The sequence below is a fragment of the Trachemys scripta genome, chromosome 8, assembly GCF_013100865.1.
Source record: "Trachemys scripta elegans isolate TJP31775 chromosome 8, CAS_Tse_1.0, whole genome shotgun sequence".
NCBI lineage: Eukaryota > Metazoa > Chordata > Testudines > Emydidae > Trachemys > Trachemys scripta.
In genome coordinates this window covers 105,084,838-105,225,601 of record NC_048305.1, presented here as the reverse complement: position 1 = coordinate 105,225,601, position 140,764 = coordinate 105,084,838, and the positions used below count along the sequence as shown (strand labels likewise).

At 47.0% G+C, this 140,764-nt stretch overlaps 6 protein-coding genes across 16 annotated transcripts in view; 2 read left to right on the top strand and 4 right to left on the bottom strand.

Moving 5' to 3' along the window:
* PRDX1 (peroxiredoxin 1) overlaps window positions 1-5,737 on the bottom strand; it is an 8,493-nt gene extending 2,756 nt beyond the window's left edge. Inside the window, exons 1-4 of the mRNA XM_034779967.1 lie at window positions 5,583-5,737; window positions 2,274-2,390; window positions 1,258-1,411; window positions 780-902 (exon numbers count right to left, since the gene is read on the bottom strand). Coding sequence (XP_034635858.1) covers window positions 780-902; window positions 1,258-1,411; window positions 2,274-2,379 — 383 coding nt within the window. The 5' untranslated portion in view covers window positions 2,380-2,390; window positions 5,583-5,737. The remainder of the gene's footprint in view (window positions 1-779; window positions 903-1,257; window positions 1,412-2,273; window positions 2,391-5,582) is intronic.
* Window positions 5,738-14,963: 9,226 nt separating this feature from the next.
* On the top strand, window positions 14,964-51,530 carry AKR1A1 (aldo-keto reductase family 1 member A1). Of its 2 annotated transcripts, none has more exons than XM_034779508.1 (9): window positions 14,964-14,983; window positions 21,440-21,535; window positions 36,909-37,028; window positions 39,914-40,065; window positions 43,391-43,586; window positions 45,369-45,568; window positions 46,449-46,521; window positions 48,134-48,220; window positions 51,225-51,530. In XM_034779508.1, the coding sequence occupies exons 2-9, from the start codon at window positions 21,446-21,448 to the stop codon at window positions 51,288-51,290; spliced, it is 984 nt and encodes a 327-aa protein (XP_034635399.1). In that variant the 5' UTR covers window positions 14,964-14,983; window positions 21,440-21,445; the 3' UTR covers window positions 51,291-51,530. The 2 variants fall into 2 exon arrangements, with proteins under 2 accessions (XP_034635399.1, XP_034635397.1); XM_034779506.1 differs by lacking the exon at window positions 14,964-14,983 and adding an exon at window positions 15,441-15,587.
* Window positions 51,531-55,697: 4,167 nt separating this feature from the next.
* NASP (nuclear autoantigenic sperm protein) lies at window positions 55,698-71,927 on the top strand. Of its 6 annotated transcripts, XM_034778423.1 has the most exons (16): window positions 55,742-55,854; window positions 57,528-57,637; window positions 58,169-58,225; window positions 59,092-59,202; window positions 59,879-59,959; window positions 60,613-60,722; window positions 61,479-62,303; window positions 64,760-64,842; window positions 66,711-66,796; window positions 66,955-67,028; window positions 68,408-68,596; window positions 68,802-68,968; window positions 69,915-69,971; window positions 70,075-70,146; window positions 71,115-71,243; window positions 71,768-71,927. In XM_034778423.1, the coding sequence occupies exons 3-16, from the start codon at window positions 58,176-58,178 to the stop codon at window positions 71,819-71,821; spliced, it is 2,088 nt and encodes a 695-aa protein (XP_034634314.1). In that variant the 5' UTR covers window positions 55,742-55,854; window positions 57,528-57,637; window positions 58,169-58,175; the 3' UTR covers window positions 71,822-71,927. The 6 variants fall into 6 exon arrangements, with proteins under 6 accessions (XP_034634313.1, XP_034634312.1, XP_034634318.1 ...); XM_034778422.1 differs by lacking the exon at window positions 57,528-57,637 and having other exon boundaries at window positions 55,698-55,854; window positions 66,720-66,796; XM_034778421.1 differs by lacking the exon at window positions 57,528-57,637 and having other exon boundaries at window positions 55,698-55,854.
* A 78-nt stretch (window positions 71,928-72,005) lies between these two features.
* On the bottom strand, window positions 72,006-85,086 carry LOC117881320. The gene is made up of 10 exons (XM_034778428.1): window positions 85,057-85,086; window positions 83,164-83,261; window positions 82,825-83,037; window positions 82,049-82,229; window positions 79,985-80,167; window positions 79,232-79,489; window positions 78,234-78,302; window positions 76,202-76,285; window positions 74,666-74,779; window positions 72,006-72,175 (listed from the first exon to the last, which is right to left on the bottom strand). Exons 3-10 carry the CDS (start codon window positions 82,956-82,958, stop codon window positions 72,146-72,148), a joined length of 1,053 nt encoding a protein of 350 aa, XP_034634319.1. The 5' UTR covers window positions 82,959-83,037; window positions 83,164-83,261; window positions 85,057-85,086; the 3' UTR covers window positions 72,006-72,145.
* On the bottom strand, window positions 85,087-111,996 carry CCDC17 (coiled-coil domain containing 17). The gene is made up of 24 exons (XM_034780108.1): window positions 111,865-111,996; window positions 110,951-111,086; window positions 109,819-110,094; window positions 105,790-105,942; window positions 104,798-104,860; window positions 103,880-104,009; window positions 103,290-103,446; window positions 102,281-102,403; window positions 101,204-101,337; window positions 100,690-100,882; window positions 98,885-99,221; window positions 97,853-97,855; window positions 97,674-97,747; window positions 96,903-97,118; window positions 95,960-96,182; window positions 95,523-95,633; window positions 94,791-94,948; window positions 90,846-91,038; window positions 90,219-90,311; window positions 88,605-88,791; window positions 88,395-88,501; window positions 87,103-87,243; window positions 86,057-86,211; window positions 85,087-85,497 (listed from the first exon to the last, which is right to left on the bottom strand). The coding sequence occupies exons 1-24, from the start codon at window positions 111,966-111,968 to the stop codon at window positions 85,251-85,253; spliced, it is 3,714 nt and encodes a 1,237-aa protein (XP_034635999.1). The 5' UTR covers window positions 111,969-111,996; the 3' UTR covers window positions 85,087-85,250.
* A 9,417-nt stretch (window positions 111,997-121,413) lies between these two features.
* The window catches only part of GPBP1L1 (GC-rich promoter binding protein 1 like 1), a 48,298-nt gene continuing 28,947 nt past the window's right edge, over window positions 121,414-140,764 (bottom strand). For 4 of the 5 annotated variants that reach the window (XM_034778865.1, XM_034778864.1, XM_034778866.1 and 1 more), the window contains 7 exons: window positions 138,975-139,047; window positions 137,418-137,611; window positions 130,223-130,363; window positions 125,868-126,026; window positions 123,553-123,677; window positions 122,580-122,682; window positions 121,414-122,332 (listed from right to left, as the gene is read on the bottom strand). In XM_034778865.1, coding sequence (XP_034634756.1) covers window positions 122,186-122,332; window positions 122,580-122,682; window positions 123,553-123,677; window positions 125,868-126,026; window positions 130,223-130,363; window positions 137,418-137,611; window positions 138,975-139,047 — 942 coding nt within the window. In that variant the 3' untranslated portion in view covers window positions 121,414-122,185. The remainder of the gene's footprint in view (window positions 122,333-122,579; window positions 122,683-123,552; window positions 123,678-125,867; window positions 126,027-130,222; window positions 130,364-137,417; window positions 137,612-138,974; window positions 139,048-140,764) is intronic. The other variant, XM_034778868.1, reaches the window with a different exon arrangement.

The following is a 140,764-nucleotide window of genomic DNA, read 5'->3' as shown; positions in this document are numbered from 1 at the left end:
AACAGAACAGAGGAGGAAGGTAGCAGGGGCAAGGACAGGGAAGCTCCTTTCACATGGATGAAAGGAACACTCATGTCAGAGACCAAATGAAGCCATAGCTGAACCTCCTTTCAAAGCAATATTGAAAATTAGCAGGTATTTGGTTGCAGTAGGTTACTTCAGTGGCCTCACCTCAAGATTAGAGTTTAAAGCTCTGAATGGCAGGCCACAAAAGATTTGGTCTTCCAGACCTACCATATAATCTGAACTCAATTTTCAGAAAGGTTAGGAGATGTTCAGTTCCTTAGACTAAAATAGCAGTCATTTGCAGGAATACACAGGAAACTCACACACCCAGCTTGATATTTCTTTAATTAGGCTAGCATTTACATTTCTATATTTCACTGCAAATCTTGTGCTTTGCAGACTACACAGAGTGCATCACTAGGGAAACAGTGATTTGAGTGAAGAGCAGCAAATAGCTAGCATGCTGTCCAATAGTGACATGGGTTAGGAAAAGGAAGGCAATTTTCAGCTAAAGAAACCAAGGTGTGAGCGAGTGCCTTTGGCATCCAAGCCTACCAGGCATATTTGAGAAAGCTTAGAGAATTTTAATTTGAGTAGGGAAGCAAGTAAGCTAAAATGAACAAGTTTAGCTTGCAAGATCTCCCAAGTACCTGCAAGTTTTAGGGTTTATTTTGGTAAATACACTCCAGGAGGGTTTTTTTTTTTTTAAAACTTCTATTTGAAGTGATCTGTGGATCACAACAGTCATGAGAATACTCTGCCAGCAGCCTTACCTGTACGCAATACCTTCATCGTCTTTTAATACTCCGTAATCTTTAGCAATGGTGCGTTTTGTATCTGAAACCAGTGGAATGCTCATGCTACCCAATCCACCCTGCTTCTTAGGAGTATTGACCCTGAAGAGGAAGAGGAGAATGTCAGGAAGGAGAGGACATAGCAGTTCAGGAAACTACAGGAGTACAGTGTACCTGTGCTGGAATACTATACTTTTTTGCAGAATATTGCAATTAACTGCATAGTTAATGTCTTGGGGAAAGGTGGTAACTGCAGTAGTTATGCAATATTCTTAGGTCAGAAGCCAATTCTATTAGTTGGTATTGACCTCAACAGGACACTATTATACAATTGCTGCTTGCTAGCATCGCTGTAGATTTGATTACAGCAGAGAAGTTAAGATAGATCATTTCTTTTTTAGTATACTCTGTAGAGGAAAACTAATATAAGTCACAAGCATTAAAGATGGATGCTTACCAGGCAAGGTGACAGAAGTGAGAATCAACAGAAGCTCCAATTACTTGACAGTTCAGTTTCTTAAATTCATCAGCCCTGTCACTGAATGCAATAATCTCAGTTGGACAAACAAAGGTGAAGTCAAGGGGATAGAAGAAGAACACGATGTATTTTCCTGGGGGGGGAGGGGGGGGAAAAAAAAAATCACAAATTAGTCCTTTGGGTAAGTTAGACTTCCTTCGACAGTTACAGTAGTTTCAAAAGCACAAACATACAAAGACCGTGTGTATTCCAATTATCAATTAGGTCAGAATGGTTTCTTCTTTAGACCAGGAGGTCATCTGCTTTAGGTATACTACTAGCTTCCATACAGAAACCGCATATTTGTTGGCTACAAAATGTTCAATTCCACTGTAGTACATACAACACCACACCAAGAATATTAATTATAGAGACCAAGGACTAAAGTGTTTTTTTTTTTTAAATCATAAGAGTCTGGTTCTATTTTCCGCCCCGCCCAAGGCAGCCAGTTTTCTAGTGCTATAGAAGAATACTGCTTCCAGCTAGCTAATGAAGATGGGAAAGCACTACAATAGTCCCATTAAAAAAAAAAAAAAAAAAGCGCGATTTGACTGTTCCAAATATTTGAGATATTGCATCAGCTCCTTTTCTGGAGTGATAAGCAAGCCAAACAGGTCTGATCCAATACATTTTAGAGTAAATTAAGGTCTCATTAAAGTTTAGGATTCACATTTGCTACCACCAAGCATAACATGGGCAAATACTGCCAGATTCCTCACACAGCTTTGCAAGTGAAGACTGATATATACTTGTAATAACCCTATCATGCCAGCTCTGGACTTCTCAAATCAAATAATTGCGCAAGTTACATTCTAAGTGGGTAATTTAAAGGATGACCACCAACTCTGACTTTTGAATCAATCCAAGTCACCAGAAATGAAACGCAGTACATATGTAGCCTTGTAGATTCCTTACTCTCCTCTTCCATGAGAGGAACTGTATACTTTTAGACTTACCTTTATAGTCAGAGAGGGAGATGTCTTTGAACTGCCCATCTGGCATCACAGCTGTGGCTTTGAAGTCAGGAGCTGGTTTCCCAATAAATGCATTTCCTGCAGACATCTTGATATGGGCTAGAATATTAGAGACATGTTAGACACGAAAGCTTATGCTCTAATAAATTTGTTAGTCTCTAAGGTGCCACAAGTACTCCTGTTCTTTGAGGATACAGACTAACACAGCTGCTACTCTGAAACATGTTAGACAATGTAGCTTTCTAGGCATTGTCAACCCAAGGAGCAACATGCAGTTTTCATGTTAGCTGCTTTCAACTACCTGAAGGGGGGTTCCAAAGAGGCTGGATCTAGACTGTTTTCAGTGGTACCTGATGACAGAACAAGGAGTAATGGTCTCAAGTTGCAGTGGGGGAGGTTTAGGTTGGCTATTAGGAAAAACTTTCACTAGGAGGATGGTGAAGCACTGGAATGGGTTACCTACGGAGGTGGTGGAATCTCCTTCCTTAGAGGTTTTTAAGGTCAGGCTGGACAAAGCCCTGGCTGGGATGATTTAGTTGGGAATTGGTCCTGCTTTGAGCAGGGGGTTGGATTAGATGACCTCCTGAGGTCCCTTTCAACCCTGATATTCTATGATTGATTCTGCCATAATAATCCAGTAGTAGTCGGGGGTTTTTTTTGGATTAAAGATTGGAAACTTCTGTCATTTATATTGACCATGAGTTCAGTGAGTACGTTTAGTTTGCCAAAGCCTCTGGTACCTAGGTATCATGTAGCTATACTAAGGAGGATATTTATTTTTAAAGAAACCTCAGTATTGACTATTGACATTACAGGTAGTGGCTATTGCCATCAATTTTATACACAGTGTCTGTTTAGGAAGAGGAAACATGCAATCCACATATCTAGACCAAACTACTTAAGACACTACCGAACTGAGTTCATACAACCTTAATAAGATTCCATGGACTAGAGTTGTTCCTCTTCTGCCCCCTGCTATATGTAATTTAAAATGTATCATGCACACAAAGTTAACATATGAACTTTGAGTTCACCCAGAGTCCCACTACAAAATTCAAGATCTGAAAAGAAAGAAGCTAGTCTTCTGCCATTATACTGTACTAGTATGCAGCATGACTCAGACAGAGTTAACAGATCCAACCCACACAAGGAAGCTTGTCTGTTCCATGTTCAGAATAGATATATGATGTGTAAGACCTTGACCATTCCACCACACTATTGGTTTGATAACAGATAGTCTTCCTAGGCATACAGGCAATGCTTATGTCCTTCCTCCAGTTAGAGTATACCAAAGATTGTTATAGCACAAGGTTAAAAGCTTCCATTTTATTTGTTAGTAAAAAGGGAGCTGTGTGTGTGTGTGTAAGTAAAAAAAAACAACAAAAAAACAAAAAAACAAAAACAAAAACCCACCACCAAAACTACTGGGAAATTTAGGAATGCAAGCATTTTACAACACAATGGATCAATGTGTTACTATGATTGTTTATTAATTCAGACTTAAGCTGTTTGTACCAGTTTTATCAAATCAATTATTTTATTGTACTGCTGAATTTGCAAGTTTGTGATTATGACTGCTTTCTCAACACTACAAAGCATTTACTTCAGAGGTTATTTAAGATTGTGTAAGGGCAACAATGTTTCTTTTGTTCAGTCTAAGGGAGGTGGCCGTGTTGCAGAATTGTCAGACTCCACTTCAGTTATTTCTGAAGTTAACAAAATGCATCTGGTGTCTTTGCTGCTTTTAAGAGCTTCATGCCTGTCTAAGGGTAAACATCTTTAAAGCCCTATGCACAAAATCAAGCTGCTTTAGTTTCAGTAAAATTATGTTAGAATACATCTTTAAGAAAACGGCAAGTTTTGTATGAAATTTGTTAGGCAACATTGTTGTTAAGGATTAACACTCAAGTGAGAAGACTGCATTAGGATTCCCCACAGCATAGTTTCTACTTTGTTTGGAGTCTCTGCCACAGTCTGGTATTATCACAGCACATGGCAACTAACCACAGAAAACTATCTGGCATCCTCTAGCTAAATTTTAACAGCAACATTTCCTGAACAGAGTGTGGTGAAGACACCCAATGCTCAATATTGTTATGTTATTTCCTTTCAATCTATACACCATTAAAAGCAGCTGAACTTTGCTCCAAGCACTCCTTCAAGTGATTTAAAATGGCATCAAATATAGTTTTTAATCAGCTCATCGTTAATCTTCGAGTTCCCCTACAACTTCAAAGGCCAGCTGAAACAATTGGGTCCTGCAGCATCCTCTAAAGACGAGTTCAGGTTATATGAACCAGGGGCGGGAGGGGATTCCAGAAAACACCCTGCCAGTGCCCCCCCTCCAATAGAAGTAGAGGTGCTGATACTAATCCCTTTTTACAATTTACATAGATAAAACTTCTGTTCTACCATGCCTAGTAGTGAGAGGACACAGTTGTGCAGTTCAGAGACCATTGAACTAGCTTCGCTAAACATGGCTGTCTGAACCTTGCTCCGGAGCCAGCTCACCCGCACTGAGGAACTCAGGCCACAGAAACCAACCCTGGCGTTAGTCCTAGCACTAAATAGGGCTGGTTCCCTCCACGGTCCCCAACTTCGAGAGAGTCTCCAGCCAAACCAGATTTCCCGGAAGTTGGAACCCAAAGGGGCCAAACCAGATTTCTTTGTTAAACTTCTGCCATTAAAGGATTAATAGCCTGCTAGGATATTGGTGTATCCAGCCAAGAGAAGTCACTTTCATATCGGGATTATAACATGCCATTTCAGGGCCACTTTAAGAGCATTTGTTTCCCCTACTCTCCCTATAGGGGAGACGCTGCCCTAAAGCCAGTATCACAATCCTCGGATGGCGATTGTGAGAGAGCTCCCGAAGTTGGTTCCCCTAACACTCCTACGCTTTGCTCCCAGGGGAAAAAAAAAAAAGAAAAAAAAAAAACAACCCACCACCGTATTAGGAGCAACATTTGTTTCAGGGAGCCAGATTCATTCAGAAGGCTATAGAGATTTATTCAGATTCGTTCCCGGAGGCTACGCTAACAACAGATTTTCAGATTATTCTAGCTAGAGTCTCTTCCCTTCTCCCCCTTAAAGAGGAAAGGGACCTGAAGCATAAAAGCATCTAGGCTTCAACAGATTTGGCGTTCCTAGCAGAAAAATTAGTTCACCGTGCTCTGCTCTTCAACTACCCCAGGTGCGGCACAGAACAGCTAAAACAGATAAAACATGTTATACCAGAATTTACATTTTGCTACAGGCAGATAACTGAAGCTTGTACCGAAGGACACTTACATAAAGGAAAGGCGGGCTCCTCAAACGCCACTTAACACACACAGAAACCAGCTCCCGAGACTAACTAAACAGCCTACACTCCAGCTCTGTACCTGTGGCTTTATAGCCTCCCGAATCTCGCGAGGAAACAGGGCAGGGTAGCGAGGGGGAAAGGATGAAAGAAACTCACCGGCCCCGCCTCCATCCTCTCCCACCCCCTTTCCAAACGCTATGGCTGCAGCGCCAGCATGACTTTGCAGATTTACACAGCTCCCTGAGTGTTTCGCTAAGGGAGGACGTGCATGAGGTTATGTAGAGACGGAAGCAGCCTTATCCCTGGTGTTGCAAACTGAATGAGTGGAGATTTCAGTCTAGGTTCAGTGGTATGTGCTTTAGAAATATGCAGTATAACGGTAATAAATGTTTGATCAATTTATGGGAAGGTGGTTTCAAATGGCTCTTAGAAATCCGTTATGAGCTTCCATTGCAAGAGGAAGAGATCATTTAAAAACTGTTTAAATTGAATTTATTGTCTAGTTAGCTAGCAGTACTTTACCACTTGTGACATGGGAGGTGAGGAGGAAACATTTTAGACTTTGGGGGAAAGTAAGGTTGATCGGGTTTAACCTGTACCAGTGAGGTCAGTGGAAGTTTTGCAATTGACTTTTATTTAAAAATAGAATTGGGCCTATATTGGCATTCTAGTATATAAAATGTTATATATAAACATATATATGGGACTAAATAAATCATTCTCGCTATATTATTGCAAGCAGTCCCACTAGCTGTATCTATGCTAGCCTTTAACACCGCTGTTACTCTGAAACCTTTTCCTTCCTAATATTTCTTGCCTCTGTTCTCACTGATACAATTCCATCAGTGGAAGCCTTTGGAGTAGGGGTAAAACTGAAAACAAAATTAAAGGTGATCTCAGAGCTCTGACAGGGACACAGAGCAGCTCTCTGCTGGAAAAAGCTAAATCTTCCCTTGGATGGGATTTGATCCAAAGTTAATTGAAATCAGTTGAAAGAGTGTGACAGAGTTCAATGGACTTTGCAGCAGGCCTGTGGAGCAGCGATTCTGAGAGACACCCAGAGGAATTTCCAGGACTAAATGGCCTGTGTGAATGTCTACAAGTGTTGTGAAACTTTGGATCCAAGAATATATCAAGCAGACCTTCTGTTTGGTTTAGGCACACAACTGAGTTTAATGTTAAAAGTAGGGCTGTCAAGCGATTAAAAAATTGTGATTAATCGTGTGATTAAAAAAATTGTGTGATTAATCATGCTGTTAAACAACAATAGAATACCATTTATTTTAAATATATTTGGATGTTTACTACATTTTAAAATATATTAATTTTAATTGCAACACAGAATACAAGGTGTACAGTGCTCACTTTATATTTATTTTTATTACAAATATTTGCACTGTAAAAAAAATATTTTTCAATTCACCTCATACAAGTACTGTAGTGCAATCTCTATCATGAAAGTTGAACTTACAAATGTAGAATTATGTACAAAAAATCTCCATTCAAAAATAAAACAATGTAAAATTTTAGAGCCTCCAAGTCCACTCAGTCCTACTTCTTGGTCAGCCAATCACTCAGACAAACAAGGTTGGTTACAATTTGCAAGACGTAATGCTGCCTGCTTCTTGTTTACAATGTCACCTGAAAGTGAGAACAGGCGTTCGCATGGCACTGTTGTAGCTGGCGTTGCAAGTTATTTACATGCCAGATGCGCTAAAGATTCATATGTCCCTTCATGCTTCAACCACCATTCCAGAAGACATGCTGATGATGGGTTCTGCTTAATAATGATCCAAAGCAATGTGGACAGATGCATGTTCATTTTCATCATCTGAGTCAGATGCCACTAGCAGAAGGTTCATTTTCTTTTTTGGTGGTTTGGGTTCTGTAGTTTCTGCATCAGAGTGTTGCTCTTTTAAGAATTCTAAAAGCATGATCCACACCTTGTCCCTCTCAGATTTTGGATGGCACTTCAGATTCTTAAACCTTGGATTGAGTGTTGTAACTATTCTTAGAAATCTCACATCGGTACCTTCTTTGTGTTTTGTCAAATGTGCTGTGAAAGTGTTCTTAAAACGAACATGTGCTGGGTTATCACCCGAGACTGCTATAACATGAAATATATGCAGAATGCAGGGTAGAACAGTCACAAAAGTGCCATGCGAATGCCTATTCTCACTTTCAGGTGACATTGTAAATAAGAAGCAGGCAGCAGTATTTCCCATCAATGTAAACAAACTTGTTTGTCTACTAGCGTTTGGCAGAATAAGATGTGGGACTGAGTGGACTTGTAGGCTCTAAAGTTTTACACTGTTTTGTTTTTGAGTGCAGTTATGTAACCAAAAAGAAATCTGCATTTGTAAGTTACACTTTCTCAATAAAGAGATTGCACTTCAGTACTTGTATGAGGTGAATTGAAAAATACTTTTTTATACCTGCCTCTGGAGATTTCCATTACTTGCATCTGAAGAAGTGAGGTTCTTACCCACGAAAGCTTATGCTCCCAATACTTCTGTTAGTCTCAAAGGTGCCACAGGACCCTCTGTTGCTTTTTACAGATTCAGACAAACACGGCTACCCCTCTGATACTTGGAAAATACTGTTTCTTTTGTTTATCATTTTTACAGGGCATATATTTGTAATAAAAATTAATAATATAAAGTGAGCACTGTGCACTTCTTATTCTGTGTTGTAATTGAAATCAATATTGAAAATGTAGAAAAACAGCCACAAATATTTAATAAATTTCAATTGCTATTCTATTGTTATAAGTACAATTAATCGTGATTAATTTTTTTAATGGTGATTAATTTTTTTTAGTGAATCGTGTGAGTTAACTGCGATTAAGTGACATGTCACAGATAAAACCTCAGCAATTACAGTGCTTGCTTTAATTATAGTGCTAAATCCAGCTAGCAGAAACATTTGTTCCTTGTCTGCACTACAATTTACAATCACGTTAGCTAGTTCCTTAAAACACATTTACAAATTCCCACCTGGAGTAACCCAAAGAGGTTAACAGCAGGGCTGCCTGCCAGAGCAGTCTGGAGCGTTGCTCTGGAGAAATCCAGGACCCAGTGAAGCTTTGGCACTGCAGATATAACATCACTGGGCCAGCCAGCCCTCCTCCCACAAAAGAGAAGCAAGGAGAGACTGGTCCCTCCCTGGTGCCACCGCTGGAGCAGCCCAAACACTAGGGCTGTGTCTGCACTACATAGTTTTGGAGATGCAAGTTACATCAGCATACAGCCACTGCAGTTAGTATATTGCTTGTGTGCATGCATACTTGGCTCTTTGCATCAGTGCTGTGTGCTTTCACCAGGAGTGCTTGGATTGATGCACAGTGGAGCCTACCATGGGCAGGTATCTCAGTGAGCAACTTGCCACTGTTCAGTACGCTGTCTTTTGGGTAGTTTTGGCAAAGCATGGTGGGGGCATAAATGTTCAACTTCCCATAATTCAATGTTCTCCATCCCATAATATCAATTCTATCCCATAGTTTTCACATCTATCTTCAATTTCCCACATACCCGCACTGGACTTATTTCTGTCTGCCATCTCTCACAGAAACATAGAGCCTCCGCAGCTTTGTACTATTGTCATGAGCATAGCAAGCACAGGATGTATTTGCAGAACTGCAGAGAACATGACAATTTCTTTGAGGACAGACTACTGTGGGACATAGTGCAAACCAATTCAGGGTTGTTGGCATTCACAGAGCAGCTACAGATAGTGGAACACCATTTCTGGGCCCGAGAAGCAACCACTGACTGGTGGGATAGCATTATAATGCAAGTTTGGGGTGATGTGCAGTTGCTCCAGAACTTTCAGATGTGCAAGCCCACATTCTTGGATCTGTGTGCTGAGCTCGCCTCAGCCAGCCAATGCAAGGACAACAAACTGAGAGCTGCATTGACAGTGCAGAAGTGAGTGGCAACCATAGGTGCCGACTCTGTGGGTGCTCCGTGGCTGGAGCACCCATGGGGAAAAAATGGTATGTGCTGAGCACCCACTGGCAGCCCCCCTGTCAGCAACCCCCCTATCTCTTAGTATTTGCTGCCTGCCGGCAGGCCCCACTAATCAACACCTCCCCATTCTTCTCCACACCTCTCCATTGCGATCAGCTGTTTCGTGGCATGCAGGAGGCTTTGGGAGTGAGGGGGGGAGCGAGGGCGTAGCACACTGGGGGAAGGGGACAGAATGGGGCAGGGTGGGAAGGGGCGGGGCCTTGGAGGAAGGAGTGGAGTGGGGGTGGGACCTGGGGCAGAGCTGGGGGGCGAGCCCCCCCCCCCCCGGCACATTAGAAAGTCAGACTGTGGAAACTTGCAATGCCATATTGCTACCAGTCAATAGGAAGTCATTTTGGAGTTGGAAAATTCACTGTTGGTGCTGTAGTCATGCAAGTGTGCTGGGACATTAGTCGTCTCTTGCCATGCAGGACTCTGACTCTTAGCAATGTGCAGGACTTAGTGGATGGCTTTACAGCTATGGGGTTCCCAAACTGCAGTGCAGTGGAGCAATAGATGGCACGCACAGCCCTATTGTGGCATCAGAGCACCTTGCCACAGAGTACATCAACAGAAAGGGCTACTTTTCCATGGTTATGCAAGCACTTGAGGATCACCAGCAGTGCTTCATTGACATCAGTATTGGCTGGTCAAGGAAGGTGCATGATGCTCACATCTTTAAGAACACAAGACTGTTCAGAAAGCTAAAAGCAGGGACCTTCTTTCCTGATCAGTGGATTACCTTTGGCAATGTTGAAGTGCTTGGGGGATCCTGCCTGCCTCTTACTCCCTTGGTTCATGGAACCATACATTGGACACCTCGACAGAACCAAGGAGAGATTCAGTTACAGTTTTGGCAGGTGCAGAATGCCTGTTGAATTTGCTATTGGTAAATTGAAAGGGCGCCGGCATTGTTTACTCACCAGATTGGATATCAGTGCAAAAAATATTCCACTGGTTATAGCTACCTGTTATGTCCTGCATAATATTTGTGAAGCAAAGGCGGAGAACTTGCCTCAGGAGTAAAGGTAGAGCGGCTGTCTGCTGAATTTGAACAGCTGGACACAAGGACTATCGGACGAGCTCAATGCAGAGCTATATGGCTTAGGGAGGCTTTGAAAGAGCACATTAACAGTGAGCCACAGTAATGTGCTGTGGTGTACTGTGCTCATCCTGGCACTGCAGTTTGGGGGCCTGTTTGGTGCTTGCTGCACATCTGTGCGTATGTCACTGTAAGTGCAGCTAAGAAAATGTTGGGTTGCTTGGTGTACATGTATGACTACACTGTTTGCCACTGATCCTCTGGGTAGTGAGCATACAAGCCCATTATTTTCACAGCCAGCAGGCATTATGCACCATGTGTTGTAAACTAATAAAGATGAATCACTTTAAAAATAAGAACTTTATTCAGTTATGAAAACAGCACCTAACAAACAATCTGAAGGACATAATAATAAATAGATTTTGAACTTCGAACATTTTCAGAACTTACTAAATAAACAAGGGACAGGAACATTGATGTCCATTGTAGCTACACATACATCAGCTGTGGCTCTTGCAGGTCAGTGTATGTGAAGCTGTGGTTAGCCATGCTTTTCCCCCAGTGTGGCGTGGTAGGGGTAAGCGTGCTGGTTCTGAGGCCACGTTGAATGGCGAGGCGGGTGCAGGGAGGCACTATGCTGCAGCACTCCACCAACTGCAATGACAGTCAAGCCCGGGATTGTTGAACCTAGAGGTCCACAAGAGTCTGCAGATCTGTGTTTGCTAATGGAGAAGCTCCATTATGTCCTGGTGCATTTCCCTCTCCTGTTCCTGCTGGGATTACTGGGCATTTCTCCTCTCCACTCTTTTCTTCTCCGTACAGTCTGCGAATTCACTCTCTAGTCCCTCTGTTCAAGGTCTGATGTAGCAGCGTCTTGCAGAATCTCGCAGAACATGTGTTCCTGTGTCCTCTTTTTTTCTCCTCCTTATCTGGGTCAGTCGTTTCACTGGTGTGGAAGGAAAACACCTCAAGGCCTCAATGGAGGTAGCTACAGATAAGACACGCAAAGATACCATTGTCAGTATAGTCTGTACAAAAAGCAAAACTTAAGATTCATAAATCCCCCCTTCCCTTGCTCACCTAATGTGTTAAACAAGACATGCTTATTGGCACTTCTGCTTCTGAGTGCTTGTTCACAGCACCACTAACAGTTCCAGCCATGGTGAGTATGACCTGCCCGGGGTGAGGGAAACAAGGAGGGAACTGCTTGGTAGCATGAAACTATGAGTATAGGGCACTGGCACTGAATACTGGCAACATTTTACACAGGTGGTGGTTTTAGCTGATATCTCACTCCTGGGGGTAACAAAGACAGAGAAAGCACAGCTTAAGTTACCTGTGCCTGTATGCTGCTAACCTGCCAAAATTATTGCCCAATAGTGTGGGAAAGTGTCCTATCAAGAAGGAAGAAATAAGGTTGACATCCCTAGAAACCTTTAGAAACGGATTGCGGTGTACTTCCATGAAAGTTTCATTGAGATCTGTGAGGAGGATTCAACGGACATCCCGGTGTACATAAACAAACTGCTCCCCACAGCTCCTCCTGCCTAACTGTACAGAGGAATGAAAAGCAGGTAACAACTCTGCCTCTCCTTGTTGTTCCTTTACCTCTTCTAGTACGAGTAAATCAATTAAAATCAACAGCTATGTCCTGATAAGTTGGGGGAGTCATACTGTAATGGAAAATTTATTTACACGCTTACCTGAGGTTCCTTCCCTGTTTCAGGCTTACCTGTGCTCAACTGTAGGGACTGGCTGGACTGTGATGGAGACAAAAACAGGTCCAGGCTCACTGCATAGCTAGACCCCCCGGTCGCCTGCCCTGTCCTCCTCATCCACCTCCTTCTCCTCACTGTTCACAGCAAGGGCCTGTGACTCAGGCTCCTCGGAGGTATCCATAGTAGTGTACCGGGTCATGGTAGGGTCTCTGCCAAGTATGACATGCAGCTCTTTGTAAGACCAACAGATCTGCAGCTCTGCACCCAATTGATTGTTGGCCTCCCTGGCATTCCAGAATGCATACTGTTCCTTGGCTTTCACATTGCGCTGCTGCTGGCCACTGTTGTAGCCTTTCTCCTATATCCCCCAGCCCGAGCAATCTGCTTGTAGATGTCAACATTTTTGTGGCTGGCTCGGAGCTGTGCCTGCACATCCTCTTCTCCCTACAGTCCCAGGAGGTCCAATATTTCCTGTCTACTCCAAGCAGGAGCATGTCTGGAGCATGTAGCTAGTATGGTCAGCAGCACAATTGCACACAACAAGGTACCATTACTGGATTAATAAGAGAAAACTCCCAGCCTACCTGTAGAGATTTTAAAGTAACAAAGGTGAAAAAAAATTATCATATGTTGTCATAGTCTCAATCTAATAGGCATTTAGCTACCATTGATGGGCCTCAGAATCAGTTAGGTCTAGTAATATTACCTTTGCAAACTTTTTGAGAAATTGAGCTCTGAAATTCAGGCTGTGCAATCACGTAATATACGCTTATTTGTACTTTTTTCTGCTTGAGCTCAAAGTGATAGATATTTGATTTTTAAGTTAGAGCAGAATATCTAGTGCTCCTTTTCTTGTTCTGCAAGTATGCTTTTCAATTGGCAAATGTTATGTCTGTCTGAATGGATCATTACAGCCCTTTTTTTGACACAAATTTTAATATATTTTCTTCCATTCTCTTGTCTACTCCCTATTTAATTACTGGGCATTTAGTTCAGTGGACTAGGCCTCAGGAGACCTGGGTTCTAGTCCCAACTCGGCCACTGGCTTGCTGGATAACCTTGGGCAAATCACTCCACCTCCCTGTGCCTGAGTCCCCTATCTTTAAAATGGAGATAGTAATGCTCACCTCCTTTGTCAAGTGCTTTGAAATCTTCTGATGGAAAGTTCTATATAAGAGCTAGCTGGTATTATATATTTGTTGCAGTTTTCATACTTAAGGCCACATTATTTAAGCAGCCTCTGCAGCCTTAAATTTGTCATGTTCTTGGCAGTGACTATTAATAGACAGTTTCCAGAAGGACAAGAACTTTCATTACCTTCTCTTCTTGCACTTTACTCTTTCCTTTTTTTCCTTCTCCCCGCCCCGCCCCTTTGTTGCTTTCCTTTTTTCTCTCTAGTCTCTGCTCCTTTACTCTGTTTGGTAGTGACAGGATGCACCATGGAGAAGTGTGATCGTGTGAGTGGCCAAAGGTGATTTTCCTATATCCCTGATCCTTCTGGGCTTGAATCAACTGAGTACAGCAAAGATGAAAGAGACTACAGCAGAATGGCATTTTGGTAGACAAGAACACCTACACCAAAGTCCTTGTTGTGGCTATCACCCTGTGTTTCCATTATAACTCAAGCTTTCCGAGTTGGTTGTAAAAATGGAAACCTGGAGTACAAAGTCATAGCTGAACTTGATTTTTCCTCAGTCATGGCCATTTTTAGTTATACAAGTACAACAAACATAGGAATATTCCACACTCACGGGGACAGATCCTGTTCCCTCTGCAATCAATTGAAGTTTTGCCCTTGACTGGAGTGGGAGCAGGATCATATCTATACAGTTAGATACTCCTGTTCTTCTTTTTGCAGATACAGACTAACACGGCTGCTACTCTGAAACCTATCTATACAGTATTAATCTATATACTTGTACCCAGGTTAACCTTGATTTAAACCTATTTGCTTAAATAAGGAAACACATATTTGAGGATGAGTGTGTTTAAATAAAAGCTGTCTTTGTTGTCCCCATACACTTCCTCCTCTTGTTGCACCTTCTAATGCAAACATTAGAGTAGGAAAAGGGGTGAAAAAAAACAGACATTGGGTTTTCTGTGGAATGGTAATATTCAAAACCAAGGATTTAAATAGTGTAAGAGACTTTTGGTGGGGGAAAATATCTCCCAAAAGAGAAGGACAAGTTGTTGGGGGGGGGAGGGGGAGAGACTTTTCTGGAAAATACATGCTCGAACAATGGTTTCCCTTAGGGACGTCTATGGTTCATCTTCGTTTTTTTAAAAACTTCCTTTTAAATAGATTGGAGCAGTTTGTTATCCCGTTGAGATCATTTTAAACTTTTTCTATGAATTTGAAAATCCGAGCTGTTGAAATGTACCACTATGAAGTGTAAGGCAGAAAGAAACAGCAAAAGACAAGAGGCTCTACATATAAATGATTAACAAACAACATCATTAAATGAACTAAAACTAAATGATCCAAAGTCCATCCAGCAGTCCAGTCCACTATACCATTTCTCCTGGGATGTGTGTATTCTCTTTTTAACCCTACTGCGATCAAATAGTGATTTCCCTGGTTGTTTGTCATAGGGGAGCAGATCCTACCAACCTTTACTCAGGTTTGTAACTCCACTTACTCCAATGAACTGCTTAGCTGAGAAAGAGTTTGGAGGTTGGGACCAAGAGCTATGTCTCAAACTGTGACAGTTTGAGTGAGGGACATTTCAAACAGGGAGAAGGAGGAAACACTGACAATTTTTCCATCCGCAGAGGAAGAAATTTAAGAAACCAAACTCCTTCTTTACAAGAGAGAATAGCTTTAATCCTCCCTCACAAAATTCTACATGCAAAACCCACGGTGGCAAGAGAAAACCTACTTAAATTGTAACTCCAGAATAATGGGAATCTTCCTTTCAAAAGAGAATGAATCCTGGCAGGATTTTGCCATTTAGAGGCTCCCCCTTTGTCAATTTCGGTGCCACCTTCTCCATACAACACTCCCAGCAAGCTTCCAAGGGGTGCTGTGGAAGTTGTGCTGCACTAAGGACTTTGCAAAGTAGAGGAAATACGGTAACACGTGCATTCTTCAGCCCCACGTGGAAGGGTAAATCTGCTGGCTTTGACTGTGTGGTTAAAGATCAAACCCGGAAACGGAAATGTAGAGCGGAGAGTTGTATTTTGAACTCCCGTTGGGAATAGAGAAGGGAGAGTAACGGGTGTGCGGTGAGTTTCCCGATGTGATTTCCTAAAGCTGTTTTAATTCCCGTTTCTATTTAACCCGATTTGCATGAGACTGGTCTGTGTATCCCCCCCCCCCCTCCGCGGGACGAGAGATTTGCAAAAGCTGTGGCTGTCTTGGACTAAATGTCCCATTTCCATTAACTTTTGTCGCAGAAGTTGGTAGGATGATCGCTTCGTTGAGTCTATAAAAGGAAGGGGAGAGGGATGTATTTTGCTGTCCGGTTTGTGCATGTGGGTACCTGAGGTTAAACTTCATTCAAAAAAATTATTGTAGAGTTTAAACTAGAGTAATGGAAAAACTGGAGAGCTAACCTCAGAGCTGTGGAGCAAGAGCGACCGAGTGCTACAAAACTATGGCACCTCTGATTAGAAAAACAAACCAAACTAGTGGACTTCCCACCAGCCCCCAAAAGAAGTGAGATTTAAAGGGAGGCTGATACATTCGTGTAATTTACGTCTCTCTCTATTAGTCATTTGTCATTATAGACAACCCCACCCCCCAAAGCTATTCATGTTACTTTCACATCATCTTTGACTCTCACCCCATTGACTTTAGGTTTTCTTCCGTGGACCCCACACACATGCACAGAGAAATGAACCCTGCTTTTCATACCCAGGTTTAACCATGATTGTTTAATTATATATTAACTTATTGACAGACTCTGTTTCATTTTTGTCTTCATTGCTACAAAAACGGTCCCACATTTTTATTGCAAAAATAACTGCAGGCTGCTGGACCTCTTTATGCGTTTCTTTACAAATGATGCTGACTTCAAAGCAAATCAGGTGAAGGGAGACATCTGGACAGGAAAATATTTAGACTTTAGCTTATGCCTTTTCCCCCCCTTCCAGACTTTCTAGTTCTGCCACCTCTGCACCATGCAGTGTTAATATAAAACTATATTTATGTGGAGTAGGATAATTTTGTACTTGTGTGCTATCAGCAGTTACTGATTAGGTATGCATACCTTGGCCTCTGGGTTAAAGTTCTGAGTTCAGGATGAATGTGAATTGTATTTATTAAAATACAGTTCAACTAGCATGTTACTTATGCTACCTGCCAACACAGTTAAAATTACACACAACTGTAATTATACTTGGGTGTAAATAGACCTGTCTTTTTTTATGTGTTTAGGTGATTAAAACAAGTTCTACCATTCAGTTCCCATTTACTCTGAGCTGCAGATGTATAAAGGCAGAGTCCAAGGAGCAGGATGTAGCAAAACATACCTTCTTTCATCAGTGTCCCTGTCCCAACACAAAGGGTTCTACATAGGGAGATTGACTGGAACAGCTATTGCAGAATAGCCACTGTAGAATAGGTTGTTCCAGAATAGCTATTCTAGTCAATTTCCCCATGTAGATGAGTCTTGAGCTGATACTACATACTGTTCATGGATCTTTACAAGTAGATTATCTAGTGTGGATATAATGCAGTATTGTTGTAGCTGTGTCAGTCCCGGGATAGTGGAGAGACAAGGCGGGTGAGGTAATATCTTTTATTGGCCCAACCTCTGTTGGTGACCGAGTTTGTCTCTCTAGTGTGGGTAGAACTTAATTCAGGAAGCAGCCCTGTGAAACCAAGCTAAATAGCTGATCCCAACAAAAGCTGAGGAAGTTAGCAGGTTTGGAGTGCATCCTGAAACATGATTTCCTTTAACAGTTCAACCATAAGAACAACCATTAGGACATGTTGCAAGACCTTCCTCTTTGATAAAAATTTTCCACCATCAACAACATGCTATTTACGTTCCTCCTTTCCCCACCCCAAAATCAAAGTTTCCTATAACCAGAAATTGTAGAAGAGCAGAAAGACTCCACTAGGAATTTTGCTATGCCAAACTTATACCCTCGGAAGTGCTTGGATACTATAGTGTAAAGGATAGATAATCCTAAAATCTCTGTCCCTCCTAAATCAAAAACATATCTTGCACAATTGTTCCTCTTTCTCCAGCAACAGAAGACTACTACTCCTATATGAAGCTGTGCTAAATCAGGCCTCTGGCCCTGTCTACACTGACACTAATAGGTCCTGCATGTAAAGTACAGGTGTTGTATCTAATCACCAAACTTTTATTTCCAATAGAGCATGTTACAATTCAGCTTTTGGTGGGGTGGGCCACTGTCTCTTGAATTTTAAGGAACTGTGTCCTTTTCATTGGATCTGTGCCGGTCACTACAAAAATTGTATCAAAAGAACAGGTGAAAGAAAATGATATTTGTAATAATAAAATAACAGAAGTATGGTAAGGAACTGCTGGGTTTTAGCTCCCGTTTGCGTATTGTTTTACATTGTTCTATGTTGCATAGTTATTAAAAATTCATAGCTCTGACTGCCTAGCTTGTAAAACTTCTCATTGTCTTGCTCTGTCCATTGAGATGATTTTTTTCTAGATTCCATATTTCTGAAGAGTCTCCTCCCTGTCTCCCGTCTCCACCGCAAAGGAGGTGTAAAACACTACCAGTCTGATCTGGTAGAGTTTTATGCTTGCTCTGCATGGGTGCAAATAGCAACAGCTGGTACAAGTTGCAGGGTAATGGTAAATTGGAACCTAAAAGTTTCAGCACTGGGTCTGTGGGACACCTTACCGAATACATTTGGTTAACAAGATGATATGGTTCTGCTATCATGTTGGTAAAAATCGGGAATATCTCCATTGAACTCAATTTGGTTATCAATACCACTGTGAAATCAAAATTGTACTCTCTGCTTTGGATAGAATGATGGGACTAATTATGCATCTAACTGGGTGTGCACAGCCTGCATCCTGCCCAGATTTCTTCATCTCTCTCTCTCTCTCTCTCCTGTAAACACTTACTCTTAACACCCTATGACCCCAAAATTTTCCTCCCAAGGTGTACAAAGGGGAGAAGGGAAGGCATGATGTGGGTGGGCCTCCTTGTGTCTGTTCTGGTCCCCAAACCACAGCCTGGAGTAGGTAATTTGGACAAAATCAGTTACCTCTCCCCAAATGCAGCAGGTATGCACCTGCACCAGTTGGTGACAAGCTGGTAAAGCAGTAGAACAACAAGCTCCTTGGATGCATAACTTCATCGTCTGAATAGGTGAAATGCCATATTTTTCGCTGCTATAGGATTTGGCATAAACCCTGCAGAAGCACTCTGTATTTAAGCTTGAAAAATGGCTCACTAGTTTCCTTCTGTCCTTACTACTAATTTCTGGGATATTATGGAATCTCTCGTCACCTAAACTTGTACTCGGTATAAGTGGCTCCAGGTTGCTGCATTGTGTACTCAGACACCCTAGGAAATCTGAAACATGATGTGTTGGAGCTTAAAGATGTGCATTCAGTTTTTTCTTTTTAATGCATGAAAGTGGCAAATACAATATATCTTTCCATTTGAGGGCCTGTACTTAAAAAGACACCATGAGCAAATTTATGGCCAAAACTGTACACTGCTATAAACACTGCTGTAATAAGAAAAGTCCTCCCGTGGGGAGAGGGGGATAAATCTTTTCCAGAAAAATCCTCCTTTATAGGACAGTAAATCCCTTCTTGCCTGTGTAGTGGTAGTGCATTTCCCTGTCTGTATCAACATACAGTGCAATACGCATTGTTTCCTTGCTGTCCTTCACTTCCCTGACATGGGAGTTAAGTGCTTTTAGCAACTTGCAGGATTGGGCCTTTCATCATTTGGGAGGTCATAGAAAACATCCCCAAGTTAGTCTGCATGCAATGTTGTTAGGCCTCTGCTTGTCTGGGGTGTGAGAGACAGGAACCATATTTCTTGGATGGGCTGAATTCATGTTTTTTAAAGCAGTATAATAACTTTATAAATTATGGACCCAGTCCTGTAAGCCTTTACTCATGTGAGTGGTCCCACTGAGTTCATTGGGATTGATTGTGTGACGAAGGGTTTGCAGGATGAGACCTGTAATGTACATTTACATCCATATATATATAATAGCCAGGAGATTAAACTTATGTGCGCTGAGATATTCACTGCCAAAGGTGGTGGTCTCCCTGAAGAATATAGTGCAATAGAGAGAAATCTTTTGACTTATACCACTGTAGTTCTTAAGTTATATAATTTTTGCAGCTCTACAGCTGTCCAACAGATGTAAATCACATTGAGGAGAGAGGACAGCAACAGGGAAAGGATAATGTTTTATTTTCCCTAGACCCTTTGTGAAAGATTTTTGATCTCCTTTATGCAAATATACCTACACTGGACTCAGTGGTGTTATTCATGATTTACACTGTCGTATGCATAGCGTTTAAGGCCAGAAGGGACCACTAGATCATCTAGTCTGACCTCTTGTAGATCGCAGGCCACCACCACTACCAGCACCCATACACTAAATCCAGCAACCAAAAATAGAACTACAGTCCACAAGAGACTAAGCTATTATAAGAATGGCCATACTGGGTCAGACCAATGGTCTATCTAGCTCAGTATCCTGTCTTCCGACAGTGACCAATGCCCAGGTGCTTCAGAGGGTATGGACAGAACAGGCAATCATCCAGTGATCCATCCCCTATCATCCACTCCCAGCTTCTGGCAGTCAGAGATGAGGGACACCCAGAGTGTGGGGTTACATCCCTGACCATCTTGGCTAATAGCCATTGATGGATAGTTTTGGCCTTCACAATATTCCGTGGCAACGAGTTCCATAGGTTGACTGTGCATTGTGTGAAGAAGTACTTCCTTTTCTTTGTTTTAAACCTGCCACCAATTAATTTCATTGGGTGACCCCTGATTCTTGTGTTACGTGAAGGAGTAAATAACACTTCCCTATTCACTTTCTCCACACCAGTCATGATTTTATTGACCTCTATCATATCCCCCCTTAGTCGTCTCTTTTCCAAGCTGAAAAGCCACAGTCTTTTAAATCTCTCCTCGTATGGAAGCTGTTCCATATCCCTAATAATTTTTGTTGCCCTTCTCTGTACTTTTTTACAATGCTAATATATTCCTGAGAGATCCCTGTGTAACAATTTAAGTCTTTGGATTTAACTATCTTGAGTAATTTTGTATCATCTGTAAATTTTGCCACATCACTGTTTACCCCCTTTTCCAGATCATTTATGAATATGTTGAACAACACTAGTCTTAGTACAGATCTTTGGGGGACACCACTATTTACCTCTCTCCATTCTGAAAACTGACTATTTATTCCTACCCTTTGTTTCCTGTCTTTTAACCAGTTACTGATCCATGAGAGGACCTTCCCTCTTATTCCATGACTGCTTACTTTGTTTAAGAGCCTTTGGTGAGAGAGCTTGTTAAAGACTTTCTGAAAGTCCAAATACACTATATTCAATGGATTACCTTTGTCCACAAGTTTGAGCCCCCTCAAAGAATTCTAATAGATTGAGGAGGTATGATTTCCCTTTACAAAAGCCATGTTGACTCTTCCCCCAACAAATCATGTTAATCTATGTGTCTGATAATTCTGTTCTTCACTGTAGTTTCAGCCAATTTGGCTCGTGGTACTGATGTTAGGCTTACTGGCCTATAATTGCCAGGATCACCTTTGGAGCCTTTTTAAAATTGGTGTCACATTAGCTATCCTCCAGTCATCTGGTACAGAAGCTCATTAAATGGTAGGTTACATACCATAGTTAGTAACTCTGCAATTTTACATTTGAGTTCCTTCGGAACTTTTGGGTAAACACCATCTGGGCCTGGCGACTTATTACTGTTAAATTAATCAATTTATACATGTGCCACATGTAGAGAATAGGTTGGATGGAGACGTACAGTGGTGCAACATGAGAGCAGAATTGAGACTTTCGTGTTTTCTTTATTGCGTAGAAAATGTAAGTTGTTGCAACTTTGTAGTTATAATGAAAAATTAACTTTTTTAGGTAAAAATGTCTTCTACGTGTGACTTTGTTGTGCTCCACACTGGGCAGAAGATGCCTCTTATAGGACTGGGCACCTGGAAAAGTGAACCTGGCCAGGTAAGGCTTGCACTTGCTATAAACTAGTGCTATGATTTCAATCTGTATTTGTGCCTTATGCGCATGTGAAGCACTTTGATTTGATGGTCTTTCATGAGTACTTCAGTTACACAATGTATATGTAGATTTTTAGGCCCCAGTCTTTGACATATGCATGTGCTTAACTTTGTGCAACTGGAACTACTTGCTTATGTGCGAAGCAGGTATGAACATGGTTGCAGAATTGGGGCATGAGGTCATAATTTGGCACTCCCTCCCGCATTTGATTAATTCACATTGATGTCAATGTACAAAAGTTGTTGCTAATTTCAATGGAACTTCTGCATGTGCTTTAAGAGTCTGCTGAACTGGGGGTTAGAGAAGAAGGGTGGTTATTGGCTGAGGTACAATACTCAGGAGATCTGGCATCAATTCCATGTACTGCTACAGATTCCCTTTGTGAGTTTAGGCAAACCGCTAACTTTCTGCCCTGAGTTCCACACCTTGAAATGGCTAAAAAGTTTCCAGTGGTGAAAAATCCACAGCTTTTGGCAAGTTGTTCCAATAGTTAATTACCCTCACTGTTCAAAATGTGCCTTATTTCTAGTCTGAATTTGTTTAGCTTCAACTTCCAGCCATTGGATTTTGTCAGACCTTTGTCTGCTGAATTGAAGAGCCCTCTGTCAGATTTCTGTCCCCCATGCATGTAAGCACTTATAAGCCACAGTTTGACCACCCCGGTCTACAACTCTTTTACAGTTAAAGTGCTGCTCGCTGAGCCCCCCAGACCCTCCACATTCTCTGCCTACCAGACTGTTGGGGCGGGGAGCTCAGGGCCTCCGCCCTGCGGTGGGGTGGTGAGGCTAGGGGCTTCTGCCAGAGGCGACTAGTGTCTGCTGAGGGAGGGGGGCACAATTTAAAGGTTCACTCCCCCAACAGCTTGAGTCATGCCGTCCCCCTCTCCCCCCCCGCACACACCCCCTCTTGCCTAGGTGGCCCCTCCCTGCAGTTTGCAGGTGTTAGCTCCTGGTGGAGAGGCAGCAGCAAACAGCTGGGAGCTGCAGGGAGGGGCCACTGCTTTAACTCCATGGGGAGAGGCAGTGGCTCTCCCTGCAGCTCCCAGCTGTTTGCTGTGGAGATCCCAGCTTGCAGGCTCCAGCAGTGCAGGGAGAGGACCTGGTGGCACCATGTGACTGAGCAGGGCCAGTAAACCCTGGCAAAAGGACACATGCCGCCCCCCATGCATTGCCTCTAGTTTCTGCCCAGCGGGGAGGGGGTCTTGGGGCTTCAGCCCCACAGGGCATGCCTGCTGCGGCTCAGAGCTTCAGCAGGAATGGGGCTGAAGCTCTGAGCCCAGGCAGGCACCTCCTATGGGGCTAAAGCCCTGAAACCACCCTCCCCACAGGAATCTTTATATCAATTTCTCCATTTTTTTTAAAACCTTTTTTGCTTCCTTATCTGCCATTTTATTGCCAGGTTTCCCACCATTTGTTGGAATCCATGCTACGGCATGTCTAAGTATACTATTTCTGTTGCCAAAAACAATATGTCCTTTATTAAAATCACTCCCGCTTTCTGAGGTGTCCCTTTAGTTGCCACTATATCTGATAATGAAGATGAAAAGAATACAGCTGTGGTAGGCCGTACATCCCTTATCCATTTTAATGCTAACATTTATTCCCATCGATTCAGCAGTCATAATAGATATCCCTTTAGATTTCTTAACTCTAATCTCAGGGATCCAAAAGGCTTCTCCCATGTCTCCCTGTTCTGATAGAAGAAACAGAAATATACAGCCCTCTTTCCCAGAGCAGGTCCTAGTTGGTTAGGAGAGAGGGGAGCCTTGCCCTGCCCTCTCTGTAAGGCTTCTGGTCCCAGGCTCATAGGGGAATAGTAGAACAAGTTTTCCTCAGACAGAAACTATTCCCCCAGGACTGCTTCCTCTCTCCCCATATCTGCCTCTGCCATTTTCCTAATACATCAAAACTCCAAAACCTTAAAATAGTCATGCTACAGAACAGGGGTTGTCTCTCACCACCCAAGCTCCACTATCCTTAAAGGGACAGTGCACCCCTGTTACACTTGTACAATATCTCTTTGTCTGAAGAGCTCAAACTGCTTTACAGCAGTCTTGTCCGGTAGCATTTTAGTCATTTTACAGACTGATAAAGTGACAGTATAGAGACTTGCTCATGGCCACATAACATCTCCATTGCAAAGCTGTGAATCAAACTCTGTTTTCCTGACTTCCTATCTTATGGTCTAACCACTAGGCTCTGCTCATCCCAGGACAGATATAAGAAATTTAGCAAAGTACTTTGAGTGAAAATTTGGGCATCCAGATCTTGGCTGTATCTCTCTGAAGAAACTCGGATTATTTTTGGATTGTAAACTTTATCTGGTGGTGCTTTATCCAAAGTAACGCCATCCTATTAAACCTTTCAGTACGTTTCAAGTACAGATTTCTTGTGCTCCCAGCTCTGATAATCTTTCTAGTCCTTTCATTCCTATTCCTCGCACGCTGTCCCTGTACCAGCCTTGTGGTTTTTCATAGCCAAATCTTAGTTGTACAAATGAAAGTGCCGCAGCATCTCAGTAGTGAAGCTGTAATAGATACTTCTCAGCTTTTCCGGAGCTTGTTTACTATTTTTCAGTCTAGTTTTTAAATTCTTTGTTTAAAAATGCAAAAACGTGTTGCTTCTCTTACCTACGCAGCCAAACATTGGTGGAGAATTTGGTGTTTTGTGATGTTACCTTAGGAACGAGATGAAGAGATATTTGAGCGGAAGGGAGCAGAACACAGTAGCGTCTTATGAAATGACAGCAGGAATGAGATCCAAGATAAGTCTGTTCACCCAGTAGCATCTATCACTAAGAACATGAATAGCATGGATTTTAATATGAGCGCCTGGGTAGCATTAACCCTTTCCTACCTCACTCTAGTCTTTTCCTTTTGGCATACAGTTCTGAATGCTGCTGCAGGTGTCGATGAAGCCTGGATGTGTGCATATTTGATATATTTGTCCAGGATAGTATTAGAAGAGGTCTCTCTTTTCCATCACAGATGTCAGAAGGGCACACTGCATTGGCAGCCAACTGACAGTGGATGAGGCTTAGTAGGGAGAATGGATCCCAGAATGAAAGGGGTCAGCAAAATCTTGAGGCTCCTGGAGGAAAGACTTCTTTGCAAAAATGATAGCCACTTAAAATGGATTTTTTAAATTGTTTTCAACCAGCAGCATTCTGTCCCAGCAAAAGAACAGACCAACCCGCAGTGAGTGGGTTCTACAGGGAAGGCATGGCCTAAGTGGGACTGAGAAGCATTGTTTCGGATGGGAGATGAGGCATTGCGGGAGCCAGAGAAGGAAATATGTGCCTGGCCAAGCTGGCTTTCTGTGCAGTTTAAAACCTATCACCAGAAAGCCTGACTGGGTTTTGGACATGGCTTCTCTAGACTATTTGATTGTCTGACGAGTTGCATCGTAACATGGTGAAGTTTTCTATAAAGCTACTGTACAATAGTCATCTTTATCACTCTAGGCTCTTATAAGTTGTATCCCTGTGGTATCTGAGCACCTCTTAGTTATTTCTTTGTGGTCTCACTCTGTCAGCAAACTGGAAATTCTAGTCACCCAAACAAGCAGTTCCTCCCAGTTAAAGTGTGTGTGAACTGTGGCAGAGGAGGGAAGGATTTGAATTAAATCCATTTATGGATAGGAGACAAATTTTTGTTTGTTGAGGTGTTCTATGTTGCCACCCCTAGTTGGAGCTCTTAGGGTACGTCTACACAGCAATTAGACACCTGCAGCTGACTGCCGGGCTCGGGCTGCAGGGCTATAAAGCTGCTGTATAGATGTTCAGGCTTGGGCTGGAGCCTGAGCTCTGGGACCCCATGAGGGAGAGGTTTCCAGAGCCCAGGCTCCAGCCCTAACATGAACATCTATGTGACGTTTTTGAAGTCTGAGCCCGAATCATCCATGGGTCGTGTATTCTGGTGAAGAGGTAACCTTAGTTTCCTCATCTGCAACAAAGGAAGAGGAGCTCTGATTAATAATGCAGTATAACCAGAAGCCTGCATCTGACAATCATGCGGTCTTCACAGTCAATTTCTCCTTCCATTTCCCATCTGTGAGTAAGCACGAACTCCTGGATTGCACCAATCCTCCCTGGATGCAGAGAGACTGCCATAGCTTCCTCTAGAATCTGTCATCTCCATTCTGAGCATGGATCCAATGGGGTGGCTGCATGGTGGTGTGATATTACAGGAAAGCATTGGACAGTCCCTTCATGATGGCTTGGAGCAGTGCAGATGCCTGGTTACCACTGTGATGGGGATCTATAAATACCTACATAGATTTCACCTTGCAGTGGGCTGAATGGAACTGGTGAATTGCAAATAAGACAATGGATCCTGTAACAAGTCTGGACTCCTGAGTTCTGTTCCCAGATCTTCCACTGACTTACTGTGCAACCTTGAGCAAATCACTTAACTGCTCTGTCTTAGCTTACCCATTGCAAAATGGGTTTAATAATATTTGCTTATCTCCCTAGTGGTATGGATGGGTTTTTGAGATCCTTGAGAATGTAAGAACAGCCATACTGGGTCAAATCAATGGTCTATCTAGCCAGTATCCTGTCTTCTGACAGTGGCCAATGACAGATGTTTCAGAGGGAATGAACAGAACAGGTAATCATCAAGTGATCCATCCCTTGTCGACCATTCCCAGCTTCTGGAAAACAAAAGAGACTGGGGACACCATCCCTGCCCATCCTGGCTAATAGCCATTGATAGACCTATCCTCCGTGAACTTGCTAGTTCTTTTTTCAACCCTGTTATAGTCTTGGCCTTCACAACATCCTCTGGCAAAGAGTTCCAAAGGTTGTGCGTTGAGTGAAGAAATACTTCCTTTTGTTTGTTTTAAACCTGCCACCTATTAATTTCATTTGGTGACCCCTAGTTCTTGTGTTATGAGGAGTAAATAACACTTCCTTGTTTACTTTCTCCGCACCAGTCATGATTTTATAGACCTCTATCATATCGCCTCCCTTAGTTGTCTCTTTTTTCAAGCTGTTCCATACCCCTAATAATTTTGTTGCTTCCTGCAGCAAGGGGAGGTACCCAGAGGTGGGTCTGATCTCCCCCTTGAGAGTAGCTGTGCACGGGAAGAGTAAGTTCTGTCCCTCCCCAGCCTGGGGACTAGCAGCTGGAGCCCAGGGAACAGTAGGAGCCCCTGGCTGGGGGCCCCCCAGTCATCTCCCCCCACCCCAATAGCTAGATTTCACAGGGGAGGGCTTATTTCATTATCCATGACACATTTTTCATAGTCATGAATTTGGTAGGGCCCTACTTATTATCTATCCCTTTCCTAATGATTCCCAACATTCTGTTAGCTTTTTTGACTGCCGCTGCACATTGTGGATAGTTCTCTGAAAACATCCACTCAGTAACTCCAAGATCTCATTTTTGAGTGGTAACGGCTAATTTAGACCCCCATCATTTTATATGTATAGTTGGGATTATGTTTTCCAATGTGCATTACTTCGCATTTATCAACAATTAATTTAATCTGCCATTTTGTTGTCCATTTTTGTCCTTGGGCAAATAGCTACCTTTACTGCAACAGGTAGCCCATAGTTATAAGGTATTTGATCCTCTAAATACTCCTGTCAAACCTGTTTCTCTGGAATGCTTGTTACTCTGACAAAATGAGAACTAATCCTGTTAACCAGTTTTTCAATCAGATTAATTTGTTAATATTTGTACAGGGCTTTGAAAAAATAAAGCACTCTGTGGAGGAAGTGTGGCCTAATAGATAGACTGTTGGACTAGGACTTGTCAGAGCCAGGAATAGAACCCAGGTCTCAGACTGGCCTACTGGATGACTGCAGGCAAGTCACTTCATCTTCCTGCAGTGTACTTTCCCCACCTGTAAAATGGGGGTGCTGTTGCTTACTCTGTTAGTAAAGCACTTTGAGATTTATAGTTGTAGAGCTGTATAACATCTAGGAATTATTAATACTACTACTAAGTACTATTCTTATTCTCAAATCTTGTTTTCAGGTTAGAAATATCTTCTCTCTCAGATTCTTTCAATAAAGGTCTTTAGCAGATCTGGAAACCTGGTTAGGATGTTTGCCTTTGTGTGGAACAGTGACTCACGCAGTTCAAACCGTAAAACTTTAGTAGCTCTCAGGACAGGAAAGACACATGCAAATATCTTGACTAAATCTATAAGCCTTGTGAAATGACCAGTCCTGGTTTCCCAGTATTGGAAATTTAACTTGCCCATGTACGTGGGAGACGGCACCCCCGTGTTTAAGCTGTCTTGTAAAGGCATGTCCAGAGCTTTTTGTCCTTAGGCACTGCCTAAGAAATCACTTTGTCTGTGGGGGTTCATGTGCTGGTTTGGATGTGACTGCCACAGTTTCAGGGTTAACTGCATCTTTGACAACCCCTTCCTTCTGGTTCTTCCTCGAGGGCATCCACTTTTAAGGTTTCAGGCTCCCAGGTGTCACTTCTCTTGGACAGAGACCCACATCTCTCTCCCTCTAGACCAGGGATTTAGGCTTGTAGTCCTGCACCTCGCTGTGATTTCCCCAGCAGGTCTGATCATGGTCCAGTGCCTTTGGTTAACCTTTCTCCAGGGGCTACAACAATATAGAGAGAGCCCTGCACAGATACAATATTTGGATCCACATCCATTCGCAATCCACAAACATGGTCTGCACATATCTGCAGATTTGCAGGGTTCTAAACATATATCAGTTTCCAACCAGCCTTCACAGAGCAAAACACATTTATTCTTAGGGTACAAGCATTACAGAGAAAACATGTAAAAGCAATAAACGTTCCTATATGCAGGCTAAAAGCTTACCAGAGGTTACCCATCCATTTTATGGAATCCTCGTAGGCCAAAGTCTTTCCAACCCTTCAGCAAGATTGGGGCCCCGTGGACAAAAGTTTGCTTGTTTGCAGGATCAGAAAGTAGGCCCTGTGTCAGTTTAAACTCAGCCTCATTATATCAAAAGGGCTCTCTTTGTCTGATTCCTGAAAACCCAGTTTGAACCTGTATATGAAAGTCTCCCCAGGGGTGGTACCTCTCTGGGGTTCTTTAGACTTTCATTAACTTGCCTTAATCACCCCCTCCTTCCCCTGTTGTTTTTAGTTCCTGGAGGAGCTGTTGTAACCTCAGCAGATGGAGTAGGACACAATCAATGGCCCATGATTATACATAAACTTAATACAATATGGTCTCCAAAGATCGTGCATGCAGTTCCAATATCGGTCAGTGGCACTTTTGCAGAGAGCTTTCAAAATCAAGTCCTCTGTGTCCTCATTCTCCTGAACAATTACTGACACACATCTATCTTCCTGCTCTTTATCCTTCCATCTTAATAGACACCATTGCCCATGGGGACAGGGAATGGATTGGAGCTGTACTATGGAACATGTTTAAGTTCCTTCTCGGAGCAGATGCTTCTGCTCCATGGCTTTCTATAATCAATAAGTCATTATTGTTCTGTTCTCTTTGGGGGTGATTGGACGGCATAAAACATTAACATGTTGAGTGATTTCATAACCCAGGCACTGTTTGTAGTAACCATTTCAACAGAAAAGTATGTGTCATAGTGAAAGTAAGGCCTATACATCTTGTCCGTGTTGAAGAAGAAGGAAAAACTTTTTTTTTGGTCATAGTGACTAAGGGAAATTTTCTCTTCAATGCAGATATTGTCTTAACACACCAAAGAACCTCATCAAAATATCCTGCATGTAGCTTCCCCTTTCCTTTCAACAACTAAAAGAAATAAAATCTAGCAGGAGCCAATAGAGATCTACTCCATACTTGATTTATCTTTTAAACCTATCTTGTAAACCAGAACGTTTTATTGTCTTTCCTCAGTATTAATTATTCCACTGGCTTTGAAATGGAAAATGCAGGTGCTTTGATAAATTAGTTAAAAGATCATCTAGTTTCCCTGTTTCTTCTTTAACTGTCTCTGTATCCTGTGGAAATTCTGTTTTTTCTCTTCTTACGGGAATACCACATGAGAATATTTTTGTTGTTTGTATTCTGGTAGCACTGGGAGTATATCTACACAGCAAGAGTGCTTCCCAGCGTGGGGAGCCAGACACAGGCTAGTTCTGCTTCAACTAGGATGCTAAAAATAGCAGCGTGGCCTTGGCAGCACAGGTCAGTCACCCGAGTACTATCCTGCCCGACCCTCTGGGTATGGACTTGGGTGGCTAGTCCATTCCACCATGGCCACACTGCTCTTTTTAGCATGCCAGCTCAAGTGGAACTAGCCTGCATCTGTTTACCTGCACTGGGAAGCACCCTCCCAGCTGCTGTGTAGACTTTCAGGGAGCACTGAAAAGCTATCAGGACCCCATGTGCTAGACCCTATACAAATGCCTCGCAAGAGACAGTCCCTGCCATGAAAAGTTTACCATCTGCACAGACAAAGTGGCAAAATAACAATACAATGTGGGAAGAGATTAACTTCCTCTGTTTCCACGGGTGGAAGCATATCACAGCCACAAAAGCCTGTGCTAGCTCAGGATGCTAACTCTTCCCACACTGATAAAATAGACCCAGTGTTTAGGTCTGGATCATCCTAAAAGAGACTATATAACTACTGGCCAAATGGTCCCCCATGGGCAGCTAAAATAAAAGATGACTTTGTATAGGCCTTACCTTCTCTGCCCACGGATGGGCCATCATTATTTGTAGCAGTCTCTTGCTGCTTATAGAATAATGGGGTTTGAATTTTTATTTTTTCTTACCCAAAAGCAGCCTAAGAAGTCTGGAGAGTGCACTCTACTAGCTTGTCTCTAGGCTTACTACACTCCTAAGGCATGCCCTGCAGGGGTGTGAGCGCTTCAGTGCGGAGACTTTGTTAGTGGAGTGGCTTTCATTGTTCTGGAGTAGAGGAGAGCATAGGAAGCGAACAAAACCATAGGAGACCCTGGTACGTGCATTGGAGCAGATTACATCCCAATAAAGTAACCTTCCATTTCAGAAATGCAGTGTGAGGAATTTAACAAAGCCCTGTGCTCTAATAATCTTGGAAGCCCTGTAAGCTAATAATTTTGGAATTTAAAACCTAACTCGTTCTCCATGGATCGTGCTTACAGGCACTGGCTGTAAGGTGGCTGGAACTATACCAGTAGGAGCTTCTCGGCACATAGGGAGAATATGGCAGCTGTGCCATTCCTTAAGGGTAATAGCCATCTTTGGCCAGCGAGCTCTACATGCCTGCATGGAGGATCAATGCTTTCCTAACAGCGCTTGCCTTGCATAGTCCTTGTACTCAGATGAACACAAGGGCTGCAGAAGGCTCCTTGAGTACTTCTCAACTTGTCCTGCTCTTGCATCGAGGCACATCTAGTTCTTCTTCGAGTGCTTGCTCATATCCATTCCATTAGGTGTGCGCGCGCCGCGTGCACGATCGTCGGAAGATTTTTACCCTAGCAACACCGGCGGGTCGGCTGTGGAGCCCCCTAGAGTGGCGCCTTCATGGCGCTGAATATATACCCCAGCCGACCCGGCGCCCCCTCAGTTCCTTCTTACCGCCCCTGACGGTCGTTGGAACTGTGGAGCGCGGCGTAGCTGTTCTCCACTCTCCCTAGCTTACTTGATCATTCAGAGTTATAGTTATAGTTGTAGTTCTAGTGTTTATAGTTAAATAGTTTTTAAAGTTGTTATAGTTGTATTGTAGTTCAGGGGGTTAAGGGGGTCGTCTCCCCCTTTCTCCCCCGGCCGCGGGCCCGGGCTCATGCCCAACGCTCCCGGCTTCAAGCAGTGCGCCTCCTGCGCTAAGCCTATGCCAACGAGCGACCCTCATGACTCCTGTTTGAAGTGCCTGGGAGAGTCCCACCAAACAGACAAATGCAAGATCTGTAAGGCCTTCAAACCAAGAACCAAGAAGGAGCGGGACTTTCGGCTCAGGCAACTCCTAATCCGAGGCCGGCGGTGATACAGTGTCTCCCGTCGACTCCAGAGACCTTCGCGGCGGCGAGAGACTTGATAGCTCTCACGGAGCCGGCACCGCCTCAACCACCGGCACCGACTGCACCGTTGACTCGCCCGGTACAGTCAAGAGGGAAACCTGCCTTGATGCGCCCTCCATCACAAGGGCTGGAACCTCGGCGCCGATCCAGGTCCCGAAGCAGGTCCCCACGCCGCTCGCAGTCCCGGCACCGAACGTCTCGGCACCGGTCGTACTCGCGGTCAAGATCTTCTTCGCGGCACCGCTCTACGTCTCGGCACCGATATGATCGTCGGCACCGGTCAACGTCGAGACGTAGTTCTCGGCACCGCCACGCTCGACGCTCGACGCCGAGGGGCCGATCCCGGCACCGGGCATACTCTAGGTCCTCGTCGAGGTCCAGATCCGATTCCCGGCACCGACGAGGTCATCGGCACCGGTCGCGGTCCCGGCACCGATCGCCGGCACCGCACAGAGATAGATCATCTCTGGACCGGCACCGTGCGGCACCGCAGACCACGGGGATCATTCCATCTTTCACGGCACCGCCATGGCCGTCAAGATCAGCGTCTCGATCCTCAGAGGACCTGTCGAGATCGGCATACCCCCCTCAGGGGCAGGCCGAGGAACGAGACTTGGGCCATTGGCAGGAGAGGGCAGAGGACCACCCTCATGGACCATCTCACTGGTCGTTTTGGACCCCGTGGGCGTACCACCAGGAGCAAGGGGCTTCGTTACCATCGACCTCTCGCTCGGGTCACTCGGTCAGAAGGGCCCCAGAATCCACCATCTCTCGGCCTCCGCCTGGAGGCGTAGAGGCTTCTGTGTCCACACCACCCGACACCGTGGACCCAAGTGCCGGTGATGCTCCGACCCAAGACCAGGGGGACCGGGACCCCCCCTTGGATCCACTACCACCAGAGGCGTCCTCCTCCTCCTCTCCGGATGAGGCAGTGGCGGGCACTTCATGCACGGGTCCCCCTCCGATAGATCTTCGGGCTCACCAGGATCTCCTGCGCAGAATGGCCCGTAACATGGACCTGCAGACGGAGGAGATAGTGGAGGTGCACGACCCGATCGTGAACATCCTTGGATCGGATGCCCCTTCGAGGGTGGCGTTACCCTTGATCCGCACGATCCAAACGAACGCGGATACGATATGGCAGACTCCTGCCTCCATTCCACCCACTGCGAGAGGGGTGGAAAGGAAATACTTTGTCCCATCTAAAGACTATGGGTATTTGTACACACACCCCCAACCGTGCTCACTGGTGGTGGAATCAGTGAATGCACGAGAGCGCCACGGCCAGCAGGCTGCAGCGCCAAAATCAAAAGAGGCTAAGCGGCTTGATCTGTTCGGCCGTAAGGTTTACTCAGCCGGAGGGCTACAACTTAGAGCGGCGAATCAACAAGCGCTACTGAGCCGCTACAATTTCAACTCCTGGAACTCTATGGGGAAGTTTAAGGAGTTGATTCCCCAAGAGTCCAGGGAAGAGTTTGGAGCCATGGTTGAGGAGGGTAAGAAGGTGGCTCGGACCTCCTTACAGGCCTCCCTGGACATAGCGGACTCGGCCGCAAGGACCCTGGCCACAGGTATCGCTATGCGTAGGACCTCCTGGCTCCAAGTTTCGGGTTTGCCCCCTGAATTACAGCAGACCCTACAGGATTTGCCCTTTGAAGGACAGGGGCTGTTCTCGGAGAAGACGGACTCTCGATTACAGAGCCTCAAAGACTCCAGGACAATCATGCGCTCCTTGGGGATGCATGTTGCGGGTCCCCAGCGCAGACCATTTAGGCCCCAGCCTCAACGGTTTTACCCCCCTCCACCTCGTCAGAGACAGGACCCTGCCAGAAGGCGAGGGCGAGGTGGTAGGAGAAGATGGGCTGGCCCTCAACCTGGTCAAAACCAAGGGCCACCAAGACCACCTTCAGGTCCGAGACAGAACTTTTGAAGGTGCGGTCGAGGACGACGCCCCAGTCATCCCCCAGGATCCAGCTCCCTCCTTTCGGGATCGCCTCTCCCACTTCCACCGTGCTTGGTCCCTTATAACTTCGGACCGTTGGGTCCTCCGCACGGTGGAGAGGGGATACGCTATCCAGTTTTCTTCTATCCCCCCCTCCCACCCCCCTTCCCCGTCCCTCTTCAGGGACCCTTCTCACGAGCAACTTCTTATGCAGGAGGTTTCTACGCTCCTGGCCATGGGGGCTATAGAGGAGGTTCCGATAGAGTTAAGGGGCAGGGGATTTTATTCCCGTTACTTCCTGATCCCCAAGTCCAAAGGAGGTCTGCGGCCCATCTTGGACTTGCGCGGACTCAACAAATTCGTAGTAAAGTTGAAGTTCCGCATGGTCTCTTTGGGGGCCATCATCCCTTCCCTCGATCCTGGAGACTGGTTCGCCGCCCTCGACATGAAAGACGCATACTTTCATATCTCAATTTACCCACCTCACAGACGTTTCCTGCGATTCGTGGTAAACACGGTGCACTACCAATTTACAGTACTTCCCTTCGGCCTATCCTCGGCCCCAAGGGTGTTCACGAAATGTATGGCGGTCGTGGCAGCGTACCTTCGTCGGCAAGGGATACAGGTGTTCCCGTACCTAGACGACTGGCTGGTGCGCGGTCGCACCAAGGAGCAAGTTCAAGCTTACGTCCACAAAATAGTGCACACATTCAGCGAGTTGGGCATCCTACTCAACAAGGACAAATCCACTCTAGAACCTACCCAGAGAATAGAATTCATCGGCGCAGTTCTAGACTCCAGTCGTGCACAAGCCATCCTGCCAGACAATCGCTTTGGCACCATCACGAACCTCATTCAAGGGCTCAAGGCCTTCCCAACTACCACGGTGAGGTCGTGCCTCACCCTGCTGGGTCACATGGCTTCCTGCACGTACGTAACCAGGCATGCCAGACTTCGACTTCGCCCGCTTCAAACTTGGGTGTCATCAATATACCGTCCACATCGGGACAGCCTGAACATGGTGGTCACGGTCCCGAACTCGATCCTGGCCTCCCTCACCTGGTGGCTAGATCACAATGTGGTCTGCGAGGGGATGCCATTTCACGCCCCACAACCCTCCCTGCACCTGGTCACAGACGCGTCATCTCTGGGGTGGGGCGCCCATCTCAACAAACACCATACCCAGGGCCTGTGGACTGCATCCCAGTTAGCCCTACACATCAATGTTCGGGAACTGATGGCGGTACGCCTGGCGTGCCAGGCATTCCTCAGTCTCCTACGTGGCCGCTGTGTGTTAGTTCTCATCGACAACACCACGGCCATGTTCTACATCAACAAACAAGGAGGAGCACGTTCGTCAATTCTATGCCAAGAGGCCATTCGCCTGTGGGACTTCTGCATCGCCCACTCAATCCATCTCACGGCATCGTTCCTCCCTGGAGTCCAGAACACTCTAGCGGACCGGCTCAGCAGGTCCTTCCAAACGCACGAGTGGTCTATCCGTCCGGACATCATACATTCCATCTTCCAGAGGTGGGGGTTTCCCCAGATAGACCTGTTTGCATCTCGAGACAACAGGAAGTGCCACGTGTTCTGCTCCCTACAAGGTCGAGCTCCGGGCTCCCTCTCGGACGCCTTTCTGCTTCCCTGGAAAGACCACCTGTTTTATGCCTTCCCTCCGTTTCCTCTGGTCCACAAGGTACTGCTCAAACTGCGCAGAGACCAGGCACGGGTAATTCTGATCGCTCCTGCGTGGCCGAGACAACATTGGTACACCACACTGTTGGAGCTCTCGGTTCAGACACCGATCCCGCTTCCGTTGGATCCGGATCTCATCTCTCAGGACCACGGCCGGTTGCGTCACCCCGACCTCCAATCACTCCACCTCACGGCGTGGCTGCTCCATGGTTCACCCAGGCAGAGCAGCAATGCTCGCACTCTGTGCAACAGATTCTACTGAGCAGTAGGAAGCCCTCAACACGGACCACGGACCTGGCCAAATGGAAGCGGTTCTCCTGTTGGTGCGAACAACGAGCCACATCCCCGTTGCAGGCACCCATTCCCCTCATTTTGGACTATCTCCTCTCCCTAAAACAACAGGGGTTGGCGATTTCCTCAATTAGAGTTCACCTGGCCGCTATATCGGCCTTTCACCCAGGGGAACTCGCGTCCTCGGTATTCTCTAACCCGATGGTCGTTAGATTCCTCAAGGGCTTAGACCGGACGTACCCTCAACATCGTCAGCCCGTCCCGACGTGGGACCTCAACCTGGTTCTCTCCAAGCTCACAGGTCCTCCATTCGAACCACTAGCCACCTGTTCACTTTTGTACCTATCCTGGAAGACAGCCTTCCTCGTAGCCATCACCTCAGCAAGGCGCGTTTCTGAACTCAGGGCGCTTACATCCGAGCCCCCTTATACAGTTTTCCATAAGGATAAAGTGCAGCTTCGTCCACATCCTGCCTTTCTCCCTAAGGTGGTTTCTCCTTTTCATATCAACCAGGACATATTTCTCCCGGTCTTTTATCCCAAACCACATGCCACTCGCCAGGACCAACGTTTGCATTCCCTGGACGTACGAAGGGCCCTGGCCTTCTATATTGACCGCACAAAGCACTTTAGAAAGACGACGCAACTCTTCGTTGCAGTGGCCGACCGAATGAAAGGCTCACCGGTCTCCTCACAACACCTATCCTCCTGGATTACGTCTTGCATCCGGACTTGCTATGACCTGGCAGGTGTCTCAGCACCACACCTCACCGCTCACTCCACGAGGGCCCAAGCCTCCTCGACTGCTTTCCTGGCACATGTTCCGATACAGGACATTTGTAGAGCGGCGGTTTGGTCATCAGTCCACACGTTTACAGCTCACTATGCACTAGTGCAGCAGTCCAGGGACGATGCTGCCTTCGGATCAGCGGTTTTGCACACAGCATTGTCTCACTCCGACCCCACCACCTAAGTTGGGCTTGGAAGTCACCTAATGGAATGGATATGAGCAAGCACTCGAAGAAGAAAAGACGGTTACTCACCGTTGTAACTGTTGTTCTTCGAGATGTGTTGCTCATATCCATTCCAAACCCGCCCCCCGTCCCCGCTGTCGGAGTAGCCGGCAAGAAGGAACTGAGGGGGCGCCGGGTCGGCTGGGGTATATATTCAGCGCCATGAAGGCGCCACTCTAGGGGGCTCCACAGCCGACCCGCCGGTGTTGCTAGGGTAAAAATCTTCCGACGATCGTGCACGCGGCGCGCGCACACCTAATGGAATGGATATGAGCAACACATCTCGAAGAACAACAGTTACAACGGTGAGTAACCGTCTTTTCTTTTAAAAAAAAAAAATGCTCATTATGGATCTACAATAGCTTTTCCTTCAAAATAAACCAGACCTTCCCTTCCCATTGGTTATGCTGCTTTAATCTGTATTTGTTTGTGATTACAGGTGAAGGAGGCAGTGAAGTATGCTCTCGGTGCAGGTTATCGTCACGTTGACTGTGCTACAGTTTACAGCAATGAAGCAGAGATAGGTGAAGCCTTCCAGGAGAGCGTCGGGCCAGATAAGGTGAAAAAGGATCAGTGAATGTAAACTGGATTGTAAATTGCAGCTGTACCCTGAAAAGGGACTCTGTAAAAATGGCATTGCAAAATTCTGCATATTAATGTATCCTAGTTATTTCTAGGTTAAATAAAATTTTCTCTCCCAGATCTATGCTGGTTCTTCAGGCCAGACTTTAGTAAAATCTTTTCTCACTACAACAGATGATTGCTCAGAATGCAAACCGGGAACCTGGAGAGTAAGAAGGAGCCTTTTTTGCTCTGCAGTTGCTTTTCAGGGACCTCCTTTAAGGTGTCCCAATTTGGGCACCCAAAAATAAACATGCCCAAAATCACTAGTTACTCTTGAAAATCTTGGTCATACTTTTTAAAAAGTCACTTGAGCTCGTCAGCCTAGACGCAACACAACATGGGGGAATCTATGTGTGAGGCCTGGTCTACACTAAACAGATAGGTCAATCCAGCTACATCAGTCAGTGGTGTGAAAAATCCACACCACTGAGCAACGTAGTGTAAGCTGACCACCTAAACCCCTGCTGTAGACCGTGCTAGATCGAGTCGATCTAGCTACTGTCTCTCAGGGAGGTATATTACCTACGCCAATGGGAGAACCCCTCCCATTTCAAGTGTAGACAAGCCCTGAGTCCAGGGGTGAAAATAAGTTAAAGGACTTACTGGTACGCCGGAGTCCTGAGCAGGGGCGTGGCCTCAACCGGAATAGATGGTGCCTTTAAACCACCCCCCGGAGCCAGGGCCGGCTCGAGGCACCAGCTGAGCAAGCTGGTGCTTGGGGTGGCAGATTGTTGGAGGCGGCATTCTGCCCAATCCTAGGGCGGCACAGACGCTTTTTTGTTTGTTTGTTTTTTGTTGTTGTTCCGCTCCGGCCGCCCTGTAGGGGGCGGCGGCGCGGAGAACCAGGGCAGTCCTCTTCCTTCCCTCCCCGCCGACCGGAGCAGAGCCCTCACGGCAGGAGACGGCGCAGCGGGAGGGGCCGCATGGCAGTGCCCCTGCTGTAGCCCTGGCCGCCCCCTTCTCCCTCTCTCCTGCCCACTCCCTCCCCTCCCCCCCCACCCCCTGCCCTCAGCCGGTCCCTGGGCTCAGGGGCGATTTGAAGGGCTCTGACCACCACTACCGCAGCGGAGCTCTGGGCCCTTTAAATTGCTGACTGAGCCCTGTCGCCGCTACCCCGGGGCTCTGGCAGCCTGGCTCGGGTGGTGATTGATTTAAAGGGCCTGGGGCTCCGGCGGTGGGGAGCCCCTGGCCCTTTAACTCCCCGCCCGAGCCCGGCTGCCGGAGTCCCGGGGTTGCGGCGGCAGGGCTCCTGTGGGGATTTAAAGGGCCAGGGGCTCCGGCCGCTGCGGGGAGCCCCGAGCCCTTTAAAGTGCTGCCGGAGCCCCGGGGAGCGGCTGCAAGGGCCTGGGCTCCCAGCAGCAGCAGGAGCCCCAGAACCTTTAAATCATTGCTGGAGCCCTGGCCCCGCTACCCGGGGCTCCAGCAGCAGGGCTCCCAAGGCGATTTAAAGGGCTCCAGCTGCTGTGGGGAGCCCTGGGCCCTTTAAATCACCAGCCTGGGGAAGATGGTCTGGTCCGGCACCATACCGGACCGGCTTACTTTCACCTCTGCCTGAGTCTTAAACTCAGTACCTCACTACTGGAGCCAAGAGGAGCTGGGGAGGGCCTATTAAAAATGTGTGCTCAGCCTGTATGGAGGAAGGAGCTCCTCCATGCTTTTTTTTGGGCAACCTCTCTGAAGCATTGATGTAAGTGGTTTTCAGTCCACTTCAGCTGTCCTCTCCAACTTTTCTCCCCCAGCTTGCACCATCCCTCCTGGTGCAAGATAGGCAGGAATAACCAATACAGGGAAGGATAGGACCTTCTACTAGCCAGACAGAATCCAGTGATACTTTTTAAAATGCCAGAGTGGTTTATAAATATTTGTTTTAGATTTTCTCTGAACACTATAGGTCAAGCACAAAAATAACAGTGAAATCGATATGGAAAAAACAAACTAAGAAAATTATAGGTATTGCTCCTATGTATCCTTTTCCTATTCAGAGAGTCTGCTGAAATCCTGGTTCCGTTGAAGTCAGTGGCAAAACTTCCACTGACTTCAATGAGGCCAGGATTTCACCCTTTGTATACAGTATGTAACATACACATTTTCTATTTATTTATAAACATCAGGCTGCTTAACCTCATATGCTGGGCTTTAAGCAACTGGGCAAAGTACTTGAAACACATTTCTTGCACTTGCCAAAAGTCCAAGTAGGAAGATTTATGGGGTTATTTTTATTTTTGTTGTTGTTTCCATGAGTAGCACTCTTGGAAAATAATATGTCATGAGTTCAGCAAGTTACAGAAGCTAGTTGGGTCTTTCTCATGGGCATAAAACAGAAATATAAATAAATAACAATTTACATTTGCGTAAATGGAATAGTCTCTCTGCTTTGGCCATGTGTAGTTCAGTAACGGGTAATCAGATCAATTTGCGTGTGGGAATAATTTTTGTTGAAATTGGTTTAGAGGACAGTATTTAGATTAGTGATGGGAGAACTTAGAGACATTTTTGTGGTTTTGCAAAACTTCCATTAAGTTTCAAAAAGTATCTGGAGATAGGAGGGGAGGCTCTGAGATATTTTAGAACTTTACTTTTCAATATAAAAACCTATTTCTCTTTCCATTCTGCATCCCAGGCATTTCTAAAAAATCTCATTCATAGGTTCTAAATTACTCCCTTCTTTATTTTAATTACACTCTGGTGTTTGTTTGCCTTAGGAGTTGGCTAAGGAGTCACTGGCCATTCCTCTTCTGACTAGTGCCTTTGACTGTATTCAGATACGCCTTTGATGTGAACCTGTGCCAATATGTTTTTTTTCCCCTCTGTCTCTAAAAGCCTGTTAAGAGGGAGGAGCTATTTGTGACATCGAAACTATGGAATACCAAGCACCACCCAGAAGATGTGGAGCCAGCTTTAAAGAAATCTCTGAAAGATCTGAAACTGGATTACCTGGATCTGTATCTCATGCACTGGCCACATGCCTTCGAGTGAGTTCGGCATGGGAGGAGACCAGGAAGTATAAAAGTAGTGCAGACCATCTGTTTATAAATGGAGGCTAGTTACTGTGCAGCTGTAAATTTCTTGCCACAGATATTGCCTGCAAGGTATTTCCTGACATTGTTAATACGGTGAGCTTGAAATGTCTAGTCTGGGCCCCGACTGCTGTCCCTCCAAATGTGTATATGCATTTTGCATAAGGACAGATAGACAAAGAATGTTTCCAGTTCATCCCAGTTCTTTGCATTTGAAATGAGTTTTAGCATTAGTAAAATCTGGAAACCGTCTACAAGGAAGATGGATATCTCCTCCTGATGATTGTTCTCATTAGTTTGCAATTATAAAAGCTATAAATAATGGATTTAAACTTGAAATTAAGTCTTATCTGATTTTTAAACTGCACTAAATTTTTATTAATAATGAGAGCAATTAGGGAGCAGAAGCAGTTTTCAGAGAGGCAGTGGAATCCTCATGATTACTAGATACGTACTGTCACAGTTCCCGAGATAACTGCACCTCTGACCCCTGCATTGCCTCTAGGAGGGCACTCCCACTTAGGTCTCAGGCCTCACCTTTTTCGGGACGACTCCTAGACAGGGGATTTGCAATTCCCTGTGATCACCTTAGCAGATCTGACTGCAGTTCAGCACCAGCAGTCCTGTTCTTTCAGGGGCAGTGCCAGGGTTAACCAGTGATCAGCCAGCCTTCAGAAAGCAAAGTAGTATTTATTCAGAACAAAAGCATTACAGAGAAAACATGTTAAAAACAGTAAATGCAGGTTTTGGTTTACCAGACAGATCTTCCACATGGAGATCATGATAGGAACAAAGTACTTCAAAGTCTACCCACAGGGCCTGTCCCTTTTGGTCACAGTGTCATGTCAGTTCTTGGATTGAGTGAGAGTGACACCTCCCACCCCACCATTCCCCCCGCCCCCAGTGTCAGGCTGGTAACTTTATACAGTCACAATTCTTTGTTAGCTGTTCTTAACCAGCTCAAACTAGTATATGAAATTTGCAGGGGGTGGTGAGGGCAGGGGACTTCTGCCCCAGGAGATAATTAATACAAATTCCTAGACACTGTCTAGGAATTTGTATTAATTATCTCCCAGTGATTGTAGTTATTGCAAGAAATTCCTGTAACTCCCCTATGGAGCTAAACAAATTCTTGGCCCATACAGATTACATATAATATTTATAAAGTTGATCTAGTAGCCTTTGAATATTCCATGTGTCCATATATCTGTCACACCTCCCAAATCACAGCACTAGGTGGCCTTGGGATCTGAGTGAGGGTACGTCTATACTTACCTCCGAGTTCGGCGGTAAGCAATCGATCTTCTGGGATCGATTTATCGCATCTTGACTAGGCACGATAAATCGATCCTGGAAGTGCTTGCCATCGACATCGGTACTCCTGCTCTGTGAGAGGAGTACGCGGAGTCGACGGGGGAGCCTGCCTGCCGCGTGTGGACCCGCGGTCAGTACCTTGTAGTTCGAACTAAGATACTTAGACTTCAGCTACGTTATTCACACAGCTGAAGTTGCATATCTTAGTTCGAACTGGGGGGTTAGTGTGGACCAGCCCTGAGTTAGCTAGAAGTGTCTTAACTAGGTGTAACAGGATTAATGAAACACATCCCTGCTGGTATAGTTACATTGACTTAAATGGAGCTATGTCAGTTTACACCAGCTGAGAATCTGACGTGTCATGAAGGAAAAATCTTCCCAAAGGTAAGATCTGTTAGTGTGGAATAGTCTCCCAGGGGAATGGTGAAGTCCCATCAGGCTTAAGCTTGGGCTTGAGTCATTTAATACTGGACTGGGTAAAACGCTTAAGTATACACTGTAGGGGCCAATCCTATAGCTGTAGAAGGATGGACTAAATGTGACCTGCTATTACTTAAGTGTGAGCCTCTGTCAGATCAATTACACAGGAGATCCTCTCAACAGGCCAGCTCTCTATCAGATTCAGAGGAACTCAAATTCTTGGCTCCTGGGAGTGCCCAAAGAGGCATTTCCATTTTTTAGAAGTGTCATGTGACCCGAACTGGACAACGAGTAGCACATTGTGAGTGATACAAGAAAAGACTGTTCAGCACTAAGTATATCCCTTTAGGTAACTTAGTGAGGCAATGCATTAAAGGTTCTAGTCTCTGAATGATCAGATGTAAAACAAATGTATGGGGAAGTTGAGCTGAAGGGTTGTACTTAAATGGGAACTGATACTTTCAGTTAGAACCACAGTGTCCATGGGTCTTGAGGACGAATCCTCTCACCCCAATACACAAAAAGCTAGAAGTGAAACCATGTTTCTGGAGCATTTCTGTTGACATGTGATGCTGTTTTCCCCCTACAGCATCTCATAAGACTGTATTCTAAATTATATTTGGTGCTCAGTCTACCCACTCACTGAGCAAGAACCCTCCCACTCAGTCTGATGCCCCTGATCCCTCACTCCCAACTCCTGCCATTTTCGCAATACCAACATTTTCCTTTCAACTGGGGGAGTATAGGAAATGTGTGTCTCCAAAGACTGAGGCAGCAGTGCAGCTAGTCAGAGATGCTCCTTAAATAGCTTGGTCAGGCCCCCTCCCATCTTGCGTTCCGCAGAATCCAGTTTTATACCTCCCACAATGCACTGTTGTGCCACCAGGCCAGCCGGATTTGGTGTGTGTTATATGTATTGCTATGGCTAATTGGAAACACTCCTAACCCAGGAGCAGGAAGGTGTGATTTATTTATTTTTTAAGACTTATTCCCACTGGGAGCTGAGCTCATATCCACTGCTGACATTGCAGTACAGTGCCAGGGAAAGGGAATATTGGACTATTCCAAGCGCCCTCTTCTGGATGAATGTAAAACCAAAGTCCCTTCGGTAGCAGGCTGGCTCCAGATGGAAGTTTAAAATTCCTGTAGGAATCTTCAAAAACTATGAAGGGATTATCTTTGTCCTGGCAAACGTTCTCTTTTTTCAATCCAATATTTTCTAAGGTCAGAGTCTGTGGATGAACTGTTGCTTGAGTGTATAATGACGGCCATGTTCTCATATAGTCACTGCATTATAGGTAGATAGCTTTGAGTACTCTACAGTAAGTTACCTTGACTAAGAAAGACGCCGTATACCAACCAGTTTTCCATATGGTAAATAAGCATATTGGAATCTAAAGGAGATGTAGGCTTATCTCACACAGTGCCTTGTAAAGCATGTATTGGACTTTTACAAGTATTTTAAAGAATATTTCTTTTACTGGACATTTACTGTAATAAAAATCTCCATGCACTGTGTTTATACTGTGTTTTTGCAATGTTGTAGACGAGGAGATACTCTTTTCCCAAAGAACCCTGATGGCATGATGCGTTTTGACTACATTGACTACAAGGAAACTTGGAAGGCTATGGAGAAGCTGGTGGAGAAAGGTCTGGTGAAGGCCATTGGACTGTCCAACTTCAACAGCCGTCAGATTGATGACATCCTCAGCATGGCTGCTATCAAACCAGCTGTTCTACAGGTGAGACACGGGCAGGCAAGTGGGAACGGACCTCTGTGTGAAAGGGCAAAGTCTGTGCAGGAAAGGTACATTAGTGTCTACTCTTCTTTATGCAGATCCTATCCATATGAGGAGTGAGCTCACATGACCACTATTTGTTGAGCACAAATAATGTGCATTGTGATGTATGACCATAGAAGCAGAGTTAGCCCTGCACTGGAGCAGGCACCAGCGCAGGGACAGGCCTGGGCTACCACCCTATTTATGTGTTTGCGTGAATGGGTTTCACCCTGCGTGCAGACTAGTGCAGCTCTGAGGGCTGCCCTCACTTGTGTAGTCCCCATGAAGCTTTGCAGGAGTGCGGAATACTTGGAGTGCAAGAATGCCGTGACCATGCCCCCTGTCTGCCCCTTTCCTTCCTCAGAATGACCCCAGTAACCAACACTCCTGCAGAGATGGCACAGATTAGTGCCAGACACAGGAATCCCTTGTGCTGGGGCAATTCCCTGGGGGATGGGTTTATGGCTGTCCTGCAACCCTTTATGCCAGCCTTGCCAAATAAAGTTAATAGAAGAAAAGTTTGCCTTCAAGGATTTCTTGGTCTAATTTGTACTGCTTCAGCTGAAGCGCTTCCATTAATCACAGCTGAAGTGGTAAGGACCATGGAGAAAGGCCCTTCCTCAGGTAGGAAAGTTCCAGAACATTTAGGTCTTTTTAGGCCAGAATGAACACCTTTAAACTCAGCCTGGAAGCCAATAAGCAGCCAGGGCAGAACGTGAACACTGGTGTCAAGTATTCATGATGAGAAACTCCACTAAGCATGCAGGCTGTTGCATTCCACGCCAGCATTACTCTGAGTGGGGTTATGGTAAAGTGCATTGCAGTAGCTTAATCTTGCAGTGACAAAGGCACGGATTGTAGCACCAAGAGCCTCATCTGGGGAGAGGGGGGGAAAGTCACAGCGCCCTAGAGAGACCTAGATTTCAAACCAGCCATCGTGGCCATTGCGGTTATGTTCATTTAACAGCAGCTGGGGAACCAGCAATTTTCTGATTGTGATCACTCTGTAACAAATAGCCATCACCTTCACAATTCAAGGGGTAGATACAATCCTGCAGGATTGTATCTAAGAGATGGGAATGAAGCCATGGAATGGCAATCTTACCTACTCCTGGTAGGGTGTGTGGGCAAGTCAACATTGCCTCAGAATCAATGCTACTGAAGGCACCTGATCTAAAAAAAAAAGGGAAAATTATTCTAAAAATCTGTTTACAACACTGACCCAACATGGATTAAGCTGACCAGCTGCATTCCATTATTCTGAGTGCTGTGTAAACAGGCTTGCTCAGTAAATGCATTTTAGGGCATGATGGGAGTTCTTAGTGGATCGAGTAGTTTCTCAGGCTAAGGCAAGAAGTTTGCCATTCAGCTAAAAAAAGTATTTCCAATTGGTCAAATCCTCTGTTACATGTTGTACCAGGATACAGGTTGTGGGGACGCTGAGTCCGTCTGAATTCAAGTTCACATCTTGCACAGAGAATTCTAGTATCTTCATACAAGGTAGGTGAGGGTAACTTGTAGAAATCCCCGCCCGCAGCTACCTCCCCTTAGTTAGCTATGCAGCCTAATTCCTTTGCCAAGGTGACTTCTCATTCCTGCTAGTAGTAAACTATTATATCATGGGAATCCCAACAACCAAAACAGACTTCAGTCCTCTTTTTGTTCTGTTGTTGTGCACATAGACTCCTGTTTTGTTGTTGGCTCTTTTAATTGAGGTTTGCTCACTGTGTGTTGCTTTAACAGGTGGAGTGTCATCCCTACCTTGCTCAGAATGAGCTAATAGCTCATTGTAATAAGCGAGGGCTGGTAGTGACGGCCTACAGTCCCCTGGGCTCTCCTGATCGAATGTGGAAGCACCCCGATGAACCAGTACTTCTAGAAGAATCTGGGATCAAAAAACTGGCAGAAAAATATGGCAAATCACCTGCTCAAATCCTCCTCAGGTACTGAACAGTCTGAGAAAGGGTGGTGTTCAGCACTGGCCCTATTGATGCAAGTGGCACATAGTTAAAGGGGTTCTGACGGAGACAGTATTTTTATTGTCAATAGAATATTATAGCCATGAAGAGCCCTAAAACATAATTTCCTACTAGTTCATCTCTCTTCCACTTGGAAAACCATTATTTTCTCCTCTATTTCTGCTGCAGCACAAGCCAGCCTAGGGTTTTGATTCTATACAGTGCTGAGAAGTTTGTAAGAGTCATGGTAGTTGTCAATGGGAGGCAAGAGGCCTCAGCAACATCTAGGACAGAAGTGGGCAAACTATGGCCCGTGGGACGCTCCTGCCTGGCCTCTGAGCTCCTTTGTCATACCCATCTTCAGTCACAACAGCACAAATGTGGAGTTGGAGTTGGTTAGTCAGCTAGTAGAAGGTGGATGAGAGGAACAATGATATTCTGCTCAAGGGACTAGAGAGAACAGGAGTCTCTTCCTGGTTTACCTTATGCAAGTTAGTGGGGCCAAAATTTTCTAAACGGTTTTGCAGTCCAGCTTGAGACATCTTGAGCTTGTTTCAGTTTTTTCAAAACTGATCAGCTGCAGCCCTCAATGAAGTAGTCTAGTGACCATTCTGTCCTGCTCAAGATTGGTGTTGGCCGGTTCTAAGGTAAACCCATGTCCAGCTCACCTCACGTCCATCAAGTGCCCAGAAAGGGGTTCAAGGTGCAGGGAGTAAATATATGTAAAATGCATACACCACCAAGTGAAAGAGGGAACTGTTTGCTTGGAACAGATGTTTCTGTTTTGTTTTTTTGTTTTGTTCTTTTCCCCCCTTTGGGTTGCATGTGTAGAAATTGAGGTTTTTCTTCCTTCCCTGTGTAATAGGTGGCAAGTGCAGCGTAAAGTGGTTACCATTCCCAAGAGCGTCACTCCGGCCCGCATTCTGCAAAATCTCCAGGTAAGAGCTCTTTCCCAAAAAGGAGCACTTTTAATAGCAAGGCAAATACTTAAGAAATGTCTTTCCTTAGGGGGAAAAAATATGTTAGTCACTGCACAACACAAAAAACAAGGTGCTCATCCCAAGACTCATTACCAACTCTCCAGTTACATACAGGTGTGTACACGCAGACGGGCGGAAAGAATTTTTGGAAAAGAAACTCATTTAAATTTCGAGTGACAGAAGGGTTCGATTACCCACTCCTTGTTTTTAAATGAAAATCCCTTGTCTTTCTTACCTTAGCACTGGAGTTTGCCCTTATGTTAGATAAGTAAACAGTAATTTGTCTTAAAATGGTATTGGCAAAACAGTTTTTGGAAAGAACTGCCACTCTTTTTTTATTATTCCCATTCAATGACTGGGGTGTCTGCGGTCAGCTGCTGTTCTAATTATACTCTTTAGCAGGAATAGGATTAGTGATGGTAGAATTTTAAAGAAACTCCTGCCTGAGCTACAGTTGAGCCAATTCACTTCACTTTAGAAGTCACTGGAAACCAGAGTTTTAAAGTTACTTTGAGGTAAGTCTGTCTGGGTCAGATCTTGAGATCTTTACTCAGCCCTTACGCAGGCAAAATTTCTTGGGAGTTTGGCTGGATAAGATTAAAAGCTTGGGCGTAATTCTGCAACTCTTACTTGTATTAAGCCAAATTCTGCCATCCGTTACAGTGGTATAAATCTTGAGTAATACCATTGAGTTTAACGTCATGACGCTGATGTAGACACAGAGTAACCGAGAACAGAATTTGGCCCATTGATTAGCGCTTATTCACAGAAACAGTCCCACTGATTTCTATAGGACAGCGCCTGTGACAGAGGGCTATTCAGTGTGAGCAAGAGCTGTAGTATCAGGCCCTGAGTAAAGACCTCCAGATTTAGCCAGCCCTGTATCTCATTTTTTGTCAAATTGCTTCAACCCCTGTTAATGAACAAATGTAAAAAAGACAGGACCAATCCTGACTCGGTTCTTAGTCTGAGTTTTGCTTGAGTACAAACTAAGTAGAAACTTCAGGATTTGGCCTGTTTAGAGAGATTTTCCCTTAATCTCTAATTTTCAGTGCTTCCCGGTGGAAAATGAAATCTCTGCATCAGGAGGCTGTCAAGACTACAGCTTCCAGTATGATAGTTAATTCTTTTGTAATACTGTTTCAAACACCCTGTTTAATCATTTACCCCTTTTAAATTTAAATACAGTTATTAGAATTTCTAATATTACACTGAGTTTTTCCTTTAAAGTCCAGACAAAAGCATTCTGTAGTTACATTTTAAATTATTCTGGTCTATTGTTCCTTTGTGTGTGCGTGTGTGTGTATATTGGTACTGTTGCAGGGCCCCAGGTCGATGCTTCTGGATGTTACTATTTCATTCTGTGTGTTGGTATACTGAGGCATGCAGGTGCAAGCCTCCCTTATCTTCAAGCCACCCCCCTCGTTTGTCGGGTCTCTGAAGGAGCTCAGATCAGAGGGAGTTGGGCTGTAATTTTTACAAAGGGAACAAGACAGGATGGCAAGGTTCGGGGGCTATGGAGACTGGCAACCACAGTCCAAGAATAAACCTGTAATTTGTTTTGTTGTAGGTGTTTGACTTTAATCTCACAGGAGAAGAGATGGATCACATTGGAAGCCTGAATAAAAACTGGCGATACATTGTGCCAATGGTTACTGTAAGTTTCTCTGGCTGTGTCCTGGGGAGAAAGAGTGTGTGTGTGTGTGTGTGTGTGTGTTTTGTCTCTGTGCTCTTCCTTTCATCATCCCCTGCCAGAGCTATCAGTGGACAAAACGTTGCATCTTATTAGGGTAATGAAGCTGGAGATAAAAGCGAGGTGAGGGAATTGTAGATGAGGCACGTGAGGTACTGGACGGCTAGCGTAGTGGCAATGTTGATCTATTAAAGCACCTTTAGCTTGTCTCAGTCTGCTCGAAGCCCAGGCACAGCCCGCTGGCTTGAAAAGTGCGGAAGGGCCAAAAGGAAGAGGATGCTGCTCTCTACAACTAATGCCCAGAGAGGGATGATTGAAGAAATGCTCCCTGCTTCCCGGCCCTCCCTTCTTCTCACCGTTCCCTCCTTGTCCCCTGTTGCTGACACCAGTGATTCTCCTTTGCTCTCCATCTCTAACCCTTTTACTGCCCCTTTGACTGGATTGCCTCCTGTCTTCTGACCTTCTCTCATTCCTCCTGAGCCTCTCTTCTCTCAAAATACAAGGACTTACCTACCAGCTTGCCTGGACAGATTGCTGTTTGTGGGTGCATATGCAGGGTTTGCAGGCACACCTGTTGCTGACAGAGGTCCTTTCTAGTGTTGATATTCATGCTGCTAACAGAGCTGTTGACTAATCAATCACAAAATATGCTAAGAATATGTACCTGGTAGCTGGAATAATTCAGGTGCCTTTGTTGTATGGAAGAAACTATCAGCATCATGGTGATTCACTAAGCAGATAATGAGACAAAAGAGGGTAGTTCAAAGTGTTAGCTCATCCAGCTAGGAAGAGGCTAAATGCTGTGCAGCTGGGCTTCAAAGATGCGAAATGAAACAGGAAAAAATGAGATGGGAAGTATTTTAAATAGGAATCTATTGCCACGTCAGAGTGGGACCCTCCGTCCACCTTTTTTTATGGTTTTAAGAAGTGTTTCATGATCTCCAAATACCATTTATTTAAAAATAAACTACCTTTTAAAATCTCATGTATCTAATCTATACTATCTAGGTTTTTTAGCATGGCATCTGAGTACTTAAAAATCACACTCAATAGGACATGCATTTTTCTTGCTTTACCACATTTATTAGCATGAAACCACAGCGACTAATAGGATATATGGTTTAAGGACAAGATTACAAAAAAAATCTAAAGTTCGATTCTTAAATCCATATGTAGGTGGCTAAATAAGTGGTCTGATTCAATCCCCCCCCAATTCTCGTCCCCCCCCAAAAAAGGTTGTATCAGCACCTGTTGCGGGGGGAAGGAGGGTGTGTGTAGTCATAACTGGATACCAGTGTCAAGTCAATACTTCCCTAAAAAAATCAATGACAAAAGTACACATTTAGGCAGAGCTGTAATGACCACAAAGCAGGAAGGCATGATTGACCGCTCTCTAGTGTGCATGGTGATCTATTTTATTGAATAAGTAGCTATTGTTGGTTTGGTGCATATTTGATTTTTATTTCAAGGTTTCTGTGGAAAGGGCATTTGGTAACTAACACTCTTTAACCCCCCTCTAAATACCAATACAAGGCAGATGCTCCCCTGCAAAAAACCCTTGAGATCCAGAAACTGGGTAGCGAATATTTCCACCAGTTGTTTTTTGTTCAGCCAGATAGTTGTACAGTACAAAGAAATAGAATGGAACGGAACGCAGCTCATAAGGCGAGATGTGCACTGCTAACAAGCATACTTACCTGCAAGAAGTGCTGTCTTACACAGAGCAGCTTTGAGAAATGGGGGAGCACGGAGGAAAGGAAAGAGAGGAGTGGAGAATGTGAATTTCTGGAAGGTGTGGAAGAGTTGTTGACTTTCATGTCTAAGGAGGATCACTTTTGAGATAGTTTAAAAAAAAAAAAAAAAAAAAAAAAGAAAGCAAGCACAAAGATCCCAAGATTGCTTTGTCCATGGAGAGTTTGGAGGATCTGACTCAGCAATTGGTCAAACTTTTATGTATTTATAATACACTTTTCTATCTGAAGATTAATCACGTGTAAAATTCTTAACATGTTTCCATGCGCTGATTAGTCCTCTGCTTTTTAATCACTGTTTCCGGTGCCCCCTAGTGGCCTGGGTGAAGAACAAAATGTACCACACACTGTAAATAATTCATTGGGGATCCAAGCTGTTGGTTTCAAAAGAGTAGGTGGAAAATTTACTAGTAGATATGTTTAAAAATCCCGGAGATGTTTTTTCATGTAGCGATCCTAATCTATCTCTCTCTAACATCAGCAGTGTATGACTGGTAGTCAGCTTCACAGAAGGAAGCGTTAGCTGACTGGCAGGAGCTTGGCACCTTGAAAAGTGCATCTCCTCCATATGGAAGCTTTTTGGTGCCATGCTTAAGTGCCACCCCCTCAAAAGTCTATATTCAATTAGAGGACATGGGTGAAATCCTGCTCCCAATGAAGCCAAATAGGAGTTTTGCCAAGACTTCAGTGGAACCAGGATTTCCAACTATATGTTTAGTGGCTAGGAGTCCGGACTATCATTATCATTAACCAACCCTGCCACTGCCTCATCATGTGACTTTGAGCAAGTTACTTAACTTCTCTGCCTCAATGTATTCATCTGTCAAACTGTCATAACCACACTTTTCTCTATGGTATCTCACAGGAGTGTTGAGAGTTAGACCAATGATTCATAATTTAAGTGCTTAGCAAAGTACACACATTGTAGCAATTATTAGATAAATGTTGCAAATAAGGAGCCCTAATTGTTCTTAATCCAATTCCTCAAGCCCTAGCCACTGAAAGTTGTATTTGTTGCAGGCTACAGAGAATTCTCTTGGAAAAAGATTTTCTAGTAATACTATGCCTCGGGGAGAAGGGGGAGCAGTGATTGTTAAAGATATCCTTGCTAAGGACTGGGATGTAAAAGAAACTAGATTCTGCATGGTTCAGTTTTTAATTTCAAGCAAGAACTGGATTTTCATCTTTCTGACTCGGATTGTCTTTTTATTTCACAGGTGAATGGAAAACTAGTAGCAAGAGATGCTGGACACCCCCTTTATCCTTTCAATGTCCCCTATTAACTACAGTAAACTGGGTGTTAGAATAGGACTCCGTGCACTCGTTCCCAAAGTAAAAAGAACAGGAGTACTTGTGGCCCCTTAGACTCTCATATAAATTTGTTAGTCTCTAAGGGGCCACAAGTACTCCTGTTCTTTTTTGTGGATACAGACTAACACGGCTGCTACTCTGAAACCTGTTCCTAACGTAGTTGTTGCCATTGTTTATCAAAAATCTTTCCAAATAAAATCTGATGTTCTAAATATTAGGCTTCTGTGGGTTTTCTTGTAGCATAGTATATTATGTATAATGCATCCTCTTCCTCCAGATGATGTAATACCTACATCAGCGCTCATGAGGCTGCTTATAATACACTGCATGCTCGCTGCTGTGAGGAAATGTATGATGTCCATGGGGGCAGGCGAGGGAATCTATATCATGAAAGATGTACGGACTCTGAAAATATAAAACTAGGATAATACACTAGTTTTGAATTGGGATATGTGCATAAAATAATTCTGAAGTCTTTCACAAGTGTGTGGATTAAAACTGAAATAACAGGGGGTTTAGTTCATATAATTCTCTTATTTCTTTGGAGCTATACAGGGGTCTGTAAGATTACTCTTCCTTCCCTGGCTTTATTTGCCTGTTATGGAAAAATAAATGTACAGCATGGCTCTAGTTCATCCCCATTCCTACTTGACGCTCAGTTTAAAATCTAACAAAAGTTCTGGTGAAAGATTCCCACCTTGGCAGCTTCTGAAGGAACTTTTCTGGAAGCTTTGCCTATCTTTTCACCTAATCCAGACACAGCAGCAGCTATCCAATTCAGATTTTGGGAGGATACTGGATTAGTTCCTAATGATACCACAGGTGCACCTAGGGCCTGTTACAAGATCCCTTCCAACTTCTTTACTGAGTAGCCAGCATGGTCTAATCTAGAAGCTGCTGGACTGGGAGTCAGAAGAGTTAAGTTCTATTCCTGGCTCTGCTATTGTCCTCTAGCATGACCTTGGGTAAGTCACTTCCTCTCTATACCTTGTTTTTTGTTCCTCCTCCCCCCCCCTTTCCCTGCCTTGCCTGTTAGCTCTTCAGGGTAGGAACTATCTATCTTACATGCTTGTACAATGCTTAGCATGATGGGACCTGAAACAAATTCCCCCCCCCCCCCTCCGCCCCTGAGCACCCACTCCTGCCAAAACATAGTATGGTCACCACTTTATCTAGTTTGATTTCTTCCCCTCTGGTCCACCAGTGCTGATACTGAGCCTTAGGTCCTGTTTAATGCTTTTTCTTCAGGTCCCCTTTTTATTCGCAATAAACCAAGGAGGCTCTGCTGCCTCCTTTGTGCTTTAGATGGTATATAGCACATAATTCCTCTTCAGTCCAGGGTTCACAATATTGATAGTTATTCAGTTCTGCTCCACTCCTGAGAGATGAGATGCAGGCTTCACAGTATATCTAACAAATAATTCCCCTTCCTATCAGGTTTGTTATTCTCCCTTCTGTCATTCAGTCCAGGGACCCCTGTAAGAATTCACAGGCCTCCTTTAATCCCTGTGCTAGCACTACTGAATGCTTCTGCTCAAGCCTCCCTAGTTAGTCCCCGGAAGGGCTTGCAGAACTTTCCACCCTTGCAGCTTTGCCCTGAAACTGAACAGGGCTCTCTCTTCCTTTTTGAGACTGTCCCTGGAAGTCTACTTCCTTTTCCAGATGTTTCATTTTGGGCTGATTATCCTATTTCTCCCTTCCTAGCTCCCAAGCCTGATTTGTCTCCTAATTCCAGCTGCTATCCTCCTAACCAGGCCAAGCTATCCCTTGTTCAGTCATAGAACTGAGAACTACTTCCTTAAAAGGGCTCAGTCGCTATAGACAGGACTAACAATACATTATTTAGTTTTTGTTCCTTATTATTTGTATGGAGCAGCATGGTCTTACGAAGTAAGCATGGGACTTGCATGCAGTAATCCTTTACTCTCTAATACCATTTGACACTGATTCATTCTATAGCCACGGTGCAGTCATTTAACTTCCCTAATTAGTTTCGCCACCTGCAAAATGGCGTTAATTTACAATGCTGGAGACAGGGCATTATAAAGGGACATGTTGGCCTGGATTGTCAAACTTAAAACAAAGGGCTGCCTTAAATTTTTGAGCTTGCCACTTGGACACTGTCATTAGCTGTAAGGAAAAAAATAATTTAACTGCTAGTAGGTAAAAAGTAATTAATTTCTTTTTCCATAGTACTAGACAAAGAAAACGAGAAGTGAAAGTGTGATTCTGTGTATAAAAATGGTAAAAAGATAACGCTGGGTTTAACAAATTTTGGCGTCACACGAATTCATAGATTTTTAGGCCAGAAGGGACCATTATGATCATGTAGTCTGACCTTCTGCATAAGAGAGGCCATTAAAGTTTCATCCAATGATTCCTGCATTGAGCCTAACAGTTTGTGGTTGAACTGGAACGTATCTCTTAGAAAGACAACCAATCTTCATTTGAACTGTAAAGGATGGAGAGTTTTCACTATTCCTTGGTAACATATTCCACAGTACGTGAATTATAGTGCTTTCCTGCATTAATGTAATTGCTAAGAAACCAGACATTTTCTTTAGCAAACAATTGTACAAGTTGAAGATGAAGCCATACTATTCCTGTTCTGTGTCGTCTTGACTTCAAGAACCTCTGTTTTAATTACTTTTCTAGGTTAATCAAACATGGATAACTATTAGAATGTGTTCTCATTGTTGATGGGTAAAGTACTAGTTTCTTTTATCGATTCTTCTCTTTGCAGATATTATAGTTGAAAGTACTATGTATACTATTCTTTAAACACTAACATCTTTCCAAGGAAAATTATTTAATCTACATGTATTCTTTCCCCTTTTTTGGTAATTGTATGCTCATAAAGAATTTGTTCAGTGTTTATGGCTTGACCTAGATGTTGAAAACTGCAAATACCAGAAACCTAATTAAAGCATTTGTAAAAAGCTATTCTTACCCCCACCAGTACCAGGTACTTTAGTGGAAAATGCAAGGAACACCGTATTAGATAACTAAGGAATAAGCAGCCTGTAGCCAGATTTCCTAACCCCCAGTTTATACCCCGAAGCAGGAAGGCTTGTATTGATTGGGGACACACCCTTGCTTCATAGATATCTATCAAACAGCCTATCTGCCCCCTCCTGGGACCCCACCCCCCGTCAAACTCCCTCCCCCCCTGCTCCCTGTTCCCTGACTGCCCTAACCCCTATCCCCCCCCCCCCCCCCGGGGCCCCCTCCCCTTACCCACCCCCCCCCCCCCCACCGCCACGCTGCCCAGCAGGAGCGGCAGGCCAGAGCGCTGACAGCATGGTGAGCTTAGGTTGCAGGGGAACGGCGAGGGGTTAGCCTCCCTGGCCGGGAGCTCAAGGGCTGGGCAGGACATGGCCAGATGTGGCCTGCAGGCCGTAGTTTGCCCACCTCTGATTTATATGATGGGATTATTCTAATGTTCACCTTTATTCGTTATGTGTTTTAGAACATTGTTTACTTTTTATGACTGCTGTGGCCTGTTGGAGCAAAATATTAGTGGTGTGGGGTAGCAGGAGGGATGTTCAGCTTGGGAAAGGTGGTGGTGTACACTTTGTCTAAAGGGCAGCCCCACCAGTCCTGGTGCTGTCCCTGGGTGGAGTTAACACCCCCTTAGGCTAGGTAGCACCCACTCATCTATTTTAGCATGTTTTAACTGCGCACACCTCCCTTCCATGTTAAAGGAGCGTTGGAAGGGCCTTGGCTTTTGCTCCCACAGCTGGTGGGGCCCATTAGAGGCAGACGTTCCCGGGAAGTGCCATGGGGTGCACACAGTGGCAGCAACAGATCACCTTTGGGGGGGCTTGCACCTGCAGCGGGAGGGCCTCGGCCAGTGCACGGGGCTGGGCCGAGTGGGCGCGAGTCCCACCCCAGGGCTTGTGTTGAAGGAAAGTGCACTGTGCAGACCCCAGCAGCGGGCCTGGGGGGATGCACCAGGGGCCTGGCTAGGGCAGGAAAAGGGCCTGGGGCGCAGGCTCCCAGGAGGGACTGGGCCTGCAGGGTGCACTGCAAGGACTCCGAGGCTGGAGGCCGCAGGGAAGATGGCGGCGGCTGCAGCCCCTCTCTTTTCATCGTCCGTCCCCACAGCGGGCCAGCTCCTGCAGAGCACACCCCCCCCCGCCCCGCACCCGACTACGTTTCCCAGCATGCTCTGCGGCCCGTGTCGCCAGCGGCTCCACGGAACTACGTTTCCCAGCAAGCTGCGCGGCCGTCTCCAGACTACCTTTCCCAGCTGGCCGTGCGCCGGTCGCGCGGAGGCGCGCCTTGGGGACTACGTTTCCCAGCATTGCCGTGCAGCCCCGGGTTCGGAGGGGGCCGCGCTCGACGGCCGCGAAGGACGCTGGGAGCAGCAGTCCGCGGGGCTTGCGCGCGCCGCGAGGCGGGTCCGGGGCGTGTCCTCAGGGTATATAGGCAGGCGGAGGGGCCGGGGGGCTGCACTCTGCCGTCGTCGCCCCTGTCAGACTCCATGAAATCTGCTGCCGCCCGTGCTGAGCCCGCGCCAGGCCCCCCGCCTAGGTACCGCGGCACGGGCTGGGCGGGCCGGCCGGCCCTGCTTCGCGGTGGGGGGGTCGGGTCGGGCCGGGCCGAGCGGGGGGGCTGGATATCGGGGCGGTAGCGCGGGACGACCAGCAGGGCCGTGGCTCCGCGCCGCCGGGGCGAGGAGTGACGGGGGGGAGGAGTGACGGGGGAGGCCCTGGGAACGGCTGTGCTCGGAGACCCGCGCTCCGGCCCGCTCCCCCTCAGCGCGCGCCGCCCTCCCCGCTTGGCGGTACGTGCTGCCCCTTCCTCGGGCGCCGGCGGGGGCCCGTTCGGAACGCCGGGGGATCCCACGTGACTCGGCCCCGGCTCCGCCATGTTTGTTGGGGGCAGAGAAGTCCCACAAGGCAAACCTGCCGCGCAGAGGGGGGCGGAGCTATTCGCGTCACGTGTCCTGGGCTGCTGCCTGTGAGCGGCCGCCGTTGGGACTTGGCGCCAAACGGGGGGCGGGGGCGGACAGGGGAAAGGCGGGAAAAGGGCCTATTGTCTCCGTGAGGGGGCGGTGCCTCCTGAGGGAGCGAGACTCCGCCCCGAGCCTTGGGGTGTGTGGTGCGGGGGGCAGTCATCCCTCCAACCCCCCCAAGCGCTGGGGGCGCGGTTACTCCATCATCCCCCACCCTGAGATCCAAGGGGGGGAGGTGCCTGCAGAGTGTGTGTGTCTCACTCATACACACTCACACACTCTCTCTCTCCCCCCCCCCCCAAGTGCTGGAGGGAGGGGGCCGTGGCACTGATTTCTCCTTGATGGTGCTGTCTCCTCACCCCGGTTGGGTAGGAGGCCCCACTGGACCTACATCCTGAAAACGTCCTGCCTCCCAAGAAGTGAGGTTTTTACCCACGAAACCTTATGCCCAAATAAATCTTAGTCTTTAAGGTGCCACCAGACTCCTTGTTGTTGTTGTAGATAGAGACTAACACGGCTACCCCCTGATACTTGACATTAATAACTGAGATACTGTGGCAAGGAGAGCTGTATAAGTACCTAGATAGTATCCTGTGTCACTGAAAGGGTTGTCTACATACAAATTTGTATGTAATCTGAATTGGCTTCTTAAAACCAAATTGGTTATTTTGGTGCAACTCTGTTTAGATGCGCTTCCTTTGTTTGAAACCTTTGAGTGTCAAACCACAAAACTGCACTAATTGCTTTAAGTAACCTGGGTTTTAAATTGTGCAGGTAGGTAAAAGTAAACAGATGCAGTGTTGTGCAGCCAGGCCTAAAGAAAGGCGCTGAGCCTAACTGAATTGTGTATACAAAGCAGCATGTCTTGTTAGCAAATCCCCACTTAGCCAGTGCTGTCCCCTCTAATGTAGCGCCTCTGGCTATTAGGACTCGGCTCCATGGGTGATGGCTCATAGTAAAGCGGGCACATTTTGTAATCCCATCTTCGAGCCAGAGGTAGGAAATAGGCTGCATTGGCTACCTCAACTACTGTGCTCTCTTTTAAGGGCTATTGTCACATTAAGTTCTTCTGACAAAAACCTCAGATTATTTAAAACGAAAAGCGCTTTTTAAAAAAATCTATTCGCAATCTATACTGCTACACTTGCTATAGTTTGGGAGGGGAAGTGTACTTTCAAAGCGAGAATGGCACTTGAGTCCACTCTAAGAAGATGCATGGGAAAACTTAGTGCTTCTTTTTTTTTTTAAGCACTAGATGAGATGTTTCCTAAACTCCAGAATAGTGGTCCTGTGGGCTAGAGCTAGCTACATGCATGATGGTGGCTTCCTATTTCCAGCTACAAAGCTGCCTTAAGATAGGTAAAACGTATTCATTATTTCCCATGTAAGCAGTTGCTGTGGTTGACATGGGTGTTATGTAGTTGATTCTGAGTGGGATGGGAGGTGTTCATAATGGGTGAGCTAGCCAGCAGTCCAAGACTACCTCGTCTTAAAATTTGCGCTGATCAAAATCTTTCAGTCAACTTCTTTTGACAGAAAACTGGGTTTTTAACTAAAGAAAAACTTTTATGTGAAAAGAGTCTGGTTCTCCCTACTTACTTTCTTATTAGAAAATCAGTGATTTTTGTTTGGGAGGGGAAAACTGAAGTGTTGGTTATTGATGAAAAGTCAATTTTCTACATAAATTTCTGATCCGCTATAATTACAGTATGGGCCACAGTGTAAACAACCTTGCAGATACCTATTCTGGAAAGTCAGAAGTCTGAAATTGTGCACTAGATTTCTCCTATTCCTGATTCTGGAACTGTAAACTTCTAGTCACTTCGTCACCCTTTGGTAACACCATGTACAACACTGCAAATCCATTCTAATTGCTTGTTGACTCTTCAGTTGTAGAATGGAAGAGGAATTGGCTGCTCCCTCCACTTCTGCAGACAAAACTGATAGGTAAGGGGTTTGTGAGGTAGCAGGCTAAGGTTGGCAAACAAAAAAAATAGGGTAATAGTGGATCTTATTTCAAATTAATATTTAAATCTGACATTGTGTTTTTAGCTCTAGATATTAAAGGCTATAGATGTCTCATGTTGCCTTACAAGAAACCACAGTTTAGGAATATTCTTCTGTTCCCCCTTTCTGGGCTAACACCGGTTAAGTCCTTATTCCAGAGAAACACTATTAACAGCCTTTGATTCCTTCTGCTGGTAGCTGTAGCACAAAAGTTTGCTCTAGGCATGGCTGCATGACAAATGTGTGGGTTTTTTTTTTTTAATGGGTGATTATAGGCCAACATTCCACTTTTATGCAGGTGAGCTTTGTGTCTTCATGAACTGTCCCCTTCTTTCTGCAGGACTTCATACAGTTTTCTGTCACATTTTCAATGTAAACAACTCTTCTCATATTGGAGTGTTCTATATAATCCTCTGACTTAGCAGCAGACTGAAAGTTGGCTATTGCATTAAGCAGTCTTTCTTTGATCTGCTTTTGGGATCTGCTTGCAGTTAACAGTTAAATATATTCTAATGTGAGAAATGGAAAAATCTTTTTCCCCTTAGTGCTGGTGCTAATGAAAGTTCTCCAACAGTAACTGAATAATCATGTGTGGGGAGGCTTACTATTTAGCACTTCTGTACACATTGCTGGCTGATGTTTGACTCTTGGTGGGCAGAGTTGGAAGGCTAGATTTAAAAATTCTGGGAAATGGAAGTGTGTGACTGAACAGAAGGGGGCTACAAACATTCCTCCCGTTTATACACTTAGAGATGTTCTCACAACTGTACAGTGACTAACCCAGCCTGTGTTCTATAACTTTACAGTATGGATGTGGATGGAGAAGCCAAGAAACTACTGGGCTTAGGACAGAAACACTTGGTATTGGGAAATATTCCAGCAGCTGTTAATGCATTCCAGGAAGCTGCTAGTATATTGTAAGTAACTGAACACATTATTTTTTTACTTGGATTCTCGTTTTGGGCACATTACTGAAGTGAATCAAGCTGAAATGTAGATAGCTTATCTAGGCCTGAGTTAAGTATGTTTAAAGGTAGTTTGCAAGTATCTGAATACAATTACCTGCAAAACTGAGTATTGTACCATGTCTATGTAGATTTCTTTTGAAATAAATGTCTAAGCAGCACAAATAATGTATTAACTATTGGAGTAGTGACCTACAGTGCCTCAGAAATCAACATATCAAGAAACCAAACCAGACCATACATTGCAAAACAGTCCTTATTTTGCAATGTGGATCTCCTTAGTCTAACCACTAGAGAAACATAATCTATAAATTGCAAGCAAAGCAGAGACAAATTGCTTAGCCTCTAGAGGAAAAGAGCATTTAGAACAGAAGACAGGCTTGAAAACCCACTATCAGGTGCTCTAAGCAACCAGAACGTCCAGTAGAAAGAAACCATTACAGTTATCAGAAGGGAGAAAAAGGGAGAGAACTGCCATTTGCCTAAGGGTGAAGGTCACATGGGAGGTAACAGCTTGGAAATTGACCTACTCACCCAGAAAAGATTTAAATGTTGCATATCTGGCAATGTAAAGGTATTTCAAAACATGGTGCAAATAAGCTGTATTAACTTCTATCTTACTTTGTAGGGGTAAAAAGTATGGCGAGACTGCAGATCAATGTGCAGAGGCTTTTTTTTACTATGGAAAATCTCTCCTGGAGTTAGCAAGGTATACTAACAAAGACCCTCTAGTTGGCTTATCAGTCCTCTGAATACATAGTATACTTCTTCCTGGATTTTAACATCTTAAGATGGTATTTTAATTTCTTTATAAAGGGGATACAAGTGGGGGAGTACTTTGATAGTAGCAACTGAAAATTTTAGTTTGGAGCCTTTTGGATGAAACAACAGTTAAAATTTTTATTTTTAAGAGAGGCAATTACATTTAAATGCGGTAGCTGTACCTTACAGGTGGGGAATGGGCATTAGAATAAGGGGTAGGTTATTGATAGAACTCTTGAACTCAAGGAAAAATAGGAGAAATATAATCTGTAGGACGGGGCAGGCAAAAGGGAACTGTTCTTACCTAGATCACTAGCAAAAGTCTAACCGTAGTCACTGGGCACCAGTCCATCTATCCTAAATATTTTTAGAGCATCATCACCATGTCCTTTTGCCACACACATATGGCATGATGCTCAGTATCTACTGAAATCAAGAGTCTGGCCTGGAATAGGAGCTTTTGTAGGCTAGAACAGGGGTACAGTAGAATACCTGTAGATGGGAGAGATGCTAGGTAGAGCAGTCAAATGCTATGTTCCTTTGAGCACAAAATGTATTCCTTGGTGCTTGTGTGCAGTTGACTTGCTTCTGTTTTTCTAGAATGGAGAATGGTGTATTGGGAAATGCCTTGGAAGGAGTGCAAGTGGAAGAAGAAGAAGGAGAAAAAGCAGAAGATGACTCAATGGTAGAAAATGCTGATAACATAGATGGTATGTAGAGCTGTCTAACATGCCATAGAGATGCCAAGCTGTATTGCCTTGTGTAAATATCGGACCTGGATTCTTTACTTTGCTGCCCTAGGTGATCTGAAACTTTGTACCAAAACTTTTAGCAGGTGGAAGTGTCTTGTTTTATAAATTTTTCCCAAAACTAGCTAAAAGATTTTTTTATTTTTCAAGAAAGTCTTTTCACACTAGTTTTGAGTCAAGGGGTCACAAAATTTGTCAATTGTGAGGCATTACACTCAAACTTCCTTTCCTGTTCTAATCTTTCAGCCAGCTAGGACTGTTTTGTGCACTTGCAGCAGTACAGTGGCATGTGGTGTCATTCATTTAAGTTGGTCATAAGGGAGAATTTATTTTGGGTCAGACTCACCAAACTGTCCTCTCTGTAAAAGTTCAAGGGCAGTTTTCATTCTATAGTACATTGCAGAGGATTACTGCACAAGGAGGTTTTTATCCATCTAGACAAATGGATTTAACTTGGCATCTCTTGCTCAGCTGTGACTAAAAATGCTAATGCATAAAACTGTATATTGCTTGAGTGGTCATTTACAATACTGTAGTATCTCCCAGAGTTTGTTGCTTGGGACCCAGCTTCTTTAGATTTTAAAAAAGAATAGAGTTTAGGAACATGTGCTAGACACACAAATTGGAGGGTCTGAGGGTGGTATTTTCAATTTCCATTAATGCTTTTATCACTAAACTCGAAGAAATGTTTATGCTTCATCTTCCTTAACTATGTAGAAGAAGCAAGGGAGGAGTTGAGAGAGCAGGTATATAACGCCATGGGGGAAAAGGAAGAATCCAAAAAATCTGCAGAAGAGTCTCCAGTACTGAGTGAAGCTGGGAAGGAAACAGAAAGCGAGGATGTGGAGATGGGAGGAAAAACAAGAGAAGAAGCAGCAATTGCTGGCATAGAGACAAAGCTTAAAGAGAAGGCAGAAGAGCAGGTAGAGGCAGATATGCAGGAGAAGACAGTGGCAGAAGAGCAAGTGGCAGAAGCTATAGGAGAGCAGGCAGAGGTGGCTGTGGAAGAGAAGGCAGTGGCAGAAGCCACAGAAGAGCGGGTAGAGGAGGCAGTGGCAGAAGCAGCAGAAAAGCAAGTTGAGGCAGCCACGGAAGAGAAGGCAGAAGCCATGGAAGAGCAAGTAAAGGCAGCTGTGGAAGAGAAGGCCGTGGCAGAAGCCACAGTAGAAGCAGCTGTGGAAGAGAAGGCCGTGGCAGAAGCCACGGAAGAGCAGGTAGAAGCAGCTGTGGAAGAGAAGGCCGTGGCAGAAGCCACGGAAGAGCAGGTAGAGGTAGCTGTGGAAGAGAAGGCCGTGGCAGAAGCCACGGAAGAGAAGCTAAACAAGTCCAAAGAGGCATTGGCCTCAAAAGAAACGCTGTTGGCAGCTGGAAATGCCACTACACCTGCAGAGGGCAAAGAGCCAGCTAATGAAATGCAAACGGAAGAAAAAGTTGAAGTAGCTGTTAAGGTAGAAAAAGAGAGAGATGACCTGATGGAAGAGGGAGATGGTGCTAAGGTAGAAAAAGAAGAGGAGAAAGATGACCTGATGGAAGAGGGTGAAGGTAACAGGGATAGGAGAAGTACTTGTGGGTGGATTACTTGATGGATTTGACTTGCTAACCAGGGGTAAAAGTTACTTTTCCATTCAGAATTTTCTGTTTGCCAAAGACTAATGGAAGGTCTCAAACAAGGGGCACTTGAGTATAAAATCCTCCAAGTAACTGGCTTCAGTTAAGTTTCAAGGAGCAATGAATAGTTTTAGTTTCCGTCTAATGCTTAACTAACTGCAAAGCAAAATCTTTATGTGGATATCATTTTGGGGGCTGTGGCTAGCTTCAGTGGTAATGTTTGGAAAACAATAACTAGGCTGGTAGAGAATACTGAATGGATGTCCACTTGCATGTATCTGGGTTTGTTGCACTAACCTTCAAATAATTTGAACCACAAGTTGCCTCTGGTCCTAATCTCCAATTCTAGACCATGGGGCAGTAAAGTAGAATCCACTGAATTGATACATAAAACAGAAATCTCCTTGTTATGAGAATTGGAACTCTTCTGCGGAATCTCAGTGACTGAAGAATGAACTTCACTGTGAAACTTAAATTTAATATCTGATAGGCTTTAAAATTCCATTGTAAATAGGTGCTAGCTAGTACAAGCTTCTTCCTGTGTAGCTTTTCATGTCGTTCTGCTTCCCTGCTTCATTTAGCTGCTTAACTATTCTAACAAACCAGAAAACAAACTCCATATGCTTTCCAAAATAACATACACTTGCACTTTAAGAGGCTATCAATCATCACATGGTATTTTGATATTCTGACAATCAGAATGACTGCATGCTTGTGCCAGTTGAGCTACTCGCAGCCTCATTTAATAGTGACCGAATATCCATGCAGTTTCTTAATTTCCTTAGCAATCTCTGGACAATATTAAAGGCATCTCCCATGTTGAACATCAGTGGAACTGTCTGTACCAATCACAAAGGATGTAATGTAGCTACACTGTAAAGCAGTGGCTCTCAACCCTTCCAGACTATTGTAGGTCTTTCTGCAGTCTGATCTGAATATAAATATTATACTTACATTGAAATGTAAGTATATAGAGCAGTATAAACAAGTCATAGTCTGTATGCAATTTTAGTTTGTACTGACTTTGCTAATGCTTTTTATGTTGCCTGTTGTAAAACTAGGCAAATATCAAGATGAGTTGATGTACCCTTTGACCTCTAGATACCTCCAGGGGTATGCATACTCCTGGGTGAGAACCACTGCTGTAAAGTATCTTCAGTTACCGTATATTGTGCAGATAGACCCTTGTATTCTTTCTCTTGCCTCAAACTCAGTCTGTATCCACACGAAAAATAGTTCTTAACTCTTATTTCCCAGATAAGAAAAAAAGCACACTGACGTCCATTTATTAACTTTGGGAGTGCTTATTTGACAACCACATCCTGGTCTAATAGTCTTGTCCTCCAGCCTCAAGTTTTAGTCACGTTTGCAGAGGTACATTATCTAAAAGTGTCTTATTAGGAACCTAAACACCTAGCATCTTTATTCTCACTCTAATCAATTAAGTCTCAGACATAGAAACTTGGTCTGCTTTTGTAGCGGGTACACCATTGCCAATATGGCTGTTGAATCTGGCTCTAGTTACGGCAGTTACCACAGTTGACCTCCCACACCCATGTTCTTTTTGTCAAAAGTACCTGGCTTCCTCCAGAAAAGTAAAATTTGACCAGCTCACAAGCTGGTTTCAGCTTCCAAACACAACAGAGCCTTCTTTTTCCAGATACATATTAGATTGCCAAGCTTGTATAGCATACCAATTGTGGTGTATAGCAAGCTTTCCCATCCACTTCCCTTATGTATCAGATGGTTTGTGCCCAAAAATAAATGCTGGCCGCCCTCCACGCCACTTCCCCTCCTGCCCCCTTTCCCCTGGCTTCCCATTGCTAGGATTAATTATGTAACTCTACATTTAAAGCACTTTGCTGCCCCATAAATTCACAAGCTGAACTGGTACTTCAAAATAACACGTTGCCTGATAAAATCTTCTAGTTGTCTGAAATCCTAAGCAGTTTGCACTTGAGTTTTAGACACAGCTACCACACATGGGGTCAGAAATACTTTCTTGCTGAAAACATTTGTGACTTGTAGGATGACATACCAGTCATTGGATGTCTGTTTACAACTCCATTGACTTCACTGGGAGCTCCCAGGGAATACATCCGAATTTAGCCCTAAATAAACTTCCATTCTAGGCAGTGCTAAGTCAGAAAATTTTAATGTTAAACTGCTACTGTAGAACTACAGTAACTAATGTTTTTAGCAAGGTGGGTAGTGCAAAGGCTGCAATGTCACTCTGACTGTTCTAAAGTTGCACATAATACTCATTGTGAGAAAGGGGAGATGCTTACCTTTAATTAAAAAAAAAAAAAAAAAACCTGAGCCAGGCAAAATAGAATGTCTAACTGTGTATAGCAGATATCCTCATTCTCCTCCACAAACTTTCCTTGCAGAAACAGAAGGATCAGATGAGGAAGATAAAGAAAATGACAAAACTGAAGATGATAAAGAAAATGACTCAACCATTGAAAATAAGGTGAGCTCTTTTAACTTAGATTGATGTTGTGTTCTTCTACATTAACTGAGAACTAATGCTTATGGCTGAATGGCATTGGTTAGATCCAGGCACAGAAGTGGTCTATTCCTGACCTCGGGTCCTCGTCATATTCTGGTAATCCTGACACCTTTGCAGACACTTCAGTGAAAATATTACGATCGGCATATTTCTAGTAGTCTTGGGATCAAACTATTGTCACCTGTGAACTAATGCCCCCAAGGTGATGGTATTACACTTGTCCTACTTTGCTTTCTGGGTCCTTGCCTGACTAATACATTTGCGAAGTGGTGGTTGTGCTGTTACACATTTTCTCTGGACCAATAACTGCACTCTGGCAGCCAGTGCAGATATAGATTGTACCAGACTGCAGTAGTCTCACAATGACCATACTTCAGCATCACCACTTATAACACCCATCTGATTCTTCACTAATCTGTTAAAAGATTATATCCCCCTCTTTACTTCCACATCTCAATGATTTGGGGTGGATTTTAAGGTGGATTTGACAAGGTTGGGAAGGAAGAAAGTAGTTCTGGCCACTCATGGATAAGCTTCTGTGGGGCAGTTGCAGCCAGTCAGCACAAGGATATGCATAATCACAGGGGGACTGTGTGGCTCTCCTGCGTATCAGTGCAGGAATTGCATCATTTTGAATTTTAACTATGGTGCTGTAGCAATTCAGCACACCTATGTCCTGACTTAAAGGACTTGCTTAACATGGGGTTTCTCAACCCATGGGTTGAAACGCAAAATTTGGGTCACCAGAATGTGTCCGTGTCACAGAACTGGCTGGGCTCAGCTCTCCACATTAGGTGTTGTGGTCTGGTGCACTGGGTTCCAGCATCACTCAAGTTTGGCCTCTCTGTTACAGTGACCAGGTTGGACCAAACCTGAGCAAAGTTGTGACTGCCTAGAGTGGGGAGCAGAGCCCAATCAGTCCCACAGGCCACAAGTTGAGAGGGAATGGTTGGTGTCATGTTCACCAGTAATACCGTCTGCCCATGGGGGTGTGTATGTGTGCCCCTTTTTTTGGAAAGTTATTGACTCACCACTCTTCTGCCCTCCAGTTCCTTCTCCAGACTCCCTAACTCCTTCACTGAACCCCTAGGCCCCCTGATCTCTGTTTTGGCAGAGATGTCTTAGCTTGCTTTACCCGTTGGTGGGGGTTTTTGCCAGTTCGCATCTGACCAGAGCATCTGGAATTTTAGCACTGAGCTCCCTGCCAGATAGACCCTTGTGGGGAGGTGGGCCCAGTGTGTAGAGTCTGGGGGCATCTTAGGGTGTGGTAGTAGTGTGTCTGGGTTGTGACAGGTCATCAGGGTTGACAAATGGGTTCTGACCCAAAAAGGTTGAGATCATCTGGTTTAACATACACCATATTTTAGCAGGCCACTCACTACACAACTGCTTTAAATAGAATTTCTTTAGCTGGTTGTGTTGGTATTGCTATTTGCGTCTAATGGATTACCTTGCTTTTACAACCTTTATTGAGGTTTCGCTTTAGCTCCTTTATCTTCTGGTCCTCTTACTTAGTAGCATCTTAAAATTAAACAGCGTTCCAAGGTAATGTTTGCAGAGGTTTTCAGTAGTATTTAAATGACTGTAAATAAACTGGAGATGTAGTCTTAAACAGAAACTGAAATCAAGAACTCGTATCTTGAGTCTCAACTAACCTGAAAATAGACAACTGCATCAGCTTGGGACAGTCTGTAGCTGGAGTGACAAACGAAACTACTTACTATGGCTTTAAACCTTAAATTCCTGATGAGCACCTTTGCTACATTGTTGCACATTGCTTCACTGAGACACGTCTTCGTTTTTAAAATAAAATTAGAATATAATTCTAGTCTTTTCAGGAAAGTGAAGAGGATGAAGTTGGAAATCTGGAGCTGGCCTGGGATATGCTGGAGTTGGCAAAAGTAATCTATAAAAGGTAAAACTTTACACATCTTGATTGGAGTCTGTTTAAAAAAATAAAGGGACTTACAGGAAACTGCTGGGTAATTTGGCATAAGAGAGGTACATGAGATAAAGAGGTGGAAGCCTCTGATCAGTTTTTATAGCAACCTAACCAAAGTTTTCTTGATTTAGACAGGAAACGAAAGACGCTCAGCTCCACGCTGCTCAGGCTCACCTGAAACTAGGAGAAGTTAGCGTTGAATCCGGTAAACTGTCTGTCCGAAATCTGATTGTACATCAAGTGCTGCAGTGTTAAACTGGCTTAACTTCTTGCTAACTTTCACCCATCTCCCCCACCACATACACCTCTACCCCGATAGAACACGAATTCAAGTATAACGCGGTAAAGCAGTGCTCTGGGGGAACGGGGCTGTGCACACTGGCGGATCAAAGCAAGTTCGATATAACACGGTTTCACCTATAATGCAGTAAGATTTTTTTTTTTTTTTTTTTGGCTCCCAAGGACAGCGTTATTTTGGGGTAGAGGTGTAGTTATTTAAAATGGTCAGAGGTGATTCAGATTGCTGGAGACATCCGATAAACTTCAGACCAGGTGGAGGAGGTGCCCACAAGTTTGAATAGTCCTGGGACAGATCAGGGAATAAGCCAATTACCTGCCAACTGAATTCTTGAGCAAAGTGGGGGAAGGCCATGTTGAGACTCAATTTGCTTTCATTTCTGGAATAGAAATAGCAGTGGCTTGGAAATAGGCTTGTAGACAATAGCCGCTCTTGAATGTGGCTCCAGCAACACTAGGATATGGAGAACTTTTTTCCACCTTCAGTAGTAGGCCGGAAGCCAAACACACCAAACCGCTGTCAGAATGAGATGGAAAAATACAAATTGAGAACGTGTTGGGTTCTAAAAATGGGCAGACTCCCCAAAACACTCAAGTTGGCTTCTTGGTGGTGGTGAATGCAATTGCTTAATCCTGAGACTTTTGCCTCAGCTTGAAATCTGCCTCTCCCCTTGAAACACTGTAGTTCTTTATCATCGTTGCCCCTGTTTTCTGTTTGGCTAGAAAGTGGTTTCAGACTGAATTCATCTGGGAAGGTTCTGTGGGTTAGGACTGCAAAACTAGGGTTGTGTGTATGTCAATGGGGGAATTGCAGTTTGAGGGTGGAATTATCCTTGAGCAGCTTTATTTCTTAATGTTAAAAGGTGCACTCTTGGCCAATAGTCTTATCAATGGTAGGTAAAATAATCAGTGATATAATTTAGAGTAAGCAACTGAACACAAATACCTAGTCTGCTTTTGTCACACTTTCCCTGCTTCACCTGTATAGTCTTCTTCCCATGCCTGTGTAGGAAAGAGGAAACACTTTAAAAGTAACTGTATAAATCACTGCTGAAATGTGGGGAGGGGGTTGGGCAGGGAAGGTAACATTATATGAAACTGACTAACTCAAGTTGAGTGTCCCTTTAATTGTTAGCATCCCTCAGTGAGGCAACGGCTTTCAGTTCATACAGAATCTAAGAAATAAATCTATGGAATAAAGTAGATGGGGAGACAGTCTGGTACCTTTGTTTGGCTTGATACTTTATTAGTTGCATTTGTAAATGATTTATGGCTTTTCTGTTGTAGAAAACTATGCACAAGCTATAGAAGAGTTTCAGGCGTGCCTTGCCTTACAGCAGAAGTACCTAGAGGCCCATGACCGCCTGCTAGCAGAGTCCCACTACCAGCTGGCACTGGCATATCACTACAACAGCCAGTTTGATGAAGCAATTCTGCAGTTCAGTAAATCTGTAGAAGTCATTGACAAAAGAATGGGTGAGTAGACTTGCTAAAACTCTAGCTAGCAAACTGGTTAACTGTCATAGGAAAGCTGGATTGAGCTGAGGTTAAGAACATGGAGCACACTACTCTCCACAGTTCTCTGAAGGGTCTCTAATGAAGGCAGAGTAGCTCAAGTGCCCTTGCCTGTTACATTGTTGGTTTAATAAACTGCTGACAACTTAAACCTGTATTCCTCTAGTGATGCTGACTGAACGAATAAAGAAAGCAGAAGGAGGATCTACTGAAGATGAGAAGGAGATCGAAGAATTAAAGGGACTACTTCCTGAAATTAAGGAAAAGATAGAGGATTCAAGAGAGTCTCAAAAGAGTGCAAGAGTAGCTGAACTGGCTTTGAAAGCAACTCTGGTTAGCTTTTAGTTTAATTATTTTTCTAGTAAGTTGGCATTAACTAATGGTATAGCTGAAGGAGAGCAGAAGAGCCCACAACAGCAGGGTTGGCCGTACTGGTCTAGAATTAGTGATTGTCTGCAAATGACTTAGCTTCCCATGACCAGAAGCTGTTAGAACACTCAGAATGAAATGTGGCTCACTTCCCTTTGACTTTGAGGGGGGGAAAGCATTGGACTATCACATGTCATCACTTTGCTTTTCCCTCTTGATAAAGCTACCTCTTACTGGACAATCAGCTGGCTTTCAACCAAGGGGCTGGAGGAGACAGTGACATCACATGCCGGCTGTTTTGTTTAGCACTAAATAACTGTAAGGGCAATGCTCTTTGGCAAGGGTTTGGTTTTTTGGCCAGATGTCAGTAAACTAGAACTGCAGAGATTCCTGGGTACAAAGATACAGCCTAGTTTGAGAGTCCTAAATTTGGTTTAAATCTGGTTCAGCATCTGGTGGTGGCATATATCCTGAGTAGTTGTATAGTGTAGCCAGCCTTTCAGAAGGCACTTCTACATTGAAAACCTTTTTAGGGTACCTCTTCGGCTGAACTTAATTGTTCCCTTGCTTATCTAACTGATAGGCAACCAGTTTGCTCACTCACTGTGACATATTAATTTGTTGGGTTGGTATAAACTTCTACAAATTGGGTACTTGGTAAAAGAAACAAAATAACCAAAACTGAAGATTAAGTACTTCATAATTTTACAGTCAGAATTGATTTGGTTAATGCAGATATAATAAAACCCACATCACAGAGAGAAACTAAACAAACCTATTAAATCATAACTTACTTCATGGTACAGCAGGAACCATGGATTTGTAGTATAAAGTCCCAGCATGCTGTGGGAGCTCAGAAATACAACTGGAAGCCAGTACTTGGTTAATCGCTTGGTTTCTTTCATTTTAGGTTGGAGGAGCTACCTCCAGTTTTACACAGAGTGAAGAAAGCTGTTCTGTTTCCACAGTAAGTGAAACAAATCTGAGTTCAGACAGGCATTTAAATACTACTAAATTAGAAGGTTTTAATGTTTGATGTCACTTACATTACAACCTCTATCTTGTAATAGATTCCAGTAAGAAAACCAGCTGATGGAGCATCCCAGTGTGTTACAGACATCTCTCATCTTGTCAGGAAAAAGGTGTGTCCAGATGTATAGCTATTTGGACAAACTACTACAAAACTACCACTAGCTTGCACTGTGTATTGTTTGATTTCTTGGCTAAACAAAGCCTTTAACTGTCACTGTTACATGCAGAACAAATTCTAAAAAAGTAGGAATACTGCATAAAACTCCTTTCCCCTGGGAGCCAATCAGTCTTCCTGGAGAGTAGCTTTTGATGGTTCCTTGTATGCTTTACAGCACTCCGCCTGATCCACACTAGTTTAACTTCAAAGCTGAATTGGGTGGGTTCTGAAGGCACTCTTTAAATCAGTGCTCTCCTGTGTTGAGGCCCTGCATGAAGGAGCAGGGCAGGCCATAGATATTATAAAGGCAAACCACCAGGCTCAGTTGAGTTCCCTTTATTTCCAAGTGGAAATGGAGCATTGGAGTTTAATAATAAAGTAGCAAAGCCAGTCTAAATGTCTAGTAATGAAATATGGGTAACCTTAAGGGAAACTAGTGTTTGGTTGTAGTGTTTTTTTTAACACTGAAGTGTATTCTCATTAGTATTTTTCCTAATCTAAATCAAATTTCACAGTACTTTTCATTTGCCTACTGTACATACAGTTACAACACACCATGGCTGTCTGCATTTTGTCACACCAGCATCTTTGTCCATCTCTTGGAGCAAGTTTGAAACATCTGCCATCAGCTCTGAAGCTTAGATCAGATGTCATGGGTACTAAAAACAGAAATTTAATCTAGAGCTAGGATGCTTTCCTGCCAGATCATAATTAAGGGTGACAAATGTGGTATCTAGGCAAGGTAGTATCAGAATTCTTACTGTAACTGAACTTGCACCAAAAGCTTCAACTGAATCCTGACTATTTGGTGAGACCAATCGTAACTAGGAGTTGAGTAGTCAATGCACAGTGACATCTAGACACTAATTTTCTTAAGTCTTAAATTTGTACATAGTGAAGACTAAACAATTTTGTCTTCAGAGGAAACCAGAGGAGGAGACTCAACAGGGAGACAATGAAGCTAAGAAATCTAAACCAGAACCGGCTGTCAATGGCGGTGGTGATGCTGCCCCCAGTGGAAATGAGGTTGCAGAAAAAGTGGAAGAGGAGGTGGGCCATTGAGTCAGGAGTCTGTGCCGTGTCTATTTCCTTCTCTGTTCAGGCACACCTTTCATGCCTGGTATCTAATGCTTTATTGCCTGCTGGTTGTCTTCCTAAGACTCTTATAGAAAGAGCTGGGGAATTTGCCCAGTTCAGCAAAGTGCATGTTACACAGAAGATGTCTGACCCTTAGTCATTTGGAAAGTAAACTGGCCCTGTAGCTTTGCCCACTTGAGAGACAGCAACTTGGTGGTCAGTGTATTACAATTACAGCTGAGCTAAAACATGATTCTTGTTTCTCCTAAAGCATTGGTGTGCAATCTGTTGTACTTAAAATCAAAGGGCACTTAAGCTCTGAAACTGTCTACATCTATATTTTAGAGTAGTGCTTCGTTTCTGTAACTACCGGTGATGTGTAGGTAACTAATCAATGCAAGTCTCCAAGCTACCAATACTTTCCCAGTTGGTGCATGAATTAACTGTTGTGGAACATGTAATACTGGCTTTTAACAAAATCCATTCCTCTCTTTCAGCTGGAGAAGAGGCCACAGGTGGAAGCAGGGGCTGCAGTTGAAAGTACAGTATGATAAGTCTTCAATGTGGACCTCTCCTCTCAAGGAGAATGGTTTTGTATATAGTGTATTTTTTCACTTTGGCAACTTTTGTATGACTTCAATAAAGATTGTAAGCAAATGTTCAGCTTTTTCCTCAAGAGGGCTGAGTCATGGTCCTGCTATAAAGCACAATTACACTGGTGCAACAGTATAGATGAACAAATTCTCATCTCTAGAGTGCTGTGAACAAAATGTCCCAAGGAGCTTGACCCTGCTACTTGAAGCCTGCAATGACGTAAATGGCATGGTTGTCTTGCTTGGCTGATCTAGAAAGTAAACTGTCTTCTTCCTGGACCACTAGATGTGATCTAGAATTAACAGCCAGGCCTGAAATGAGAAAACTGAGGCATTACAGACAAAACATGCCTTTTTAAAAGGCACAGGATGCCTCTAGAGTTAAGTTCTTTGCTTTTCCTATCCCTTCTGATAGTAAATGGTGAACAGAAATGCAAGTTAAAATGCACAGAAACCCCCTTTTAAAATGGTATTTTTATTATTTAAAGAAGCTTTAACTAAAGGTCTTTTCAATGTTTTTTATATTAAACCAATTTATTAAACTAAACAAAAGCAGCATTAGTGAATTGAGCTGATTCTGGGTGGGTCCTCTAAGATCATTCTCTATCGAGTTTTTATTAATAGACTAAAATGAGAAAACAAGTTTCCTGTCTGTCTTCTCTCTCTCTCTCCCCCCAACTCTCTGATTTAACTTTGAATGAACTAACTAGGCCCTGAAACTATTCTCTCTGCACTTGCTGAAGAGGTGACTGCTGTCAAACTGGTTATTGCACTTCAACAATCTCTGGTTCCAGGAGCTACCACCAATTCAGGGGGTCTGACTTTCTTTACAAGGTGGCAGCAAATCTGTAATATGTTTTTAATCTAATGTTAAATCCTTAGGTCCTGTTAAATATTAGTCATGCACTTTGTATCTTGTCCACTTTATGAAAGGCAACCAGATTGTAAACTCTTCATAGGAACTAGAAGTTGGGAAAGCCCTGGTGCAGAGTGTGAGTGGGTGTGAAAAGAAGGGAGGCTGTCTCCATTCTGCAAGAGAATGTGATGTTACTAACCCAACTGTAGGTTTGGTTTTGTCAGTTAATAAAACCATAGGGTGAGAAGGACCACAAATGATGTAACTCTACCTCTAGTCTAACCCCCTGTCAAGATGGATATCCAGCATCTTGTTGAAAATGTCCACTCCAATTTCCCCATAAGAATAATGTAAATGAGGGGGTTAGGCTTCAGGGAATTGTTTTTCACCAGACAAAAGACTATACATACATACTCCACATTTCAAACAAACAATTTAATACTGGCACACAGTGATGATGATTGTGAAGCTTGGTTGAAGTGGAGGAGTCGGAGGGTGGGATATTTCCCTTACTGCTAAATGATGAACTAGCAGTTACTCCGCAAGGCAGCAGGAATGGAGGGAGATCTGCACACTGCCTTGTTAGTTAATCAGCTTGCTGAGACTGCAGCTGCTACCAGTTCCCTCTGTCCTGAGTCCTGCTCTATGGAAGATGGGGTAAGCAGGGTGCAGGGAGACACCTTAACATTAGCTCCCCTCATCCTTTCCTCCCCCCAGCACAGCAAGCAGGAGTCTTGGGGAGCAGCACATGGCAGTGGGGGGAGGGACACAGCAGACAGCTGAGAGGGGGCTGCCAGTCCATACTGGGTCCAAGCCCCCACCAACTAGCTGCAACAGGCTGCTCTTTCTGCAAGCAGTAGACAAAGCAGGCAACTGCCAAACAACATTAGAAGGGAGCATTACACAACTTTAAACGAGCATGTTCCTTAATTGATCAGCAATGAAACAAGGTTAACCAGGACAACTTTAACGTGAGGAGATACTATATACCCCATCTACTGCTTTCCCCCATCCACAAAGCTTGTTACCCTGTCAAAGAAAGCTGTCAGAGTGGTTTGACAATTTGTTCTTGACAAATCCATGCTGTTACTTATCACCTTATCTTTTAGATGTTTGCAAATTTGATTGCTTCATTATTTGCTCAATTATCTTTCCAGGTACAGAAGTTAAGCTGACTGGCCTGTAATTCCCCAGGTTGTCCTTATTTCCCTTTTTATAGATTGGCACCCTATTTGCCCTTTTTCACTCATCTGGAATCTCTCCGGTCTTCCATGACTTTTCAAAGATAATTGCTAATAGCTCAGATCTCTCCTCAGTCAGCTCCTTGAGTATTCTAGGATGCATTTAATCAGACCCTGGTGATTTGACATTATCTAGCTTGTTCAAGTAATTTTTAACTTGTTCTTTTCCTATTTTACTGGCATTCACTATGTTAGAGGTCCAATCACCACCAACCTTCTTGGTGAAAACCAAGTGTAACCCCTTACATTTGTCTTTGCCGAATGTCATTTTGTTGGCTATAGCCTCGTTCTCCAAATTTATCAAGATCCCTTTGAATTTTAGCTATATCCTCCAAATGGGTTGTAACCCCCCAACTCTGTCAGCTGCAGTTGTAATCAGTATGGTCTCTATTACCATGTTCAGATCATTAATAAAAATGTTACCACCACCAGAGCCCCAACAGATTTACGTGGAACACCACTTGTGACCTCTTTCCAATCTGATATCATTCCACTAATAGTTACTGTTTGTGGTTGTTTAACTAATTATGTATCTATTTAATATTCTACCAAGCCTGCATTTCTCCAGCTTGCTTATGAGAATGTGGGGGGAGTGTGTCAAAAGCCTTGCTAAAGTCCAGGTATATTATGTCCACTGCATTCCCCCATCCACCAAACCAATTAGATTGTCAAAGAAGGTTAATACAGTTAACATTGGTTTCTTACCTCTTGCTGGGTTTCTGCCTTCTCCTGTGGCATCAGATCTGTAACTTTAGCACCACCGGGCTCCTTCTTGTAAAACTGTATGCCTTCCTTGGGGAGGTAGGACTGATTGATACCCTGAGGTTAAAATATGGAAGGCTAACACAGTGGGGAAACTTAAAAGAGAGCTTCAATTGTGCAGTGTTTTTGAACATTTTTGATAGCAGGGACCGGCTTGCTTGCTAAACCGTCAGGGAGATTTCATGCACCAGCACCACTCCAGTGACCGGTTGTTTAGAAACACTGCTTGGGTACATGTAAAAGAATGTCTTACTGGGGTAGTGATGAGGTGCATATAATCTTGTTAATCTAAGAGTCCCAAACATTCAGTGGTGCTGGATCTCAAAGATACTGTCTTGGAAACTAGGGTTCAGTGTTTACTTCTAGACCAGGTAACTAGAAAACTAGCTGGACAGATGGGTATGTATACAACCTCATTAAATTATTTAAATAGGAATACAGGAAGGCATTCCCTCCCTTCATAAACCTAGTCCCTTTGCAGGAAGTCTGACTTTTTTTTCTTGCTATTGTCAATAAACCCTGCTGATGGGGGCTAGTCAAGTTAAGTACCAAGCATAATACAGCAAGAAATTCTTCCAATTTACGCTTTAATTTCACCCTCCTTTTAGCGATATATATATATATATATATATATATACACACACACACACACACACACACACAAAACCCAAACTTCCTCTACCTCCCTATTGCTGATTGAAGGGGAGAAGGGATAATCAGACCTCAAGTGATTTTTAAGGTCGTAGTGTGTGACAGTAAAACGTGGGTGTTCAGGCTCCGAGGTTATATGCTCTTTAACCACAGTCCTCTTTCCCTCCTTTAGGTGAAAGTAGAGGTAATTACTACACATCCTGTAATGTTCAAAGCGTAAACAAGCTTGTGGAAGTTCTCTTCAGTCTATTTTTTTCACTCTGCTATTGACACTCCTTCTAGAGGTCTTGTAATAACCAGTACTTCCGGCTTTTGTAGCAAGTATCTTCCATTGCAGTCAGATATTCTGAAGTAGGGGGGTCTATTCCGTCATGTGCATGCTACTGCCATTAATAGTGGTGAGTTGTGGCTGGCTGCTTAGAGTCTGAATTGTGAATAACTCGGGTACTAGTGTGGGAACGCACCTGTGCTCCCTCCAAGAAAATCCACAGCTAACCCCCTGCCCCCAATCAGTGTTCCCATGCTGGTGCGGATTCTCCAAGCACCACTCTTCTTGCAAGTACTGAGCAATGCTACTGGGCAGTGACGTGTTGTTAGCAATTCTGTTCTTTAGCTAAGCCCTAAACTGGGTCTCTTGACCACCATGGCACATGCTCCCGAAAGTGGTGGCACCCTGGTTTCCTGGACAAATTTCTACACAAGTGGGGTCTACCTCCTTATGTTCATTGGTAGCATCAAGGGTGAGGAAATCCTATGGCCAAGTGCCAATTCAGTTCAAAGGAGGACGCCTACACCCCTCTACTAACACCGCCGCATCATAATGCTCACCTGTTTGGGGGGCAGGCTAAGCTCTTCATCCCGCCTACCATCTGCTAGACGGACAACCACCGATGCCCCTCTCACCAGTTCAATCTGTGAGATGGAGAACGCTGGTCAGCCTGGTGTTTGGGGAGAACTGAACAGCACCCACCCTTGGAGTCAGATTTTAAAAACCCTTGGCTCCTAGCTGATCTCACTGTGACACTGACTAGGGGAATGACTTGGCCAGGTTATGGATTCCGCGCTCTCAAAAATCTGCTCTTTGCACGCCTGATAGTTGCACTACGTTGGCCTGGACAGGCACAGGGGCTCTGTGCCAAAGCGAGCGCACCTGGGGAGATCCATTTTAACTTCCTAAAGGAGATTACGACCCTGGTGCAAAGTAGGTATAAAATGTCACTCAATCAGTATTCTCTAGGCAGCCCACAGACATCACTGTGCACAGCTGTGAATGAGATGAAGCGAAAGGCCGTGGAGTGCTCCATCAAAGCTCTGGCATGTGAGTGACGCGGGGCTCGGCTGTATATCATGCAGGAATTTAAGAAGGGTGTCTATGCTCAACTCATTGGTACCTCTTAAACCGCAGCACCAGACTTTTTGTACGTAATATAGTCTGCTTCGGAGACAGCGTCTCTCTATAGATAGGAGGCATAAAAAGCATTCAAATTTGGGACAAGCCTAGAAGCATTTGGTCCGAGACTGACATGTATCTGTGTTGTACTTGCAAACAGATTGGCGCATCAATAGACATCAGACCACAATAAAGTTCAGTGTTGGAGGAAAAATTAAAGAGAAACCGCTTCTGACCTACCGAAGAAATCATTGTTTTTACACTTTGCCAAAGGGTGCTAAACAGCAGAATACATTAAAATCCACCCAGCACCTCTGACATTTCAAACAACGAAAACCAGTTGGGAGGGCTAATGGGCCTTTGATTCCTCCAAGCTCATGAGCAGTTTGAAAATACTCATGTTTCAGGGTAAGGGCTCTGCAGGATGGGGGAGGTAACATTTAGTCTCGATGATTTCACTTCAGAGGGCTTGTGTAAAGACCCAGTCAAGAGGGGTTAAAAGCAGCCCGGGAGAGGGCTGCAACTGGGAAAGCTGGGCTGATTGGGGAAGCAGCCGCAGCTGTGGCCAGCTCAATCAGGGCCCAGCTGGCCCTTATAAGAGGGCAGTGGGCCAGGAGCTAAGACTCTCTCTCTAGCTTTCAGAGAGAGACGGACCGGGCTGCCTGGGAAGCTGAGGAGGGTACCTAGGGTGGAGCAGTGCTGGGGAGCTCCAGCCTCGCAAAGCCGCAGGCTGAGTTAAGGGCCCACAAAGGGCACTGGGGCTGCAGAGGGGCAGCCCCCCCTTGCCGATGATGAGGGGATTACAGACTGCATCTGCCCCAGGGGGCGGGGGCTAGACGACGACTGGCAGTAGCCACTGAGGCGAGGTGGGACTAGGGGGTTGGGGGATCCCCTGGGTGGAGAGACCCAGATTGTGGGTTGCTCCTTGGGGGCAGAACCCTGATGTAAAGGGCACTGGGGTCCAGGAGGGACATGGGGGCCAGCAGTAGGCGAGACACCGGCCTGCAGAGGGCGCTCCAGAGGCTGGAAGGGCTAGTTCCCAGGATGACCAGCAGGAGGCGCTGCGCCAGTGAGTCATCGCCCCGCCACAGGGCTAACGATGAGTTTTCTACTTGCCCGCACTACAAAACTCAACCTGGAACTGAGCACAGACGGGTCTGTTCTGCCTGTCCCCAGGGGAACAGTTCTATTGTGCAGCTGGCACATACAGGACAGTGCTGAGGCCTGAAGCGGGAAAAAAGCCAGGTGGTTCATGCAGAGCTCCATTGGCTCTGCAGAGCTAACAACATTTTTACTCCTTTAAGGCCCCAGTTCTGACCCAATTGGCATCAAGGGGAATTTGACCATGCAGTGGGGTGGATCAGGAGTCATTTTTACAGGTCATTTTTCATCCCAGCCTTAACACTGTAGACGCATCTCACTATTGCACGGTGATTAAACACAGTGCACTGGCGTGGCATGATGACTCACCACTTTCCTGTTCGCCAGCTCCTGCGTAACGCTGGCACACGTCCCTTGGGAGAAGGAGATCACAATGTTCTGTTGGAACATGAGCAACTCTCACACTTAGCTGAAGAACTAGTCTGCACACACAACAGCAACTGCAGTGTCGCCTCCTTCCCCACCCGAATCATTCGCCCCAAGGGCGGCACAAGATGAGTCCAGTGGGGAGGAGCAGCTGCAGAAGCAGCCAAAGATGGGACCTTTGGCCAGTCCGAGAACTTCTGAGACTGGACTTTCTCTGCCCTGTGCTGATCGGCTGTTTCTCCATCCCTCAGAAGCATTTCACCTCAGTGTCACGCCCACACATGACCCACCTGCGCTGTCCCCTTCACTTAATGTCCCCTCTCCCGTCACGTCTCTTTCCATTTAGCTGATTTCCTCCAAATTAACCCCCAGCCCCTCACTCCAAAACCCTGTGGCACTAACATGCCCTTTGCTGCCATCACACTGTTCGCTCTGCAGATGTGTTACCCTAGTAGCCCACACAGGGAGGGGGAAGGAGAGTATGTCGACACCGGGATAAAAATCCACAGCTGGCCCAGGTCAGCTGGCCTGGAAAATTGCTGTGTAGACGTTTGGGCTCAGACTGGTGCCTGAGCTCTGGGGCCCTGTGAGGCGGGGACCCTGCCAGCTGTGGGTTTTTGATCCCTGTGTAAATGTATCCTTAGAGTGTAAGCTCTTCAGGACAGTGACTGCTGCTTTGTGTCTGTACAATGCCCGATTGTCCCACCCTTGGCTGGTCCTTGGGCACTACCGTAGCAAACATGACATCATAATCCTTAAAGACTAGGGCACTTGAGACGATGATGCTGAGTAATAAGGGACCCTGACTAGCAAGGGAAGAGGAAAGGAACCCTTCTCTCTGTGCAGCACTTTTCATCCCAAAGGTGCTACCGCAAAGCATGAAGGCACGCAGGAGAGCTGCATTGAACACCAGTAGGGCTCTGATGAGAACTGGTCTGTACCTGGCTGGGAGCCCCGTGGTACAGAGGCAGCTGATAAACATCAGTGTTGCAGTAGCCACTAGAGAACACTTGGAGAATAGCCCACGCTTCACTCCCCAGTGCATAGCGCAGCCTTTCGCCCTCTTTCCTCATGATTCCTCTCGGCACAGGTCTGGTGGCTGCCTTTTTGCCCGGAGTGTCTGGCTCAGGGTTCACCAGGACTTCGTACAGGTGGATAATCACCGTTAGATACTCATTGTAAATCCTCTGGGGAAAGGACTGGAAGGAAAGAAAACATTAGCTGTGGAAAACTAAAAACTGATAAAGAAACTGGAGACCATTTCATGGGCCGAGGGGCAAGTTCTGTTCCTTAAAAACCAAACACTTCAGTGCATAACCTAATGGACCGGTGGCTTGAGCAGCTGGCAGCCTGGGTTCTGACTCATGAGGTGACTGCTGAGCTTTCGTTTGTCCTATCTGCAAAACCAGGGTCCTCTGACCCTGCGTGGGAGTTCACACCATGCCTCTTGGTCTGACAGGGCCCGAGTCGACTGCCCTTCAAAGCCTGTATCTCCAGGTTCTCTCTGCGAGCAAGGCAGGGTTTTAATGTTGACGCTGGCTCAAGCTACATTGCAACGTATATTTAAGACGTTACGTTGCAGGTTGCTTAGAGCCTCATCAGATGCATTGTATCAGGACAACCAACTATCTCGACCCACTCTATTTTCTCTCTTTATGTTCCTATGTAAATGAAGCCCCTGCAGAAAGCATTACCTTGAATCCATCCAGCCACACAGGCCATCGCTGGTAGCTATCAAGGTCAAGCTTCTCCACAAAGACAGGACGATCGTATTTTAGCCAGGGCCTCCCAAAATAAAAGGCCCCAGGGGGATTGAAGCAGAAATGAGCCACCGTCAAACCAGACCAGGGTAGATTCTTGGCACCATCCACTGCAAACTGGAACAACCGAGAACAAAGAGATCAACCAGGGACATTTGTAATCAAGAGACCGTATGTGGATGGACTAATAAAGGCTGCACACCACGAATGGATGGTCAGAACTGCCCCACAAAACCAGGAGTCTGATTGGGGGAAAGGAAAGGGAAACACCTCTCAAATTGTACTGTCAATTCCGAAACAGTTGGATGGTTCTGCTAGAGTGACCGAAAGTGGACTAGTTAACGACTGACATTGGTGAAGTCATTGGCAGGGTTTAGCAATGACGTGAGGGCAGTGCGCCTCTACTTCCGACTCCTGATTCCAGACTCCGTGTCTCTGCGTCTCAGCCAGATAACCCCGGCCTGGTTTCCTTTGCAACCACAAAGGGTGGAAACTTCTTTTTTTGGGGTGGGAGGGGTGGGGGGAGGAGGCGCGGGGGGAATAAAATCTTAAATTCTCTAGAAAGCGGTGGGGCCCCAAAGCAGGATGCGTGCAGTGTGTCTCTGCGTATCACCTGGGACCAGCTCCATCCTAGCCCCGTGTGGAACCTACACAAACACAGCAGGTGTGTGGAACGAAACCCTTTGCACTGATCATGGTCTTGGACACTCTCCCCTGGTGCCAGGAGAACAATCAGATTATTGAAGCAAGCGAATAGTACAGCCATTCCATTACCTATGTGGGGCCCAACAGCTGTTCTCGGACTGAGAAACACACTCCTTGAATCACCTGCAAGACAATCCTGACCTCAGCACCAACCTCTCTCTTTATAAGCCCAATTCCAATGTCCACCAGGACACGATACAATCATTTAAGACTATGAGATGCAATTGGACCTGCAGGGGAATTCAGGCAGGCAGCATGCAATTACCGGAGTTAGAATTTTGGGGGTTACCCCTTTCATCTTGCAAAATTGCCATGGGCTCTTTAACTCTCCCAAGCAATCAGCACCCTGGTTTTACATCTTATCCAAAAGACAGGGCTGATGACTCCTGTCAGCTCTCACAAGCTGAGCAGAATCAGGTCAGTACTTGGACGGGAGAGTGAGATTCCCTAAGTAGCTGCACTAAATCAATGCACTCGCCTGGGGCAATGTCTACTGATGCACTGGTCGTTCGGCTGCAGGATAAGGAAAAGACATGGCCGGTTCCTCAATTTTTCTGAGGCTCAAATCCTTCCACTCGGGCAGGAACTGGGGAGTGTAGACGGATGGCATGCAACGGTGAAACATTTCGTGCTGCCTCAGGTGCTATATTTTGAAGTCACAGCCACGGTAGAACCTCAGAGTTATGAAGACCAGAGCTACAAACTGACCGATCAACCACACCCCTCGTTTGGAACCTGAAGTACACCATCAGGCAGCAGTAGAGACCCAAAAAACCAAACACACTAATACAGACGAGTGCTGTGTTTAAAAGTAAACTACTAACAAATAAAGGGAAAGTTTAAAAAAAAAAAGATTTGACAGGGTAAGGAAACTGTTTCTGTGTTGTTTCATTTAAATTAAGATGGTTAAAAGCAGCATTTTTCTTCTGGATGGTAAAGTTTCAAAGCTGTGTTAAGTCAATGTCCAGCTGTAAACTTTCAAAAGAACCAGAACGTTTTGTTCAGCGTTAGGAACAACCTCCATCCCCGAGGTGTCCATAACTCGGAGGTTCTACTGTACGTACTATTGCTCCAAATCTGTAGCCAACTAGGATTTCACGGCAACAGTAGAGGTAGAATTCAGACCCTCTTGCTCAAAGACACTGGCCTTTATGATAAAGGAAGGTCTCTGCTACCCATGAGCAGTATAGGGCCAATGATACACAGCCAAATATTTCTTATTTCACCCAGAAGAGGACAGGCCCCCACACAGGCATTAGCCAGTACATTTCACTATACCCGTTTGCTGGTCACCTTAATGCCGTATGTAGGGAGGTATCGAGAGACATAGGTAAGATTGAAAGGCTGAGGGCTGCAGTCCATCGTCCTGGTCAGTTTCTCTTTGATCCAAGTAGAGATCTCCGCATCTGTATTCAGCTCCAGGCCTTCGTTTCCCGCAAGCTGAGGGACAATCTCCCGAACCAGCACTGCAGACCTGAGCACGGGGCGGGAAGTGAACAGAAAGCCACGACGTTGAACAGAGGCATAAAGTCAGGAAAGGCTGCAGAGAGAAGTGCTCCATCCATCTCAAAGCAACACCCCACACCTCTCACTCAGGCCCAGAGAGAAGCACTGGGAGACAGACGCTGCCTGGCTGGAACCATCCATGGGGGTGACAAAAGATTACATCACCCAGTCTGCTTAGAAAAGGTCCAAGACTGGAACTGCAGAGGGGCTGTTGGTCAGGACCGAGGCACTAGTGAGCTGGAGTGGGCTGCAGGTCTGGAAAAGATCGGGAGAGCTGGTGGGAGCGTGTCTCAAGACTGAAATAATGGAGGGGAGGCTGCGGGTCAAGACTGAGATGTCTTGGGGGAGCCCCGGGTAGCAGGGGCTGCAGATCAGGATTGAGAGGCACTGGCAGAGCAGCAGGGGGGGGAACCTTCCTGCATTCGAGCTGGTGGCACACAGTGCTAGCAATGCTGTGTCAGTGCCCCTGCTGTCCCTGTCCTTTCAGGGGCAGCAAATTCACCCACACGAATAAGCCGAAAGAAGAAAAGCTCATTTTTCTCAGGCCCCCGGCACCAGCTCACCTGTTTCCCATGGCGCTGTAGAGGCACCTCTCCCCGGCGGTGGGCACGACCGAGTCTGAATAATAGATCCCATCTGAATAGTCAGGCCTGGGCTGGAAGAGGCCGAGTCTGACCCAGTCCCCCTGGGGAACCATGCTTCTCTGCAGGGTTTGATGGCTGGAGTCCACGGGGGCTTTGAGCAGCCTGACTAGCAGGCTGGCACATGGGACATACCTGTGGGGAGAGGAGCGGCACAGGGGTGAGAGCCTGCATAGTCCACAGCAAAGCGCGGGACGTTACAGAGACAAGACACACACAAGAAGGGAGTGAGCTGGCCGGGAGCCAGGCGCCAGGGGTTACCGTCCTGCGGAGGTGAGGGCACCGACAGAGAACGGCTGGTCCGTGGCAGGGCCACTGTGGTACAGGCGAAGCTGGTGGGCACCCTCGTTCAGAGAGACCTAATCAAAGCAAAAGCTACAGGTCACTTGATCCACTCTCCACTGCTAGCCACAGCTTCCCCCTCCGAAGGGGCAGAAATCGCTCTGCGAACCCACGGCTGCCCCCACCACTGTCCTGGAGGCAGGCATGGACTAGCAAAATGTGACCCTGCAGGCATGGACTAGCAAAATGTGACTCTGCAGGCATGGACTAGCAAAATGTGCTGCCTCCTAAGCATGTTCCAAGCCTACAGCTGATCTCCAGCCTTGGCCTGGGAAGCCCCTGAGGTCATTGGATTCCTGGTTTCAACAGCAATCCAGCTTGTCCGGATCCCCCCAGCCTTGCCCCGCCCCAGAGCCCGGGGGAGCTCGCTCGCCCAGATCCCCCCTGCCTGTCCCAGAGCCCGGGGGGAGCTCCCCCCCCCTCCCCCCGCCCCCGAGCCCCGGGGAGCTCGCCCAGATCCCCCCTGCCCGCCCCAGAGCCCGGGGGAGCTCGCCCAGATCCCCCCTGCCTGCCCCAGAGCCCGGGGGAGCTCCCCCACCCTCGCCCCGCCCCAGAGCACAGGGGAGCTCGCCCGGATCCCCCCCGCCTCGCCCCGCCCCAGAGCACGGGGGAGCTCACCCGGATCATAGAATCATAAATAATAAATAAATTAATGGAGATATCCTATCTCCTAGAACTGGAAGGAACTTTGAAAGGTCATCAAGTCCAGCCCTCTGCCTTCACTAGCAGGACCAAGTACTGATTTTACCCCAGATCCCTAAGTGGCCCCCCTCAAGGATTGAACTCACAACCCTGGGTTTAGCAGGCCAATGCTCAAACCACTGAGCTATCCCATAGACTATCAGGGTTAGAAGGGACCTCAGGAGGTCATCTAGTCCAACCCCCTGCTCAAAGCAGGACCAACCCCAACTAAATCATCCCAGCCAGGGCTTTATCAAGCCTGACCTTAAAAACCTCTAAAGGAAGGAGATTCCATCACCTCCCTAGGTAACCCATTCCAGTGCTTCACCACCCTCCTAGTGAAATAGTGTTTCCTAATATCCAACCTAAACCTCCCCCACTGCAACTTGAGACCATTACTCCTTGTTCTGCCATCAGGTACCACTGAGAACAGTCTAGATCCATCCTCTTTGGATCCCTCTTTCAGGTAGTTGAAAGCAGCTATCAAATCCCGCCTCATTCTTCTCTTCTGCAGACTAAACAATCCCAGTTCCCTCAGCCTCTCCTCATAAGTCATGTGCTCCAGACCCCTAATCATTTTTGTTGCCCTCCGTTGGACTCTTTCCAATTTTTCCACATCCGTCTTGTAGTGTGGGGACCAACACTGGATACAGTACTCCAGATGAGGCCTCACCAATGTCGACTAGAGGGGAACGATCGCATCCCTCGATCTGCTGGCAATGCCCCTATTTATACAGCCCAGAATGCCGTTAGCCTTCTTGGCAACAAGGGCACACTGTTGACTCATATCCAGCTTCTTGTCCAGTGTAACCCCTAGGTCCTTTTCTGCAGAACTGCTTCCTAGCCACTTGGTCCCTAGTCTGTAGCAGTGCATGGAATTCTTCCATCCTAAGTGCAGGACTCGCACTTGTCCTTGTTGAACCTCATCAGGTTTCTTTTGGCCCAATCCTCTAATTTGTCTAGGAATGATCCCCCAGCTCGCCTGGCCCAAGAGCATGGAGGAGCTCACCCGGATCCCCCCACCACAGAGTGTGGGGTACTTTCCCAGACCCCCACCCACCTGCCCTGCCCCAGAGCACAAGGTGGCTCACCAGATCTCACTGCCCTGTTCCCAAAGCGTGGGGGGCTCACCTGGATCCCCTGGGAATCTGCAGCCGGGGCTCTGTGCGTCCCAGATTCCACAAAGAGATTGAGAACTGCCCAGCCGATCAGGACGAGCTTGGAACTGAACCGATCCAGGGAGTAGAGCTGTAAGAATCAAAGGCAGCTCGGTGTCGAGTCAGAGCCCCCCGGGGAGAAAAGCTGGGCCAGCACCTTGCACAAACTCAGTACAGTCCCGTCACTCGCAGGGGAAGAGCAGCTCCCCTCTCCTGCCCCACACAGCAAGGGCTTGTGGAGATCCTGCCAGCCGGGGAGATGACATCTGTCACCTGCCTGGCCGCGGCACAGACCTTTAGCAAGAGCGTAGCGGAGGGCGGCACTGGTGGATTCCGGATCTCCACGCGATAGTTGTAGAGTGGCTCGAAGATATTGCTGCTCAAATCAATGGCGGTGGAAATGTCTGGCCCGATTCTGAACGGAAAAGGCAGGGGAGAGAACATAAACCAAAGATCCATGTCTCCCGGGAGAGACGTTTGGGGCTGTTCCACTGTTCTCCGAGCTCAGACTGGGGATGGTGGGGGAGGGTGTCTCGACATGCTGCACTAGGATCACTTCAACCCTTGTGTATTCGGGACTGAGATCCATCGCGCACCGGTTAGACAAGCCACCCTACGCCTGCTGAGCGGAGTGGGAGCAGCGTGTCTCTGTGCAGGGCTAGCACGCACCATGGGGTCCCCAGAAGTCTCCACTTCATGACCCAGCATTCGCAAGGTCAGGAATTCACAGTGATGAAGGTACGAGACCCTCATGTCTACACAGGGCAGAGGTAAACGTGGATCTGCACGTGCACTAAGGTACACGCATTTTCATTACCATTTGTGGCCCGCCTGCACCTCCCCAGGCCCTGGTTCTGATTCAGGGCACATGGCTTGTCATTGCCCCGCTGGACCCAACAGCTCTAGACGACACATTGAGAGAGAAGAGGAAGCCCCGCTCTCCTGGTGACAGCCCATAAATCGCTCCTCCTTACTGGTGGTAGTGGCTGTCAAAGATCCGGCCAGCGACCCTAGTGATGGTGACGGCATCAGGCAGGAACCGGGCCCCGTCAATGTACAGGTCGAAGCCGTCTGTGGCGCTGAAGGGCTCCGAGGCGGGCGTCTCCCTGGTGTGATGGATGAACGCCGCCTGCAAAGACAGCGCCGGATCTTACTGCAGAGCCGTGTTGGCCGCCAGCTGGGGCGTGGGGGTCGGTCCCGTTCTTCGGGCAAGGAATGAGATGGGGCCCGTCACTGCTGACTACAAGATCCTGCCTCTTGGCAAGGGGTTAGACAAGATGACCCTTCTGGGTGTATGGTTCTATGAGGACAGGTGGGGGTGCTCCGAGCCCCACATCTCCTGTGTGTGGGCGCTACACAAAGTGAAACACGGGGCAGCATCAGGGGGCACTGTAGTAAAGGCTGCGCTGGCCCACAAGGGAGAGGGGGACATGGATCCCACTTCCCTCCTTCCCTGGCTGAACTGAGGGGACCCCCAGAGGAGTCAGGACAGAGGGACGCCCCGCCCAGGGCTGAGCATGCCGGCTCCAATGCAGATCCCAGCAAGGCAGCATGTTTCCCTATTATTAGGGCCCACTCCAGCCCTGTTCATAAGTGACTGCTTCATTCCCAGTGCGCCTGCCTACCCCCGCTATGGGCCAGGGGAGTTGCTGGTTCGGGGTTGAAAGCGCCTTTCCCTCAGAGCCAAGCCCTTGGGAAAACGGGGCAGCCCAAGTCTGGAGGCGTATCAGAAGCCAGTGGGATGAAGGCTGCTGGTTGGCTGCCACGTGCTGAGCCCCCGGTGGTCTCTCTCCCGCTCAGCGGACTGCGGGTGCGGCAGTGACACACTCAGAACGTGGGAGTCTCAGACCAGGTCAGAAGAGAGACATCTAATGCCAGGATAACTCCAGCAATCATGCCAAGGGCAAGACTCTGCCTGTCTCTCAGGCCTGACCCTGCCCTGAACCCCTCTGTGGGCAGGTGAGACCCAGCCCTCCTGCTTTGCTTGGAGATCCCAGGACCTGGGCACTGGGGCACTCACCCAGGGCCAGTCCTGCGGCTGGCTGAGAGGGACTGGCGACTCGGGTGGGAAAGGCTGCTCCGGCTTCTCGTCGCTGAACAGGTGCAGCCTCACGCTGGCACTGCCGTATGGCTCGAAGCCCCTGTGCTGCCGCTCCTCGGGCTGACGGGCACCACGCCGCACCCACGGAGACAAGGCGGGGGGGGAGGGGGAGTCAGTCAGGGTGCGATGCTGGCTGTGCCCTGAGAGGTGGGGTCTGTGCTGGCGCTGAGCAAGGGGATCAGGTTGGTCCTGCCTCCCGTGAACAGGAGCCCTCCAGCCACTCTTCCGCTAGCTCCTTCCAGAAACACGCCGAGCCAGGTCCTGAGCCCCTGCCGTGTCCCTGTGGAGCGGTGGCTGGGACTCGCCCTGGGCAAACCCCCTCTCCTCTCGCCGTCAGAGCCTGGCGCAAACCTTCCTACGTTTGCACAGACTCAGGCCCAGCCAGTCAGACCATGAGCTTTCCCACATCCGGGTTACACGGGAACTGGCCCCCAACGAGGGGGGATGATGGAATCTACTATGGGGAGCTTATGAGGGTCAACCCGTGCGGGAGACAGAAATCCAGGACATCATAAAGAAATAAACTTCCAGGCCGTATTTCCAACACTGTTCCTGTTCTCTCAACTCCCTGCTTAACTAACCCTCCAAAATGCCAAAAGGTGATGCTGTAAGCCAAGGCATTGCAACATCTCTGTGCCGATGTCCTCAGAAGAGCTGGGAGCAGCATTGCCTAGGCCTGCCCTGCCAAGGCCTGCAGCCAAAAAAGACATTTCTCTGTTTCCATGCCATGGTGTTTGCTCCCCAACAACAACCAGGAACAACCTGGAAACTGTTCTCCTGGCAAATTTCAACCCTGAACGGATGGAATGGAAAACTGGAGAAATGCATTAATTCATGGTGCTTAGATCTGCCTGCTCCAGGGGCCTGGATTCGGATCAACAACAAAATGGAAAAAACATCAGGGAATCGAGGAGGGAATATTTTAGTGCCAGGCGAAAGCCTCCACACACCTGCTGCGCTTTCCCACGGCAGTAACCAGTGTGGTCCCATAGGCATCACTTTATATATCCCCTATAGACTGACACTGTTCACAAAGGCCCTGCTCATGCCATCCTTACTCAAGCAAGTCAATGGGAGTTTTGCCAGAATGAGGACGGCAGGATCGGGCCCTCAGCCGCCTGCCTTGTTTGTCCCATTATTACCCTCCAATGGGGTTAACCCCAGGGCCATCATGTCGGCGTCTGTTGGCCCAGTGACAGGGACAGACTTACCAGGACTGAGAGTGTATGGGCAGGAGGCACAGGGCCATGATACAGGGTCAAATCGTGGGGCCCCGTGTTCCAGGTCACTGCTCCTAGGCCCCCCTTCGTCGCCACACCTGTAAGGACAGGATGTAAAGAAACTAACTTCACTGTCTCTCGCTGGGAACAGAGCCCCCAAGCCTCAGGCTGGCTGGGACACCATATGCATGGACGGCTTACCGGATCCAGCAGGCTTGGTCAGTCTGAGGATGGCCCAGGCAGCCAACCACGCATCAGTTCCCAGCAGCAGCTGCTGCCCGCCCGACCCCTGGTCCCACGGGGTGGTGGCCACCCCTCCACTGGGCCAGTGGTAAAAGCGGACAATCAGGATCATGTCCTCCTGCGGCAGCAGGTCCAGGAAAGTCACCTGGGGGAGAGAGAGAGGGGCTGCGTTTATAGAAACCTCCCTTGAACGGGCCAAGGGGTCTGTGCCCATCTAGCTTACACAGCCGTGTCTGAGCGCCACACAATCACTAATGGACTTCCCCTCACACGCCCCTGCAAGGCAGGGCAGGGCGGCTCCTGACCCACAGAGAGAGAGTAAGGGTCTGGCCCAGGGTCATGCAGGGAGTCCATGGCACAGGCAGGATTTGAACCCAGAGCTCCCGAGCCCCAGGCTGGTGTCTTAACCACAGAGCCATGCCCCTTCCCTAGCCACTGCCCTGTCTGCGCTCCTCACCCAGGAGCTGTGTTCTCCAGCCTTCCCAAAGAGGAAGCACGTCTCCTGGGCCAGCTTCCTCGCCAGCCCCTGCATGGCTTTCAGAACGCTCCCTTCTGCAGGCTACCGGGGAAGTCTCTGCCCCTCACCCACCGCCCTGCTCACTGAAACATCCCAGGGGCGTGCTGGGCTCTGCATGGCCCTTATGCCTCAGAGGAAGGGACCTGCCACCTTCCTGCTTGTGCCCTGCTGGGCCTAGAGGAGGGCAATGCGATGTCACGGCCCCCATGGCACGGCGACCAAACCTCCCACCGCCAGGGTTCTAGCTGGGGAGAAGGGTGTTCCACATGCCAGGGCCCACCGTGTGGGTACCACCCAGAAGGAATGGGCTTGTGGGCAGAGGAAGCAGACGTCTGTCCCCCTGTTGCAAATACACCCCAACCTCCTGCAGGAACCAGACCTCGGGACCAGGTGTTGTATTTTTTGTTCATCATTAGAGCTAATAACTGCAGTGTGCACGGCTGAGTCTCTCTGCACCCTGCGTCGGAGATCGTGCGGTGTGCTACGGGGCACTAAGGGGAGACTGCAAGCAGCCTGGGGTTTATGGGCACGATGGAATAGGCAACGGAAGAACAGGGCAAAATTGCCAGTGGTCTGGCAGGGTTAGACATTAGGGGACTGTGGGTGTGCTGTGAGCAGGCCAGGGCAATGGGTCAGACAGGTGCATTGTGGGTACTGGGCTGGGGGAATTATGGGTGTACTGTGAGCTGGGGCAGCGATCAATATGTGCACGTTTCCTTTTGCTGGCTACACCCGTCGGGGTGCCGTCCCATGGAACAGGCTGCCCCTGTGCAGTTCAGACGGAGCTCAGTCTCCCAGACACCCACACGCTGGGGCTGACTGCTGCGGTCAGGGAAGGCAAACAGAGTTGTACCGAACTCTCCCCAGCTGCTCTTCAGCTTGTGGGGGGGTCATTTTGACTTGTGTCACTGATTCTGGACTCAGCGGCTTGGACCCATCTGGACTAGGGCTCCCCTGCTCTCTCTCTGTGGCCAAGGACTCAGGGGCAACCTTGTGAAATCCTCAGTTTGGGGAACCCCCCCCTTAAGTGACACCCCAAAGTTCTGTCAAGCTACCTCCTGCTCCCCGAATATGAAGTAGCCGAGTTTAATGTTGGATCTCACAGGGGTCGCGTAGCAAGTCATCCCGGAGTTCCTGGTGCTGATCACCTGGACAGACAGACAGACACACAAACCTATTAACAAGGGGAAGCCGTAAAGTCCTGAGTGACGCTCCAGACTGTGGAGCAGGTTTTCATTGCAGAGCAGCAACAGGGAGCGATTAAGCAATAGCTCCCTGCAAGTGATCTGCTCCCACCTGAATGGTGGAGGGGCCAGAGCAGGGATGAAATGGGCCTGGAGCCCAACAGGCCGGGGTTGTGGGGGTGGAACTGCTGTCCCTTCTATATCTTATGATGGCAAATGGGCCCCTCTCCCCTCTTAGGAAAGCCTAGAGCTAGCAAAGTGCGGGGTGCCCCTGAACGGCCCCATCTGACGTGGAAATAATCCCTCTCTTCAGCACCTTCCTCTCTAGCCCCGGCCCAGGGGCGGTGCTGTCGATACATTCAGACTCTCCATTCCCCAGGCACACAGCGTCGGCTCCCGGTGGGAGTCCTTTACCAGCTGCTCCAGGGGGTTGGGGATCCGGCAGCTGGTGCATTCACCCTGGCAGTGACCATGTTCAGATGCAGAGGTGAGTCCTACCTGCCCCGTTTTCTGGTGATAGCCGGTCAGCCTGAGGACCCCGTCTCCCAGCGGGGCGCCTTTCACCCGGTCTATGATGAACCCCAACCTCTTCCCCGCATTGTCGTCATTCCTGGGCTCTCCCTGCTGGGGCTGCACCCTGCGTTCCTGGGCCTCCGTCAGCTTCCCGCCCCGAAGGGCTGCTCCACCACGCCTGAAAGGGTTCGGCCTGATTACTGATTGCTGGGCCCTGCAGCAGTCTCGTGAGGGGAGGGCTGGCTCAGCAGCGGGGCTTGGGGGAGACCCTCCAAGAGCCAGGAGGGCACAGATGGAGCAGAGGCCTAGTGGTGAAAGGCCCCAGCCCCCTTCCCCGTCTCACTTCAGGGCCTGGAGAGCTCAGTGGCCACTCTCCCACGGCCTTATGCTCTGGGCCACATCCCCTTACCCAAGCGGGACCAGCACAGGCCAGTGCGAGAGACACCGGCCTCGTGGCCTGCAGCTGCGCGACCTGGGTCCTGCGAAAGGGCGGCCAGCAGCCAGACTCCTCGTCATCCCTTCCAGGGCTGTATTTGGGGGGCACCTGGTGTCACCTGTCGAACAACAGGGGCAGGTTGAGCAGCCGCAGCCCCACAGAACGACCAGGCTACAGCACGGCCCGTTACTGTCCCCAGCCCCACAGCACGGAGAAAGACAGGCGGCCAATGGGAAGAACCAGACAATCCAACAGTCTTTACCTGCAAGGGCCTTGGAGTGGTCTGTGATCCCTGAGCTTCTGGGTTCCTGCCAGGACCCAAAAGTGAGAGTGGGGGTGGGGGGAGAAGGAGGAAAGGGGGATGGGAAGAAGGGAGCGTCTGAACTGGCTGCAGTACAGTGCCCAGGATATGCGGGGCCCGCAGGGTGTGTGCTGGCGTCAGGGTGCCTGGCGCTGTCCTGTGCTTCCCTCCCTGAGTCAGCAGCTTGTAGGTGGTGGCGGGGACATTAAAGAGCAAGCCAGGGATGTGCTGCTGGCACGGCATGGCCCCTCGGGACAGCACTGACCCCTTGGCCTGCTGAGGGCCAGCGCTGAGGGGCAGACTCGGAACATGCAGGCTGCTCTGCAGAATGCGGGGCTCACTGAATTAGCACCGGCCACGTTTCCGGCATCATTGCATGGTGGCTATTTATACAGCCCCTTCCATCCCAGGCAGGGCAGAAGGGTAACTGGGAGGTCCCTTACGGAGCCAGGACAGGGCTGCCCCCGCCAGTGTAGGTGGGAAGGACCAGGGCAGCTAATGAGACCCAGCCCACGTGTGCTTGGAAGGACAGGGCACTAGCTGCTAAGCTACAAAGATGACCTGGGAGAAGGCACGCAGCAAAGGTGGGGATGCTTAGATCAGGGACAGGGTCACCCCGAGTGGAGAGCCCAGGGAGGAGAAATTAGCAGGTTAGCGTCAGGCAGAGAGAGACCCCGGAGAATCAGAGACAGCTTTTGTTAAGCAGTGAGAGCCGGGGCCAAAACCACCAAAGGTGAGAAAGAGGAGCTGGACTCTCCCCAGGCTGGGATCCCACAAACCCGGGACCCCTCGTTGCTGGTGTTATTCACACGCCCGTCAGAACATGCCTGGAGACCCACATGGAAAATCTACGCACACAGCCAATGGGTAGGGTCTATCCTAACCGAATGTCAGAGTGACCCCCCAAAATACCAAGCCCTTCAGCGCCGCTATCCCCAGGAGAGAGCCTTGGGGGCGTCTCCGTGTGCTGGGAAGGCCAAGGAACCTGAGCACTGTCAGAGCAAGCGAGGGGAGCAAATTCCAAAGCATGGCTGGGGGGAGGCTCTACCCCACCAGAGGAAAATGCACGGCTGTGCAGAGCCAGGAGCTACGCAGACTGATCTTTAACACCAGCGGAGGATCTTGCTGCTGCTGTTTACTGCTCAGAACAGAAAAGCAGTCTGAACTTGGGATAAAAAACAGTCTGCAGCATTCGCAAGCTGGTAATGCATCTGCGGCTCCTTCTTTAAGCATGGCTGCCCCAGGCCAGGCGTCGTGCATTGGCAAGCACTGCTTAGTATGCACGGGCATACAACCACAGAAATGCAGGGCTGGAAGGGACCCTGAGAGGACATCGAGTCCAGCCCCCTGTGCGGAGACAGGACCAAATAAACCTAGACAGGCATTTGCACATGCAAATGACAGAATGTACCCATCACGCCATGTGCTAATCCTGTCGGAGCACAGAACCTGGCCCTGACCTGCAGTCTGTGCTCAAGCAAAGTTGTCAGTCGTGGGTGTTTTGCCTGCAATCGTGAGTGCTGGGTTTTAGCCTCTATCATTTACACGGGCAAATGGCTGAAAAATCAGGCACCTGGCTTTAAAGGCCTTTAAAGAAAACAAAAAATTGGTCCTTTAAAAAAACCAAACTCATAGTGTGACCCCAAAAAAGACACATTCAAACCATTCACAGAACACACAGTCCAAAGGCCCAGAACCTGCTGCCACTGCATTCAAAGCCAAAACTCTCATTGACGTCAACGGCAGCTGGATTGAGCTGTGAATCCTAAAAAATTACCCTGCAAATACATACAGACTCGTGGTACAAAGATTCTCAATGTTACAGGCGGAAGGATACGAAAAGTAGTCCTCCCTGAAATGCTGGCTGAAACGTTTCTAACATTCCTGCCCTTTTGCCCCCTTCACCTGCACTCTGCCCCCTCCCCAGCACTTCCTCTCACATGTACAAAACCAACCCACCAGAGAGGCATTTCCTTCTCCTGCCTCAAATGTAGAAACGCCTCTCTCCTCCCACCCCAAAATTCCCCCTGTCTGAGGCCCAGGCAGGGCACCATTTAGCTCTTCCCCAGGGACACCTTCTGCAGACAAACAACGCTATGGCTTTAATGTCAGATATCTGGGGCCAGGCAGGCTGGAAACGGGGGCTTGCTTCTGCTGGGAAAGGCAGGTTTCCCCCCTGAGGGACCCAGCACTAGCTGCTAGCCCTGGAAGGGCCTGAGGTATCCGGCTTTAACCCCCTGGCTATTATATCTAGGAGAACTGTTTTCGGGGTGTTTGAGATTTACTAACTTTCATTATTCGCTCCCCTCGAGCCCTGCGCACAGGGAGTTGTGGTAACGAAGGGCACGTCTACACAGCAACGGCGCTCAGAGATCAGATCAACTGACCCGAGCTCACGCCGCAGGGCTAAAAATTGCAGTGTAGACATTTGGGCTCAGGCTGGACCCCAAGATCCTTCCTCTTACCTGGGTTTCAGAGCCCGGGCTCCAGCCCCAGCTCAAACATCTGCACTGCTATTTTTAGCCCCACAGTGCAAGCCCAAGTCAGCTGACCTGGGCTCTTGCTACCAATGGATGTTTTTTGCTGTGTAGACGTATCCTCTGTGGTGCCTGACTTTTTAAGTCGAGGGATACAAGAAATAGTCCCATTACAATTCCTAAAAAAGAGTTTTTCTGCAACATGTGAGGCATGCACAGAATATACAGAAGCCTGGCATGGGCCGGTACCTCCTGCCCTTTGTCCATCTCTGTCTATTTGGACGATAAGCTCTTTGGCCAGGGACCTCTCTTTGGATACATCTGTACAGCACCCGGCACAACAGGGCTCCGATTGCCTGGGGCCTGTGTACCTGACCGTAATACAAATACTCCTGTCTATTACTAAAACTTGTTTGGGTTGGTCCCATAACTCACAGATGAGCTTGTCACCTACGAGTAATGCAGCCACCCCAAAGGAGCGCTGATAAAACCCTTTCACCACCCCGTAGTGCCATGTATTCTACAAACCCACATATGCGCATTCACACACACACGCGCACACACACACGACCCTTGGGCTGTGTTTATGCGTTTTTCCATCCTTTTAATACTACATTTTGATCATTTTCCTGACTCAGGGTGAGGGGAAGGGAAATCCCATTCCCGGAGGGCCACTCCTGGAATGGGGGGAAGGGCTGGACCATCCCCTTTCTCACCTTTGACTAGTTTTGTGCTGGACATGCTGTTCCTGAATAGGAGGCGGGTCAACAAAGCCAGCGTAAGGAGGAGCAGAAAGGTACAGGCTGGTGGGGGCAGGGTGGAAAGGGCGTTGGATTGGAAGGCTGCCTGCAGGGGGCGCTGTGCGGCTGGACACCTGTAATCAAGAGAAGAACGCACATTCATTACAGAAAGCAGCCAGGGTGGAGGGGCCACTCCTGCTGCAGAAATAACGGTCTATTGGAGATGCCACACGGACAGGAGGGGAGAAAGCTGCCTGGGTGACATGATGCCGTTAGAAGAGTCACTGGGCAGCCGGGGTTGAATCTCTGAGCCCTGGATCTGAAAGCAGGAGCGGAGCAGAAAGACCCCGCAGGGAGACAGAGCACCTCGCTGTACCTCCAATAGCAGGAGGCTTTGCGCGGAGTCTACCCTCCGACACCTGCCTGGGAGCGAGCCCCTGAGGCGCATGTACACAGGGTGGAGTCCGGGCCGCTAGCCGAGCGCCTCTCAGAAATGGGCAGAGCTGGCGAGTGAAATCCAGGAGGAAAATGTCCCATTGCAGGCCGGCAACAAACTCTGTGACCAGAGCACTTATTACACTTCAAGGAACCCAGCCTGAGGAGAGGAACCCTCGTGGGCACGGGTTAGCCTCACGCTTCCCGCTCTAGGCTAAGCGGGGTGCTGTACAGGCCAATGCTGGCATCAAACCCACGAGGACTCCTGCTCACCGTGGGAGGGTATTGGTACATGGCGGCGTTGCCAGGGTCGATCTCGGCCATCGACTGCACGTCGGCGTCTCTCGCATTCACCACCCGAAGGTAAAGCTCCGTCTTGCCAGCCTGTGGGAGGAGCCAGAGGTCAGGTCTGGGACTGGAGAGGGATCATCACTTGGCTTTGGACAATGCAAGGCCTGGAGTAGCCAGGTTGTTCTGCATTTCAGACATCCACCATTTTTTCCTCTAGCCCAGTCTTAAAAACAGGGCTAGCGGGTTTTTTCCACACTTGCCGAGCCCAGTAAGGGCTGCAGGGATTTTGCTGAAGCTTTAAGCGAATAACTAATTGACCTCGAAGGCAACAGCATGAGAGCCTCACCCCAGAACGAGGAGGGAACGACCCAGAGAGGGGGAAGGGGAGGTGTCCTGGATCTCAGGAAGGCCCTACTCACCTGAGGGATCCCATTCAGCTGTTCTGTTGTGAGGCCTGGCTGCACCGGAAGCAACCGGACCGGAATCTTCCATCGCCCGCTGATCAGCTGGTGGAGCTGGTCAAAAAGGTTGATTTTGGCCCATCCCCGGGAGGCCAGGCGCTGGATCTCCTGCCCGTAGGCGTCGAAGCCCCCAGAGGCCTGCAGCTCCATCACCAGAGCGATGGACGTTGAGGGCCGGACTCTGGAAGGTGGGGACGAGGGAAGCCGTTATGGACAGAGGTGTCACAGAAGCAGGAAGACCTTCCCTCCTCACCACAGCCGCTTCACGGCCTCTCTTGGCAGAGCTGCTCTCTGTGCATTGCCTGGTTCAGAGCGTAAGCTCTCCATGGCAAGGACTGGGGCTGGTTCTTAAAGTGCCACACACATTTACCAAGCAGGGGGAACGGTTTCTGGGGAACGGTAATCGATAGCCTCTCGCGTGTTCGCAACATCCCGAACAGCACTAATCAGTTCACGTCACACCTGGCTGGGGCTCTCAAACAGGGACTGCAATCCCACCAGGTCAGCAAAGACATACTAGCAGCTCCGCCTAGGAACGCTAACCTAGCCGATCATCAGGGCGGCCGTGCCCGGTGGGACGAAGCTCGGGCACCCCTGCTGTAGCCCACCGTGCAACGCTGCACAAAGGAACGCAGGGTCTGTTGTCGCAGATTAAATCACTGGCCCCCCCAGTCTGGGGTGCTTTTTCCAACAGTGACCAACATCAGATGCTCAAGGCAAGGGAAAGCAGATGACACCCAGCTGATTTTGCAGTGCTGAACATGGAGGGAAAGTGTTCCTTGGCCAGCTGGTCCCAACCACCAGTTAGAGAGATACGGGGTGTAGCAGGGCAGGAGGAAGAGGGTTAATTCATTCCATACATTCAGGAAGAAGGCAGCAGGAGTTTGCCAACGCAGCTCACCTTGGGACCGGCTGTTTAGCCGATAGGATTGCACCGTTGCCTCTCTGCCCATCTACTACATAGGGTGGGGACTGGCCCACTTGGCAGTAAGCGACAGGGAGAGGGGTTGGCTTGCCCATCTCCTGCCCATCACGGTAAAGCCCAGCCACCAGGCAAACCTGGAAGAAGGTCGGGTCCAAGCCCAGCAGGAAGTCGTAGAATATCACAAAGCCGGCCCTGGGAGGGAGAGGAGGCAGAGAGACAGGTGAGGAGAACCCTCTGCACTGCACAAGCATCCCCGGGTGGGGAAACTGAGGCACAGAGCGGCGCAGTGGGTTGGGTGATAAAACCAAGTAGTCCCGATACCCAGAGCTCTGCTCTAGCTACTAGGCCACACTCCTGAAGGCAGATGTTAACTACAGTGAAAAGCTCCTGGGTATCTGGTGGAAGCTCCCCCTGCTAGGGCGGGTCATTTGCCAGCAGCAGCCTTTGAAGAGAGTGTGTTGCAATGACCCCACTACACAGAGGGAGCATTTGATGCCTGGCTTCCTCCAGAGGTGGAGAGCAGCAGCTGCAGTTTTACAACAGGGATTGTTAACAGTTATTGCTGGGGAGACACGATCCAGCTCTCTCGTGCCCTGTTGCCTTTCTCCTGCTGAAGCAGGCTGGTCAAATGTTCTCAACCCCCCTGGGGCAACTCATGATGGCCAGTTCCTGACTACAAATCAGAGTGATGATTGCAGCAAAGGATTATGGGATATAGGGGTGGCTGGCCAATGACAAGACACGTACGCTGGGTCATACGGAGCAGGTCCCAGAGCGTCGAGCAAGTATCTGCTGAGATGGGTCTGAGGTCCCATTCGGTCCTGCAACAGGCAGAAATAGCGTGAAGAGCTTCCAGACTGGCCCCTGTGCATCACAAACAGCAGCACAGATCAGCCAGACGCCGGGCCGTGACTGCTAGAACTCACCTGCTGCCCACAGAGCGAATCAGGGTCAGAGAAAGAAGAGACTGGTTCAGTACGTGATCTAGTGGGATTGTTCCTTCTGGTGTTCTCGTTCATTCTCCAGGTTAGTTTTTAAATGCCTCTACTCACTCGCTGAACATTAAGCCCATGATTAAGGGCTGACTTGAGGCCACCAGCACAAAAAAGACCCGTGGAAGTGGCACTCTCAATTCCCAGCCTTCCGTCCAATTCCAGAGCCACTCAGCTCAGTGTTATGAATCAAAAGATGCATTTTCTAACCCCCGCATTGCCACAAACCCCACCTGACCCTGAAAAAGACGTTGGAGCCTCTCTCACGCCAGCATCGTCAGCCTCCATCTGACCTATGTACTCATACAGCGCCCATCACCATTGCACCTGGGTGCCTAGCAGCCCAAAGGGGAGGGGAACCCAGCTCGCTTTGCTGTAGCTGGGTTGGCTCTGTGGGGCTGGCAGCAGGAGAAACCGTCTTTGGGTCAGGGACGCGCAGGGAGCAGGCAGGGTGGATGGGACAATGACACCGTCACATTTCTGGCCTTGCAGATGTTAACCGGCCGCATGGGGACCTGGAGACAAGCGGCATGCAGTGCGCACGTGGGGTTCGGGTGTAGCTGTCAGTGTCAGGACAGACACACCCCTGGGGTCTACAGCTAACCATCCACCAGGTGTCCTGAACCCACAGTCACAGCCAGCTTCCTGAGAGGGATTCTGGATACTGCCCAGGGAGTATTTCCTGTAGTGAGCAGGACTGTAATTACAGCTGCCGCTAGAGGACACGCAAAGCACCATGGGAACTATTAGCACATGCCGGGTCTGGGCACTTGGGAGGTCAGACAGCAAGTGTGAAAAATCGGGATGGGGGTTGGGGGGGGTAATAGGATCCTATATAAGAAAAAGACCCAAAAATCCTGAATTATTGCAGCCCCGTAAGTGGCTCCCGGAGACATTAAAAGTCAGCTACCAAGGCAATAGAAGAGCTTGTGGGCCCCACCCCACATCCCCAGGGAAAGGACTCACCATGAAGGGGAGCTCACGCAGGCCTGGCAGAGGCAAGGGCGGTGGCAGGGGTGGGGCTACTGGCGGTGGGAGCATGGGTGGCGACCTCCTCCCAGCCCGTCGTGGCTGCACCCTCTCTGCCTCACGTCTCAGCATCCCGACCTCGGCGTGCAGCTGAGCCAACTCCATCGCGTGTGCCCGCTGCTGCTCCGCCAGCTCCTTGTCCAGCGCGCCTGGGGGAAGGGAGCCAGAAAGCAGAGGGGAGGCGCACTGCCAAGCAGCCTGAACGCAGGGTGCCATCGTGGGTCCTGGTCCACCGGGGAAGGGAGGGAGGGGAGCAACCCAGATGCCCCACTCACTGCGCTGGTTCCTCATTCATCTTCACTGGGCTGCCATCTGACGGATCCCTGCTCCCCCCACACTGCCCCCAGGGTACCGCAACCCCAGCATGCCCGGCACCACGCAGCTGGGCACAAGGAGTTCTTGGGGCAGAGCTCCCAGCTGCAGGAGATCAGGAGCACGGCACAATCTCATCTGTGGCCAGCCGCCTTTCCTTGATGGAGGAGGCAGCAACTCTCTGGCCAGCAAGTCCTTCCTCCCCTTTGTTCTCGCCACCAAAGGGCAGGGCGATGTATGAAACTGAGCGGGGGGCGTGGGGCTGCAAGGAAAGGGACCTACAAGGATGTCACTGACCCATCATGTCCTCGTACCCGGTGAGCAGGTGTCACAGTGACTGGGGCAGCAGAGACAGGGAAAGATAAACAGAAATAGATGTGCAGGGACACCCATCCCAGCCAGGCACCTGGCCTACTGCAGATGTCTGCAGCTTCCCTTCACTATCACAGTCGTGAGCTGCCCACAAGCTGGTGCCCTGTCATGGCATCAGGGGGGGATGGGCAGGAGACAGGAGAGCACAGCACCTACCGCAACCAATATCAGCTCCCTCCCCTGGCGTTGGACAGAGCCATCAGGCCAGCAGCTCCCGCAACAGGGCTGCTGTTAATTAACATAGCGCTTGGCTGGTGTTTTACGAGACGTGTAACTGGAAAACATCTGAGCTACGGTATATGCACAGCAGGCCGGGGGGGCTCCCGCCAGCAGGAGCTGTGTACAATAATTACCATGGCTTATTTAAGGACCCCCCCCACACACCATGGGTCATTGGCAAGGACTGACCATGGCATCTTCAGCACCAGGCCTCCACCACTAGAGCTGAGGGAGTGACACCAATAACTGGCAGCAGTAGTAGGTTCTTTCCCTCTGTGTGGTGTCTGCAGAGGACACCACATGCATCACAGGATGCATTAACAGCCCCCTCTCCCAGCACGCTGCGCTATCAAAGCATCAACGCAAGGCACCACACAAGGAACACACTAGCAGTGACCAGAACACCCTCGCTCAGCCGGGTGCTGAATCCTGGCGCCCTGGCAAGGGGGGGGTTGGTGTCACGTTCAGAAGTGATGGCTAGTGTATTTACACATTTACCCGCAGCCAGCAAGGGAGAGGGATGCAGACCACACCGGGCCAAGCCCCGGCAGGTGTCAGAATAGTGCAGAGGGATGGCTGACAGCCCAGGGGAAAGGGGAGCACATTTCCCGGACACCCTGGGATTGGTACTGTTATGGAAACGGAGCCGAACTAGGGGATCCCTCTAGCTGTGCCGCCTGCTGTGACCTCCGAATGGAGGCCGAGATGCGGCGTCAGCTGGCATCGCTTGGCCACAATATCACAAAGGCGACTGGTGCATTCTCCCAAAGGTACCCCACACCCCACTGTGCTGCAGTCCCTGGGATGCCACCAACAGCCAGCCCCGTTCAGGCTCTCACGGGGATCCCTCTGTGCCACCTGCTCCGTGCTGCGGAGAGAGGCTGGACATGCCCTGCCTACCGTCATCCACCCTCCTCTTATCCCTCTGCATCTTCAGCTTAAAAAGCTCGTCCTCCAGCCGCTGATTCTCCAGTTCCACAGCCAGCAGCTCTGCGTCCAGGCCCCGGGGGCCAACGCCGGCCGCCTGGTGTTCTGCAATCACAGCAAGGGGGAGACGCTCAAAGTTACACACAGGAAGAGCTGTGCTGGGGGCGGCGAGAGAGCACAAGGGACTTGCACCTTCCACTGCCAGGCGCCGGCGGGGAGCATTCGAACTCAGACCCGAGTCCTTGGCTTCATGGGGCCTGTTGCCTGCTAGGTAGGAGTGCGGCGGCCTCCGGGGTTAGTGCTTTGCAGCTGTTCAGGTGCAAAGCGACATTAATGCTGCCCCTGAGTGCGCTAATCCCAGGCTCCAGACACCTGGAACAACCCCCACCCCAAGGGGTCCCTGGGGGAGGGGCAGGAGGGACTTACTTTTCTTCCTCTCCTTGTGTTCCTGCCTCCCAGCCGCCCTCTCCAGCGCCGTGGCCTCCACCTGCAGGTCGTACATCTGCGCCAGAACGGCAGGGTCACTCCCCCCACCCTGCAGGTAGGCCAGGTGCAGGGCTCTGAGGGGAAGCAGATCGGAGTCAGGTTCCTGGGAGCCTGCACTGAGGGAGCCTCTCTCAGCCAGGGGTGACATGCTCTGAGTACCTGAGCGCAACCCCAACCCCAGCCCGAGCCTCAATAGGTACAAAATACCCCGCCCCAGCCCCGCAAATGCAAAGCTGACAACGTTTAGATACAAACTGAATCACCTCCCCACAGCAGGCAGGCAGGCACACACATACAGAGCAGGCAGGCACACACAAGCCGAGGAGCCAGGCAGGCAGACACACACATAGATGGGCAGCAACAGCAGACACTGGACAACCCCACAGCAGGTGGGCAGAGACACAGCACAGACAGAGGGAGGTGGGGACAGACAGAGAGCAGAGACAGCACACAGGCACACAGACTTATTAACCCCTTAGCTGCTGGGTTCCAGTGCCCTGTCCGTGAGGCCCAGAGGTATTCAGGCAGCGAACTGCCCTTGAGGTCAATGCTCTGAAGGCAGTTCCATGCAGCCATGGGCGGGTGCTGAAGCGTGGCTGTCCTGCACCCCTGCCGGGGACGCTGTGGCACTGCTCAGGGCAGTTCACTTTTGCTTGTCCTCACTGCGGCATTGTGTGCATGGCCATAAGGGCCCCAGAGGTCCCTCCATCTGTTTCCCCCCTCACAGGCACCCGAGCTGTGCTTTTCTCTAGCCCCACGTCATGCACCCCCACCCCAGACCCAACACAATCCTAGTGGAGAGCCATTAAGCTGGAGGCTTTAAGGGCCAATCTGGCCTGGCCCCCAGATGCTGGGCTAGACGGGACCTCGAAGGCCATCTCCATCTCTCCCTCCCAAGATCCATAGCAGGAGCGGCCCCATGTAACTGCACCAGGGACGCCCCAGTTACGGAAGGGCTGTGCCGGCCTGGGCCCCCGCTGCTTTGGTAGAGACGCCGGCAGCTGGGCTTGTGCGCACCTGATTTCTGAGGAGAGGGGCCCGGCAGCCGGAGGGAATGGGATGAGACTGATGGAGACCTTCTCGCCCACCTTCTCCGTGGCCCCGGCTGCGTTGGTACGGCTGTCTGGCTCCAACCTGCTTCTGAAAATGAAACCAAAGCAGGGCGGGGAGCGAGATCTACCTGGTTGCTGCTCCCCACCGGCACTTCCCCTCTGGCCCCATCTCCTAAATCAAACCCACAGCAGGAGCTGCCTTGAGACAGGAAACACTAAGGAGCCCAAAGGTCCCTGGGATTATCTCTGAGTCTTTGTCGGACAGGAGAGAGAAAAACCAGCATGGCCTAGAGACACCTCCCTCCCCATTTATATTATTAGCTTTGACCTCACCTCACACCTGTCCCTTCACATGCAGGCCCGAGGCCATCTCCTCCGCAGCTCCCACTGCTTGGAGCAGCCCCTGGGTCCCCCTCGCTGTGTATTTTCAGATCCCAGCTGAAGGGTGAGGCCCTTCCCCCTCTGCATTCAGCCTGGTGCCTGAGAGCTCCCGTCATTCACCATGGAGAGCCCCTAACTCCATAGCCGGGCTCAGATCAACACCTCACACAACAATTCAGGAGCCTCAGGGCCCAGGGAGCGTCCAGGATCGGGGCACCCACCATCAGCACCCGAGGCTGGGCCCATGAGGTCCATGCGCCGGCTTCCTGGAACGGCGTTCTACTTGTGACCGTCCCTTCTCCAGCACCGTTTAACTCTCTGGAGCATCCTGGGGCCCGGTCAGCTCCTAGGGGGTCTGTGTGCGAGACTGTGCTATAGGGAATCATGATGCTGCAGGCTGACAGATCACAGCATTGGCCCCACTCCCCTCCCCTCCCCGAGGTAGCAACACAAGCTCTTCCTTCCACCTAGAAGCGAGAGAGACACCTCCTGCCAGGCCAGGGGATCAAGAGACCAAAGAGCAGGGCGTGGCGGGGGGCTCTCCCAGCTCCCCGGCAGTGCCATACTGCCCCCACACTAGGCTGGGTCCTCACCTCGTGTCTGCAGCCTGCATGAGCCCAATCTGGTGTCTTAGAGCATCCAGCGCCAGCTGATTCTTCCCCTCCTGGGCCTTCAGCTCCAGCAGCTGCTGCTCGACGTGCGCGCTGGAAGAGTTGCTGAGGGCCAGCTCCGACAGGCGCCTGCGGATTTCTGCGGGACACAGGGATAGCCTCACCGCACGAGACGCCAGTCGGTCCAGCGGGATCCCCGCCTCTCTCTCTGCCAGGCCGCATCACAAACACAGTCCCGTCTCCCTGCCTCCCACCTGATTGGATCTGGATCTCGCTCCAGCACATCCCTGGACACCGAAGGCGGCTCTGGTTGCTGGAGACCCAGCAGGGGTGCGTGACCCTACCCGGTGGGTGTGGGGTTCTCCCATCCATTTAGTGACATCCCCCTCTTCTCTGGGATGCCCGGGCCAATGGGAACCATGCGTCAGCCCATGTACAGCGTCAAGGCTGCCTGTCTGCATTCGCCTGCCTCCCAGGATGTTCCAGGTTCGCTGCCCCACTGCTAAATGGGAACAAGTATGAAGGGGGGAGAATTCAGCGTAGGGGCAATGTGCATGCTCCCCTCCTCCTACCCTCTCCCTGCCGCTCCAGATGCTGGTTCCTGGCCTGGATAGCAGCCATCTGGTGCTCGTGCGCCTTTGCTATCTCCTGCAGCCGCTCCCTGTACCCCTGCCGGTGGGAAATCAGACGGCCGGCATCCTCCTGGAGGACAAGCAAAGCCCACAGGAGCAGAAAACACAACAACCACCGGAGCCTGTTCAAGTCAACCTCCGTGCAAGGGCGGAGGAGCCCATGGGGTGCGGGCGATGACCCCATTCTGGACGAGCTCAGAGCGCCCTCGACTGGCTCAGCCAGGGACAGGCGGCAGACGTGCTGTCTGCCCAGTTCACACGCGACACAGGGTTAGGGGCCCAGATTTAAACTGGAGGAGGCTGGGAGCAAGGTGGGGGGGGGGTCCTCAGCTCTGGAATCTGCTCTCCGTTCTGAGCCAGTAGAATCAGGGTCCAGCGCGAGGCTCATCCCTTCAGCCACCAAGGCGGGACGGGACGGGACGCACTGGGGCAGCTCTAGCTCCCTGTGGGTCTCGTTAAGTTTGCAGAGTTGCCAACTCTCATGACCTGGGGATTTTCTTAAAGCCGAAAGCCTTGCTCTGCCCATAAACCTCCTCTCTCTCACACCCTAGAGTGGCTTCAGCACCATCCACTGAGAGAAGGCTGTTGGGGCCACAAACCCCGGGTCTATGCTACGTGTTTGTGAGCCACATCTGCTGGCCCCCAACTTTTAACTAGGTACATATGTAAACAGTCGCTCTAGCGACAGGAGTGACTTCAGGCCCCTGCAGACCTGGGCAGGATCTGAACCAGTGACCAAAAGCCTTCTCTCTGTATCCCAATGTCCGAGGCGTTCCAACGTCTTCTGCCCGGGTTCTAATTGCCTCCCCTTCCCTGCATATTTTCCAAGTCACAGAGTCGCCGCTTGCTTGGGTTTACCTCTGGCTTCAAGGGTGGGAGAGTAGGGACAGTGTCCTCCAGAGACATCCTCAGTTTGTGGAACTGTTGAAAGAAACAGAAGTGATCATGTCCTGACAGACATTCCCTCCTTTTGTATCAGCACAATATAAAAGCTAGGATAGGGACCCAGAGGTAGCTAGGGATTGCTGATGCATTAAACCCCTTCAAAGGTGCTGGTGACAGAAATAACTCAGCTAACCCTGAAGACCCTTTAAAGGTACAAAACAAGTGACTGACTCTTTACCACACACACACCAGTGTTATCTCATGTCCCTAGAAATATCAAGGGTCTTTTGCTAGCTTTTCAAATCACCCCATGATTTCCCCGGAACCCCAAAATACATCAGCCAAGAACCCAGGGCCACTCTTATGGAGGCAAAGTGTAGCAACCTGCATGGAACTCAGAGGGAGGAGCACAGGTTGCAGGAGGGAAGAGTTTGGAGAAAGCACCAGGCCGTTAGTCTGTGTGTACATGGCTGGAATACTTTGCTGCAGTTGCAGCACCTCTGTAAATAGTGCTCTTAATAAAGAGCTAATTTAGTTTGACACGCATGGAGTCCTTTCAGGATATTACCCGGCACACAGTACATGAAACACAAAGGGTCACTCCCCCATCCACCCGGTGCTGTGGTGTGCAAAGCAGCACTGGTGACTCTTGAGTTCGTGCCAGGTGGGGTGAAACTCTCCCCTCAATGTGCTGCTTTTTAACAGCCCTTGAAGTGCACAGGACTCAGATTTGCATCCCAGGAGCGTGTGGAAGGGGCAGCAGCCTCCCTCACCCACACAGGATGCTCAATTGCCAGAAGCGTCCATATCCCATCTCCCGATTCGGTCTCTGGACCCTTGGAATGGGGATCTATGGGATGCACAGAGGAGCTGTGGTTGGGAACCGCGGAGGGTGAGGACCCAATGTAGAGAAACAGGGAGCTCCGAATTCCAGCCCAACCGTCACCATCGCTTGCCCTCAGTACCTCCTCCGTCAGCTTCCTCAAGGCCCGGCTGTCTGAGGGGCTCCCTTTAAGCTCATAGCCTCCGAGAAGGTTCCTCTCGCGGTCGCTCAGGAAGTCCTGCGGCTGCTGTCCCAGACGGACTCTCCTCACCCGCGGGTCGCCCAGCTGCCGCTGCTGGAGCAGAAAGCAAAGAAGCATAGCACAGGTGAGCGACAAACGCACGGGCCCATTAACGTATGTGCGCGTGCAGGGGAGCAGAGCTACATCACCTGGAGCAGCAGGTTTCAGACTAAGACCTGGGAAACCTGCACTGGGTCTTCCACCTCCAAGACTTGGATCCGTGCAGCTGTAATGGATTCTTACTGACACTGTACTTTAAACCAGGGGTTCTCACTCTTTCTTTCTGAGCCCCCCGCCCCCTCCCAAATGCTATAAAAACTCCACAGCCCACTTGTGCCACAACTGTTTATCTGCATATAAAAGCCAGGGCTGGCATTAGGGGGTAGCAAGTAGGGCAACTGCCCAGGGCCCCACGCCATGGGGACCCCACAAAGTTAAGTGCCTCAGGCTTCAGCTTCAGCCCCCGGTGGCAAGGCTGGGAGCCCTGGGCTTCAGCTTTCTGCCCTGGGCCCCAGCAAGTCTAACAGTGGCCCTGCTTGGCGGCCCCCTGAAACCTGCTCGCAGCTCCCGAGGCGGCCCCAGACCCCTGGTTGAGAACCGCTGCTTTAAACCATTCCTCGAGCCACCTGGCCGCAGCCCGTAGGCCAGGGGCGAGGGCCTGGCCCCCTGCAGTCAATGAGGAGTTTTGCCACGGACGTCAATAGGGCCAGGATTTCAGGCAAGGAATACGTGCACCACTGTCTGAGAACCGCTGCCTTTGGAAATCTCCGGCTTCGTTTCCACGTGGCCAGCTGCATGTTAGGGTGATCCCCATTCTCACCTAAAGGGGTCACTGCTTTAGCCCAGAGCTGGGGCAAAATAGCGAAATTTGATTACCTGCCCCACTCCCCAGCCAGGCCGCCTCCCAAAAATGCAACACACCAGGTGAATGCCCCTCTACAATCTCTATATGCCCCCAGGAGGCCCTTCAGGACTAGGGACGGGCTGAATGTCCAAGTGACAGTCCCATGTTCTCCTGCGGGGGGATACGCTGCTCGCAGCAGGAAGTGGAAGCTGTATGGAGGAAGCTCTGGTGATGGGAGTGGGCGGCAGGGATGAGGTGCTGGGAAGCCTGTGAGACGGGCTCAGCCTCTCACAAGAGCAGCACAGAGCCCAGTATAGCATCTTCCAAGCCCCCTATGAACGTTCAACAAGTCTCAATGCCCCACAGTGAGGCAGGCAACTACCATTATCCTTGCCTCACAGGTGGGGAAACCGAGGCATGGAGAGGTAAGTGAGTCATCCAAGTCCACAGAGCCAGTCAGTGTCAGATCCAGGATTAGAATTTAAGAAGCATCCAATTCCTATAGGGATGGACACCAGTATAAAAACCCCAGTGAGACAGACACATCTATAGGAGCTCACGGCTCCCAGGTCAAACACTCAGATCACTAGACCCAGCTGCTTCTCTACCAGCACCGCTCAGCCTGTGGGGCTGCGACCAGCAATTATCTGGGGAACGGACGTGGTAATTCTACAGCTTGTTTAGGTCCTTTTATCGTGCCTACCCAGCAAGGTACCTGAACACCCATTTGTTTTAAGATCAGTGAGAAACATCTTTTGCAAACAGACAATCTAAGAGCTGTGAGGAGCTCTGAATCTTGGTGCTGTCTGCCTGGCATCAACGTTAGAGAGCCCCATGGGGTACCCGCTGCAGTGAGAACCGTGTCTGGAGAGGAGTGTTGAATTTTGGCAGCGTGTACTATTTGGCCACCACTCGCCACTCCAGAGGCGGCTGCATTTTCACAGAGCTATAGAGCACTTCAGGGTGGACAGCCCTGTAGCAATATAAGCGATGACAATGGAATCAGAGCGGGGAGGGATTATTTGCATCCGGATCCCTTCTGGAGTCTGTCTTGCTTATTTGCACCCAGCCCGCAGAATTCAAATGCAGGAGGCTTTGGGGAATGGACCGGGAGGGGGCAGGGCTGGATTACCCAATTGTTTGCTTACATGCCGCCATCTCCTAGCAACTCAGCCGACAAGCCTGGCACAACAATAGGTTTCCGTTGGGGAGCGAACGGCTCTTTCCAAGGCTGGTTCATGCCAGGGCTCACACCCACTGCCAGGTCTAGCAGAGCAGCTTTTCTCTCTTCCCAGCAGCTGAGTGCAAAACAGGGTCTCCACAGGCTGCCTGGTGGTGAACGCGCTGTCCCCTCAGCAGGGGAGAGAACACACACGGAGGGGATGGGAGGAAACCCTCTCCCAGAGGGCTCAAGCCCATTGTGCTAGGGGCTGTACATACACACAGTGAGGCAGCCCCTGATTACATTAAGAACATAAGAATGGTCATACTGGGTCAGAACAAAGGCCCACGTAGCCCAGTATCCTGTCTTCTGACAGCGGCCAATGCCAGATGCCCCAGAAGGAATGAACAGAACAGGGAATCATCAAGTGATCCATCCCCTGTCGCCCATTCCCAGCTTCTGGCAAACAGAGGCTAGGGACACCATCCCTGCCCATCCTGGCTAATAGCCATTGATGGACCTATCTTCCATGAACTTATCTAGTTCTTTTTTGAACCCTGTTATAGTCTTGGCCTTCACACGTCCTCTGGCAAGGAGTTCCACAGGTTGACTGTGCATTGTGTGAAGAAATACTTCCTTTTGTTTGTTTTAAACCTGCTGCCTATTATTTCATTTGGTGACCCCTAGTTCCTGTGTTATGGGAAGGAGTAAATAACACTTCCCTATTTACTTTCTCTACACAAGTCATGATTTTATAGACCTCAATCATATCCCCCCTCAGTCGTCTCTTTTCCAAGCTGAAAGGTCCCAGTCTTATTAATCTCTCCTCACATGGAAGCTGCTCTATACCCCCAATCCTTTTTGTTGCCCTTTTCTGAATCTTTTCCAATTCCAATATATATTTTTTGAGATAGTGCGACTATATCGCACACAGTATTCAAGATGTGGGCATACTCCAGATTTCTATAGAGGCAATATGATATTTTCTGTCTTATCATCCCTTTCTTAATGATTCCCAACAGTCTATTTGCTTTTTTGACTGCCGCTGCACATTGAGTGGAGGTTTTCAGAGAACTATCCCCAATCACTCCAAGATCTCTTTCTTAACTGGTAACAGCTAATTTAGACCCCATCATTTTATAGATATAGTTGGGATTCTAAACTGATGAGAGAAACCAATGCTCCAGAACTGTTAGAACTAAATCAAGATGAAAAATTACCTGAAAAAACAGAGTTTGTGCCCTTTTTTGGTTCACGATTTATCCCCGAAGTTCGGGGGTTTGTTCCCTAATGTATGAAGGTCCCACCCCCACCCAGAAAAGTGTGCTTTTTCCTGCTTGCTTTGTACATTAGAATTTCAGGTCTCTTCTGCCCTGGAAAACTCTACGGATGACTGGAAAGCTACTGGGTTTATGACTGCACAAGTTCTGAGAAAGGAGAACCTGACAGAGGGCGAGTGAGTTTTAGCCAGATGGTTTCAAGCTCTTTGGTTTTGTTAACTCCTCTTGAACTCAAAAATCTATCTGACAAAAGTCTCTTTGCTAGGGATTCGGCACCTCCCGTGTTTCAGTTTAGGGCTGAGAGAGTTCCCAGCGCAGTAAGTGAAGTCTATGATGAAGAAGCCCAGCCCAGACGGATGCACCATGCTGAGAAAGGGATTTGAGAACCTTCCCTCTTTTCATGCTTCGGGCCTACTCCAAAGACATTTCCCACGCTGCATGCTGGGAAGAAAACCTCCCCACACTCCCTCCAAGGCTCTTCTTTGCCATATTTCTGAGGTCTAGCTACCAGTGGGGAGGGAATGAGCAGGACAACTCAGTGTTCCCACACCAGGCAGCATTCAGAGCCTGCCCTAGCAGTGGCTGCCTGGTTAGCTGCACTTCCCTGTAGACCAGCCCTTGATGCAGGAAAGGGCTTTGATTACCGTGTGGTCTGGAGTGTCTGTGTTCCTGGGCATCTTCTTCCCCTGCTCCCGGTGTCTGGCATTGAGAGCAAAGGAGTCGCCTGCTGCCTGACGGCCAATGCAGAACTTCTCCACGTGCTTGTCCAGCAGGTGCTTGGAGCGGAAGCCCATGTCGCAGCTCGGGCAACGGAAAATCCTCAGGGCCATCATGCTGCATGGGAACAGGGGCCCCAAAGTGCCTGGTTCTCCTAGCGGGGCCTTTCCCCCAGGTCCGCTGGTCACAGCTGCTCCGAATACCTAACCCAGGAGCAGAGTCAGATAAACAGATGAGGAGCGTTTAGGTGGCCGTTTCCATCCTCAAGGTAACTCGCTAACCCGCCCCAGCAAGAGGCAGCTCAGCATCATCATAATTTCCCAACCAGCTCTAATGATTATCCCCATTTTACTGATGGGGAAATAGAGGCACAGAGAAACCACAACAGGAGTTGGTGTTAGCGCTGGGATTAGAGCTGGGCTCCTACCCCCAAGCTCAGTCCCCTAGACCTCCCTGCCTGAGACAGGCGGGCACCAGGCTGGAAAGGGAGCCCCTACGGAGACAGACACACACCGGGACAAAACAGAAATAAAGTTACTAGGGACACTCCCCGGTTTGGGGGTAGGGGAGAGACCAAGCTTCCTTCTCGCTAGTTAGATGCTGCAGCCATGTCCTTGCCCAGGATGCTACAGCAACTGGGACAAATGAACTTTTGTAGGGCTTCAGGTTTCCTAGGTGTCTAATGAACCTGCTCTCCTGCTGCCCCATTCCCTGAGGGTGGGGGACGGATGGGATGACTCCTCTCTCCCCCTTATTTTTGGTCTTGCCTGCGTCAGGCTGGGTGTGGGAGAGGCCAGCCCATTCTTGCCCTGGCATGGGGGACAGCTGTCTGCCAATGCCCCAAGTTATTCATAGAATATCAGGGTTGGAAGGGACCTCAGGAGGTCATCTAGTCCAACCCCCTGCTCAAAGCAGGACCAATCCCCAAATCCCTACATGGCCTCCTCAAGGATTGAACTCCCAACCCTGCATTTAGCAGGCCAATGCTCAAACCCCAGTTCAGGGGCAGAGAATCATTGCGCCACATGGTTCCACTGAGATGGAGATTCAAGGACTGACCTGTTCTGCAGCTGAGTTGGTTTTAATGGTCCCATGCGGGGACTGCCAAGCTCCGGCTTCAGGGCTGTGAGCTGCCGTTGCTAGGCTGGTAACTGGGGGTGGTGCCAGCCCAGGGAGAGGAGCCGAGGAGCCAGGCCTGTTAGCAACGGGAGGATTACCATGGCTGTGGCCTGTTTGTGTTTGGCCAGGTGGCCATTGGTAACAGGGTCACTGGCAGAACAAGAGGTTCCTAGCATTGAAGGGAGATGAGCTGGTTCGACAGTCAGAGCAACACAGGAGAGGGACAGGAACACACGGAGCAACAAGCCCCACTAAGCCATCTTGTAAGGACTCTTTATGGGGGAAATTGCCATCCAAGGGGTCTCCCTCAGAGAGCTGACAGCCTGGCAGGAGCCGGGGGTGGGGGGGCGAGGATGATGCCCACTGCTTTCCAGACACCCCGAAACGAGAAAAACGTCCCTGCTCGTTGTGTAGAAGGGCTGCCCAGGCAGGTGCACAGCCAGTGCAGCCTTTGGGGATCCCAAAACAAAAGTACAGAAGAGAAAGTTGAATAAAACCTTTGCCCAGCCTAAGGGGCCACCTTAGGAGGAGCTTGAGGGACACAGTGTGGTTCCTCTGAATGCAAGCAGCTCACAAAGGGGAGTGATCCAGCCGTGCCATTTTCTGCCAAGGCCTGGATGTGACTGAACCGGATTCCCAAGAAGAGGACACCACACCCCCACTGAAACAAGCATCACAGGAATATTTTTGCAGAGCACCCAGGCTCCAAACAACACGTTCTGTTACACCCAGGCCACCGTGCTGCCTCCAATGCAGTGCATATTGAATTTCCCATTACCTAGTGCGACTTTGCAAAAATGGTCATGAAAATTTACCAACCCCCATGTTTTTAGTGATGAAAACTTTGTACTTACCCATCCATACAAATGACTTGCCCTCGCTCAGGAGGAAAACAACATTTTGTAAAGCTGGCATAGTGCAAAAAGATGCATCTGGAACAAAATCCCCCACTATCCATGTCTCATTTCTTTAGACCTCAGCTTCTTTAAGTCCTGCATCATAAATGGCATTTGATGTGATTAGTACCTACTGAGAAGTGCTGTTCTCCAACAGTCAGACATGTAGACTTTTTGTAAAGAAGGGAGCGCAGTAACCATCTCTGCACCATGGTACTTGCTGACATACCGAGTTAATGGGGAGATGTGATAAGTGGGAGAGTATAGGCTTCCCTTCCTTGTTTTAATGGGAATAGACTCTATCATTAGACATTTATAAATGATGCAACCGAAACACCCCTTTATCCCATCAGGCCTTTAACCTCCACTGTAGCCCTGAGGCTGATGATTCTGCGTACTTCATTAGGGGAACTAAGAAGCAGTTTTTATTTAGGAGACGTTCCCCATGCCTTTATGTGGGCAGCTGCAGGCCCCTTGCTCTGCAGTTGCCTACAGCAATGCACAACACACTGAACCGGTTTTCAAAGCAAAGGAGGTAAATTAGGACGATGAACTGAGTTAAAGGGTCACTTCAGCAGTTGAGCTACAGGGAGAGAGTGGAAGTACAGTGAAGAACATAGTAACAAAAAAATGATCTGCTGGCAATGAGAAATCACCAAGGTAAAACCTTCTTCATGTAGCTGACATGGCCTCAGATTCCTTTACACGTTGGTGAACGTATGAGAGTTCAATAGGAATCCAACCCTCCCTTTACAAATCCCCTCAATGTCTCTGGCAGCCTGCCGCTCAGAGCTATACTGGTTGAGCTCCCCTGTAGATGTCCAATGTCATTCTTCATTGCCCTCTGCTAGATTTAACACCTCTTTGCAAAAGTTTGAGGGCCTGAAGACGACATGCTAAACACAGGGGAAAGCCTGCAAGAGCCTGGCCCTGCTGCCCCCTCTCTGTCCCCCTAGAAGTTAAAATTACAGCTATTCATGCATCCGATGAAGTGGGGATTCACCCACGAAAGCTCATTCTCCAATACGTCTGTTAGTCTAGAAGGTGCCACAGGACTCTCTGCTGCTTTTACAGCTATTCAGAACAAAATCTAGTCACTGCCCTGCAATGCCTCAGCTACTCTGTAGCAGGCTACAGAAGTCTGTATGATTGAGATCAGTACCAAGAGTTCTACAGAACTGTGAGCTTTTGACTCAGCTAATCAGTAGAAGGGGGCTTGTTGAGCCTGCCAAACTACCGTTTAGGGTCAACTCCCTCATCCCTCTGGAATGCTCAGTGCATCCCATCTTATTTACTTCAGACTAAGTTCTAAGGAGATATCTTTAGGTTTTGTGTACCGTGCACAACAGCCCAAATCTTTCCTTGGAACAACACAGTAATTCATCTAAGAAGCCAAGGCTACTGGTGAGACACCCAGCATCCTCTTCCAGTGGTTGGAATTCTTACTAAACTGCTATCCTTGTACCCCGTTGTATTTTGTATCTACCTCTGGCTAATGGATTCCTGATCAGCCTAGAGCAGGGGTCAGCAACCTTTCAGAAGTGGTGCGCCGAGTCTTCATTTATTCACTCTAATTTAAGGTTTCGTGTGCCAGTCATACATATTAACGTTTTTAGAAGGTCTCTTTCTAGAAGTCTATAATATAGAACTAAACTATTGTTGTATGTAAAGTAAATAAGGTTTTTAAAATGTTTAAGAAACTTCATTTAAAATTAAAATGCAGAGACCCCGGACTGGTGGCCGGGACCCGGGCAGTGTGAGTGCCACTGAAAATCAGCTCGCGTGCGTGCCATAGGTTGCCTACCCCGGCCTAAAGCCTGCAATCTGGCTGCTGGGACGGCAAAGCAACTTTTTCCACTAATGTCCCGCCCACTCGTCAGGAGCCTCATAGTTCCTAGGGTTGGGATGTCTGTTACTCTACTTACCCAGCTATTTTCTGGGTTCACCTTGCCCCTGATCCTCTACAGATGCCAGAGGCTCCCCCATAAGCAATTGCAAAATTTGTCCTTAATGGCCCAGCAATAGTGGAAATTATTCTGGGTGTCAGAACAGCTGTTGAGAGTGGGTGAAATTAAGTCAGTAAAAACAGAAGGAAAGCGATTCCTTGCTGTACCTTCTATCCCTTTCCTCAAAGCGTAGCTGTCTAAGGCCTTGTCTACATGCCAAAATTGCAGCAGCTTAACTTAAATTGATTTTAAACAGGCTTAGCTAAATCATTGTAAAGAGAAGGTTACTCACCGTGTGCAGTAACTGAGGTTCTTCAAGATGGTTGTCCCTGTGGGTGCTCCACTTTAGGTGTCTTGGCACCCTGCACTTCTAGTCGGAGACTTGTGGTAGCAATGTCCCAATTGACCTCGCACACGCAGCCATTATCCAGTTCTTTCTCTACCCCAGAGGATCGAGCAGAAACTCTGAAGTAGAGGGTAGTGGAGCACCCACAGAGATAACCATCTCCAAGAACCTCAGTTACTGCACAAGGTGAATAAGCTTCTCTTCTTCTTCAAGGAGTGTCCCTGTGGGTGCTCCACTTTAGGTGACTGAAGAGCAGTGCCCCTCAGTGGAGAGGAGGGGCTTTGGAGTTGGTGTATGTACGGTGAAGAGCACTGATCGTCCAGAGTGAGCGTCTGCAGCTGACTGCTGCTCCAGGGCATAATGTTTGGTGAAAGTATGGGGCGATGCCCATGTAGCTGCTTTACAAGTGTCAGTGATGGTACATATTTGAGAAAGGCTATGGATGTGGACATCGCACACACTCCACTAAGGCTAAGTCCAGAAGGAGCTTGCAGATTGTAATTTTGGTAACATAATTGGATACAATTAGAGATCCATTTAGAAAGTCTCTGTTTGGAAATGGTTTGGCCTCTTGATCGTTCTGTTGTGAATACGAATAGCTGGGAAGATTTTCTGAACGTTTTTGTTCTCTCTATATAGAACGCTAGCGCTCTACATACGTCTAGCATATGAAAGGACGCCTCCCTGTTGTTGGCATGTGGCTTGGGGAAGAATACAGGTAAGTAAATGGGTTTGTTGAGATGGAAGAGGGAGGCGACCTTCGGTATGAATTTAGGGTATGGGCGTAGGATGGACTCTGTCCTTGAGGAACGTGGTATAAGGTGGGTGTGCCATTAGGGCACCCAACTCGCCCACCCTTTGCGCTGATGTGATAGTTACTAGAAAGGCAACCTTCATAGATAAGTGTAGGAATGAGCAGATCGCTAGGGGTTCAAAGGGTTTGCCCATTAGGGCACGGAGAACGAGGTTGAGGTCCCACATAGCGGTCGGGTCCCTTAATGTGGGTAAGTGTTCTCTATACCCTTGAGAAAACGTTTAGTAAATGGATGGGTGAAAACAGTGAGTCCGTCCACCTTGTTGTGAAAGGTGGTGACGGCAGATAAGTGCATTCTGTGTGAGCTAGTCAAGAGGCCCGATTTTTTTTTTTTAGGGTCAATATGTAATCAAGGATAGTGGGTAATGGGACCAATCGTGAAATGATTTGCTTGTCTCTGCACCAGATGGAGAATCTATTCCACTTGTGTGCATATGTTTTTCATTTGGAGAGATGTCAGCTGATAAGTAGAATGCCTTGGACCTCCTTGGAAAAGCACGTTTCGAGTTCTGTCATCCCTGGATTAGCCAGGCCTTGAGACCAAGTGTTAGAACATTGGTGGGACGGAGGCGTCCTGTATCCTGGGTCAGTAGGTGAGGCAGGAGGGCAAGGATTCGTGATCTGACACGTGTAGGACACGACTCAACGGGGAGATTGGGGGGAAGGCGTACAGGAGCAGGGCCTCCCATTTGATAAGGAAGGTGTTTCAGAGAGTTGTGTCCCAGTCCCGCTCAGGAGCAGTATTGTGGGCATTTGGCATTGTGGGTCATGGCAAAAAGGTCTATTGAGGGGAATCCCAGTTGTCAGAATATAGTTTGCAGAATTTGTGGGTCTAGTTCCCACTTGTGCGTCTGTGAGAAGTTCCTGCTGTGGCCGTCTGCTGTGGCATTCTGGTTTCCAGGTAGGTAGGATGCCATGATGTGTATGTTGTTGGAGATGCATTACTGCCAAAGGTGAACTGCTTCTGTGCAGAGCAGTTAAGATCATGCCCCTCCTTGGCGATTTATATAAAACAGTTGCCAAATTGTCCATGAGAATCTGGACAGTTTTGTTGTGGATCAGGGGGAGAAAGTGATGGCAGGTGTTTTGAACTGCTCGGAGCTCCAGTAGATTTATGTGGAGATTTGACTCCTCTAGGGACCATCAGCCCTACATGATGATGTCTGCCAAGTGTGTCCCCCCCGTCCTACCAAAAGAGGCGTATGTGGAGATAGTGACTAATGGGGTTTCCTGTTGGAAGGGAATGCCTAAGCAGACGTTTGTTTTGTCCACTATGTGAGCGAGTCTTTCACTCTGCTGGGCATTGTAAGCCGTCTGTTGATCGAGTGTCTGAGGAATGTATACAGTGCGTAGCCAGGTTTGTAGACATCTCATATGCAGCCTGGCATGTTTCACAACAAATGTAGTAGCCGTCATGTGTCCGAGAAATTGTAGGCATGTTCTGGTGGACGTTTGTGGGCTTACTCTTACTTGTCAAATGTCTGAAATGGGCCATCTTGATTATCACTACGAAAGTTTTTTCTCTCCTGCTGATAATTGCTCATCTTAATTAATTAGCCTCTTAGAGTGGATATGGCTACTTCCACCTTTTCATGTTCTGTATGTATATATATCTCCTTACTATATGTTCCATTCTATGCATCTGAAGAAGTGGGCTGTAGCCCACGAAAGCTTATGCCCAAATAAATTCATTAGTCTCTAAGGTGCCACAAGTACTCCTGTTCTTAATAATAATATAACATACGGAGGTATACCTATCTCATAGAACTGGAAGGGACCTTGAAAGGTCATTGAGTCCAGTCCCCTGCCTTAACTAGCAGGACCAAGTACTGTCCCTGACAGGTTTAACAGGCCAATGCTCAAACCACTGAGCTATCCTTCTCCCGGGATTAGGTTTGTTAAGGCAAGAAACTGTGGTTGGGGTAGCCGTGCTGATGCTGTGACACCGTCAAGGTGTGCCCTTATGAAGTCTAGTTGTGGGGTTTGGGTCAGGGTGGATTTCTGTAGGTTGGTTTGTAACCCTAGGTTTGTAAATAGGGTTAAAGTGGTGAGAGTAGCGTGGACTGCCTTGTCTTATGTTGGTGCTTTTAGCAGGCAGTCATCTGGATAGGGGAACGTGGTCACACCTTGCCTGCGAAGATGTGCTACTGTAACGGTCAATACTTTGAAAAATACTCTTGGAGCCGTGGCAAGGCCGAAAGGAAGTACCTTGTCTTGGTAGTGTAGGTTGCCCAGAGTGAATCGTAGGAATCTCCTGTGTGCTGGGTGGATAGTGACATGAAAGCAAGCGTCCTGTAGGTCAAAGGCCAAGAGCCAGTCTCCTTTCTCCAATGCCAAAATTATGGCTGCTAGGGTTACCATCTTGAAGCGCTGTGTTCTCACAAACTTGTTCGGTTTGCGCAAGTCCAGAATGGGCCTCCATGCACTTTCTTTGGACTGAGGAAGTAATTTGAGTAGAACCCCAGACCCCTGTGCTGAACCGGTATTAGTTCCACAGCACCTAATTGCAGGAGATGGTGTATTTCCTGCTGTAACAAGTACTCGTGAGATAGGTCCCTGAAGAGGGACAGGGAAGGGGGGTGGGTAGGTGGAATGGAAAGAAAGGGAATGGAACAGCCCTTCTGTATAATTTCCAGAACCACTTGTCTGAGGTGATGGTTCTCCAGACTGGGTAAAAGGGTGTAAAGTGGGCCCCAAATGGGCTGGAAATGAGAGGTGACTGGATCTGGAGAACGTGGGGCTCTCGTGTCCTCGACCAACACTCAAAACGTTTGTCTAGCAATGGATGGCTCAGATGTAGACAACTGCTCCAGCATCTGACGGCGACTCGTCTGGCACTGCTTGCGGCGTTAGTCATAATGTCGTTGAGGCTGGGTGTATGGGGGAGGGCAGAATAGTTTGTTGTAGAATCTGCCATTTCTTTTTGTTTGCAGGAATATAGATTCCAACTCTCTTTAGTGTCTCATAGGAGTCTTTTAGGGTGCGTAAGGAGACGTCCGTGCTGCTTGCAAACAATTTTTGCCCCTCAAAACATAAGTCCGCTACTGTCGCCTGAACTTACCTGGAGAAGCCAGAGAGATGGAGCCATGAAGCCCTCCGCATGACAATGGACGGGGCAATGGAGTGAGCTGCCATGTCAGCAGAATCCAGAGAAGCCTGCAGGGCCTTTCTGGTGATGAGGAAACCTTCAGGTATATCGGCCTTATATTGTTCTTTTTTGTCAGCTGGGATATGCTCAATAAAAGGTGACATCTGAGAAAAAAAAATGTGTGTACTTGGCCGGTAACGCAGAATAGTTTGCTATACGAAACTGGAGGGTCGCCGACGAATAGGCTCTCCTGCTGAAGAGGTCTAGGCATTTCCAGTCTTTATCATAGGGGGTGGTTTTGGTCTGATGTTGCTTCCCCCCTTTGATTAACTGCCTCTACCACCAATGAGGTTGGGGTAGGGTGGGTAAACAAAAACTCATCTCCTTTAGCCGGCACATAGTACTTCTTGTCAGATTGCTTACAAGAAGATGGGTCTGTGGCTGGAGTCTGCCATACGGTTTCTGCAAGGTCCATGATGGCAGGATTAATAAGATTGCTATCTTGGCTGACTAAGCAGCTTGCAATAGATCTGTCAGCTTATGTTGAGTCTCTGGTAACTCAGCAAGTGAGATGTCTAATGAATCAGCTATGCTTTTAAACAAATCCTGAAAGGATTTGAAGTAATTTCACAACATGGGGGGAGGCGGCATTACTGTTTCGTCCAGAGACTAAGTTGGGATGTGGGTAGGTGAGAGGGTGTCACCCTCTGGCCTGTCAGCAGATTCTTCGGCTTTCTCCTCCAGCAGTTCTGGGGAAGCTGGAGCAGATGGCGGAGACGATCGCTGTGTCCTGGACCTGGATTGGAGAGCTGGATGTTCTGGGCGCTGTATAATGCCCAGGGGTCCCAGTATGCCCATTTCTGTCTCCACTTCCTCCTCTTCATCACTGGAGAGAGGAGGGGCCGAGCCAGCGGGTGTAGTGATAAAGGTTGGCCCTGACCTGGCTGGGGTGCTACCATTTCCAAAGAGCGGAGTTCCCAGGTGGAAGCAGTGAGTAGGTCCGCCTGGCTGACAAACTGTCCTGGTACCGAGAGGCTCGGTGCTGGCAGTGCAGGCAAACTCAGGCTGGGAACCAGAGGGAGCATTGTCGGTGCTGCAGACTTGCCATATTGTATTGGTGAAGCAAGTGGCGCAATAGCGTTGGCTCTGTGCCTGAGGTTTCTGTTTCTCGGTGCTGAGCTAAGAGGCTTAGTTTTGCTGCTATAAGAGTGAGACCGCACAGGGACTTTTGCTCCTTGGGACTTCTCAGTACTGGACGGTCCCGGTGCCTTGTGGTCTGGCGCTCTGGGTGCTGTTGGTACCGGGGTAGTTTTTGCGGTCAGGGATCGCTTTTTGGAGGCAAATCCTGGTGTGGCGACGCGCGAGACCACTTTTTTGTGGCTTTGGTAGGACCAGGGTCCTTAGCAGCCATTTTTGCCGAGGACCCCATATCTGAGGCAGCTGTAGGTGAGGACTGGTCAGGTGGTGTCCTGGAGTCAGGGCCAGAGGAATCTCTCCATCATTAAAGGTTTTAATTAGAGGTTCCTGGCCTCTCTTGCCCACACTGAGTTTCTTGCAGTGGGGACACCGTTGGGTAACGTGCGTCTCCCACAGACAACAGACACACTGCGAGCGGCCATCTGTCACTGGTATTGAAAGTCTGCAGGTCAGACAGTGCTTGAGACCTGGAGAGCCAGGCATATCTGAGAGGCTAAGCTGAATAAAGAATGAGAATAGTCCCGGTCTAATGCCTCTTCAGCGACTGCCTGCCTGAGGTGGAGAGAAAAAAGGGGAAAGTTTTTTTGCTTTTTTTTTTAAATGTGAAAACAAAAGAAAATAAATGGAGAGATAAACGAGGAAAATAAGCTGAGAAAAGGGCAGAGATTAAAGGAATATGAGAGCGGATAACGGTGCTGCTCTCATTCTGACCGAAACCAAGGGCAGTAGAGAAGGAACTGGGTAATGGTTGGCTGCGTGCATGGGGTAGCTGCTCAGAGTGGCGCAAGACGGCTGCCACGCATGCACGGCCAACCATGGCACTGCTACCACAAGTCTGCGACTAGAAGCGCAGGGCACCAAGACACCAAAGTTGGAGCAACCACAGCGACACTCCTCGAAGAAGAGCCTGTTCCTAATAGACTTAAATAACCCTGCTGTAAACCAAAATAAAGTCCTACACAATCTTTCATGTCAGTTTAACAAAATGTGATAAAAAAATCACACCTTAAGTTAAACTGATATAGCTTTCATGTAGACAAATCCCAGGACTGTAGCTCTCAAATCACACCTAAAGGAACTGGTTGATTTGATATGTGGTTTATAGACTTCCACTTTGTTTCAGAAAGCAGAGTCAGCTGGACCCCACAAGACTGACTGCTAGATAATAGAGGTAAAAATGTTTTCTTTAGCCCCCCACTTTATTAAATTATATCATTTTACTGTTACAGTTTCAAAGCAACAATGTGAACCCACTGAGGCCCCAAAATTGAAAATTAATGCAGTTTAGGATAACATTTTCCAGTGTATCTGGATTCTAAGTAGCTATTAAAAATGAATGAAAAGACCTACCATTGCATTGCTAAATGTATTAACATTGTACCATTTTCAGTCTGACCAGAAGCTACTTTAGTGGGATGTATTAAAAACCTAAGGTGAAATCTGGGCCCCTCTGAGGTCAATGGGAGTTCTGCCATTGATTTCAATGGGGCTAGAATTTCACCTTTAGTATACAGCTTCATCTGACTGATCTGCAACCACATTTAACAAGTTAACATTCTGGTTGACAGTTTCCCAAGTTACTAGCATACAAGCTAAAGTTAAAGGGACAGTCAGAGTTTAGGCCATGGATAGATTAAACACAAACTTTACCAACAAACAGAAATGTTTTCATTATTTTTTTAAAAAGATTTCAATTAAAAGAGCTTCATTTGGATTGAAAACAAACAACATCACTGCACTACAGCATGAGAAACTGGAAGTGAAAAATGACCAATCTAGCTTCACTGTCTATAATGTCTGAAGTTGAGGGTGGGAGAGAGGGTGAGGAAAGCAAACTGCTTTTAATACTGTAGTAAAAATTAAATTGGATCTTTTTCTTTACATGCATTTCAAAACAGGTAAGGGCTAACCATTATCCCTTCTAAAAAAGGAGTAGGTAAGCTATTGAATTATGAGCACCACAGAAAACAATGTTTTCAAAGGGGAAATAAACTGGGGCAGGGGGAGGAGGGTTGGGGAGAACAAAGTGTTTATTTCCTGGTGCTATTAAAACCCCATAGTTTCATATTCATTTGAGGAAAGATTTCCTTCCATAAGAAAGACAACTAGAATTGGCAAACTGATGCAAAATATTTATTCCAAGTTAGTTATTTTTTGATGCAGTAGTTTTTTCCCCTCATACAGACTCAATGTGATAGTCACCTTTTTAAATCTGTAAATAATGTTATCAAAATAATCTTAATCTTTGAAATCTCACAAAAAATTTATATTTTACAATCCACCCTGAATATCAAGGCTGCAAGAAGAAGAACACAAACAATTCCTATGTCCAAATATTTTACAGCTGTACCCATAAAAGAAAACCACAAACGCCTGGTTAAGTGATGAAGCTCCCCGAGCCGCAAAAAAAAAAAAAAAATAAAAAAAAAGTCATGTTATTAGCATTAATTTAACACAATTAGAACGTCAATAGCCATTTTGTCATTGACAATGATTGTTTTAGCACATTGTTACCGCGCAACATTATGTAATGCGGGCGGCATTATTAGACGCTTGTTGTTGCAAAGATCAGTCAGTCACCTGTATCCTGCTTACAAGACTGAACTTGTGCATTGCCTGATGAGGGATTCTCATCATAAATTTGCTAGCTGCACAAACTTCTATTAAGCAGAAGGGCAAAACCAAAAGAAAAAGCTAAACAAGCCAATTTCTCTCTTCTTTGGGATACAATTATTTCCCTTGTGCATGAAGTATTCAACAACAAAAGAAAAACTTAGACTGGAGACAGAATAAACTCTGTTTAGTTTATACAACCCCAAACACATGTTGAACTATGAACTGAGTTTATTGGGTTGGTTTTATTTGTTTTAAATGTTTTGTGCCCACTTTCAGGCATCATCATCTGACGTTTCGCTGCTACTAGTTTCTGTGTCTGAGTCCTCCAACTCTGTCTTAAAAGTGCTTCTCCAGTGGGAGAACAGGCTGGAGCTACGGCCCTGAAGAAATCCATTCTTCCCAAATCCATTTCTTCTTAGCTACAAGAAAGAAACATAAATAGATAAATTCTGAAGAGTCAGGGTCAGAGACAATATACATGTTTGTCAGTATATATATATTTTTCTAATGGGGACAATATGTTTGTAAATTTTTCCCACTAGACAATCACTTTAAATCAAATACACAAGTTCTGTTTAGTTCTTTGTAATTCAGAACAACAGTCAAAGATGTGTGTGAAATCGGTGAGGAAGAAGCACCATCATTATGGCAAGAGCTGTACTATACCTGCTCTGATTTAAGTTGGAACTCTCTGAGCTCATCCTCAGTGAGGGGAAGGTAGTTCTCATCATTTTCAGGATACTCCTGCCATCCCATTGCTTTCAGTAACCTGAGTCATGAAAAAAGGGGGTGAGGGGTTAAAAAGAATCAAAAAGGCAAATGGAAAAGTCAAATTTAACCAGGTGCATGATAAAGTGTGAGATTTTTCTACTCTACTGCGATCCCCCCAGGAAGGGTTTTCTAGTTTTAGAAAACACTATATAAATAATAATACTTTGCATTTAGACAGATAAGGAAGGAAAGAAAGGAGGCTAATGATTAACCCAGGGACACAGAGAAAGTATGTATGGCAGCCGAGAAAACATTAGAACTCAGAATTTCCTTATTCCTGGTGCCCTGATTAAACAGCTAGGTCACACTCCTCTTGCTCACACAACCAGAATGCATATTTAGACATGCATGTAAGTATCTTCTTCCCACTTCTCATAGGTTTATAGGATTTGGGGCAATTTCTTATCAAATTAGCATACTGACAAAGCACAGCAGCATTCCAGGAAGAGTTGGGAGGAGAGATGTGGTGATAGGTCATCAACCTCTGCACCCCCACATTTGGAAGTCCCTTCTGCAGATCAAGCAGAATAGCACTTGAGAGCCTGCCTGGCCACCTGGTGTGGGAAAGAACTAAGCCAGGCAGCACTAAATGACTTATGGATGCAAAGCTAGAAGAGTGCTAGAGGGTTAATTACAGAACTTCTGTAAAATCTTGGCCCCATTGAGCTCAACGAGGCCAGAATTTCACCCCAATATTTTACTTTCTGCCAGCCCCAGTGCCATAAGAAAGCCACACCCCTGCAGCTCAGAATATGCAAGACACTTGTTTTCTGGAGAAGAGAATCTTCTAAGCACCTGCCTTTTCCTCACACAATGTGACAAAATGATTTGTGACACATCTTCAGCGCATGTTCTGCTGTCGCCTCACCTGTGTTCTGCTTCCAGTGAATGAGACAGGTTCTCCCCCTCCTCCATCAAAGGGAGAGAAAGGCCATTCTGATGGCAATTCTCTTCCCAGTTTTCCTTTGGTTCTGGTGTGCTGCTGCCTTCCATCTAAACGAAAAATGTAAGTCAAATCACATCATTGAGAGACGGATCCTTCATGCACACAGCACAGTTCAAGTCTTGAAGCTAGTGTTCTTGAGTGGATGACTCCAGAGAGAATAAAACCCTTTACCTTAAGTCAGTGCTTCAGAGCACGAGTCGGTAACAACAGAAAGCAGTTGCCATCAGACATTGGTGAAGTGAGAGGGGCAAAGTGAGTTTGGTGGGCTGCAGTTTAATTTTTAAGGGACAAATGTCCACACCACATTACCACCATTATGGATTCAGAGATGCCAAAGACACTATGCGCCATAGAGACTGCACTCTGACCCTTAGAGGTGCCCTTCTACATTAGGACACACACTGGTAGAGCGAGGCACCGTCCTACCGGATGTGCAGAGCGTGTTCAATTTGCCAGGTCTGTCACGCCTGCACTTTCACCGGGGCCGAATTCATTTAAACTACTCTGGGTCCAGTGTAGATTTTCTCAATGTACAGTTTGTTGAACAGAAAGTAAACAGAAGTTGCAGTCTTTTTAAACTATGCTACCAGAACTAAGCTACATAAATGGAGATGTCAGTCCTGCAATGATATTTAAAGAGTAAGCATTCTTCTAAAATATTGTTCCTTCCCATTTTTTAGAAAGCCCTCTTAGAATCCTGCCAATTCTAACCAAACGTTGCCCTTTTCCCTTTGCCATATATTTTCATTTTCTTCCTGCATTTCTTTAGGTCAGTGTTCTTCATTGCAAGGCCCGCGAGCCGGTGGCGGCTCCCATCGACCCTAAGTGCGGCTCCCTAAATTCCCTCTAAGCTGTGTGGCCGTGCAGCAGGCTATAAATAGCTGCACAGCAGCTCTAAAGGGCAGCACAGCAGGGACCTAGAGAGGTAGGGGGTAGGTGGGAACTGTGAAGGGGAGCAAGCTGGGGCTTGCAGGACTGCTGTGGGCCTCTCCCCTTCCCCTGGAGCTCTGTGCTGCCCGCCGACAAGGGGGACAGAGGACCCCTTCCCCCAGAACTCCGTGCTGCCTGCTGGCAAGGAGAGAGACCTTCCCTGGAGCTATTTGCTGCCAGTCCTCTGGCCCCAGCCCTGGGGCAGCCTGCCTGCACCCCAAACTCCTCATCTCCAGCCCCACCCCAGAGCCCGCACCCCATCCCTCTGCCCCAGCCCTGAGCCCCCTCCCAACACCCCAAACCCCTCATCCCCAACACCACCCTAGAGCCCTCACCCCAGCCAGAGGGATGAAAAGAAAATAAAGGAACAAACTGACCAACGAACATTTGGACGGCTTACTAGGATTGCGATGACAGATTACAAATACTGCATTAACAAAGTCGAGGAGGAACAGGCACAATTTCACTCATCCAGTTTTTAAAGTAAGTTTTGCATTATTCTGCTCTTTAAAAGTTTACTCACATAGGTGCCTTTTTAATTCCATATATTTTCCTGGTTATTTTATAAAAGGAGTATTGTTTTATTGTACAACTAGACTTCGTTTTAGTTGCACGAGTGGCTCTGTAACATTACATCATTAAGGAGTAGTAAGCATTGTGTAGTCGATGTGGCTCTCACATTGAAGGTTTTTTGCCAAAGTGGCCCCCACTTCAAAAATAGTGAAGAGCACTGCTTTAGGTTATGGCTTTTCTTTGTTTCCCATCCTGTACCGATATGGCAGCACAGATACAAGTGCTCGTTAATTAACAGCTACAGATGATCTAGCAGAGGCAACATGAAAGTTCAGAATGTTTGCGTTTAGGATCTACAATAAGTTACTTCTCTAAACCCATTCTGGAGAGGAGTTTTCCTAGGGAAAAATGTCAAGACATTTTAAAACAGATCAAAAATAAGAGGGCATTTTAAAATAGATAGTTGGCAGGAATGTACTCTGGCACATGGCAGCAGCCTAGAACGGAAGCCATTTGCAATTCTCTCTTGTGGCTACCGCTCAGGAAGCAGGATTTAAGTTACTACTGACCGTTCGGAATCTCCTTAGTTCCAGTCCCAGAAGCCTACATTTCTCTATCCAGAGAAGGATAAGTTCTACTCCCTACGTATGTGGCTAGTTGGCAGCCATGTTATCGCTGTGTAAATATGAAGCCACAATTTTTTTTTTTTTTTTTTAAACACACTGGTATAGTGTCTATTTGAAGTCCCTTAAAATATACAATTCCCAGGAAAGAAAAGTGGGCAGTCCTCTTACATCCTCCAACTTGTCACATTCTCTGTTCTCTGTGATCTCTCCATTCCTGTCATCTTTCAATGCCTTCAGGAATTCACTTTTCTTATCGGCGGTGCGACGCATCAGCTTAGTCAGACGCGAAGAGCTGATCTCGATGGGAGGGGTGGTGCTGGAAGGACTCTGGAGAAGTAAGGTGGAACATATTAGAGAACTTACCAAATACCAACTGAAGAAAAGCTGGGTTTGAGCCCTGATCAGGGTTTGTGTACACACCTTTTAGGACTGTATCTCCTGAGCTGACTGGCAATTTCCTACGAGTACTCAGTTCAGATTTCTACCAGAGAACTTGGCTGCACTGTTCCAAATCCACTCCCTTCCTCCTCACCAACCTGGAACGAATGTCTCCAAACAATTCTTTCTTTCTGCTGCTGCAATTGTTTCTTCATCTCCACTAACTCAGGCAGTCATGAATTTAACATGCTTGTTCTGCTCCTCACATAATATGCTTCCTGGTAGTGTGAGCTACCTCACAGGCTCCCTGTCCGGTTAATTCCAACTCTGCTCTTGGAATGATCCAGGAATATACTGCTGATTCCTGCCTATTAGCAAAATCATTCCCCCAACTCCTGTTCTCTATGCCAAATAAAAGGTCTATCCCATTAAATTAAACAAAACTGATCTCCTGAGGTCTTCAGTAGTATTTATGACATGTGGTGGTATTCAATAATATGGCAGCTAGCTTTCAATTAGTTAACCTGTTTCATTTTTATAGGTGGGATTTACAGTGGATTCTAGCCTCCTGACTTCCCCTCTGCCCCGAGTATTTGTCTGTTGTATTCATGTCTGGCGGTCCTTGCAGAAGACAGGAATCCTATTCTCATTAGTCTGGACTCTCCACTGAAAGGAGAGGTCACAATAACACATCAGAATCTCATACACAAAACAATCCCTTTCCTTCACATAAATTGTGAAAGGAGGGAAAGAAATCAAAGCATGTAAGAGAACAGAACAGGTGCATACTGAAATAGTTCCTCATTGCAGGAGTTGGAAGAGCCTTGCAACACCATTTTAGATTTTTTCTTGGCACTGAAGTGCTGCCTACTGACACAATCCTTAGGATGCCAAAGAAAACTACGCTGCAAAATATGCCTACGGTACAGCATACAATCCCTCTGAGCAGAAAAAAAGGCAAAGAAAAGAGATTTCAAAATATTCAGCTGCTTGGATCCCTTGTTCCTGAATTACACATAATGCTAAGATGAAATGAACCTCTCCTGGAGAAGTGTAGACTATAAACACTGGAATCAGACAGTAACATTCGCCAGGCAATTATTCCAGATATTGCCTAGTACAGCACTGAGAGGAGCAAACAGGTGATTGTGAAACTTTCACAGCCAATCTGAGTGACTGTCAGGATAAAATGAAACCCAGAGTAGTATTTAAAATTCTTAGTGTGCTCATTAGTTTGACCGTACAAGTGACAGACTATAGAGAGACTAAGAAAGTCTGACATTTCTAGTAGACTGGAATACCCATTTAACGTGACAGCCAATAAAACACTCAAGCTCCATGCTAGAACAGCCCTTTTCAAAAGACACCTATACAGAAATGCCAACATACCAAGAGCTCAATTTTACAAATTTTAAGGGATGAGAAAAGCAGCTGTAACAAGTGATAAAATTCTCAAATTCTCCACCTTAACTTTGACTACACAAAGCTTTCAACAGATTTACAATAAAAAACCAATATAAGTGCACATTGCTTCTTGATTTATTTATTTTACAATCATCCTTCCCACACTGCCTCCTTTAAGTCAGAAAGGAAAGACAGGTGTATGGGTCCTGGAGGTATCTGAACCAGGAGATCTCATATGAGAGAGTTAGGCCTGATATGCTGAAGAAAGGAGTTTTAACAATGTCAAGTTCATTTTCAGTACTTTGCCTCTAAGATTGTAGAATACTCTCCGAGGGGAAAACAGTGGAAGAGCCATCCCTAAGGCTTTTAAAAGCAGACTGCATAAAGCACTAAAAGTGCACTTATAGGGAAGAATCTTACACTAATCCTCAGGGAGATCTAGGAGGACTCTATGGTAATGTCAGTATTTCTACTTTTACAGAGCTTCTCATTTTCAGAACATTTTACAAATATTAACTGATCACTCTTCAACACCTCTGTAAGGTGGTTATTATTGCCACTATAAAGACAGAGAAAGAAGCAGAGATTAAATTACTTTCCCCAGGTCAGTGGCAGAGGTGTGATTAAAATTCATGGGTCCCAGTCCTGTGTTTAGACTAAGATTGTCAAACAATTTTTTTAAAAGAAGCATGTGAAATAAAAGTCTAGGCATTACCGTTCAGTTGTAGCTTGAATGATTTCCAGTTTAACTGGATATAGCTATTGATGTTATGGGAACACAGGATGGAGTGACTTTCAGACGAGTTTCTTCTATTAATTTACTAACCACTCAGACAATGCTGGTGGAAATTCAACACAAAGTGCAACTTTCATAGCTTTAAGTATTACTAGTCTCTGTAGAAAAACTGAATTACAGAATCTGACACTCGAGAGAGAGAGAGCAATACCCTACAAACCTACATCCTGGCCAGAGACTGACAGCAAAAGCTGCCTAGGACAACAAATTACAGAGGCTATATGCAGTATTTATTGTACTGGATAACAAGTGTATTTAACTTTGTTTTGGTATTACTTACCTGAAGGTGGAAGCTTATCTGAATTACGTATTTATGTTCCAGTAGTGCCCAAAGTGTGCTAGGTGTTGTACAGACATAAGGGAAAACAAAGTCCCTGCCCCAATGGGCTTACAATCTAAAACAACAAAGAGGTAGGGTGAGGGGAAAGAATACAACATAAAAGCAAAGTTGTCAAGGAGATGACTGGCAATTTTGTTATTTCCATGGGGGTTTTTTTATTACATAAAAACCAGAACTACTCATCTATATACCCATTATTAGTGGGTTATTTCCTAATTTGGAAACCTCAGTTTTGTGTTTTGCACAGAATTGTCTCTCATGATCAAAAGAATATCCCAGTACCTTACACTGAAAGCGTAGGGCATGGATAGTCAACAGGCAGACCGCAGGTTAAATCTGGACCGCCAGACACTTTTGAACATACCGCTAAAACTTTTTATTTACTTATTATTGTTATTGTGGTGTGAAAAATGTACCTCTGGAATCTGGACCTTGACCAAGATATTTGGACATTGACCAAGAAATAACTGACTACCCCAGTGTAGGGGTTCAAAAATGGCGAAAGTTAAGAATGAGTTAAAAAAAAAAAAAAAAAAAAAAAACACCTCTATACAAACTTTAATATCCACAAAGATGACAAAACCTTCCCAGGAATACTTCTGATCTCAAAACAAAAGTTTAAGAGAGAGAGCAGCCTCACACAAGAAGGATTCTCAGTTTTGTAATAGCAACATTTCTGTCGAATATGCAGGGGGGCATTCATCTCTGGCTGAGTAAATACATCACCATTGTTTATTAAAACTAAAGAACAGTGTCAAGATACGACTTGTTTAACTTCTTCCACCATTCCAGATTATTTAAACTGAAAATTTAAAGATACAGAAAATCATGGCCAAGCAGTGACTAGCAATTGTGGGTGTGTCACACTAGATTTTACACACACACACACACACACACACACACCCATGTGTACTAACGGTATGTCTTTGCTAGCAATGTTAAAGTGCTGCCACGGCAGCGCTTTAATGTGTGTGTAGTCGCGGCACCAGCTGTAAAAAAACCTCCACGAGGGGAGTAGCTACCAGTGCTGGGAATGTGGCTCCCAGTGCTGGTGCACTGTCTACACTGCCACTTGACCGTGCTGAAACTTGCAGCACTCAGGGGGCTGTTTTTTTGCACTACTGAGTAAGAAAGTGGCAGCGCTGTAAAGTGGCAGTGTAGACAAGGCCTAAGGCGTTGTGTAGAGAAGCCCTCAGCGTTAACTTCCAGTTCACAGCTCTCACATAGCAGGGCTGGTGTCTGCACTCTGGTAATGCAGCTGATGGTTTGGACATTGTTTCTGGGCATGCCCAGTTTAGTTCCTATGATGCTCTTAAAATGTAAAAGCAACCATACCTTGTATGATGGTGATGAAATTACAGCAGATCTAGCCAAAATCTGCTGGCAGCACACTTTACATCAAGACAGACAGACAGACTTCCAAGAGCATTCCCATTAATGTACAAGGGAACTTAGCTCAACATGCAAAGACCATACAAGTGATTGAGTACTCTTCAAGTGTTCAGAGCTGTGTAATACGAATAGAAGAGCTCTCATGGTACTTAAATTATAGAAAGCAACATTAGTTGGAAAAGGTCCCGTTCTATCCCCAACCCAACCCCTTACCTCTTTGGGAGAGGTGAGACCTGAGCCACTCGCCAGTACCGCTGGTTTGGTTACAGACACCGGACTGGTAAAGGCAGAGTCACGGCTGGAGGAAAGCGAGCCTGGTTTATGGTCACTTCTGTTAGCTTTCCATGGACTTGGCTATATTGAAGAGAACACAATACACTAGACAGTAATGGTACGGCACAAGTATGGGTTGCTTGCAAATGGTAAAAAAAAATCAAAGCAACATCAAATTGACTTAATAAGGTGTCTGATTAATTGAACAAATTATCTTCTCCTGCTCCAAAAAATGGCCTCAAATTCCCCTTTCATCTTAATCCTGAGAATCCCCCATTCCTGCCCTGCTGAACCACCCCGCCCACATAAATACCCTCTAACTGCTTCACAGCTATCACTCTCCTAGCAAAGGGTCGGTTGGGACTATTATAAACAATTGAATGCTCCATCATTGGTTGGAGGAGTCACCATTGAGAGATGCAATGTATCACACAACTGCGCCCAGCACAGGAAGTGAGAGACCGTAATAAAATTCCAATTTCTTACACAGTGCTAAATACACCACCACTCAACAGGAGCTTCCTCTGGCCATGGGGAAGAAGCTTTAAGGCATGAATGCAAGACAGGAATTCCCCACGTTGCAAGGAAGATACTCCTAATCCGCCCCCATGGAAGGGTAAAGGAACAAAAGTTTGATTGTACCCTGCTGTTTAACAAGACACAGAAGTCAATGGATACACTAAAAATCCAGACAAGAAGCCCCAAAACTTACCGAGTGAGAAGCCAGGTTACTGGAGTATGGAAGCATGTAAACCAGCCCATTTTCTAAGCCAATTCACATGTAACTACTCAGAGTAGGGCAGGGAGCGGCAACGTTCGGCACGCGGCTCGCCAGGGTAAGCACCCTGGCGGGCCGGGCCAGTTTTATTTACCTGCTGACGCGGCAGGTTTGGCCGATCGCGGCCCCCACTGGCCGCGGTTTGCCATCCCGGGTCAATGGGGGCAGCAGGAAGCCGCAGCCAGCACATCGCTTGCCCGCGCCGTTTCTCGCCGCCCCCATTGGCCCGGGACAGCGAACTGCGGCCAGTGGGGGCCGCGATCGGCCAAACCTGCCGCATCAGCAGGTAAATAAAACTGGCCCGGCCCGCCAGGGTGCTTACCCTGGCGAGCCGCGTGCCGAATGTTGCCGACCCCTGGAGTAGGGCAACTTCACCCAACTAGTATCCACCATCAGGATATATCTGCAACTATTATTTGATGGCCAAGCAATAATTGCAGTTGCAGAAAGCTGCTTCATGACAAATGTCTTCTACTTGGAAAAGTATCATCTTGAACCTCTCAGCCACTAAGGACAAACTGTGCAACAACGATCCCCAAATGAGAGAGATGGCACGAAGCAGCACAGGAACAAGACAGCTGAGGAATATTTATTTATTTATTTTAAATTTACAGCTTCATTTTAACTATTCTGAATTTCTGATATCAATGCTCATCCAGGATGATCTACACGGGGGGGGGGCGCGGGAATCGATTCAGATCACTCGCTCTAGTGGAGTTCCGGAGTCGACGATGAGCGCGTTCGGGGATCAATATATCGTGTCTTAACAAGACGCGATATATCGATCCCAGATAAATCGATTGCTACCCGCCAATACAGCGGGTAGTGAAGACATACCCTAAGTTAAATAGGAGTCTAAAATGGATAATGTACTTTGTAAAAAAGGACAGCAGAGGCCACTGTTTCTCTGTATTTCCTCATTTGTTTCCTTGATGTATTTTTCTTCCTTCTTATATTTTGCTGACTCCTCACCCTTACTCCCCGCACTGGTAAAAACCGAATCCCTCTCCCCATTCCCTAATCAGAAGGGATATGACGCTGGAGGTGGACAACCATCGATTTGCCAGTCAAAGCTGAGGAGAGAGAAGCCTGGGCTGGCACACTGAGGCCGCAGCCCTACTACACCTTTGACTTTTACAATGTTCAGCTCTGTTAGCAGCCACACAAAGAAGGGCAGGAAAGATTTTCAGGGAGCCACCAGTAGCTTTATTTGCTATGCAGCAATATGTTTGCAGTGAGTCAGGGGAAGCTGCATCAACCTGGGGTCCTGCACCTTCCCTCTCCCACATCGATCACATCCTCTGGCTTCAGCTCCCCCTCTCATTGACTAGTCTGATGCCTCCCCCACAGGTTAGAAACTGATTTCGATTGTAAACTTCCTGGGGTAGAGCTTGTGCCTTCATTTCTGTTTAACTAGAGCAGGGGTCGGCAACCTTTCAGAAGTGGTGTGCCGCGTCTTCATTTATTCACTCTAATTTAAGGTTTCGCGTGCCAGTCATACATTTTAATGTTTTTAGAAGGTCTCTTTCTATAAGTCTATAATATATAACTAAACTATTGTTGTATGTAAAGTAAATAAGGTTTTTAAAATGTTTAAGACGCGTCATTTAAAATTAAATTAAAATGCAAAGCCCCCCGGACCGGTGGCCAGGAGCCAGGCAGTGTGAGTGCCACTGAAAATCAGCTTGTGTGCCGCGTTTGGCATGCGTGCCATAGGTTGCCTACCCCTGAACTAGAGCATACTTCTTGCACTATCATATTTAATTTACAGTAATCTCTTAAATAGGAACCTCTGAAAATGGCAGTCACACCAAAATGTCAATTTTTGCTCAAGAACCTGAAGGCACAATTCTCCGGTTAGTATTAACTATGAGGAGTTTCTGTATGGAAGAGCATAAGCAGATTCAAAGTATATAGAACACTCATTCCCCGCTCCCAAAAACCCCAACACTGGTGAAATGGATTTCCACCTTTTTCACAGCTTATATTTCACATCAAGTTCCTCTCAAACTCCCAAAAACCAAATGTAAATTGCCACAACACCCCACTGGTGAGGCACAACACTAAATCTGGGGGGTGGGTGTTAGATTGTAAGCTGCTGGGGACAGAGATCATATTTGTGTTTTGTGTTTGTACAGCACCTAGCACAGCGAAAAGACCTAGTCGTAGACCAAGAGCCAGGCACTACAATAATACAAATACTTGGAATGCTCACAATGACACTGAGGCCCATTGGTGCCAACAGGTTCATTGTTCTTTACAAGCAACTACTGTTAGACCTGACAAACTCACTACATCTAATATACCACTTTCACAGTATTTAGTAATGAAGGGTAGCATGTGAGGTCTGTATTAAAAGCTCTTAATTTATCAATACTCAGTGCAAGGTGTGTACACAGTTAATATTTAAGGAATAACCTAACTACACCTCTACCCCGATATAACGTGACCCGATATAACATGAATTTGGATATAATGTGGTAAAGCAGTGCTGGGGGGGGAAGGGGGGAGGGCGGTGCTGCGCACTCCGGCGGATCAAAGCAAGTTCAATACAACACGGTTTCACCTATAATGCGGTAATACTTTTTGGCTCCCAAGGACAGCGTTATATCGGGGTAGAGGTGTATATTGATAACTACGCCTTATGGTCCCGGAGTAAAAGTCTGTCACCAGGGAATCGTGTTTTGGTGATGGCCCATTCAAGCACAAGGTGTCCTCACCCCTCCCTGGTCAGCTGGTGATGTAATGCAAGGTTCAATTGTCTACCCTTGTCCATTCCAGAACAGTTGGAAAACTATCAAAGCCAACTGAAAACAATCAAAACCACTTGGAGGTAAAAAGGAACAGTGAAACAGACAGGGGCTCACCGGACTGTGAATAAAGACAAAAGACAGATTCAGTATATCAAAGGGTGGAGAAAGACACACTGAATCCATTCACTGAGGAGACATCTTGTTGAGTATGGGGGTGTTAAGTGAAAGATTGGATTTTGGTTCCTGAGAAGCCAGTCAGCTCTGCAACAGACTGAACGAGGTGGGGGAAACTGACTTTGTTAGATAGGAAAGGTAACTATTAAGTGTAGGCCCTAGTTTGTATTTTATGATTTTGTTTTGTATTGTAACCATTAGTTTCCATCACACACTTGTTTCTAGTGGAATTTATACACTTATACTACACCAAAAGAAGGTTTATATAAGTGTTCAGTTCTATGCGTTATACAGGAGCTGTGATTTAAGGTAAAGCAGGTAAACTGGGGTACACTGTTCCTTTGGGAGCAGAGAATCCGGGATTTCCATGAGTAGCCAGTGTCGGGGCAGGATATCACAGAAGAACATTTTAAGGGGACTGGGGCACAAGAGGGTGGGTTATGGAATGGACATATACAACAGGCTAGTAACTGTTTTCTTCTTTGAGTGACTCAAGCCGTAAGAACAGGAAGTGGGATAGGAGTCTATTTCAACAAAGCCTAAAGAACAACTCGTCCAACTCTAGTATTGTCTCTGGAGTCTTAAGCCATAGCATAGCGGGAGGCAAACGTGTGGACAGAGAACCAGGCTGCCACTCGACTCGTGTACGCAACTGGAACTTGTGCCAGAAAGGCTGCTGAGGCCAACTGCAACCGCCTTGAATGAGCTGAGACTCCGTCAGGTGGAGTGACATTAGCTAAGTCATAACACATGCGTATACAGGATGTGACCCAGGAAGAACTTCTCTGGGTGGAGACTGAATGGCTTCTTACTCTGTCTGCCATTGCTATGAACAGATGGGAGGATTTATAGAAGAGCCTGGTTCTGTCTAGGTAAACTGCTAAGGCTCTCCTGACATCTAAGCCTTGATATGCAAACGCTGTTCATCCCTGTTCGTATGTAGCTTTGGGTAATGTGGTCAAATTGTCTGATTGGTAAGGAAAGAAGAAACCACCTTTGAAACAAACTTTGGATGAGGATGCAAGTGAACTTTGTCCTTAAAAAAGATCTTGTATGGATGCCCCAAAATTAATGCCTGTAGCTCCCCATCTCTTCTGGGAGAGGTAATGGTCACCAAAAATTACACCTTCATTGATAGATGCAGCAGAGAGGAGATAGCCAATGGCTCAAATGGGGAACCCGTAAGTCTTTACAATACTAAGGCCTGGTCTACTCTAGGGACCTATACGCATTACCACCATAGAAACAGCAAATGATTTCTAAACTGGCTAAGTAACTTTACAGACATTACTTCTGCTTCCTCTGAATACTACAGGAATAAGGCAAGGGGTACACTACTAGCAAATTAACCCACATCTTTGGCCACAGAAGTCAATTTAGACACAAAATCACCCACACTGACATGTCCTACTGCAATTTTAAGAAGATCAAGGATTCACAGAATGAAAAGGAAAACTGGGATGTCAAAATCAGCGTTTTGACAAGTAGGTTTAGTTGTCCAGTTTATGTACCACAATCACACTGCTGCTTTACATCAGCCAAACCAATTGCTTAATTTCCCCAAGTGCTCTTCTAAAATGCCATCAATCAAGGGTATAATACAAACTAGTTTATGAACCTATTAGACCATATCACATCCGGATCACAACACTAACAAACCCCACAAAGGCTGGGATTTTCAGGTGCCTAAAGGAGCTAGGGGTTCAAACCCACTGAAATTACATAGGATTTGAGCACATCACTCCATTAGGCCCCTTTGAAAATCTAAGCATAAAATACCATTTTCTAGGCACAATGAAAACCAAGCTCAGCATCTGGATAAACATCCCGTCAGCAAGCCTGATTAAACTGCGCTATAGTCTCACAAAGAGAAAGACCCGTCACTTAGGACATTTAGAACTAGGCAAAACAAATGCACTGGTGACTATACTGTAGGGAACAACCACATTCTGGAAGGGGGAACTAGATAATTAGCTTTTCATCTTCAATATTGATGATTCCATGCAATAATGCACTACTGCAGGATGCAGTCATAATATTTACATGCACTTGCTCAGGTATGGAAAACACTGACTTCAATTTCATGATTTACAAATCTTAGGAGTAAATTTTTATAGCACCGTAACTTGCAAACCCCACAATATATCATTGTTTGCATACAGTGCTCGCAGTTATACGTTTCTGCATTAAATAAAAGATCACAGTGCAACGAACAAGCAGCAACACAATCCAGTTGTTAAAAAGGCTCTGATGTAGAAGGCTGAATAGCTAAAACCTGTTCAATACACCAAGTCATTCCAGCTACAGGAAAGGCACCCGACCATATCCCTAAGTCACGCAAGCTGTAAAACTGAAAAAGCAGCAACAGGAAACTCTCTGGACACCAGAAACCGCACCTTGTTTGAATGGTCATGGGTGGCTCCACATGTGGGCTGACTGCCTAATAATTTCTGATTTTACAGGTAAGGCATTCTTTACAAATGGAATGTTATAAATAGTTGCGATTCTTACAAAAGCCCACCTGTCAGGCCAACACTGGTGTGCTCCCCCAAAACAAGCCATAAGACCAACATTTTTTTAGAATTGAAAAGTGAGAGTCATTCTAATCATGTAGGTTCTCTCTGCGGTCTGTGGGAGAGGAGGAACCAGCTGAATTTTAAAGAGGACCTAGAAAGGCAAGAGTTTTGTAAAGGAGCAGAAGGCATGAACACATCTCTGAAAGGGGTTTTTAAGGAGAGTATTCTTTTGATTATATTTTGTAAAGATTTAAAAAAAATCTGCTCTTCACCTGTATCACTGGTAGTCTTCTTGGACGATACACAGCTAGAATGGACCTTTTCTCAACCAGGACCGATCATCTTTTAAAGATCTTTTCTTCCAAGTGTTTATCAAGCATTTTAATTAATGAGGCGTTACCAGCCCAAAAAATAAGCAAAACAAAGCTCTAAGAATTATGAATAAAAATAATTTCCATGATTAGGTTTCACTTCTCTGATACTAGTTGGAATGTCATAATCCTACAAGTTCCCCAGGTATCTCTTATACCAGCCTTCAGGAAAAACAGAGTTAGATAAGATCTGAACCCAATATAAAAAAATCAAGCAGAAATTGAAAACTTGAAAAACCCTTTAACCTTTTTGTATGTAACAAAGAAGCTGAAGTGCAAAACCCTATATTTCTTTTGTAGGTTACCTTTAAGGCTCAACTACTATGCTGAAGGATCATGTTAAAACACGACCCAGTCTGGTCTTTGAAGACTGGTCCAAACTGTATTTTAACCATGTTAATGAATCGTATTACAACTTTGTATAGATTTACAACACTGTCAGATGAACAACTCATTCACTACTCTGTTACTCGTACTTTTTCTATATAAGGGAGAGAATGCCCCTTCAATAGAGTTTAGTAACTCCACTGGAAGCCCTTGTACCTTAGATGGAGGAGCTGCTGGTTTAGGAACCAGATTTTTGTAGACACTTGGGACAATTGTGGTGGTCTTGTTGCCGTTTGCAAGGTGAGGAACTGGTGATGTAAATGCAGCTGAGAAGGCAGCAGCAGGATCCTCTTTTGAAACCTTTTTGATGACCAGCATCTTGGTAGGTTGCTTGGCACTAGGGGGGTTTTCTACAAAAACAGAGGGGAACAAGACCTCAAATAATTAGGAGCTCAGTAATTCCACAAAACTTGACTCTACCTCAGCTCCAATTCTACCTCTTAGAGTCTAAGATGCTGAAAGTGTCTCATGCTGCTGCTGCTAACAGCTTCTGAAGTCAAGTGAAGAGGATATCAGACAAAGATGGTAAAGTCCAATATTATGTAGGCTCCTCTTGATTTTGAAAAAAAACTGCCTAGGACATCAGCCTGAGATTTTAACCGCCTCTCAGACTTTGCTGAAAGAAGGAACCAGAATGGATAATTATATTTAAGTTCTGAATAACTACTGAGTAATTTTAGGTTAATTCACTAACAAAAATATTTAGTGAAACTCATGCTTTAAGTTTCAATGTTTTGCAACCTGCAACCATTAACACCACATTCTGGTGGAGCAAACAGAAGTTCTCAGTACACTTTCTTGAAAAGTGCACCAGTACACTTTCTTGACAACTGCAATGTAAACCGCTAAGTGTTTAAACAGCTTTTTACTGCTTGCATTGCATTTGGGTGGACCAGTAAAGATCTGAACCAAACACTCAAGAGATTAAAATTAGATCTAGTACAACAGATTGCTGAATGTTTTTAGGATACAGCTAATAAATAACTGGTTTACAATTCTATCCCACCCCAAATTAAACTCTCTAGTTAGAGTTACAGGTTCCAATTAGTGATTAAAAAAACATTTTCAGGCACTGATAACAGGCACCCCATTTGCATCAGCCTAGCTTTTTCAATGGAGGGAACAAAAACATCATGTATAGTATCCAGGAATTTAGAACTATTTTCTTTTTAATTAATTTGAAAAAAGAAGATGAACCACAAGAACACAGCCTTGTAGATTTGTACAGTATTGCTGCATATCCACTATAAATATCACCTTCTTAACACTTACAATCAGGGAGCTGTGCTCCCTCTAGTCCTCTCAACCCTATTCTGCACTTCTGATTCTGCATTTAGCAATGCAGGATCAAGTATTTTCATGATCATTTCATTCCAACACTCAACACCCACAATCTTAGAGAAGCTGTGATCTTCCCATGGAATTAGCAACCATTATAGACGAGTGACATTCCTGTACATAGTTTGTGCCATTAGCAGGAAATGGAAGAGAAGATTCTCAAACAGCAGCAAGTGCAACTCTAAGTATCAGAAAAGAGATAAAAAGGAAAAGAACGAAGGGAGAGAAAGAAAGAGGTAGCTGCCTACTTCAGTTTAATCTTCCTTTAAGATCTTCCCCTATGTGAAAAACTAGAGTTTCAACATATTGTTCAATTCTTCTGCTTTACAAGTGGTCATCTGTTTTCTATACAGTGATGTAAACTTCTCTACGTACCCCATACTCCAGAAGGTGTCCCTAAAGGTTTGCTCTGGTTATTCTGTTTTCCAGCTTCTGGATTCAAAGATGGCTGTAAAAACATAATCCGGTTGGACACATTAGAAGATTGCAGATACTACTATTTATCAGAAGTAGTATTACCATAGTACCTAGGAACATGGTCATGGACCAGGACCCTTTTGTACGAAGTGTTGTGCAAACAGAACGAAAAGACAGTCCCTGGCCCAAAGAGCTTTACTTTCCTTCCCCTTCAGATTGTGTTGGGACTAGAGCAAGCAAAGACAGAACTCCTATTTAAAGAGTTTCTCATGTATAATTAAGAAAGTGAGAGACTCTATAATTTGATATTAATCAGTGGCTCAAGGCACCATGTGATATCCAGGACCCAATTCCTCATAACTGTACTAGCTTTCATATATTTTGTATTTGATAGTTAGGCATTAATAGTTTTACCAGTATTACACTGACACTAGATGTATATAATCTCTGTGATGAAGATGAATTTATATATTTACAGGCATAAAAACTAAAAGCTCAGCTTAAGTTATATTAAAATAAATTCCCTATGTCGAAATTTTAGGCTGTTATTTCATCTGAAGGATGCAGCCTTTGTAATTCTACCTTTGATTGAGCGTCAAATCCTAAATATTACAATATTTTTTCTATACAAAAATGAGGGGGTTAGTTAAACAGAAGTTAAAAGGTACAGTGACTGAAGTGAAATCCCTGCAAGCTGCATGGGCTCTTTTTAAAGACATCATAATAGAGGCCCAACTTAAATGTATATCCCAAATTAAGAAACACAGTAAAAGAAATTAAAAAAGCCACTGTGGCTTAACAACCATGTAAAAGAAGCAGTGAGAGATAAAAAGACTTCCTTTAAAAAGTGGAAGTCAAATCCTAGCGAGGTAAATAGAAGGGAGCATAAACACTGCCAAATTAAGTGTAAAAATGTAATAAGAAAAGCCAAAGAGGAGTTTGAAGAACGGCTAGCCAAAAACTCAAAAGGTAATAAAATGTTTTTTGAGTACATCAGAAGCAGGAAGCCTGCTAAACAACCAGTGGGGCCCCTCGATGATAGAGATAGAAAAGGAGCACTTAAAGACTATAAAGTCATCGCGGAAAAACTAAACCAATTCTTTGCTTCAGTCTGCATGGCTGAGGATGTTAGGGAGATTCCCAAACCTGAGCCGGTTTTTGTAGGTGACAAATCTGAGGAACTGTCACAGATTGAAGTGTCACTAGAGGAGATTTTGGAATTAATTGATGAACTTAACATTAACAAGTCACCGGGACCAGATGGCATTCACCCAAGAGTTCTGAAAGAACTCAAATGTGAAATTGGGGAACTATTAACTAGGGTTTGTAACCTGTCCTTTAAATCGGCTTCTGTACCCAACGACTGGAAGATAGCTAATGTAACGCCAATATTTAAAAAGGGCTCTAGAGGTGATCCCGGCAATTACAGACTGGTAAGTCGAACGTCAGTACCGGGCAAATTAGTCGAAACTATAGTAAAGAATAAAATTGTCAGACACATAGAAGAATATAAATTGTTGGGCAAAAATCAACATGGTTTCTGTAAAGGGAAGTCGTGTTATACTAATCTATTAGATTTCTTTGAAGGGGTCAACAAACATGTGGACAAGGGGGATCCAGTGGACATAGTGTACTTAGATTTCCAGAAAGCCTTTGACAAGGTCCCTCACCGAAGGCTCTTGCGTAAATTAAGTTGTCATGGGATAAAAGGGAAGGTCCTTTCATGTACTGAGAACTGGTTAAAAGAC

Excerpts from the sequence above, each read along its gene's own strand:
- AKR1A1 (XM_034779508.1), top strand. The coding sequence starts at position 21,446 with ATGTCTTCTACGTGTGACTTTGTTGTGCTCCACACTGGGCAGAAGATG. Across the intron at positions 21,536-36,908 it reads GGAAAAGTGAACCTGGCCAG|GTGAAGGAGGCAGTGAAGTA; the intron begins GTAAGGCTTGCA and ends TTGTGATTACAG. Across the intron at positions 45,569-46,448 it reads CCTGCTCAAATCCTCCTCAG|GTGGCAAGTGCAGCGTAAAG; the intron begins GTACTGAACAGT and ends CCTGTGTAATAG.
- NASP (XM_034778421.1), top strand. The coding sequence starts at position 55,805 with ATGAAATCTGCTGCCGCCCGTGCTGAGCCCGCGCCAGGCCCCCCGCCT. Across the intron at positions 58,226-59,091 it reads TCTGCAGACAAAACTGATAG|TATGGATGTGGATGGAGAAG; the intron begins GTAAGGGGTTTG and ends ATAACTTTACAG. Across the intron at positions 66,797-66,954 it reads GCAAAAGTAATCTATAAAAG|ACAGGAAACGAAAGACGCTC; the intron begins GTAAAACTTTAC and ends TTCTTGATTTAG.
- LOC117881320 (XM_034778428.1), bottom strand. The coding sequence starts at position 82,958 with ATGGTTCCCCAGGGGGACTGGGTCAGACTCGGCCTCTTCCAGCCCAGG. Across the intron at positions 79,490-79,984 it reads TGTGGCTGGATGGATTCAAG|TCCTTTCCCCAGAGGATTTA; the intron begins GTAATGCTTTCT and ends CTTTCCTTCCAG. Across the intron at positions 72,176-74,665 it reads AGGCAGAAACCCAGCAAGAG|GCCTGGCTGTTAATTCTAGA; the intron begins GTAAGAAACCAA and ends TTCTCATTTCAG.
- CCDC17 (XM_034780108.1), bottom strand. The coding sequence starts at position 111,968 with ATGGATAGTGGGGGATTTTGTTCCAGATGCATCTTTTTGCACTATGCC. Across the intron at positions 97,119-97,673 it reads CCTGCTCCGTATGACCCAGC|GGCCGGCTTTGTGATATTCT; the intron begins GTACGTGTCTTG and ends TCTCCCTCCCAG. Across the intron at positions 88,502-88,604 it reads GACCAAGCCTGCTGGATCCG|GTGTGGCGACGAAGGGGGGC; the intron begins GTAAGCCGTCCA and ends CTGTCCTTACAG.